The 136,577-nt window shown below is 51.8% G+C and overlaps 2 protein-coding genes and 1 non-coding gene across 3 annotated transcripts; all 3 read right to left on the bottom strand.

Moving 5' to 3' along the window:
• Window positions 1–375: 375 nt before the first annotated feature.
• Window positions 376–31,359, bottom strand: SDHB (succinate dehydrogenase complex iron sulfur subunit B). Its single transcript, XM_025934909.2, has 8 exons — window positions 31,211–31,359; window positions 20,775–20,902; window positions 10,012–10,097; window positions 7,388–7,524; window positions 6,645–6,761; window positions 5,439–5,540; window positions 4,086–4,208; window positions 376–597 (listed from the first exon to the last, which is right to left on the bottom strand). Exons 1-8 carry the CDS (start codon window positions 31,283–31,285, stop codon window positions 520–522), a joined length of 846 nt encoding a protein of 281 aa, XP_025790694.1. The 5' UTR covers window positions 31,286–31,359; the 3' UTR covers window positions 376–519.
• Window positions 31,360–42,133: 10,774 nt separating this feature from the next.
• PADI2 (peptidyl arginine deiminase 2) lies at window positions 42,134–85,998 on the bottom strand. The gene is made up of 16 exons (XM_086715810.1): window positions 85,798–85,998; window positions 72,447–72,630; window positions 71,443–71,515; window positions 65,863–65,924; window positions 63,621–63,738; window positions 63,031–63,156; window positions 57,306–57,484; window positions 55,463–55,566; window positions 54,640–54,751; window positions 54,016–54,123; window positions 51,144–51,295; window positions 49,195–49,339; window positions 48,404–48,497; window positions 46,638–46,723; window positions 45,820–45,948; window positions 42,134–45,175 (listed from the first exon to the last, which is right to left on the bottom strand). Exons 1-16 carry the CDS (start codon window positions 85,887–85,889, stop codon window positions 44,942–44,944), a joined length of 1,998 nt encoding a protein of 665 aa, XP_086571936.1. The 5' UTR covers window positions 85,890–85,998; the 3' UTR covers window positions 42,134–44,941.
• LOC112849131 (small nucleolar RNA SNORA72) lies at window positions 77,835–77,967 on the bottom strand. Its single transcript, XR_003222560.1, has one exon. It is a non-coding gene; the product is annotated as a small nucleolar RNA SNORA72 (small nucleolar RNA).
• Window positions 85,999–136,577: the final 50,579 nt, after the last annotated feature.

Consider the following 136,577-nt stretch of genomic DNA (forward strand, 5'->3'; position numbering starts at 1 on the left):
GCTGGAGGCGTCTAACTGACTTAGCAAGACGCGGCTCGAAGTAATTCTGATACTGAAAGCTGCAGGACCCGGGAGGCTGTAGGACAAGAGCTCCCATCAGTGAACGGGCACATTCCCTCCTGCAGGCAGCAGGGGTGAGGTGGGCAGGGTCACAACCCCCCCCCCCCACATGGGCAGACCAAGAGGCCAGGAGGAGGAGGAGGAGGAAGCTGCCCGAGGGCGTCCCATGGGGGAAGGGCAAAGGGAACAAGTCCCAGGCCCAGCAGGCCTGTCCACCGGGACCCTGCCCTACCCCCAGGGGCTCAGTTCCAGGGTTGGGCCCTTCCTTCTGGCACCCGTGCATCCCTCTTCAGCAAGTAAAAGGAACAGGCGTGCTTTTTTGTTAATAAAGTAGAATAACATTTATTTATTTCTTAGAATCTTTATTATACATGCTGTATTCATGGAAAATCAAGACCTCAAATTGGATATAAAGTATGTCCAGCTGGGCCGGTTAAGTCGCGGTTAGTGCGGGAACAGTTACACTGACGCTTTCTTCCCCTTATAGGTGGCCATCATTTTCTTGATTTCAGCAATAGCTTTGCCTGGATTCAGCCCCTTGAGAGAAGAAAAGAGAATCAGTACCAAAGGGTACGTGAGACTGAATGAAGAACCCAGGGCCTGGGGCGAAACCCCCTCAAGCGGGGCCGGGGTCAAAGCAAGGCGATGCGAATCTCATCCTTTCAAAGCCAGGGGCTGGGGCTCAGGGCTCTCCGGTGTCCACCTGCAGACACCTCACAGCGGCCGGACGGCTCCGGTGACCCCTCCCGCCCCCCTGCGCAGACCCACGGGGGCCGTGTGCTTGAGACGCACGCACGTCCAGGAGAGGGCAGCTCTTCCACGGCCACGGCCGGCGTCCCAACCAGCCGGCAGCGCTCAGTCTCTTACACGTTCCCGTGGACACACAAGAGCCTTCACGGGTGCCGGGAAGGAAGGGCCCTCCCTCGGGACCCTTCCCAAGCTCCCGTGGCAGCCTGACTGGCCAGTAACCCTGATCCCGCAGGAGGCACCATGACGAGCCCAGTGAGCGCCGGCCGCCTCAGCAAGGACACAAGGACGCAGCCGAGGTGAGAAGAGAGCCCCGTCTTTCTAGAAGCACAACTCTACCCTTGAAATGACAGTGTGGGTCGCATGGGCCCTGAGCAGGAAGTGGAAGTTTGCCACCTCTAACACCCATGGACTGGGCGGTGGGGGGGGGGGGGAGTGGCGCTGCCCTCTCAGGGGCCTGAATCTGTACGCACACGCAGCTCCAACAAGCGTGCAGAGGAAACTGAGGGAGTGAAGAAGGAGGTGGCACTTTTTAAAAAGTTTACTTATGTATTTTGAGGGGGGAGAGAAGCAGAGAGAAAGGGAGAGAGGGAGGAAGGGGGAAGGAGAGGGAGGGTGAGGGACAGAGAGAGGGGGAGAGAGGAGTAGAGAGGGAGAGAGAATTCCAAGCAGACTCTGTGACACGGGGCTCGAACTCACGAGCCATGAGATTGTGACCTGAGTCTGGTGGACGCTTAACCCAGGCTCCCAGGAGGTGTCACTTTTTTTTTTTATTTTATTTTTTTAATTTTATTTTTTACTTTTTAAAATTTACATCCAAATTAGTTAGCATATAGTGCAACAATGATTTCAGGAGTAGCTTCCTTAGTGCCCCTTCCCCATTTAGCCCATCCCCCCTCCTACAAGCCCTCCAGTAACCCTGTTTGTTCTCCATATTTAAGTCTCTTATGTTTTGTCCCCCTTCCTGTTTTTATATTATTTTTGTTCCCCTTTCCTTATGTTCATCTGTTTTGTCTCTTAAAGTCCTCATATGAGTGAAGTCATAGGATTTTTGTCTTTCTCTGACTAATTTCACTTAACATAATAGCCTCCAGTTCCATCCACGTAGTTGCAAATGGCAAGATTCCATTCTTTTTGATTGCCGAGTAATACTCCATTGCATATATATACACCACATTTTCTTTATCCATTCATCCATCGATGGACATTTGGGGTCCTTCCATGCTTTGGCTATTGTTGATAGTGCTGCTATAAACATGGGGGTGCACGTGTCCCTTCGAAACAGCACACCTGTATCCTGTGGATCAATGCCTAGCAGTGCCATTGCTGGGTCGTAGGGCAGTTCTGTTTTCAGTTTTTTGAGGAACCTCCATGCTGTTTTCCAGAGTGGCTGCACCAACTTGCATTCCCACCAACAATGCAAAAGAGATCCTCTTTCCAGGAGGTGGCACCTTTTAACAACTTTCTCACTGATGCCAAGCACCCAGCTCTGCCTGAGATCAAGCCTGTCCGGCCAGCTGGCCCTGCCCAGATGCTCCGCCCTGGCCTGACCCCAGCACTCCCCTCTCCATACTGGACTCCGCGGGGCCTCATGCCCCCGATCTTGGGCTATGGAGCCGGTGCTGTCCGCCCTGCAGTCCCCACTCTGGTGGGGCCGAGTAACTATGACGCCTCCCGAGGCCAAGGAGGCTGTCCTGGGAAGCCCTGGAACAGGATGGTCGGAGGAGACCCACGGGCTGCTGTGGAGTGCTGTGATCCGGATGCTCCAGATGATGGGATTTCTTTTAAGCCATCTCCCTCTCCTCACTCATGGTGTCATCTATCCTCGTGACTGCCTGGCCCCATCCGCTGAGAACCTTTTGTATGTTCGACCCTACTGCCAATAAAGCACTTCCATAGTGTGGGGGGTGGCGGTGGGGGAGGGGGGGAAATGTGTGGAAAGAAAGAAAAGAGAAAAAGAGAAAGAAAAAAAGAGATCTTCAGAAGGAAAGAAAAGGAGAGAGAACACTCTTCCAAGGCTGCTATGGAACGATCTCAAAAATAAATTAAGGGGTAAAGGCAGTGACTGGGACTGAACAGGCCCTGTATGCATCTGGTACAGCGTGCAATCTCTGGAAAGGCACACGAGAGGCGGGGAGCATAGGCTGCGTTGGGGAGGTGGAGGGGGTGATGGGATGAGGGATGAGCGTCCACGGTGCCCCTGCCCGCCTCCGCTTACCACAGGACTAGTGGGTCAGCACACACGAGCCCACCTGATCTGGGGCAGCAGGAAGAGACTAGTCTGGGAGGCAGGGGGCCTGCTTTTCTGGCCTGCCCCGACAGTGACGTTGGCAAGTCGCTGCCCTCCCTACTCCTGCCCGGGCTCGGCTTCCCCGTCTGTAAAAGGGTCCCTTCCAGTTCAAACAATCTGGGCCTGTGTGTCCTCCCATGGGTCCCAGACAGCCTCCGTTCTTGTCTGCTCCCAGGTGTCATGCAAAGACGCCCGCCAGGGAATGCACCCAGAAGCCAAGTGCCCCCCGGAGCTGCTGTCTCTGAGTCTGGAACAGGCCGGGCACCCGTCTGCGGGCCCATTTCCTGAGCGCTCACTGTGCCAGGAGCTGTTCTGAGCACGTCAGTGGTCTAACTTGCCCCACAAATTAGAGGTCCCGGGGGCAGAGCCTCACCCCCGCCTGGGGGCCCCTACCAGGCCCCACTGCTGATGGACCACGAGAAGCGCCGTGGCAGAGATGGGCACCTGGAAACACGGGTGTCAGGCAAAAAAAGAAGGAAATTACCCACCTGGATGTCCCGTTTAAGCTTGGCTGCCTCCCCCCACCCTTTCTTTAAAGCTGCTGGCTGGTTATCCCAGTTTCCATCTTGCTGCCTGCTCACCCACTCACCCCACTGTCTACAGTCTCTGCTCGAGGGGCGGCCACGCTCTGAGCCGCGTGGCCCGGGCTGCTCCCTGCCCACCGCCTGGACTGAAGGGCAGCCAGCCCACAGCGGGCCATGCGCCTCGGATGTGGCACGGAAACGCAGAGAAGACAGGCGGATGGCCAAAGCTGAAATCAGGGCGAGTCCAGGAAGCAGGAGGACGAGCAGGAAGGGGAGGGAAAGCTAGGTGAGCTCGAGCTGAGACCGAGAAAAGACCCCGAGAACGAACGGGCTGGCTGCGAGAGCATAGCAGACTGTCTGTGCGACGCTGCGAGACGGAGGCATAGGGACACAGAAGGAACCGCACACGCCGCTTCGGACACGTCGGCCCGGAGGCAAGGCGGAGGGCCGCCGGCGCCTCGTACCTTGGGGCAGGTCCTCGTGCAGTTCATGATGGTGTGGCAGCGATACAGGGAGAACGGGTCCTGCAGCTTGGCCAGGCGCTCCTCCGTGAAGTCGTCTCTGGAGTCGATCATCCAGCGATAGGCCTGGGGAACCGGGGGCCGAGGCGCTGAGCTGGCAGCTAAACCCGTCACAGCTCAAAGCCCCAGGCAGGGGTGCAGAAGGGAGGGAGTCTCCCAGTTTAGGGGCCTCGTCTCTGCTCCTTAAGTCCTGCCATCTTTCAAGGCAAGGCCCCCCCCCCCCACTCCTCGGTAACCCCCTTGATTAACAACCCCCCAACTTCTGAGCCACACTGCACCTGGTACCCTGGTGCTTAATTACATGCGAGCAGGCACGGCCCCCTCATCACTTCAAGGCGCTCATTGGCTTCCCGGATGCCCAGCTTCTGAGTCAGGGAACCGCCTTCACAGCACCTACCCACCGTCTCCCGTAGACTGATGACTTAAGATCTCTGTCCAGAGAGGATATTTAATATTTGTTCCACCGACAGACTCCCGTGATTGGTCAGCCCATCTGGGAGCCTGGCATGGGCCGGCTGAAGGCGGTCAACCGCCCGAGCACGGGCTGCTGGCGCAGGGAGGCGGAGGGGGCTCCGTTCCCCAGCACCTCACAGCGATGGTGCGGGTGCCAACGGTGAACGAACGGGCCTCGTCGTTCGATCTTTTATGTGGATGGGAATCAATGCTGCTAAGTGGTCACACCGCATGGAGCTTCCCTTTTCGTGGGAAGATGAGAAATGAGAACTGGTGTTTTTGAGCTGCTCGAGAATCTGAGAAAAGCACTGGCCAGAAACTTAAAAAGCACAGCTTTATGGGAAGGAACAAAGGCAGTTTCCCTGCAGTGAGTACACATGCAGCGATGTGCCCAGCAAGGCCGTGCTGCCTCCTCTCCAAGCAACCCCTAAACCCAGGACTCCAGGTTCTCATCAGCCTGGAAACAAGTTCCAAACTTACAGCTGGGAGGCTCAGTCAAATTTCTCTCTCCGGCCTGCACGTCCAAACTCCCTGGGGAGGGAGATGGGGGGCTGCCTGACAGATGTGGTCTGGGGAAAGCGGGCACGTGGGGAAGCAAGAGACAGCTGCACAGGGAATGCGTTTTAACACTGCAGGGCGTGCGTTGCCTCGGGGTGACCCTCACCACACAGAAACGAGGTATCTTGCAGAAGATGTACTGAAACCACGCGAAGTGCAGGCACCCCATTGCCCTGCCTGTGACGGACGCCCGTTGGCATCCTGGTTGCCAACAAGCCACCGTCCTCTTGGACTTCTGGATGCCTCAGTTTCAACTTCTCTTAGAGCAACGAAGGAGCACCTTACCTGCATAAGGACTGCAGGTCCCAGGTATTTGTCTCCGTTCCACCAGTAGCTGGGGCAGCTGGTGCTGCAGCAGGCACAGAGAATACACTCATACAGCCCGTCCTGTGCGGAGGGAAAGGGCGGTCAGGGGCCCAAGGCCGAAGAGACTCGGGTTTCTAGCTGACTGAATGTGATGTTGGCGGTCGGCACGTGAACAAAGCGACTATTTGCGTGTGAGTTTTCTTGGCAAAATCCTAGGGGTGGCTTGTACGGATGTATCAGATTTGTAAAAAGAGATCTTGGAACCAAAATGTAAACATTTGCTGGATTAGAACCCAGAGTTCTGAAGGCCAAGTACAATGTACTTATCCTTTAATACACCACCTCTGTTACCTAAAAGCAAACAAACCCCCCAAAAAAGCAGAACAAAGAAAAGCAACCAGGGAAACCTGGGTGGCTCAGTTGGTTAAATGTCCGACTTTGGCTCAGGTCATGATCTCAAGGTTCATGAGTTCGAGCCCTGCGTCGGGCTCTGTGCTGACCAGCTCTGAGCCTGCTTGGGATTCTGTCTCCCTCCCTCTCTCCCTCCATGTCCCTCCCCAGCTCGTGCTTTCTCTCTCAAAAATAAATAAATAAACATTAAAAAAAACAAAACAAAAACACGTCACAGCCTGGATACTGGAACTCAGAGTGACAGGGCTGTCCCCCACCCTGCCCAGCAATCCCTGGACTCTCGGTGTCAGCAAAGCACAGCAAGGTTCTAGTCCCAGTTTTGCCATGAACTCCTTTGCTCCTGTCTGCAAAACAGGTGGTGGAAGCAGGACCACCAACGGCCAGGACGTGTCTGATTTGCCCCCGAGTGTCAAAGAGCCTCTGATGGGGGTGTCAGCTTGGAAAAACCTGGTAATCTGCACACAGGTTTCTTTTGAAAAAGAGAAACATCCTGCAACACGGTAATGACGTGCCCTTCTAGGCAGTGTGGGCCTGCTCCAGACCCCTGGTCCACTGTGGGCCCTTGTGGGTTCACACTGCCCACGTGGTCCCGAGAGGATGGCAGTCCAGCCCTTGGACAGATGCTCTTGCAGTTTCCTTCCAGAACACACTAAATAAACGGTCTGCACGATCCCATGCTGCCACTCCCCACCCCATCCCCCCAAGCCACACTTCCTGGCAAGCATCTTGGCAACAAGATTCCTCAAAGCAAGACAATAAATGGGGACTAATGACCAGTTTCTCACGATCTTCTATGGACTGCAGGTACTGCTGCTTGCCTTCCTGGGATTCATCCTTCTTCTTCAAATAAGGCTCAATGGATTTGTACTGAGCATAGAAGTTGCTCAAGTCCTGAGGTTAAGAGGCAGAAGGAAAAAAGGGTCAGATTTCACCACCACTCCTTAGCTTTCTTATTCACCCCATTTCGTGGACAATCCCTACTTCCCCCCGATCCTACAGAAGTCTGACTCACTTCGGCGTGGATCTGTGCAAAGACTACAGAAGGAGAAATGGTCAGCATTAATCGTGGCTCGGAAATCTCTCCTTCACCCACTCAGGAAGCCTTCCAATCCCATAGCCCCTCCAGTGAAGGTGGTCAAACACGGGGAGGCAGAAATTAAAGTCCAACGCATAACCAGTGTTGCCTTCCCCACTGGGATTTTCCACATGAATTCTTTGTAGTTATGGCCAAATTCTTGATTCTGGGACTGTTCCAACTCTACAGTCTTGTGCCCAGTTATTCCCAAACAATCCTCACCAAATGAGCTGCTGGAGAATCTTCTAGGTGGGTTTATCTTCCACCATTCAAATTCCTTAACTCAGGGAAAAAGCCTGCCCTAAAGAACTGATAACGTATCTTTCTCTCTCTCTCACACACACCTCTTCCCCTCTCCCCTGAAGATAAAAAAGGGGGAGGGATGGGGGGGGATAGGAGACAGAAGGGGGGATGGGAGGGAGGGAGGGAGGCAGAAACTCACGGGAACAAGATCCTTTATCACATACATATGTGGAAGAGGGTAGATTTTGGAGACTTTGCTGAGGTTGGTGTCAATCCTGCGGGTGCAAGCCAGAGTGTTGCCTCCGTTGATGTTCATCGCGCAAGAGCCACAGATGCCTGATAGAGAGAATGCATTTAACACCTCCTCCCCCAGGCTCAGGCAGTCCAGCTTCAAACTCTCTTTTCTGGAATGTTGTTCCTCTACCATCAGAGGCAGCACTGACACAGAATCCACCCGGGGCAGAAGGTGATGCTGTTTTCCCTCTCCTCCATCTTTCTGCCTGGAATGCAGATCTAACGGCCGCAGTTCCAAAAGCCATTTTGGGACCACGAGGCAACCTTGAGGCTGGAATCGACACGCCACAGATGGCGCTGGAAGACAGAAGGGGCCTGGGGCACTGGTGGCATCACAGAGTGCCCACATCAGTCCTAGCTCCATGATTCATGTATTTTTTTGGGGGGGGGGGGGAGTTTTTTTTTTTTTTAAAGTCCCTGTTATTTGAACTCAAACTCCAACAGACAGAAACCAAAAGCAAAATATCATCTTCTGGTTTAGGCCTGGGTGTGGATCACCCACGTAGAACTCTTACTCTGTTTTCACCAAAACTAGCAGCATAGCGGCTCTGGGGATATGAAACCCACGTAAACTGGCTGAGCACTGACCTTCCAAGGAGAAGAATGAACTAACTGAAACCAAAGCACAGCAAAAATAAGGTGCTGACGCAGGACCCTGAAAATGAGACTTCTCTTTGCCTGGACTCACGTCCCGTGTATGGAAATTTCCTAGGTATTTCAGAGTTTAAAGATGACTATGCAATATGAATCCACTTCTCTGAAGCTGTCTTTTGAAGATCAGGCCAGAGAAATGTGATTACTTGTGAGATGTGCCCTGGGTTATCACTTTAGTGAGACCACTCCCTTCTGTGAATCTTAATAAGCGTGTCTTAAGCAAATACTCCTATAGTTCCCCAGGGGACTGAATGTCGTCAATATATTTATGTAAGCCTGGCATCCCAGCAGAGAAATATGCTTTTGTAAGCGATGGCATACAATTTAAAAAATAAATCTGGGGTGCCTGGTTGGCTCAGACGGTGAGGTATCCAACTGTCGGCTCAGGTCATGATCTCACAGCTTGTGAGTTCAAGCCCCGCGTTGGGTTCTGTGCTGACAGCTCAGAGCCTGGAGCCACTTATGCTCTCTCTCAAAAATAAACAAATTTTCTTCTTCTCTGAAAAAGGCTCCCCTAGAAATTCTCTTACCAACAAGGGAAGAGAAAGGAGTGGTAATTAATATCATTCTGCTTCGTAGTTTTTAGTCCAGATGGGCCACAGCTTATATTCTTGGCTCTGAAAAAGTCTTACGGGGAAAGGTTACTGAAAAGCATCTATATTTCCTGTGTTGCCAGGACTTCCATGGGGAAGGTTGGTGTTTAATTACAGCAGAATGTTCCCTGAACAGCAGGACTCAGCCAAACTATGGTAATATCTGTCAGCATTTGGTACACTAAATCCCATCCTGTAAGATTAGATGAAATCAAAGCAGATGTCTTAGAAGCAGGACTGAATGACCTGAAATGTACAGCAGAACGAAGATTAAAAAGTGATGGGCCAACATCTATAGTGACTTTTCCTTTTAGGAAAGGTTATTTTAGGAAGAAGATTCAGTCACTTGTTTTGGCCCATACTACCCTCTGTTTCGTTTTGTCAGGTTTTCCAAGCCTGGCCAGCAGAGTGTACCGCCTGAGTGCAGTTCTGGAATCTGAGAAATCTGGCGGACTCCTGGCTCCCCAACTATCTGTGTGTTTTTCTGGAAGTCCCTTAACCTCCCCGGACCTCAGCGTAAACACTAATAGGGCTGGTCTATTCCGCGTAAAGTGAACAGAACAGAGCCGGGCACACAGACCGTGCTCCACGGCCATCGGGACCAGTCAGCCCTCGTAGCATCCCTCTGTGACTTTTGTGATTGGTACTCAAAATGTACCACTAGAAGATTATTTAGGGGTTTTCTTAAAATCAACTCATGTTTACTTAGATTTATATTAAAAAACTTTACCACTGTTACACTGTTATCAGTAATTATATTTTTCTAACGTATCATATAAACACACGGCTATTAAAGTAAAACACGCGGGTCTGAATACTGCTGGAAATCAGCTCCTGCGACACCGGCTGCACACTGTGGGAAACTCTGTTCCCACCCAGAATGTTCCTATTAAGCAGCTGCTCTGAGCACGCGTAATGCTGGGAGCTGGGGGTGGGGGCACACCCGTACCCCCCTGCCCCCCTGCCCCCCGGCCAAGCAGCTTGGCAGGGGAGCAGAAGTGGCCGGCTAGCAGACCCAAGCTGGTCCCTGAGGGTGTGACAGCTCACGGGGACCGCCGGATGCAGTGACCACGTGACATAAAGCTCCTGACGGGAAGAAAATTCAGAAACCAGAGCTTGTACCACAGTTCGAAATTTTGACACATTTACCCAAGAAAAGGAAGTGCGACGCACAGCAAGGTCACCCGGCAGACGGCCAGCTGTTCGGGTAGCTGTCTCAGTCGTGGCCGGCCCGGGCACCAAGCATAAGGGTCTAAAGCCTAATAAGGAAGGAGATGCTTACCTTCTCTGCATGATCGTCGGAAAGTCAAAGTCGAATCAATTTCATTCTTAATCTTGATTAAAGCATCCAACACCATAGGACCACATCTGACCAAAAACAACAAGACACCCCAGTCGTACTGATGCGAAGTCCAATGTACCTATACTTCGTTATTATCGTATGATCTGACACGTCTGTGTATGTTAGCTGCTCTTACCCTTTTGGCTTTCTGAGGTCACACTCAGGAATTTTTCCATCGTTCTATTTTTGTGTATTCGTACACATTGTAAGTCCTGCAGAGTCACGCTGCGTATACATTTCTAGGGAAAGGAAAGCTGAAGGAGCAGAGAGAGAGCCCCCTTACTCCAAAGCACTGCGAGTGCCCATGCGTGAGGGGGCAGTGGGGTGAGAGGAAGGGCAGTAGCACAGGGCTTGGAACTTGGGGCGCAGGCCTGGTGTCTGAGAACCTGGTCAGAACCCTGGCTTGGCCACTTGCTAGGTTCTTGGCAAACCGCTTCATCAGCTTCCCACCTACGAAGCACAGGCAGCCCCTACATCTCACGGGGCCGCTGCAGGTGAATTAACACACAGGACAGTCAAACAGAGCGCCTGCCACATTCGCTCAGTGTAACTGTGACCATCATCATGCAGAGGCTGCAGTTGTATGAACGGTTCACTCTCCCTGAGCCTGTTTCCCTATTTGTCAAATGGAACCAAAACTTAAAATTGCAGGATTATTACAAAGATGAAATAAAAGCATGTGACTTTCATAGTATCTGGCACAGTCACATGCTCAACAAACCTATTTCCTGGTTGTCACGCCCATGCCTCCCAGTCCTGCTCTATGCATGGGATTTTAAAAAATATGCCCCCGCCCCAATATCCTTTAGCATTATCCAGATTTCTTTTTTTTCTACTTTATTGAGATATAATTGCCATATGACATGCAAATTTAAGGTGCACAGCATGATAGCGTAGCACATAATTTAATATACGTATATACTGGGGCGTGCGGGTGGCTCAGGCAGTTAAGCGTCGGACTCTTGATTTCAGCTCGGGTCATGATCTCATGGTTTGTGAGTTTGAGCCCTGCGTCGGGCTCTGTGCCGACAGCACAGAGCTTGCTCGAGATTCTCTCTCTCTACCTGCCCCCCCTCAAAATAAATAAACTTAAAAAAAAAAAGCGCCCCTATGTACATATGGTGAAATGATCACCACAACAAGATTAGTTAACAGGGCTGCATTATCTGTATTTCTATCAGCAATATGCAAGTACCCTTTCCACCCTATCTTTGCTAACACTGGGAACTACCCTTTAAAAACCTGTGCTATTTTGAGAATGGAGAAGTATTATTGTTTTAATCTGAGATCTTTGAGTATTTCAGTGGTTGAGTATCTGTCATAAAGCCATTGATTTTTCTTCACGCTCCAGCTGCTTATTGGAAGTGTGCTGTGCCAGGTTCCATGCTGGCTGCTGGACATACACCAGGGAACAGATGAAAACTCCTGCCCGCGCGGCACCTTCATTCTAGTCGACTATGCTACAGACTTGGTCCACCCTTGTTCTTTGCCTCTTTGTTTAGGAGATCTTGGGAATTGTTTTTAAAGGAAAAATCTTTTTTAAAGCTCCAAAACTCATCATTCCCAGTACTTCACTTCTGACACTCCTGGTCACCAGGCGTGTGGTTTCCGGAACCGAGCAATCCTGCAACCCCAGCTGGGTGTCCCCACAGTGTAACTCAAGCTGGCCCCACCGCCACTGGCCGGTGACAGCATCAGATCCCACAGTTGAAGGGCTTGGTCCCAGCCCCCACCCCCACCGTCCTCGGACACCCGCTGCCCGCTGCAAGCTCGGGCTGTCCCCTGGAAGACTGGCTGCGGATCAGAGATTCTCATGATCCCCTCCCTTGGGTTTGACAGTTGCTAGAGCAGCTTACAGAACTTAGATAAACAGGTAATTCACTAGGTTCTGATTTAGTAGAATGGCCAAGTGGAAGAGGTGCACAGGGCAAGGTGCCCAGGAAGGGGAGCAGAGCTTCCATGCCCTCTCCCTGCACCTGCACGAGTTCAAGCACCCAGACTCTCTGAACCCCACAATTCGGGTCCTTTCATGGAGGCTTCAGTGCACAGGCATGATTGATTACATGGTGCTGCCGGTCAGTGGTTTGACCTCTAACCTCTCTTCCCTCCCAGGTCAAGGGGTAGGGCAGAGGGTTCCAACAGTCTAAACACAGGGTTGGTTCCCTAGTAATCAGCCCCCACCCCAACCTGTGGTTATCTAGACTTCTAGAAACCACCTCATTAGAGTAAACTCAGGTGGCTGAAAGGGGCTTGTCATGAATAAAAACTACAAGCCCATTTCACCTTCAGTATTTATCCGGAGCTATTTCAGGAACTGGGAACAAAACCAAAACTATTATAACAAAAGATGACCCTATAGCTCTTATCACTTTGGATCACAAGGGTTTTAGGAGCCAGAAACCCTGGAAAAGACCAAATTTATACCACCAATCTATTCTATCAGTGGCGAATCCTGCCCCTCCCTCACCTCCAGCCCATAACCAGCAATTGGCTATTTGACTTCTAATTTTGGTAATGGAACTTTTAAACCACACAGATTTAAATGCTTACATGTTACAGTTGACCACCCTTTCCCCTTATGATACTATCACTATTTTTAATGTATGTATGTATTTATAAAATTTTATTTTTTAATAATCTCTATACCCAATATGGGGCTTGAACTCATAATCCCAAGATCAAGAGTCACACGCTCCTCTGCCTGAGCCAGCCAGCGCCCCAGTACTATCAATTTTAAATCTAAAAAGATTAAACCCCTTCCTGACGTTTCAAGACTAGAATTTTCCTCTAGATTTTACATTAAAAAAAAAAATGTGTATTTATTTTTGAGAGCGAGAGAGAGAGAGAGAGAGCAAGCGCGTGCGCGCGAGCAGGGGAGGGGCTCGAATTTATGAACTGTGAGATCATGACCTGAGCTGAGGTTGGAAGCTTAACCGAGCCACCCAGGCACCCCATGCATTTTAAAATTATTCCCTCCCAAATTACAAAAACTGCTAGTCAATTGCCCCAAATCACTGACTGACTAAACCTTCTTTTGCTTCTGATTTGTGGTACCTCCTTCTGGTATTCTGTAACAGAATTTCACTGAAGTAGAGTTTATTTTGCAACTTAAAAAAATTCAAATGATCTGTCTATTCTTGTCCTGGCATGTTTTAAATGGCAGCAATCCTCTTTATTTTTACAAAAATTTCAAATATCAAGTTAAAAAGCCAAAGCCCTCCCTTCAAGTGATCTCTCCTGCTAAATTTCATAATAGCTAGGGACTGTTAAAGAGTTTGGTATATTTTTCTCACACCTAAAAAAAGCAATATATATAATAACACCTTGCTTTTTTCATTCAACATCTCCAATAAAGGACAGTAATCACCTGTTTTCCTACGGAAGGACCCTTAGCTTGCTTAAATCCTTCTCTATTATATACAATGATGCAAATAACATTTTTACATAGAAATCAAGATTTTTTTGGCTATTCTGTGTCTCTTACATTTCCATATACATTTTAGGATCTGCTTGTCAATTTCTACAAAAATGACTGGTGGGCTTTTGACAGTAATTGTGTTGAATCTGTAAACCAATTTAGGGGCGCAGCGCCACCTTAAAAATATCGTTTTCCAGGGGCGCCTGGTTGGCTCAGTTGGAGGAGTGTGTGACTCAGTCTTGTGAGTTTGAGCCCCACGTTGGGCGTAGACTACTTAAAAAAATTGTTTTCCAGCCCTTAAACATGGGATGTCTTTCCATTTATCTAAGTGTTTAATTTCTTTCCTTGTTTTCTTCCCCCCCATTTGAGAGTGAACAGGGCAAAGAGAGAGAGTGAATTTTTTTTTTTTTTTAATTTTTTTTAACATTTATTTATTTTTGAGACAGAGAGAGAGAGAGCATGAACAGGGGAGGGTCAGAGAAAGAGGGAGACACAGAATCTGAAACAGGCTCCAGGCTCTGAGCTGTCAGCACAGAGCCCGATGCAGGGCTTGAACCCACGGACTGCGAGATCATGACCTGAGCCAAAGTCGGCCGCTTAACCGACTGAGCCACCCAGGCGCCCCAGGGAGAGAGTGAATCTTAAGCAGGCTCCACACTCAGTGTGTTGCCCAATGTGGGGCTTGATCCCTTGACCTGGGGATCATGACTGGAGCCATAATCAAGAACTGGGACACTTGGGGCACCCAGGGTGGCTCAGTCGGTTAAGCATCTGACCCTTGATTTTTAGTTCAGGTCATGATCTCACAGCCTGAGTTGGAGCCCTGCAATGGGCTCTGCACTGACAGTGAGGAGCCTGCTTGGGATTCTTGCTCTTTCTGCCCCTCCCCCACTTGCATTCTCTTTCTCTAATAAGGGTTAAAAAAAAAAAAAAGGGTCGGATGCTCAACAGACTGCACCAGCCAGTTGCCCCTAGGTTTTTAATTTCTTGTCACCGATGTTTTATAGTTCTCAGCGTACAAGTCTTGCATTTCTTTTGCTAAGCTGGATCCTCAGTATCTTATTCTTTTTCATGTTATTGTAAATGGAACCATTTTCTTATTTAAGGACTGTTCACGACTAGTTTATAGAAATACAACTGATTTTTATATACTGATCTTATATCCTTGCTGAACTAGTTTATTAGATCTAATAGTTTCTTGGTGTGGATTTGTTAAGATTTTCTATATACAAGGTCATGTCATCTATGAAGAGTTTCCTTCTTCCTTGTCAATTTGCTCTATTTTCTCTTGCCAAATTTCCCTGGTTAGACCCTCCAATAAAATTCTATAATGGCTGATGCTAGTAAAACAAACAAACAAAAAAACCCTTTTTGCATGACCTTGTACCATGCAACCTTGCTAAATTTACTTATGTCCTTGTAGTTTTGTAGATTCCCTGGAATTTTCTTTTTTTTTTTTTTTTTGGTAGATTCCCTCAAATTTTCTATGTAAGCAATGATGTTATTTGTGACTGGTGACAGTTTTATTTCCTCCCTTCCAAATTTCATGCCCTTTATTTTTAACTTGCCCTTAATGCACTTGTTCAAATGTCATGTAGAACACTCAACAGAAGCGGAGTGGACACTCTTGCTATGTTCCTTATGGGCAGAGCACTAACTATTTCACAGCGAGCTGTCGATTTTCCATAGATGCTCTTTATCTAGTCGAGGAATCTCCCCCTCTTTTTTCAAGTGTGCAGACTTCTGGTTTTTCTTCTTTATCTTGTTACTAGGGTGAATGACACGGACTGATTTTCCAATTTTCTTAAACGTTTACTTATTTTGATGGAGAGGTGGGGGTGGGAGTGGGAACTGTGAGCAGGGAGGGGCAGAGAGGAGAGAATCTCAAACAGGCTCCACACCCAGCTCGGACCCTGAAGGCTGGTGTGGACTCCATTTCACAAACAGTGAGATCATGACCTGAGCTGAAATCAAGAGTTGGATACTTAACCAACTGAGCCACCCAGGCACCCATGATTTTCCAATGTTAAAACTACTCTGCACCCCTGGAACAAGCCCAAACTTGGTTATTAAGGCATTATCCTTTTCTTATAGATGGTTAGATTTGATCTGATGAAATCTTGAGAATTTTTGTGTCTATGTTCATGAAAGATACCAATCTATATCCTTCCTTTTTGTAATGAGACGTCTCCATTAGATTTTGGAATCAGGTTTTGATGGCCTCCTAAAATGAACTGGGAAGTGATTATTCCTTGTTTATTTTCTGAAAGGATGTAACAGGCATTAGGAGTTTTCTTAAATGTTTCATGATTCATCAGTGAAGCCACCTGGGCCTGGAGTTTTCTTCATGAAAAGGTTTTTGACAACGCATCTCATATCTATAGTGAATACAGAACTATTCGTATTTTCTTTTTATTTGAGAGAGAGACAGGGAGAGAGCGTGCACATGAGAAGGGGAGAGGGACAGAAGGAGAGAGAATCTTAAGCACACTCCACACTCAGCACGGAGCCCAACATGGGGCTTGATCCCAGGACACTGGGATCATGACCTGAGTCAAAATCAAGAGTCAGATGCTCAACCGAGCTATCCAGGTGCCCCCTGTTACTGTGTTCTATTTGAATTCCATTGTGGTCACAGAATACACTCTAGAAGATCCTAATTTTTTGGAATTTACTGAGATTTGTTTTATGGCCCAGCATCACAGTGAATGTTCCCTGCACACTTGATAAGAACATGTATTTTACAACTGTTTGGTGTGGTGTCTCAAAAACATTAATTAGATCAAGATGACTGATAATGTTCAGATGATCTGTCTTTAGTTAAAAAAAATTTATTTTTAAATTATGTAAAGATTCTTAAGGTTTATTTATTTTGAGAGAGAGAGAGAGAGAGAGAGCGCGCGCGTGTGCGCTCAAGAGAGAACACGTGTGGGAGCAGGGGAGAGGCAAAGAGACAGGGAGAGAGAATCCCAAGCAGCCTGTGCACCATCAGCACAGAGCCTGATGTGGGCTCGAACTCACAAACTGTGAGATCTTAACCTGAGACGAAACCAAGAAATCAAGAGTTGGGCACTTAATCGACTGAGCCACCCAGACATCCCTTTCCTTTTTTTTTTTTTTTTTTTTAAAGAGACAGCATGAGCGTGTGAGCAGGGGAGGGGCAGACTGAGAGGGAGAATCTTAAGCAGGCTCCATGCTCAGCGTGGAGCCTGACTCAGGGCTCCATCTCAGGACCCTGGGATCATGACCTGAGCCAAAAACCAAGGGTTGGACGCTTAACCGAATGAGCCACCCAGGTGCCCCATGCCAGTAAGATCTTTAAATTTTACTTAGTTTTGTTTTTAACAATATTTAAAGTGTATTTCTTATAAGTAGCATGAAATCGGGTTTTGCTTTTTATCTATTCTGACAGTCTTTGCCTTTTAATTGGAGTGTTTAACGCCTTTAATGATATAATTATTGATGAGGTTGGATTTGGCTCTCTCATTTTACTATTTGTCCCAACATTTTTGCCCCTGTTCTTTCTTTCCTGCTTTAAGTAGTGTTTTTATTTTTAAATTTTTTTTTTCCAACGTTTATTTATTTTTGGGACAGAGAGAGACAGAGCATGAACCAGGGGAGGGGCAGAGAGAGAGGGAGACACAGAATCGGAAACAGGCTCCAGGCTCTGAGCCATCAGCCCAGAGCCCGACGCGGGGCTCGAACTCCCGGACCGCGAGATCGTGACCTGGCTGAAGTCGGACGCTTAACCGACTGTGCCACCCAGGCGCCCCTTTAAGTAGTATTTTTAGATGGAGTAAGCAGTTTTGGAATTCCATTTAATTTATATATTGGCTTTTAGCTATCTCACTCTGCATTTTAATAAATGGTTATTCTAGAATTATAATGTGTCCTTAACTTTTCAACCTATTTCGAGTTAATACTGTACCATTTCATGTACTGTAAGAACCCTCCAACCTTATAGGTCAACCCACTCCCAGCCCTTATGCTGGTCATCACACACATTACATCTGTGTAAGCGGTCTGTTACACAACACAGTATTAGATTTTTAACAGTCATATGTATACTTTAATGGAATTAAGAGGAAAAATGGTTTCCTGTTTACCATAGCTAGTGCTTTTCATTCCTTCTCCTTTCTTCCTTCTCAACAGGCAAGATAACTTCTCACACTGCACTTAGTACAGGTCTCCTGGCTGTGAATTCTTGGATTTTTTATTACCTGAAAATGTCTTCATTCCATCCTCACCATTTTGCGGAGTACAGGATTCTGGCTGACGGTGTTTTTCTTTTAGTAATTAAGCGATGGCATTTCATGGTCCTTTGGCATCTACAATTATTGAGTAAACAATCATTTGTATCGTTTCCCAGGCTGTAATGTGTTTTATCGTTCCTGCTTTCAAGATTCCCTCTTTCATTCTGATCTTCAGCAACTGGAGTATGATGTTCCTGGGTGTAGTTTTCCTTGTATTTACCTTGTCTGAAGTTCATGCTTCCTGAATGTGTCAATTATGTCTTTCACCAGCCTGGGGAATTCTTGGTCATTAGTTCTTCAAGTATTTTTTTTTTGCCCTTTCTCTTTCTCCACTCCTTCTGGGACTCCAATGACAGATGTTAAACCTTCTGATATCATTCCAATCTTTTTAGTCTCAAGAACACGTGATTCTTGTTAATGTATTTTCAGGGTCACTGAATCTTCCTGCTGTCTTCAATCTGCTATCCAGTAAATTTTCTATTTCAGATATTGCTGTTTTCAGTTCCAGATTTTCCGTTTGGTTCTTTTTAAAAGTTTCTATTTCCCTGCTGAGATGTTCTAGCTCGTGAGCATCTTTTCCTTTATCTACGAGCATAGGGATAACTCCTTAAAATGCACATCTAGTTCCAACACCTGGACTGCTTCAGGGCTGGGTGGCCTCCATTGCTGGTCTTTCCATTTGAGTATGGGTCAGGTTTCACTGTTTCTTCATATGATTAGTAATTCTGGACTATGTGCTGGACTTTGTGAATAAATGACGTGGCAACTCTGGATTTTATTGTGTTTCTCTATAGAGTATCGATTTAAAAAAAAATCCTTTTAAAATAGTTTTTTATTTTAAGGACACTCCATGCCCAATGTGGGGCTTTTAAACTCACGACCCTGGGATCAAGAGTTGCATGCTCTACCGACTGAGCCAGCCAAGGGCCCCTGAGTTGTTTTTTTTTTTTTTTTTTTAAAGCAATAATTAATATGGGCTGAACTTCAGACTTGGGCAGTTCACAAACAGACTTTGGGGCTCCCCCTCTATGTTTCTTTCCAGGACTGCCCCCTCGTTTACTGGTTACTGTGGTAGCTATACAACATCAAGCTAGTAAGACTGTGGTTTTATTGTGTTTTTGGCCTTGTACCTCTGCTTCCACTGGGGCTTGCCCTCAGGTCACACAGAGTGTAAAACCCAGTAACATTCTGTTCTTCCAAGTGTCAACTCATTCCCAGTGTCTCTGGTCACTCTGCTGTGCCTGTAGGTCATTACTGCTTGTCATCTGTCCAGAGTTTATAGCTGTTACTTGACGGTTAGTACGATGAAAGCTACTCTGCCGTAACCGGAGAAGAATGCAGTTACTCTTTACGTTTTTTAGCATCAAAAAATAGTTATGGGGGCACCTGGGTGGCTCAGTCGGTTAAGTGTCCGACTCTTGATTTCGGCTCAGGTCACGATCTCAGGGTTGACGGGATTGAGCCCTGCATCAGGCTCTGTGCTGATAACACGGAGCCTGCTTGGGAGTCTCTCTCTCTCTGCCCCTCCCCTGCTTGTGCTCTCTCTCTCTCAAAATAAATAAACATTAAAAAGTTAGTTATGAATTTAACTCTTCTGAAGTTTCAGCCACATTCTGTAGGTTTTGATTTGCATTGTTTTTATTCTCCAAGTATCCAACAATATTTGAAATGATTCCTTAATAAAAGTAGTTGTTTAAAAGAGTGCTTTTTAACTTCCAAGTAGTTAGAGTTTTTTTGTTTTTAACACGTATTTTACTAATCACTTTTGGTTGTTGGGTATTTGGTAAGTGTCTGTCTGACAAGGTTATATATCAACTAACTCTAGTGCTTAATAGAACTTACATGTTGGTAAAGTCAAAGAAAGCATTTAGAATAGTAGTTTTCAAATCTTTTTTTTTTTTGTGCCACGGAAGCTTTTGTTCAAAACACATAAAGTCCTTATTCATTTACAAATAAAACAGATCATGAAATAGGACAGTTCTGATTACACTGGAGAGGGGAGAGGTGGTGCAGTGGGGAGCTGGGGAGCCCAGCTCACCAGATTTTCTTCCGTTTGGCTGCCTGTGGAGGTCCTCCGGGGTGGAAGATGATGAAAGAGTGGTTCAGAAAGAGGTGAGGACTCACCCCGCTGTCGCTGGCTTTGAAGACGGGGAGTATGAGCTGCGGGGTGCATGGCCTCTAAAACCTGGGGGCGGCCCTTAGCTTACAGCCAACAAGAAACCAGGGACCTCAGTGTTGCAACCATAAGGAACTGAATTCTGCCAACAGCCCAAGGGAACAGAAAGCGGATTTCCCCGGTCTCCAGAAAGAAACAGGGCCTGCTGACACGTCGACCCATGGTCTGATGACACCTTCACCAGACTTCTAACCTGCAGAACTGAAAAGTAATAAATCCAGGCGTTTTAAGTCGCTAGGTCTGTGGCACTTAGATATGACAGAAAGACAAATAATACAGAGGTATGGATCTCTGCTACTATTTTAACTGCATCACTATCTTGTCATATTACCATTCCAGAGACATTTACGGTGTCCTTCCAGCTCTACCAGTACTCCTAGAGACTTGTCATCCTCTGGGGAGGCCCGGGTGGCCCAGTCGGTTAAGTGTCCACCTCTCGATTTCAGCTCAGGCCACGATCTCATGGTTCGGGAGTTCGAGCCCCACGTCGGGCTCTGCGATGACTGTGGGGGGCCTGCTTGTGATTCTCTTTCCATCTCTCTCTGCCCCTCCCCCACTCATGTGCACGTGCTCTCTCTCTCTCAGAAAGAAAGAAACTTTATTTAAAAAAAAAAAGAAATTTGTCATCCTCCGATTTGGGGAAAGGAAAGGAATTTTACAAAAGTTATTCTTCCTGGTATTAATTATCTTTTCGAATCAGGTGCCTACCTCATTCATTTGAAAAAGAGACGGTAAATTCCAGGGCCACTGGATGATCTGTTTTTAAACCTTCCGTGGATGTGAAAAGCAGGTCCCTGACTCGGATCAACAGCTCACCTTCACTTAGCAAACATCTAGCTCTCACAGAGATACTCACTTATTCAAATCAATTTCATAAGTTTGCATACGAGGCTTATCTCCCGTCTTGTCTGGGTCCCATCGGTAGATGGCAAACTTCTTGATTCGGGGAGCTGTGGCTGCCGCTGTCTGTGCCCCCCGGCAGGCCTGGAATCGAAAAGGTTCACAAGAAGGGGGGGGAAAAACTATTAAAAATGCAAGACAAATCCTACTGTTTAGCTGGTGCTATAAACTACAGCACTGGCTATAAACCCACACATTACTGTCTTCTTGCAAAAGGCATTCAATATCCATCAAATATTAAGCACCTAGCACGTCACGTACCAGACATGGTGCTGGGGGCTAGTGAAATAGCACTTAACGAAACAGTCTTTGCCCTCACGGAATCTACTTTAAGCAAGAGAGATATTAAATATTTATGATAAAGTATAAAGAGGAAAGAAAACAGCAAAGACTTACACTAGTACAAGAGATCAGGGAAGGCCCCATAAATGATAATGAAGCTGAGACTTGGTGAGTAGGGATTAGAGAGTGTTATAAACTGAGGGAACAACACGTGTAGAGGCCTGGATGGGGGAGAGCACAGCACATCTGGGAGAAAAGTCCAATATGAGTCAGGGGGGCTTGAGTAAGGTCGGAGGAGTGGGAAATGTGAGGAAGTCAAGATTCTGATGTTACCCTAAGAGCAATGAGAAGCCAGAACGAATTATCAGGTGGATGACATAATCATTTTTATTTTTGAGAACGGTATCACTGGCTACAAAGGAAGAATTGTCAGGCAACATGTGGAGAAACCAGTAGAAAGCTACTGCGGTTGTCAAAACGAGATGCCGGTGTTTCTAGATTAGATGTCTCCATCAGTCTGGGCTGTTGTAACAAGACATCAAAGACCGGGTGGCTTAAACACGACAAATTTCTCATGGTTCTGCAGGCTGGGAAGTCCAAGATCAAGGTCTCAGGCAGACTTGGTGTCTGATGAAGACCCTCTTCTTGGTTGACAGATGGCCACCTCCTTGCTGTCTCATGTGGCGGAGAGAGAGATCTCACGTCTTTTCCCCTTTGTGTAAGGGCACTAATCCCGTCGTTAAGAGCTCTACCCTCATGACCTCATCTAAACCTGATTCCCTCTCATACGTTCCATCTTTAAATACCATCATAATGGGGATCAGAGTTTCGACGTTTGAACTTGGGGGAACACGAACGTTCAGCTCACAGCACTGCAGCAGGAAAGACGGTGAAGAATATTGTAAAACAGAACCCATGTAGGGAACTAACCAACACCCAAGTCCTGTTCTCCATGATGATTCTATCCCATCTCCTGGACACTTACATCTCTGCCAGCGGGTCTCACACGGTGAGCTCAGCAACTCCAGAGTGCTACCACCTTAGAGGCTGCTATGAGAGGGTCAGGTTAAGAGGGCTGGTCTCTGGTTAATTCCGTCCTTCACCAGAACAGCTTCCCCATATTTACAAAAAGGGTGCTGTTGCTCAAAAGTTTTATATTTAAATTCACACTCATTTTTAAGGCCACAATTTATTATTGCCAGGAACTGTAGTAAATGCTTTATACTAATTACTCCACTGAGTCTTTGTATGAGAAAAATGAGGCTCAGTGACCGAGCGATGGGCCCATGATAACACAGCTGACAAGAGGAGTTATGACTGGAACCCAAGTCTGTCTGACCCCAGAGCCGATGCTCCTGAACACTGTACTAGTCCATTTATTTGTGAATATTTGGAGGTTTCTTCTTGGCTCTGTCTCCTTTTTATGTCTCAATGCCTTGAGGGCATGTGTATTAGAGTTCTCCAGAGAAACAGAACCAATAGTGTGTCTATCCATATAAATACGTGATACATATGAAAGGTATATATACACACATACATATAAAGAGATTTTTTTTTTTATGAGAAATTGGCTCACATGATTATAGAGGATAGAAAGTCCCAAGAGCTGCAGTTAGCAAGTGGAGAGCGAGGAGAGCCAATGATGTAAATCTAGTCAAAGCCTGAAGGTCCATGAACCAGGAGAGCCGATGATGCGGTTCTAGGCCAAAGGCCAGCAGGCTTAAGACCCAAGAAGAGTCGATGTTTCAGTTCGAAAGCAGTCAGGCAGGAAGAATTCCTTCTTATTTGGAGGAAGGGGAGCCTTTTGGTCTATTCATGCCTTCAACTGATTGGATAAGGCCCACCTACATCAGGAAGGTCAATCTGCATCACTGGGCCTATTGATTTAAATGTTAACCTCCTCTAAAAACACCCTCACAGAAACACCCAAAATGTTTGACCAGCTATCTGGCACCCTGTGGCCCAGCTGACACCTAAAACTAATCATTCACAGCATGGAACAGGTTCTATTTTGCATCTTCTAGCATACCTGGTCCAGGCCTTTGTGTATAGCATTTCAGTTCGTGGTTAGGAAAAACTGAAGACAAACGCAAGAAATTATACTGGAATTTAAAATAAAATTAAATTAAAAAAAAAAGAAAAAAGTACAAAGCAAAAATTGAGCATTAGGCAAATGCAAACATGCTGTCCCCATTCCACAGTCCTTGAAGACCTTTCCCTCGAGGTGAACACACAAGGCGGCCGCCGCTGGCTCTACCCTGGGAGCAGAGCAGGGATCCTGTCAGTCCAACGGCAGTTAGAAGCTGAGCCCCTGGTCTGTATGCAGAAACACACAGACTATATCCCAGGCCAGCTAAGTCTCTTACAAACTGGTAAAAACAGACAAAACTGGGGAGGTTAACGGTGTAATTACAAGAGGTGCGATGGAGTTTCTTACTTGCCGGCAAAAAACGTCCCAAATTAAGTGAGGCTGAAAATATAAACCTCAGCTACCAGGAGGAAAAAAGGAAAGATGGGAAGATGAAAGTGAAGGTGAAGAGAAAAGCAGATTTTTCCTTTATCACCAGGCTGGCTAACGTCAGCAATAAAAGGAAAGTCATTTTTGGGGCGCCTGGGTGGCGCAGTCGGTTGGGCGTCCGACTTCAGCCAGGTCACGATCTCGCGGTCCGGGAGTTCGAGCCCTGCGTCAGGCTCTGGGCTGATGGCTCAGAGCCTGGAGCCTGTTTCCGATTCTGTGTCTCCCTCTCTCTCTGACCCTCCCCCGTTCATGCTCTGTCTCCCTCTGTCCCGAAAATAAATAAACGTTGAAAAAATAAATAAATAAAAATTAAAAAAAAAAAAAGGAAAGTCATTTCTACAAAAGAACATCTTCCATTAGGGACTTCCATTTTTTTTTTTTTTTCCTTTAGCAGATTCTATTCCATGCTATTGTCTTTTACTTATTCTTAAAAAGCTCTCTGCATGGGGCGCCTGGGTGGCGCAGTCGGTTAAGCGTCCGACTTCAGCCAGGTCACGATCTCGCGGTCCGGGAGTTCGAGCCCCGTGTCGGGCTCTGGGCTGATGGCTCAGAGCCTGGAGCCTGTTTCCGATTCTGTGTCTCCCTCTCTCTCTGCCCCTCCCCCGTTCATGCTCTGTCTCTCTCTGTCCCAAAAATAAAATGAATAAACATTGGAAAAAAAAAATTAAAAAAAAAAAAAAAGCTCTCTGCAGGGCCTGAACTCATGACTCCAAGATTAAGAGTCGCTCCCTTCACCAACTGAGCCAGCCAGGTGTCCCTAGGGACTCCATTTTGTAAAACAGGAACATTTGGCTAACGCCACCTTGTGGCATTTAAGACGAAGTGAAAAAAGATCACTGAAGATACTCCAGCAGGCTTCTGCTTGCTTAGTGCTTCACCTTGTTTTGGTTAGATGACAAAGTCTACTTCCTTACGATAAAACTCACCAATTTTAAGTGTACAGTTTGAAGAGTTTTAATAAAGTGGTATAACTGCTACCATAATTATGACGGCACACTTCCACCTAGAAAGTTCTCTAGTGTTCCTTTACAATCAGTGCCCACTCCCTCCCCCTTGCAACTGATCTGCTTTCTATCACTACAGATTTTTTTACAGAATTTCATTTTTTAAAATATTTATTAATTTTTGAGAGAGAAGAACGAGCAGGGGAGGGGCAAAGACAGGGGACAGAAGATCCAAAGTGGGCCCTGCGCTAACAGCAGAGAGTCTGATGTGGGCCTCAAACTCATGATCTGCGAGATCCTGACCTGAGCTGAAGTCATACAATTAACCCACTGAGCCACCCAGGCACCCCTGCCCCCTTTTACTGAATTTCATATAAATGCAATCAGACAGTGCATCCTGGGTCTAGCTTTTACCACCTAATATAATGCTTCTGGATTTCCCTCATGCTTTCGCATATATCCAGTCTGTTGCTTTGTTAAAAAATTAAACTTTCCATTCTGAGATAACTGTAGAATCACATGCATTTTTAAGAATTAATAATGAGACCCCTCATACCCTTTACTCAATTTCCCCCAATGAAAATAGTCCCGATCTATAGCACAGTCTCAAAACATCAGCACTGATAACGGTCAAGACACAGAGCATTCCCACCCCCGAAAAGACCCCCGGGATTGCTTTATCAAAGCCACTCCCCTCATACCTCCCCCCTTAGTCCTTCACTCCTGTAATTTTGTTATTTCAACAATGTTATATAAATGGAATCATCTAGTATGGAATCTTTTGATTGGTTTTTCTCCATTCAGCAGAATTCTCTGGAGATTCATCCAAGTCGTGTGCACCTCAACAGTAGTTTCTTTTTACTACCGAGTAGTGCTGCATGATATGATGGACCCTAGTTTGTTCAGCCATTCTCCCACTAGAGGACCTCGGGGCTGTTTCCAGTTTTTGGCTATTATGAGTGAAATTATAACGAGTATGTGTAAACATATCTTCACTTCTCTGGGATAAATAAATGCCCAGGAAGGTAACTCCTGGATTCTAGGACAGTCGCATATCTCGTTCTTTTTACAAAATAACCAAATTATTTCCCAGAGTGGGTTGGCTGCCTTGCCTGTGGTAGGTGGTAGAGAGAGGGAGAAAAATAAAATGCATTTAAAAAAATATCTAACTCCTTAAAAAAGAAACTTTTTTTTTTTTTTACACTAAAATATTGGTAAAGCTTGGACTTTCAAAAAAACTTGGGACTTTGAGGTTGTCAATTACAGCTTCTTGGCCGTGAAGCCTGATTTAAAAGTACTGTCTGAGGGCAACAGGCATCCAGCCGTATCAAGCTTGGTCTCATTCCCATAAAGCCTGCCAAAGGTGACCGTGGATTCCTGCAACGGGTCCTCACCTTAACAACTCTTTCTAATACTTATGTCTGCTTCATATCCACTCTACAAAACTACAAAGGTCTAGACTTAATCATGCAGATCTTCCCAAAAGTGACTAGGTTTTTTAGACATCATTTACAAAGTCTTATCTTGTGAACGATGTGAGCAAGAAACCACAAGGGTGCTTCACAACAGAGCACCATGAGGAACCCCAAACGTAAGTTTCGGGGTGCCCCAAAACATAACTACTTCTTTAAAAAACACCGAATTTAAGTTTATTTTGAGTTAAAAACATCTTTTACACAACACTTGGAGGGATAATGGGGGGGGGGGGGGCGGCTAACAGGAATGAGGAGAGAAGATGCAAAAAATAAAAATTACCAGAGGTGGTTGTTGTTCTAAACTGAAGGAGTTTGCTTGTCTTGAGCTGCACTAAGAGTTAATCCACAGGATTATGGCAGCTGTGATAAGAACAAATACATTTATGCAATAGAGAAACGTGAAAATTTGTTATGTCAGTGTTCAAGTAAAAAAAAAAAAAAAAAAAAAAGGCTCTCATTGACTGAGCCCCTACCGTGTAAGAAATGTTGTACTAAACTGTCTCTAATCTTTATAACATCTCTACAAAGGGAAGTTTTATTATTCTCATTAAAAGATTAAAATGGGGCGCCTGGGTGGCTCAGTTGGTTAAATGTCCAACTCTTGATTTTGGCTCAGGTCATGATCTCAGGGTTGTGGGGTTGAGCCCCACGTCTGGCTCCGTGCTGAGTGTGGAGCCTGCTTGGGATTCTTTCTCTCTCCCTCTGCCCCTCTCCCTGCTCATTTTCTCTCTAAAATAAAAATAAAAAATAGGGGCTCCTGGGAGGCTCAGTTGGTTAAGTGTCCGACTTCGGCTCAGGTCATGATCTCAAGGTCTTGGAGTTTGAGCCCGGTGTTGGGCTCTGTGCCGACAGCTCAGAGCCTGGAGCCTGTTTCGGATTCTGTGTCTCCCTCTCTCTCTGCTCCCTCCCCGCTCATGCTCTGTCTCTATCTCTCAAAAATAAATAAACGTAAAAAATAAAAATGAAAATAAAAAATAAAATAAAAATCATAGACCAAAAAAGCCAGGATTCAAATACAGGTTTCTTTGTTTTTGTTTTTAATCTCCAAAGCCCGACCTTTTACCCATTATACATGTGGCGAAAATGCAAATCCAATGCTGAAGAGCACAAAGATAATTCCTTTTCTCAAACAAATCCAAGGGACACTGAATTCATACAATTAGTAAGATCTTGCGCAGTAGCTGGCCCAGACACACTCATTTATTTGTTCACTAAATAATTACAGAGTGGCTAATATGTTCCAGGGGCTGTTCTAGGCCCTGGGGATCAGGGCAAAACACACACACACTCTGATCCTTATGGAGCTTATGGTGACCGGAGACACACACAAATAACATCTATGGTAATGTCAGGGGGTGATAAGTACAATGGAGAGGGTGGCCAGGGAACCCTTCACTGAAAAGGTGACAGACAGCTAAGCAAAGGCCTGAAAGAGGTGAGTAAGTAAGCCATACCCAGCTCAGGGGAAGAGCAACTTGGGCAGAGGGGACGCTGAGCCCAAATCTTGAGGTGAAAATGTGTTTGAGGAGCAACAAGGCAGTCAGTGCAGCTGAGAATGGAGTGAGCTGCAGGGGCAGGAATGGGAGAGGAGATCGGGAAGTTAACGGGACAGCCAGATCACATAGGATCCTGTAAGGTTCTTTTTTTTTTTTTTAAACATTTATTTATTTTTGAGAGACAGACAGAGGCAGAGCACGAGCAGGGGAGGGGCAGAGAGAGAAGGAGACACAGAATCTGGAAGCAGGTTCCAGGCTCCGAGCTGTCAGCACCGAGCCCGATGCAGGGCTCGAACCTGTGAATCACGAGATCATAACCTGAGCTGAAGTTGGAAGCTTAACGGGCCAAACCACCCAGGCGCGCCCCCCCCCACCCCTCTTTTTTTTTAAAGTAATCTCCGTGCTGGAACTCATGACCCGGAGATCAACAGTCTCATGCTCTACCGACTGAGCCACCCAGGTACCCCCTAGCAAATTTCTTTAAATGCACTCAATGAGTTGTATATTTGAGATTCCAACTTTGGAGAATATTCTCTCTCTCTCTTTTTAAATTAAGTACACTCTATGCCCAACATGGGCCTTGAACTCATGACCTCAAGATCAAGAGTCGCGTGCAGTACTGAATGAGCCAGCCAGGTGCCCCAACCTTGTAATGGTTTTTGCTTTTACCGTAAGATGAGAAAATACTGGTTTTGGGCAGAGGAGTGACAGAGTCAGATTTAAGCTTTGAAAGGATTATTTTGGTTTGTGTTGAGAATCAAAGATGAAAGTGAGAAAACCACACAAGAATTACAGTATACGGTAATTAGCTAAGGGATGTTGGCAGCTTGAACCAGGCTGGTGGCTGTGGATGGAAAGAAGCGGTAAGTTTTGTTTTGTTTTTGCCTTTTTTTAGAAGTGGTAAGTTTCTGAATACATTTTAAGAAGGAACTGACAGGATTTCCACGCAGACTGGATGTGACAGTGGGGCAAAGAGCAAGGATGACTCCAGTTTTTGGCCCAAGCCCCATGGAAGATGGAGGTGCCATCACCTGAGAAGGAAGGACAAAGCGGGGCTGTGTGTGGTGAGGGGTAGGTACTAGGAGCTGGGTTTTGGGCCAACAAAGTTTGTGATGTATTATCGGATATCCAGGTGGATATTAAAAAAAAAAAGTTTTTTAAATGTTTATTTAATTTGAGACAGAGAGAGAGCAATAGGGGTGGGGCAGAGAGAGAGAACAAGAGAGAGAATCCCAAGCAGGGTCCATGCTGGCAGCACAGAGCTGTCTTTTGTTTTTTTTTAACGTTTATTTATTTTTGAGACAGAGAGAGACACAGCATGAACGGGGGAGGGTCAGAGAGAGAGGGAGACACAGAATCGGAAACAGGCTCCAGGCTCTGAGCTGTCAGCACAGAGCCCGACGCGGGGCTCGAACTCACGGACCGCGAGATCGTGACCTGAGCCGAAGTCGGCCGCTTAACCGACTGAGCCACCCAGGCGCCCCACAGAGCCGTCTTTTGTATAGGGGTAGGGAGTGTTAATATCTACCTTATAAACTGGAGGGTCAACCTTCTAGCATAGCCCAGAAAATAATTTCTGCTTTTCAATGTTGGCAATATCATCAGTTTCTGATTGGCAGATGGGCATCCTAAGACCTGCCAGTGCTAAGAACAATGAGATACACAAATGAAAGCGGGCAGTACTTGCCCTAACGGAATTCACGATCTAGATGAAGAAATAAGGCAATACAATTGCAGGTAATACATTACAGCTAAACACTTCTAGGCAGAACTATGGTTCAGTGCAGACTAATGCATGAAAGGAATTAAGAAGAGCCATTCTACTGCGTCTTAGAGTCCGAGGCACCTGAACATCACTCAGATAATACACCAAGCTCATTTCGGGATTCTTTTGAGGTGACTTTCGTGGGTATGAATGCACATTCCTACGAGGCGGAGTGGACAGGAGGCAGCTCTCTATTTCTCTAGCTTCAGGAGGCCCTGCAACGGCCTCACCTGGAATTATGAAACTGACCTATGAAACCAACCTTCTGCTCAACTCATTCATGGAAGAGGGACCTGAGCTTTGGAACTCGCTCTCACTGGTGGGGCTCTCACAACTTGACTGCTTGCTCAGCAACTATGAAAGGAACTGGTAAACAAGGTCATTACTACTCATTAATGCTCAGCGGATACAAACTTCAAGCTCTGATAGGCATTCCTCCTTCCCTATCTCCCCTTTTTAGAAAGACTATAAAATGACTCATTCAAGTTCATATACAGCACATTGGAAAGAACTAGCATTTGAAGGCAGGCCGTATGCACTGTGTTATGCAGCCAGGGCTGTATTTAAAATGAGAGAGATTCTCGTGTCAGTGCAAGAGTATTTCTGGTTCACCTGTGCCCAGATCTGGGCTAAGAGTTTTTCCCATATTATGTAACAAACAGACAAACAAGCTGGATTTTGGTCTTAGATCACCACTTTTCAGCTGTGATATTTTGAGCAAGTAAAAAATTTTCTCTGGGGCCTCAGTGTTGAAACTTCTAAAAAGGAGGTAAGAACTACTATTCGCCCACGTTGCAGGGGTTGTTGAGGACCTGAGAGGAGGAGACAGACTTCAAAGGGATTTGTAGGGGCACCCGGGGGGGCTTGGTGGGTTAAGTGTTCAACTTCGGCTCAGGTCATGATCTCACGCTCTGTGAGTTCGAGCCCCGCGTCAGGCTCTGTGCTGACAGCTCGGAGCCTGGAGCCTGCTTCAGAATCTGTGGCTCCCTCTCTCTCTGCCCCTGCCCCGCTCATGCTCCATCTTTCTCTGTCTCTCGAAAAATAAATAAACGTGAAAAAAAAGGCGGGGGGGGGGGGATTTGTAAATTCTTAGTTCCTTATGTGTGCAATGCCAATTTCCCTTCCCCTTCCAAATAAATCTTCCATTTGGAATGGAGATAAGTGTGTAGAGTCCTAATACAAGGGGTGTGGGGAAATTTATCACCGCAAACTGAGTAGTAAATAAGGGCAGCACCAGGCTCAGTTCCTATGGGATCCATGCCAAAACTCTGCGCTTGGTACCGTCGTAAGCCCTTTACAGACAGGGACACTGAGTCAGTGTCATCCGACACTGCTTTAAGGCACCTTTCCCGCAGCCCCCCACCCCCACCGGGAAGGGCCCAGATCCTTCAGGGATCTGATTTGCCTCCATTTTCCCTTTCCTCTGCCCTTTATCAATTCCGGTCCAGTCTCTGTTTACTGAGCCCCCAACCGTGCACCCTGGAGGAGAGACCTCGATTCCCAGCTCCCATTCCTCCCACTCCCGCAGGCCTGTGTCTTCCACAGAGGCTAGTTTGAGGACAGAGAACGGGCTTAGAGCCCAAACGTTTGGATTCGAATTCAGCTACAACAGTCACTCGCTTGCCACATGACCTTGGGCACCTCAAGACCCCCCCCCCCCCCGAATACTTTCCCCTTAACTTAAAAAAAAAATCGTCTCCGCCCTGATAAACTCCCAGGCTGCGGCGAGGCGCAGAAGGATAACGGACTGGGATGCTCCAGGACCAAACCCGCGCGCGACACAGCGGGAGCGGGTCCTTCCACTCCCTGTGGCCTTGTCCTGTGCTCCCTCGTCCTCCTCCACGGACCCCTCAGCGCCAGGCTGCCTCCATGACTCTCATGCCTGCCCTCTTCCTCCGGCCCCGCAGCTCACCTGCAGGCAGGCTCCGCCAAGGGCCGTGCCCGGGAGCCGGCGCCTCAAGGAGACTCCGACCGCCGCCGCCGCCATCTTGGCTCCTGACGTCAAGCCCCACCCCTTAACCCTGAGGTCGCTCTCCGCCGTCGTCCCGCCGAGCACCGCGGCGCCCAGCCGGCATCCACCGAGGCCCCGCTAGCCGGGCAGGAGCCGCCGAGTGGGAGGCGGTTCCAGTTTCCCCGGTGGGAGGAGGGAAGGCGGAGAAAGCCAACGCGAGCGTGCGCAGTTGCGGTGTGCGCGGCGCATGCTAATGGGCCTCCCGCCTTCCTAATGTGACCTTCCCAGAAGGGAGCGGAGTCGGAGAGGGGGAGTGTTGGGACGGCTGGGGCTGAGAGGACGGCGGGGAGGAGCCATCCGATCGGGAGTTCAGTCCGTATTTAGCCCCCTTTTCTTCCTGAAAATTTGTCAGTAGTATCACTCATCTCTTAGTGATGAGCTTAGTGGCTTTGGTCAGACATTTGTCAGACACGGTGTTGTTTGCCCGAGACTGTCCTGGTTTCAGCACGGCTTACTTAGCCATTTAGCAGTAGAATCCATTGCTTGAACACCTGCTATACGCCTAGCGTTAGGATCCATCATCTCACTTAAGACCCAAAACAGTCTTACGGGAGAGGTCTGTGCATGAAGTCTCCACTTTGGGCATCTCAGCTGCTTTTCCCAACCTCTCCGTGGCTCATCCCAGGACCAGCGTCCCTCTGGGGGCTTGATGACCTCAGTCTTCCGAGTCACATGGTCTCCTGGGTCACCTGGGGCGTTTATGCAGGTAGTTAGCTTTCCAGGTACTTGTGTTTGTCAGGAATGATGTTTCCCTTCTCTGCCTGCTTGTTTGTGACATACGAAGGGCATCTTTTCATAGGCTTTGGTTTCCTCACAGCTCATGTACATGCGGCTGGGGAAATTAAGATGGCCAGGCAAATTGGTTTGTTGGGGCTAAGTTTCTGGAGCCCTGGGCTGGAACCAGCCAGCCACACTGCTGTCTGATCTCATTAAAGGAGGTGTGTAGTGAGGTCACAAGAAACAGCCTGGACCCCTGGGTCTAACCTTGAATCTTCTCTAGGCTGTGTGACCTTGAACAAGTCCCTCCCCATCTCTGGCCTATAGTTTCCTTGCCTGTAGCATCAGGGTGTTGGGCCAGCTGATTTAGGGTTCTGGGATTCATGTGACTGTCTTGGGGCGCTGTCTTGGCGGTGACTATGGACAAGGCTGAGGTCACCTTGGCTTTCCACTGGGGCTGACCCAGCACTGGAATAGGGCTTCTCCAAGTCTGCCCCAGGGCCTCTTGGGCCACCCAACCTGGATGGAATCATGGGAAGATTATCACCCTCTCTCTAACTCCTCCTGGCTGAATCGTCTTCTGAGATGAAGGGAGAGCATCCTCTCCCTCCAAGGACCGTGTTCCTAAAGAATGGGGCCCGTTGGCATTTTCACGACTCTTTCGTCTCCAAGGCCGATGCTACTCCTAGATAAGTGATAACTCTTTTACTGTACCCAGGTCACCTTGGAAAGAGCCATCTGAGGCCAGCAGAAGTGAGACCTTGATTTATGGAGGGGCTCCTGGTGCCAATGGGCCCACGCGCCCTGCAGTCACATCGTTCCTGGGCTTCATGGGGATTTGGGGAGCTCAGAGTTATGGAGGAACAAATTCCTGGGCGGCTGCACCTCCGCCCTGAACTTTGGGATTCCAGAAAGGCACAGCTGCACGGCTTAGAGGTTTTCATGGCCAGCTCCTGACAGATCTTCCCAAGGTGTCCTCATGGTGAGAACCAAGGTTTTTTTCTTTGTCAGTTTCCATTTGTCTAGCGAGTGAAGTATGGCTTTTCAACAGTTGGCTAGTCACTTTAAGTTTATGCGGAACCTCATCGCTTATTAATGTGTTTACATAAACAGTCTGCTTCGTCCTCATAACAACCCTTCCAGTTGGAATAACTCCTCCCCCTCCCCCCCGCCCCCATTTTACAGACTTTCTTAGTCTTTGGGTAATGAGAAAGGTGAGCAATCTGGGGTGAGACTCTTGCTTCAGGAGTGCTTTCTTTCCCAAGGGCTGGAAATCCACTCGAGAGTTAAAAATTAAACCCCAAGAGCATTGTGTTGTATCCACTGTCATTTGTACGATCAACTCTATTTCTAGCGTCTTGTGATTTAGGGCAACCTGCACTGATTCCCCTCCCCCACCCCCAACCAGAGGGCCAAGGATTTAAGAGAGATTTATATTATTTTATATATATATATATTTATTAAATATGAAATTTATTGTCAAATCGGTTTCATACAACACCCAGTGCTCATCCCAACAGGTGCCCTCCTCAATACCCATCACCCACCCTCCCCGCCCTCCCACCCCCCCAAAAGAGATTTATCAGGTAAGATTTAGGGGAGAAATATCAGATAATTTTATTGCCTGGGAGAGTTATTTTGTCTCCAAGAAAAACCCACCTCACCCCAATTCATCTCTGTGGTGGGACTTAGGATCCGTGCCATCCAAAATTTGGGATTTCGTGCCCTTTCGACCAATGGGCTGTCACTCTCTTCCATCTCTCTGGCTGACCCCCTCCCTCCCTTTGTCCAGCTGTCTCCTGAGCATCTGTCTGGGTGTCCCAATGGCCTCTGAAACTCAACCTGTCCCCAATCATACATACCACCTGAGGCGCTCACATCTCCCTTTTCAGCACCATCTACCCAGTCTCTAAGCCAGAAACCTAGTGTGCACCTGACTCTTCCCCCTGCCACATCCAGTCAACCACCAACCCCCAGCATGGCCTCCAAGGTCTCCAGGTCAGCTGCCACCTCGAGAGGTGCACAGCTGCTCCTGTGTACCAGGCCCTCTGCAGGGCACTCTGGGGACGTTTTCTCTGTCTAATCATTACAGCAACCCCACGAGGTAGGGCTTTGTGTCCTTCATTTCAAGTTGAGGCAGCTGAGCCTCAGAGAGGGTCAACGCCTCACCTAAGTCACACAGCCGGGAGGTCAGGTCAGTATCCTCTGTTAGAGAGACGGCTGGGCTCTGGGCCTGCCACCCAAGGAACACAGTGGTTCGCGGGCTCTTGGGAACCTAGTGGCAGCTACTGTGTCTGGTCCACCTGCAGAGGGGGCCCCTGCCTCACGGAACTGCCCAAGGCTCCCTAATAGCCCTTTTCAACCTGCCCTTAGAAAGGGCTTATCTAGCCCCTCTTCCCTCCAAACCCCACCATATAATTAGACTTCTCAAAATATTCTCTCCGAGTGGGATGGGGACAATCATATGCCACAGACTTCTCCAATTTCATGAGCAGCCTCTGTGGAACTCCCGGAGCAAAAGTCACGAGCCACTCCCAGTCCAGATGGGGCTGCGTTTCGCACAGCTGAAGTCAGCTCAGCTGCTGGGACTTAGCGAGTGGCCCAGGGCCTTCTGGGGACTGTCACGTTGCTGGGCCCTATAGCATCACACCACAGCACACGCCACACATGCACACACACGAAGAGCTCACCCACCCTGCTTAACCTCTGTCCCCCTCCTGTCTGCCTGCCCCATCACCAGCATAGTCTCCAATTAGCAGTTAATTTGGTCCTCGGGGCATGTGTGGGTGTGTGCTTTGTAAACGCAGTACATGATGCAACTCCCTTTCCAGCCGAATCTGAAGTCTGAGCACTTCTTTCTATCAGAGACTGAGCCGTGTAAATGAAATGCAAAAAAAGGAATCAGTGGTAAATATTCATTGGTAGTGACTATTTATTGGCTTACTGCAAACAGCTCAAGTCAGAGGGGTGAAGAAACTTAAAAGCAATTTTGAATTTTTTTTTTCAACGTTTATTTATTTTTGGGACAGAGAGAGACAGAGTATGAACGGGGGAGGGGCAGAGAGAGAGGGAGACACAGAGTCGGAAACAGGCTCCAGGCTCTGAGCCATCAGCCCAGAGCCTGACGCGGGGCTCGAACTCCCGGACCGCGAGATCGTGACCTGGCTGAAGTCGGACGCTTAACCGACTGCGCCACCCAGGCGCCCCAAAAGCAATTTTGACCTTCTAGAGAGCAAGGAGGGGGAGTGTTTAAGTCTGCCGGCCTTTGGGGGTTCAAATCCTGTTTTATCAGTCATTTGCTGTGTGACATCGAGCAAGTTACTTAGTGTCTCGGTGCATTACTTTCCTATGGTGTAAAATGGGGGGAAAGAATCATGGTCGCCTCATGGGCAGGAGTAAATGAATTAGTATCTGGAAGGAAGTGTAAGTCTTAAACTGGCAGTAGGAAGCCCAGCTGGGGGAATGAAAGAGGCCGAAGAGAGCTGTGAATTATTAGAGAGAAGAGATTATGCTAATCAGGATGGGAAGACTGCAGCATAAATAAGATGCCAAGGGTTTCGGGCGGCTTTAAAAAATTATTTAAAAATACATAGGTAATTAAATTCTCACTATGTAAAAATTTCAAGCAACATCGGTAACGTGTAAATCCCCTCGTCACGCTACCTTTCCCAGAGGTGATTAGTATTGTCAATTTCAGGGATTGCTTCCCCATCTTTTTCTTTGCATGTATATACATATGTATGTTTCTATAGAAATCCATGGCTTTGCTTGGCGTTCTTTTTTTTTTTTTTTTCTTTTAAATGCCAACATCACATGCTCTGCCTCGGAGCTCTTCCCGCATCAGTGTCCAAAATCTATTTCATCTCCACGCTGCCAACTGTTTAAATGTAGGGATGTGCCACAGTTTGATCATTCCTCAGGTGGTTTCTTAAAAAGTGATTTTCCTATTAGCTTTTAATTTTTAATTTTTATTTTTTGAGAGAGAGAGAGAGAGCAAGCAAGTGCACGTGTGTGTGGTTGCATGCTTGAGCAGCCAAGGGGCAGAGGGAGAGAATCTTAGGCCCCATACTCAGCAAGGAGCCCATGGTGGGGCTCCGTCTCATGACCATGAGATCATGACCTGAACTGAAATCAAGAGTCAGATGCTTAACCAGCTGAGTCAGCCAGGCGCCCCATCATCGCCATTTCTTAAACGTGTCATACATTTACATCCGGTTGTGTCTCCGCTCAGTTTGCCAGCCCTCCCTTCTCTGACCAGTCTTCCATTCCTACATTCATTGAAGACTCATCTTAGCCTAAATGAACACCAGGGCCACCCTTGGTCTTTCCCCAGCTGGAAATAAGTGTGTGTGTGTGTGTGTGTGTGTGTGTGTGTGTGTGATTCCACAGCTTTTTGTACCTTTAAAAAAATTTTTTTTAACATTTTTTTATTTATTTTTGAGACAGAGAGAGACAGAGCATGAACCAGGGGAGGGGCAGAGAGAGAGGGAGACACAGAATCTGAAACAGGCTCCAGGCTCTGAGCTGTCAGCACAGAGCCCGACGCGGGGCTCGAACTCACGGAGTGTGAGATCATGACCTGAGCCGAAGCCGGACGCTTAACCGACCGAGCCACCCAGGTGCCCCCACAGCTTTTTGTACCTTATTCATTCCTCCATCCAGCAAATATTTGTCAGGTGCCTACTCTATCAATCTGCCTCCTTGCTCTCCTGTCTCCCTGACTTGGCAGTCAGTTCCTGGGGAAGGGGGTGAGCTCATGTCTCACGCATAGGGGTTTCCAGGGAGAACAAGTGTCCTGGTTTACCCAGCATGGCTCCAGTTTTCATCAGTTATCTGGGTGGAATTATTGGTAGTGCCCCCTTTTCACTCTGGCTTAGATGACAAGATCACGCCATCACTTGAGTTTTACGCACACTAGACGTTTACCGTAACTGTTCATTGGAAACAAGAACGGATGGTGGATGAATGAATGTAATTTGCCGCTCGCAATTTGAGATGCCGCCTTACTCTGGGCTGAAGACTGGAGAGAACGCGCTCCATCATGGAGAGGTCATTTCAACCTGGGCTCTGTTGCCTTTGAGGGGTTTGGTTTACGGAATCCTATAATCCCCAGACAGCTTGCTTATAGGTGGTGGGGCATTCTTGTTGTAAGATTCTAACGGGACATGCTAAGAAGTAACTGGCACAAAGGCAGCGTTTATGAATGAAAGACGATGACCCACTGACGTGGGGTTAGGAAGCTGTTTCTAAGACGAGGTAGTGCAGAGCAGAGGTTCAGCAGGTGAGCTCTGAGGTTAGATCACCGGGGTGTGAGTCCCGGTTTTGCTACTTGCAGCTGCGGAAACTCGAGCCAAGTCACTTCCTCTCGGAGCCTCAGTTTCTTCATCTCTAGAGTGGGGATGGTAAAATACCAGGCTGAACTATACGAAATTACCCCTATTTGATCATTTTGGCCTTCAAAACGGCCTGTCATAATAGTACCAGCTGGCAGCTGGCATGTAGTTGCTGCATAAGAAAGGGTAGCTGTTTGCACCTCACGTCTGGTTGGGCTGATCTTTCTGCTTTCATTGCTTAGCTGAACAGTTGCTTCATTGTGTTTCATTCAGAACATATTTGCCGGGGCGCCCGGCTGGCTCAGTCAGTACAGTGGTTGACTGTCAACCTCGGGGTCTTAAGTTCGAGCCTCACGCTGGGCATAGAGATTACTCAAAAAAATAAAAATCTTGGGGCGCCTGGGTGGCGCAGTCGGTTAAGCGGCCGACTTCGGCTCAGGTCACGATCTCGCGGTCCGTGAGTTCGAGCCCCGCGTCGGGCTCTGGGCTGATGGCTCAGAGCCTGGAGCCTGTTTCGGATTCTGTGTCTCCCTCTCTCTCTGCCCCTCCCCCGTTCATGCTCTGTCTCTCTCTGTCCCAAAAATAAATAAACGTTGAAAAAAAAAAATCTTAAAAAAAAAAAAACCCCAAAAAACCGCAAACGTATTTGCTGAGCACTAGGTGCCAGGAACCGCAGGAGGGAAGTAGAACAGTCTTTCAACATTTTCAGCAACGGGGTAGCAGGGCAGGAGGGCTCCAGAATGCAGGTCAGAGACTGCTCTGTAAGACTGCCTGGCCGGGGGCACCTGGATGGCTCAGTCGGTTGAGCGTCCGACCTCGGCTCAGGTCATGATCTCGAGGTTCATGAGTTCAAGTCCCACATCGGGCTCGCTGCTGTCGGCCTGTCAGCGCAGAGCCTGCTTCAGATCCTCTCTCCCCCTCTCTCTGCTCCTACCCCGTCTGCGCTCTCTCAAAAATAAATATTAAAGTCATCTGGCGGTATGCCCCAAGACTGACAAAACGGGCCTTGGCTGACAGAGCATGAAGGGCTGAGGCAGAAACAGGCTTGACCTGAACCTGGCACTTTGCTTCGAGACTGGCAAGAGGGGTCCAGACCTTCGCTTTCTCAAAGATCACGGCTCAAAAGGAGCCTGGGCTGCCCAGAGGTGAAGCACAGGGGAAGAGGCTGATTTCTCACATCAGCCAGGCTCGAGACAAGGCTGTTGAGCTGAGCTTTCTGCCTGGGCATGTCCTTTTTGTGGTTGTCCGGCTGGAGACGAGATTCCACACACTGTCACTTGATGTCATTCGCTATATTTAGTTACCAATAATATCACCGTTAGGCCCCCTGGACCTGATGCCACTTGGGTCACGATCCTGGATAAGTTCCACTTTCAGGCAGAATTCATCCCTGGCTGCTCTTTTTTTGGGGGTGGGGTGGGGTGGAGGAGGGATCCTGCTTCTACACCTTTTGGCCATGCCGAGGTGTGGATTGGATCCCGTCTGGAATGAAGGGTTTGAGCTAATGAGGACCTCAACTCGGCTCACCCGGGACCTGCCGCCCACATCCTAGAGTAACATACAGAAGCAAGTTGTATCCCAGGCAATGGTGAGGGGAAGGAGGCTAGAAGTGAGGGAGTTATATTTTCCCTTTCCACGGGCATGGGGCCAGTGGGGGTTCTCATCTTGACAGGGGGCAGAGGCGACCTGGCCAAAGGCACTCCCCTGGCTGAGAGAGAGGCCAGTTCGGGCAACACAGCAGCAGCCACAGGCAAGAGGACCTTCTGGAGGGACAAGGCCCTGCACACCAGGGCTATGGAGGGCTGACGTCTATTGTATACTTCTCTTTTCGGTGTTATAATAATAAATTTTTGTTAGCCATTGCAGTCAGACTAGCCGGACTCTGGGGATTTAAGGAATGTGCCTACTCTTATAAGTGGGGCTCAGCCTGGCAGAGAAGATTCTAGAACTATGCTTTCAAACCTGGTAGCCACTTGTGGCTATCGAACACCTAAAATACGGCTAGTCTGGGGGCACCTGGGTGGCTCAGTCAGTTGAGCATCTGACTTCAGCTCAGGTTATGATCTTGTGGTTCGTGAGTTTGAGCTCTACACTGGGGTCGCTGCTCTCAGCCTGTCAGCACACAGCCCGCTTTGGATCCTCTGTCACCCTCTTTCTGCCCCTCCCCCGCTTGTGCTGTCCCCAAAATAAATAAATATTTTAAAAGTATGGCTAGCGTGAATGAAGATATAAGTACAAAATATACATCAGTGTTCAAGGACTTACTATAGAAGAATGTGAAATGATGTGGTTTTGGAGGTGGTCTGGAGTTGACAGCCAAGAAAGAATTCTTGAGATGTCTTTGGTGCAAAAAGGTGTTTTTTTTTTAATTAAAAAAAATTTTTTTAATGTTTATTTTTGAGACAGAGAGAGACAGAGCATGAATGGGGGAGGGTCAGAGAGAGAGAGGGAGACACAGAATCCGAAGCAGGCTCCAGGCTCCGAGCTGTCAGCACAGAGCCCGACGCGGGGCTCGAACTCACGGACCACGAGATCATGACCTGAGCCGAAGTCGGCCGCTCAACCGACTGAGCCACCCAGGCGCCCCCAAAAAGGTGGTTTTATTAAAGCACGGGGGGACAGGACCCGTGGGCAGAAAGAGCTGTCCGGGGATTGTGAGGAGTGACGGACTGTATACTCCTTGGGAGTTGGGGGAGGTAAAGGCAAGGGGAGGTCTCCAAAAGGACTTTCATAGGCTACAGAGGACTCACAGGGTCCTGGAGGCCTAGCTGTTGTCAAGCTAAGGTTGTTTTTCCCTGGAGGAATGGCCTACTCTGCCTGCCTCAAATATTTGTCCATGTGCTGCAGACTATAAGGAAATTTAAATTCCTCTACCATTTCCTTCTTGCCTTTGTTCCCCACATCACTATGTAGGGGAGGGTGATGTTGGGGCTCCAAGAAACTGAGTCTACAGGATTCTGGAGATGAGGCTATTGATAAGATTGCCTTTTTCTTGTAATTTACTAAGACATCTGTAAAGTGATGGAGACTCAGGTCCCACATGACTGTGATCTCTATCAATTAACCATTGGTTTTTCCCTTTCCTTTGTTCTTGGGCAGCCAGGAGTGCCTGAGGAATGTCACACAAGTCCCACCTGGGGAGGACAGGGGGTTTGCCGGGGTCAGCTTGCCTTACGCTCCCTCAGCATGAAATATTTCGCTGATACTTAACAATTTTTTTAAATGTTTGTTTATTTTTGAGGGAGAGAGAGAGAGACAGAACGTGAGTGGGGAAGGGGCAGAGAGAGAGGGAGACACAGAATCTGAAGCAGGTTCCAGGCTCTGAGCTGTCAGCACAGAGCCCGACGTGGGGCTTAAACTCACGAGCTGTTAGGGTTAGGGTTAGGAGTCGGACACTTAACCGACTGAGCCACCCAGGCACCCCGATATTTTCAAATATTGATTACACGTTGAAATGGTGATAATTTGGATATATTGGGTTAAAGGGAACATATTAACTTCACCTTTTTTTTTTTTTTTTTTTTACTTTTTAAAACATGGCTACTAGAAACTTTTAAAATTGCATGTGTAGCTTGCATATTTCTATTGGAAAGTGCTGTTCTAGAAGTCTCAGGGTGACTTCCAGCAATCCTGAGGTAGGTGAGTAGCCAAGATATGAAAGTGTCGCTAGACTGGATTTAACTCATCAGCATCCTCTGGGGAGTCTCCGAAATGGGTGGGTCAGGAAACCACAGTGAAGATTGCCTTTGCTATGGCTTGGGCCACATTAGTTGGGTATAAAACGGAGGACTGACCTCAGAGGGCTGGACCCATGGGTTAAGTCTGGGAGTATAACTAGTGACTTTCATTTTGCAGTGGCTCCTTAAAATGGCATCACCAAAATATCAGTCCAGAATTCCAAGGTGGGGCTGAGGGGTCAGACCTCCTGAGGTATACCCCCAAAGAATTGGGAGTGGCTTCTAGGCCCAGCAAGCAACTAGGTGGGTTTATTTTAGGGCTTCAGAGAGTTTCACCAAGTTTCACGAAGACCGTGTTAGACCATGGCTATGTAGTATGGATTTTTCTACCATGGGTCAAATCACAAATATCTACATGTAACAGTTCCATATAAGAATATGATATTATCTACAGCAGTGGATACTGTTGGTGCCCTGCCAGATTGTCTTCTGGTTATGAGCCCATTCCCCAGCTCCTGTGACTTTGCTGCTCACTGCAGCTGTGATCCCCTTTAGATGATTGCTCATGGACTACTGGTGTCCCCTTGCCCATTTGGAGAGCCAAAGTCCCCATCGCCAGTGACTGCCTGGTGCAGGTGTACAAAACTCTGCCCCCCCTTGGGACGACTCTGAGCTGCCACGTATGTTCCAGAGCTCTTCCTTCAGTGAGCAGGCTGAGGCTACACCTCAGGGCACATTCCTGTTTGGCTTCTTCCCTTTCCTCATCCTGTTTCCTCCACCCCCCTTCCTGGTTTCTCTTGGACGGACTTAATAAATAATAAATCCCAAGTGCTCATTTCAGGGTCTGCTTCTGGGGAACACCACCAGAAAAACATAGCCAGACTTTACTATGGGTATTGGTCTTGACCTTGGGTGGTGGCCATGTAATACATATGCATTGAGTGTGTAGGGGGTTCTAAACTCTTGAGATTTCCTTGCTGAACCCTGACCTTGAGCCCAGAAGAGCAGGGGCTGAGCCCATCAGGACAGGGCCCATGTGTGGACTGCTTCACTCCAGGCTGTGTCCGTGAAACAACAATGAACATCACACCAACACGTGACTTCCCCTCTGATGGTTTATTTTATTGCTATTTATTCAGGCTCTTCCCCAAACATCTTTCGATCTCCATCATGGCCTCTTGTCCAGAAAGTTGAAACCGTGCCCTGCTTCTTGCCCTCTTCACAACACCCCCCCTTCCCTCTTACACAGAATATTTCAAAATAAAGATCGAAACAGGAACTTAGCTGAATTTTGCAACACAGAAGTGTATCCTAGGCCTACATTTAGAAAAAGTGGGGGGCGGGGAAGAGCAGTGAGTCCATGGGGTGGGGGAGGCGTGCACGCGGAAGGCAGTCACACGGGGTGGGAGGCAAACAAGATAATAGGTATCTGAGTCCTGGGGGCTCCAGAATCATCAGAAATTACCGACTTCCCGATGGGAAGCTTTAGAAAAATCTATAACACACACTGTCTCCACATGGGAGGCGTTCACTTCCCCTTAAGGTGGACTAGAAAAAAAATGAAAGAAACCCCAAACCCCACAGTAACCGAACACACACACGCAAACACACACACGACAAACTCTAAGTCTCCAGATCAACTCCTTCAAATAGGCACTCTGGGGTTGCAGATATCTGGGGCTTTGGCCCCAAAAGGCAGGGGGGCACGATAGCTTCTGAAAGCTCTGAGGTCTGATCTGTCAGGTGGTACCGGCCCAGCTGGATGGGAAAGGAAGCTGGTTTGAAAAAGAACCTTCTACCTTTATCTAAAATAGTGACTTACAGGAAGTTCTGTGCCCTGTGCATTTCCTGAATGTAGCAGGTTGGCATTGCTAAAGAGCGCAACACTGAGATGGCAAAAGCTGGCCATTTAGATGTGGGCATTGCATCTGGAGACCTGACTGGCTCCACGAAGCAAGGACGAGGTACAACCTGCTGCTAACCACCGTATCCTCAGAGCCCAGCACTGTGCCGGGCACTTAGTAGGCCTGCAACAAATGCCTGCTGATAGAATGAATGACATAAGCCAAGAAGAAAAATCCTGTTCTCTCAAGAAAACGGATGTATAACCTTTTCATTGGTTATAAACTGGCTCTTTTTAAACTCTCCAAGTGGAATTATACTTTACTTATTCTTCTGACATCAGCTGGCCATACACTTTTTTTTTTTTTTTTTTTAGTTGAAACTGAGTCTTTTTGGTTGGAGCCAGGGAATTAATCTAGTTATGTCCAAATTAGTGGTTGCTCAGCAAATGCACTGGTGAACTTCCACGGGACAGACGGTCCGTCTGAGGCCAGCTGCTGGCCCAGAACTGGCTGTTCGGCTGGAGGCCGGGCCAGGTCCTTACCCGTTGAGTCTAAGATCTGGGGAGGACAGGTGGGTCTTTCACTGTACCCTGGGGGGCAGGGCTGAGCTTGGCTGGTGGTGAAAAAGTCCTTGTCTAGCTGCCTGGAGGGATGGCGTCAGGAATAGGAAGTAGAGGCAGGAGAGGAGGGAGGTCAGGGATTGCCCAGAGACTGGAGAACCAGGCAGCAGAAGGCTATGGTGGAGGCCAGGTGTCTTCACGCACTGCACTCTTGGGCACAAGGATGCTGGTGTGGGGGGATCAAGCACTTGGGGGAGCCCGTGTCCATCAGAAAGACGAGGTATGAGGAGCATCTTGAAAATGGAGAAGGCTGTTCTGATAAAATCCGCTTCCAGGGAAGGTTCTAAGGTAAACGATTGGACCCTCAGGGAATAGGGAAGCTAGTCAATGGCGTCTACACTGCAGAGAGAAAGCCAAGGGGATCGGAGCGAGGCAGGGAAGGAATGACTAATTGGAGGCAGCCACCTGGACACCCCAAGAGAGCTGAATTTGAAATGATGTCAGCAGTTCAAGGTATGTCTGGGGGGAGGGGCCCAGGGTCCCTTTCCATGGGATCTAACTTGACCTTCAGGGCATGGCTACCAGAACTGGTGATCCCAGAGCCTCCAGAACCTCCTTCCCTTCTCCCCTCTTTCATTTTGGACAAGAGACTAAGGACTCTTTGGGGGAATGATTTGGGTACAGGGTTTTGGTTTTCTTTTTTGTTTTTCGTATCAGGGTTGTACAGACACTGGCCAAGTGCACGGCTGTTTTCAGGAAGGACAGAGTTGAGGCTCACCAGGGTGGTTTGGGCGGATGCTAGGGCCCTTCTGAGAGATGACAAGGTACAGATATCCCAGATTCCTCACCTCTTGCTGCCAGTGGCACAGAATCCTTGTCAAGTCCCTGCTGGGCAAGGGGAAGCTCTGGGGGGGGGGGGGGTTCAAGAAGTCTGGAGAAGGAAGGGAGGAGGGAATTGTGAAGGCACCTGTAGTGTAAGCCCTGACAGTTGGGTTTTCTCTTCGGTGGCTCAAGTGCCTGACTTAAGCTTTGATTGCTGAGGTAGCCACTTTAGAGAAGGCGATCTCCAATAGGCATATTACCAGCCACAGGACTAGACAAAAAGCCAGGCTTCTTCCTCCCCCCAGGCTCCTTTGTTTTAGATTTGGTTGGTTTCTATAGCTGACCATCTGGGCCCCTGGATTTCCCTCTTCCTGTGCTTTAAATTCCAGCTCTTATGTTTTAAGCTCACCAATAGGAGCGAGCCCGCAAAACCCTAGCCCCCTCCCCACCTCGGCACCCCCCCCCCCAAGAAAAGCAGAACCCCAGGCCTGTGTGGTCTGTCTCTCCCTGTGACCTCGCTGTGTGGCCCCAAGTGTGCCGTCCCGCAGGTAATAATCCTAAAGTTTCCTGACAGTTACTGCCGAAGGGTATCTTGCGATCGTAAAGAACCACGAGGGCGGGCCCAGCCACGATACGGGTTATGGGTGAGCTGAGACCCGCACACGGCAGCCCCCTGAGATCAGGGTACCATGTGCCACCACTTGAAGGCGAAGGGCTTCCTGCGGACGTTGGTGCCGCAGTGGACTTCGCCCAGAAACTTGTGGTAGGCCGAAATGTCATCCACGAAGGTGCAGCAGAGGCCCAGGGGCTCCAGCAGGGAGCGCACGTGTGTCTCCAGGCAGCATACCTCCTCCACCTGGGGCCCGAACGGCTTAGGGATGCCCAGGTCCTTGTCCAGCACAATCATGTTCACCTGCCACGGGGGTGAGGCACCAGCTCTGATTAGTGAGCGCCTACTACTCGCCTGGGCCCCGTGTGAAGCTCACTGAACCTTCCCAGCTACCCTACGATGCGAGTGTGCTGATTATCCCCACTTTATGGATGAGGAAACCGAGGCACCGATGGGGCGAAGCAACCTCCTACGTGGCCGAGCTGAAGTGGAAAAACCAGGCAACCTGCCTCTGCACGCACGCGTGGGAATATGCACACGCATACGCACGTGGTCAAATGTGTACATATGGGCGCGTGAGTATTTGCGTGTGCATCGATAGGTATCTGTGTGTGTGTTCTAACCTCCCTCCTCATAGAAGACTCTCCTGCATGACGACAAGGATCCCTCCTGTCCATAAAGGTCTTTTTAACTCAGAAAGCACTTTCCGATCTGTTGAAGGATTTCCCGGGACCCCCGTGAGGCAGCTATAGGATGGGCATTCTCACCCCTACGAGGGAACGTGGCCCCGAGAGGACAGGTGCCTGGGGTGGATGGGCGAGGCCACGCAGCAGCTCATCCAGGGCGGGGACCTGGACTTCCCGACCCACAGACTTAGCCGAGGGGACCTTCTGGCTTTGGCTGCCCCTGGTTGGCCCCGACAAGGTTTGGGGCCCCGCGTGCCTCACCATATTTGGGAAGTAGGCTCTGGCCTGGCGTTTCTCATCCATCTTGAACAGAGCGGGCAGATCGATGATGTCCTGCTCTGTCAGCCCCAGCTCCTTCTTGAGGATGTCACGGTTCCAGTCCAGGCAGCGCTGGGTGAGGGGGGGGAAAAGGGAGGGTAGGCAAGTCCGGGGACACTCCTGCCATCTGCGTCGACCCTGCTCCTGTCTGCAGCATCACACCTAGGGCCCCAGCACTCCAGGGAGACTTCCAGCACCTACCTAGCACCCCGCCACCTCTCCAGTGCCCCTCCCACCAGGGCTCAGTAACGGTGGGAATAAAGAGAACGAGACAGAAGAAGGTCACAGAATGACGCTTGGTAGAAATGAGACAGGGACTCAGAAGGGGGGATGCATCCATAGCAAACTTCAGGGAGCACTGATCCCCTAAAAAAATTAAAATCCAGGGCATATATTTACACATGCATTTCCTAGAAAGCACGTCTGAGGCTTGCATCATATTTTAAAGGCGTGCGCCTCCCCCAATGTCATGGGCCTTATAGAACCCTTGGCTCTTTAGCACTGCCTGATGCACCTTCCTTCCCAGGTCTCCTGCCTGCTCCTGGCCTCCGCGGGCCGCCACAGCCTGCCTTTGTCCCTCCATTTAGCTCCCAGCTTTAGCACAGCAGCAAAGCAGGGAGGCTGGACTGGAGGCTCATCGAGGCCCTTCCCTCCGTCTTGGACCCTGAACCCTCGGTCGCTCCCTATGGAAGCCCTGAGGACGTGAGAGGCATCATTGGGCACAACCCCATCCCTCCCAGGGCCCCCTGCTCCGGCCTCACCTGGAAGTACTGGTTCTCTTGCACGAGACTCTCGCTGGACAGAATCTTGTTGATGGTGATTCGCTTGCTGCTCATCCCGCCCAAGCCTGTGGAGGTCAGAGGTCCCAGGGGACAGTCGAGCCTCAGGTTCCCAGCCTGGGTGCTCCCCTCTGTCAGCCCCCCGCCCCTGCTCCCAGCTATTGGGCTAACTGCTGGGAGGGAAGAGATGGGGCCAGGGACAGGCAGGGACCCAGGAAGGTAACCCTAGGGCAGGGGAGGGCAGCACACACACTTCCTTCTCCAGGACGGGCCATGTTGCTTGGGCCAAGGAAGGCTTTCTCTCTGGCCAGAGGGTGGAGTGGTACAGGTTGGTACCCGGGTCTCCCCCCGCCGGAGTCTGCTTCTAAGGACCAGCAGCTGCCCAGGGTGAGTGTGGCGAAAGCAGGAGGCCCAGAGGTCGCCCTCGCTGTTTTCTAGAGCTGCCTCATGCTTGGCCCCTGCCCTGATGTGTGCCTGCACCTGCCTCCTATTCCACGCACGGCTTTTGGTCTGATTAGTCCTGCCTAATGCTCGCTGAGCACTCTTCTAGCTGTTTTACATGGATCAACTCAGGAATCTTTCCTATATTCCTAGGAGGTAGCTGTTCGCATGAAAGATGAAGAAACTGAGGCAGAGAGAAGCTAAATGACTTGTCCAAGGTCTTTTAGCTTTGGCAGACCCTGTATGCAGACCAGGCAGTCTGATTCTAGAACCTAAGCTATTAATTCTTCTTTTTTTTTTTTTTTTGTGCCTGATCTGGGAAGAGTTGGCTGGTCCGTCGCACTTCCCAATCTTGAAGCCTGTCAGGGGCAAAGAGATTGGGGCTGTCACACCCTGCACCTGTGCTACCTCCACAGTGCTGCTTGGACCTTGGCTCCTATATCCTATGGGTGGCTTTGGGGGTGTTTTTACTATATAAAGAAGCCTCCAGGAAATCCAGACTCATGCTGGCCAATCCAAGAAAAACAATTCCCCATCGGTTGGGAATAAAAACAGGACAGTGGTCTTAAATTGGCTTTGTCTATTCTGGCCCCTAGTCACTATCAAGAGCACTGCCTTTGGATACGGAGGGCAGTGATGTACGTAAGTATCAATGAGCCTTAGGAACGCAGACTTTTGGGAGTAGGCAGACTGGAGATACCAACCCGAAAAGTGACAAGAAGTAATTTAAGAAAAACGTGTAAGAAATTGTTACGCCCTCTGTAACCTGGCTCGCCGTCTCCCAGCCGATCAGCTTTCCCTCTTTCCATAATTAATTCAAGAGCACACCTAGTCTCCATCTGCGTCTGTCCCAGTTAAGTGCATGCCTAAATTAAGCAGATAATTTCTCACTCTGGGACTGATAGTAACGATGTCTGGCTACAGATCATGTCAGGCTGTTCCCACTTTTCTTCCTGTCCCCCAACTGCATTACGTATATTTTTCTCTATCTCCCTTTCAAGCTCCTCAAATCCAGATCACAGGTCAGTTAGCTCTTTTTGGGGTCTGGTGCCACCCAAAGTGTCCACTTTAAATGTGTATGCTGATGATAGGGAGCAGCGGGCAGCTCGATGGTCCAGCTGACCACGGCGAAGGTCACAAGAGGCCGGGGCTGCTTCCCGCCATGGTGACCTCACAGCCCGGAGCCGTCCGGACCCCCAGCAACTGGAACCGGATGCTCAGGGGCAAAGTGCTCTGCCCCCTCCTCCTGGGCGTCTCTCGGGGGGGCTCAGCTCCCCACTCCCCGCCAAGGGCCCGTGGGCACTCACCTTTGAACATGATGGCCTCCCCGTGGCCCTCCCTCTGCTTCTCTCGGAAGAGCTTGTAGCAGGCCGAGGTACTGGCCATGAGCAGCCGGAATTGCTGTGAGAGAACATCCAGAGGGACAGTGTCCACAGAAGGGAAGTGGCCGAGGAGCACGAGGGAGCCCCCCCCCCCCCAGGGACTCGGAGCCCTGTCTGCCTCTTGTCTCAAGCCTCCCCGTGCCAAGTGGCACAGACGGCCTGGCAGGGTTTTGTCCGCAATGCCATGGAGTCCAAGCTCACAGTCCAAAGTGGCTTCGGGCAGAATGGAAGAGCTTCTCCACGTGGCCAAGAGGCCGGGCCATTTGTATAACATTCCCAGGGTATGACGCTGCAGCCATTCCTTTCCCTTCAGAAAACAAAAGAGCCCCAGGCCTACGCCCCACAGCTCTCCAGAGCATTACAGTAGCCCCTAGCCCTGTGATTATTGGACACTTGAACTGTGTGGCTAGTCTGAATTGAGACGTGCTGTTCCGGGTAAAGTACACACCGGATTCTGAAGACTTGGTATGAATAAAAAAAATGTAAAATCTCTCATTAATAATTTTTAGATTGATGGCACGTTGAAATGCTAATATTTTGGTACATCGGGTTAAAAATTGACCCTGCCACAGCGACAATGTGCAAACCAACTTGAGCCTACTTCCTTCTTCCTCTCTGCGGTCCACTACCTCTAGATCCTGCCCTCTGCTGATGAGAGCTGATAGCACATGAGTTCTCCTCTATCCTAGTCACTCAGGCCTCAGCGGCCAGCTCACCTTTGTGCCTGGGATGGGGACGAAGGTCATGAACTCATCGACGTGGCCCACGGTCAGCCAGTCTGAGTAGAGCTCCACGGGTGCCTGCACCTGTTGGGCTTGTAGGAAGTCCCGCACCACCTTGGTCATCCTCCGACCACCGGACCTGGGGTAGGGGTGGGGACGAGGCAGCTCTTCAGGGGATTTCCCGCTGTGCCTGCCTCACCAGAGGGCCTGCAGGAGTTCAGCCTCTGGGACCTAGCCTGTATCGAGGGCGGCATCAGCCAAAGTCACGGGAAGGAGCCTGAGGCTCAGGGCTGAGAGATCCTGGTGCAGGCACAGGAAGGCGTTTGTGCCCGGAGGCAAAGAAGGAGGCCGTGGCTGCAGCCGTGGCCTGTATGAATGGATGGCACGGAGCCCAGCCTTCAGCCCCTTCAGTTCCTGAGGGTGTCACGGGGTAGAAAGAGGCCAGCTTCTGTGCTCAGGGGTCCTGCCTGGACTGCTGGAGGGGGCTAGGGCACAGGCACAGTTCGAAAACCCGCCCTAGCCCATGTGCCTCTTTGTTACATTAACTTCCACTGATCTTCGATCTTTAATCAGTTTAAGCAACACCTCCTCCAGGAAGCGCTTCCTGTTAGACTCTCTGAGGGCTTCGATGTCCCCAGTACCCTGAGACTATGACTCCAGGCCTTTGCAGTGGCCAAAATTCCTCTCTGATCTGGCCGCTGCCCGGGTCTGCTACCTCCGTTCCCTCCCTTTCTCCTTGCCCTACTCGCTCTGCTCGCTATCCCCCAAGGCTTTGCTTTTGCTGTTCCTTCTATTTGAAATGCTCTTTCTCTCCTGTCTTCCCATGGCTGTTCGCTTCTCCTTCAAGCCTCAACTCCCAAGTCATTTCCTTAAACCCACAGAAGCTATTTATTTTCTGTACTCCTCCTACCCTAGCTGAAAATTTCCCAAGGGCTGGGCTTTGTCTATTTGGCTCACTGTTGTATCCCTACAGCCTAGAACAGTGCCCGGAAGAGGAGGCCCTCAAGAAGTATTTGTCTCTAAGGAGTCCTCCCTGAACTCCCCGAGGGGGACCTATCTTTGGGTTCTCCTGGCTCCCTGTGCTTCTGTCTATCACTGTATGTCCCTCCTCTGCCCCTTGTGTTTCGTGTCTGTGATCTCCACTGTCTCCCTGAAGGCGGGGCTGGGCTTCGTGTTTAGAACGCCATGACTGGCACAGGGCTTGGCACTTGGCTGCTACTTGGAAAATGCCTGCTGAATGGATGAGTGACTATGGAGTGGAGGGTGGCAAGAAGCTAGACCAATGGTCACTTCCTGGCCAGTGGCCTCCTCCCAGAAGGTAGAGCATCCTGTGTGGCTCAGAGGGACTTGGTGGCCAAATCCTGGCTGGTCCCATATAGGCAGGTTCCTGGCAGCCCTTTTGTGAAATGAGGACCAATAGCTCTTCATTGTGAAATGAAGACCAATCGCTCTTCCCACTGACTGTCCTGATCAAGAAAGAATCTGCCTTTTCACTGGGAAGTGGGTCATCCGGGGAGGGAGTGATGGTGTTACGGACAGGCCAGGGAGCCAGGGACTGGTGCTTTGGGGTAGGGCCATGTCTTCGCAGCCCTCTTTTATGCGTGGGCACCCCCAAGGACTTATTGGTACTCTCCTGCTCATTCTCCGTCAATTACCTTTTACGGACTCCTTTGTCCCTTCCGTACCTGGTTTATAGTCTCACTACACACCCTCCCATTTGGGGACGAGCTCTGTATTTAGTTTTATATTAGATCCTAAGTCATGCTAAGATACAAAGGCCAACTTGGTTTCATTTCCAAGCGTGTCTGCATCTTTTCAGAGTTGTGGAAGGGGTTCGTTCTCCCAGCCCATCACTCCACGCGTGAGCAGCCCAGGCCACTCCTAAAGAGAAAGAATAACTCCTCCACCCCTGCTCCCCCCAACCCCGCCCTGGCTTCTCTTACAGAGGAAAGCTGCTTCCGATGAGGATCCGGCCCAGGGGGTATGTCTTGCCGTTGACAGTCACTGGTGGACTGACCTCCAGGTTCCCAAAGGAATCGAGGCTGGTAACAGGCTCATAGAGGGGCTCCCGGGTCACGTAGCCGAAATCTGGGCCCTGGGCACGGGGCACACACCCATCATTAGTCTCCTGGAGCCCGAGGTCCTCAGCCCCCTCTCAGCCACCATCTGATGACTACTCTCTTTCACCACCTTTAATCTGACACTTAGCGTCTGGAGCCTTGCCCACGGTCTTCTTATTCCCGCCAAAGAGCGGGGGCTGGGCACGGGGAGGCTGAGTTCGTGAGCGCGCTGGTGTAAGGGTGGGCATGCCTGACGGTATACAAGTGTGCATTAGTGTGTGTGTGCCCTGGGTCTCTGCATGTGCCTCTTCTTCTCAGACACAGAGACATATCGGTGACTTCGGAGTTAGTTCTCACTTTGTGCTGTTGAAATCCCCACTCATAGCTTCATTTATCTGACCCTCGGTTTCCCAAGCTACAAAAAAGAGGCATCCGATTAGATACCGGAGAGAGAGGGTGGTAGATTGTATCGTCGTTCCCAGCAACTTGCTACCCTTTTCCCAGTGAGAAGACTTTGCATCCTGATATGTGGGTATGTGGGTATCTCCCCGTGGAAGGAATAGAATTCCCCCCCTAGTGTTGGACTTGGTCATGTGACTTGCTTTGGCCACTGGCACGTGAGCAGCAGTATGCGTGCCAGGGCAGAGCAGAAGCCGCGAGATCCACCGCGTGTGCCGGCCAACGCTTTCTCTTCTCCTTGTGCTAGGAGAATGGCATTTCCCAGGCTGGGGGCTGCTCCTGCAGCTGGGGATCTAGAAGGCGGAAGGTGTGAGGAAGCCGGACTGCAGGTGACCAGCCAACAGTCACTGCCGAGTTCAAGCAATACATGGACCGTTAGTCGTTAGCCATTGAGATTTGGGAGTTGTTTGTTACTGCAGCCTTACTGAGAAAAGCTGACCGGTACATGCGGGAAATGACGGACACGCAACATATAGACCATCCCACCCATTCCCAGCCCACCGTATTTGTTCACTGAGCCCAGAGGCAGCCTCTGAATCCTTCTTAGCACAGAGCTCCAACAAACTGGAGTCGACACATAATATAGCCCTCTAGTGACTCTTGAATTTTAAGGTTCCTGCCCTGCCTTTTTGGTGAAGAAGTAGGGGCCTTGCTTGGAGACTTGCCTTGGGGCTGGGACGAAGCTTGCCTGACAAAAATTCTTGTTTGAAAAGAAAACAATACCGTGGGGTGGGAAGATGTGGCTTACCCTGGCCCAGCCGAGGGCTCAAGGGACAGCCGTGCTGCAGCTTAGCGCTTTCTCGCCTGGGAGCCCCAGATGGCAAGGTGTGACTTGCCGGGAGCTGGAGCAGCTGGGTTTGATGGCAGCACAAAGCCGGGCTTGGCCCAGGCCTCCGGGAACAATGCAGCCCGGGGCCTTGGAACCAGGCCAGCCTGGAACAAAGAAGGCAGGTGGTGACCCGGGAAGAGTGTGGGAGCAGGACTGGGAGGCCTCGGCTCTCATGCCTCCGGCCACCGTTGCTGGTGGCCAGTTTGATTCTACCCCTCACAGTGCGGGAAGAAGTGGACAGTCCTCACCGAGGACGATGTCCAGGACTGTGGACTGATAGCCATAACGATGGCTAATAATGACCATCGTATTAGGTGCGGCAGGATGCCCCACATGTGCCTTCAGTCCTCACAACGATACGGTTTCTATCCCCACTTGCAGATGCGCAAACTGAGGCTTGAGGAGGGTGAGACGCGAGGCCAGTCTCTACCAGCTCACCGTGGCGAGGGCCCCAGGTTAGGGAAGGTTCTCAAGAAGTAGGTGTGACCCTGTGGCCCTCTCGGGACTCCCGGAGAGGTTGCCACGCATGTGACCTTGGGAAAGCCCCCTGACCTATCCCCGTCTCTGCCTCTTGCTCCATCCAAGCATCCCCTGCCTGTTCAGGGTGGAAGGTGAGGACAAAGGAGACAGGTTTCGGCTCTGCCCTTATTGTGCCAGTGGGTCAGGGCATAAGTGGGGTGGTAATGGCCTCTAGAATCAGGGGGTCGGATTGCTTTAAAGAAACACATACACTGGGGCACCTGGATGGCTCAGTTGGTTGATTTCAGTTCAGGTCATGATCCCAGGATTGTAGGATTGAGCCCTGTGTTGGGGTCTGCATTGGGTGTGGAGCCTGCTTGAGATTCTCTCTGTCTCTCTCTCCCTCTCCCCCTCTCTCTCTCTCTCTCTCTCTGCCCCTCCCCTGCTCTCTCTCTCTAAACAAAAACAAAACAACAACAACAAAACCACACATCAGCTAAAAAACCACAGCTTCAATGAGCTTTGAAGTTGGAACCACGATTTTCGACAATGGCTTCACTATGAGTTTCCTCTTTGGAACTTATTTTTCTGCAAGTGGGGGGTGGGGCAGGGGCAGGAGTTAGGGTTCTTGCCCTGCCTCTTTCCCATAGCTCCCATTTCCTGTGAGAGAAAACTTTTTAGCCCGGGGATCAAAAAAGTCACATCAGGGTGCTTTTCACTCCTGCCTTCCCAAGTGGGTGCAAGTGATAACAATAGAACATTTATCGAGCACTTGCGGTGTGTCAGGCCCTGGGGTAGTGTCGCACTTTCCTATGAGAAAATTCTCCAAGGAAAGGACCTTGGAGGTCACTATCCCAACTGACCCATTCTGCAGGGGAGAAGATGGAGGTGCTGGGCCACAGTCTAATTTGTCAAGGATGCCCAAGGTCTCCTGACCTTTCTGTGCTGCAAGAGTCCTCAGGATTGTTTCCCCTGCCCCTCACCCCAAGGTGGCCCTCAGCATCTCACCAGAAGCTGCTTCATTGGGAAGTCCTTCAGGTATCCATCTCGGGGGGAGTCCAGTACCACGGGGAAGCCTTTATGGGGGGCCTCTATGTAGCCAAACTCAACTTCATCCTGTGGGGACACCAAGGAGAGCTGTCAGGCAAGCCAGCCTCCCCAGTTCTTTTCACTAGCAAACGACGGCAGTGGTTTCTTACATATCCTTCTTCAAATAGTCTCTGCATGCTCCAAGCACGTTTGTACTCATATCAACCCCACTTCTTAAAACATAATCAATAACATCCTATGTACATTTTCTTGCAAGTAACATCTTTGTTTGAAGTGCATTCTGTATATATAGGTTGGCTTCTTTTTAGCTGCTGTATAGTACTCCACAGTAAGGCTAGCCCATCATGCCATATCCCAGTCGCCTGTGGATAAACATTTAGGTTGTTTTACAGTCTTTTGCTGCTATATGAAGCAATGCTGCAGTGAATTGCCTTATACATTTATATCTCTGTGCACATGTGCACGTATGAGTTGACAGCAGAATTCTCATACATGGAGCTGCTGGGTGCCAGGGCCCTGACATGAAGCCAACTCTCCCTGCGTAGCCATGGCCCACGTCCCTCCCAGCCTGGGGCTCCTCACCTGGATCCAGCGGTCGCCTCGATTCACATACTGAAAGCAGACCTTTAGTTCACAGTTGGTTTTCTCAACCAGGTTCTTCACCTCTTTCAGGAACAAGTAATTGTCCTTCATGCTGAGAAGTTTGGGGAAGAGAGGGAGGCCAGGAGGAAGGGTGAGGAGGGACAAGGGCCAGTCCAACCGAGGTGGCAACAAGCAGCTGGCACCTCCGGGCTGTGCTGGGCAGATGAGGCCACAGATGCGTTCATAGTGACCTTTGCAAAGGTGGAGCCAAGGCCAAGCGAATTGCTCTAGTCGCGGCGTTTGCCAAGGTCACAAACCAAGAAAACGAGAAAGGGGACTCTTGCCCCCCACCTTCCCAGATGTCCAAAGAAAAGCTGTGTCTAGCTTAGAGGCAGGGGATGGGCTCGGGGCCTCAGGGTCCCATTGGGCTTGACCGGCACCCATGCAGGCCCTGCTTTTCTTTGCCTCTCCTTTTGCTGCAGGTGCCTAGCACATAATAGATGCTCAAAAAAAGAAAAATGCTGCCTAAGATGAGCTGAACACCCATGGGAGGTTCCCAACCAGATGACGCGGGCGAGAGTGAGAAAAGAAATGATGGCTATCGTATTTGAAGCACAAACTGTACCAAGACCTTGGATTGATACTTTGCCTGCTTCTTTTAATGCCCACGGTGACTGTGTGATGTCAGCATTTCAGAGAAACGGAGGCACAGAGAGGCCCCGCGGGTCGCCCAAGGTCACACGGGCGGTAAATGACAGAGCCAGGATCTGAACTCAGATCTGTCTGCCCCCAAAGCCCCGGCGTTAGCCGCTTGCTTGCTTACCAGCACACGAACACTGACAAGGGAGGCAGGATGTTGGGGGTCATGATCCACGGAGCAATCCGGAACACCACGGTGTCCGTGAAGATAGGTGTCAGGGGAATCTCCTGGGCACGGGACAAAGGAGGGGATCACAGAGTCTGGTCAGGGTGCGTTTCAGTCCTGCCTCGTAGAGCGGGTGGAATCGACAACCAGCCTACACTTGTTGAACACGCGCCGCGTGCCGGGCCCTGGGGTAGCGTCACACGTGCCATCTCCTTTCTGCCCCACAGCAACCCCAGGGGGGAGATACTATCGTAACCCCTTGCTTTGCAGGTGGGGAAACTGAGTCACAGACCTCTAGTCCCAGGCTTGTTACGCAGCTGCCCACGGGCACGTGATCAGCAAGGGGTAAAGCCTGGATTTGAACCCAGGTGGTCAGGCTGCTGCAGCCATACACAACCACTATCAGATCTTGCCCCATCGAAGTCCACTTCCTGAAATTGGCCCACGGGACGGCCGAGCCAGCCCCCCGCCTTCTGCTTCTGCTCTGGGCACCGTGCCCTTTTCTACAGGTGAACGTTTCAAATGTTTGGGGGGAATTTTGCAATGTCCAGGTTGTTCTTTCAGGAAATGTTCAGAAGGCTTGCCTGGAACCTGAGGGAAAACAAGCGAACTCCAGGGTTCCTTTGTGTACTTGGCTTTGAACACCTACAGGAAACGGCGCCTGCCCTTGGCAGAGAAGGCGGGAGCGGACGGGACTATGGGCCTCCCTGGCCTTTCCTGCCCGGGTCTGCTTTTTCAATCTCTGCTGGTTTCCACTAGGGGGGCCGGTCTGAGACCCCGATGGTCAGGCTACTCCAGGCACAGGTGGGAACAGAAGCCTTCTCCTTACCTCGTCCGGTTAGCATCACCTTTCCTGCCTTTCTTCTTCTGAGGGAACTGAGGGATTCTGAGGAATGAGTTCCTACAAGTTTGGATGCTCGCAACGGCTCCAGAAGGAGAAACTTTTGCCGTTTGTTTTCATAGACGGGGAAACGAAGGCCCGGGGGCAAATTCACCCTCCCCGTGTCTCAAGGGCTCGAAGCCGGGCAGTCTGACTCTGGAGCCTGTTCTCAGAAGTCTGAGCTAGACCCCAGCCTCACCTTCTACAGAGCCCATTGTGTCCTGGCCCGAAGTGGTCTGGACCTGACAGTGGGCGCGAGAGCCAGGTCCCTCCCTGTATGTGAGTAAAGCGGGCTGGGCCCGAGAGGTGGGAGTCTGGGCCTAAGACCCTTGTCAGCAGGATACATCTAAGTGAGGGTCGCTTCTCCTCCAGAGGGGCAGGTGCCCTCCTTCTCGTCCGGTTTCCCAAAACCAAGAACAAAGACGGGTGACATATGTGGCCATAGGGTGGGGGTGTGACCTGGGGCTGGGATTTGGGGTTCAGCCTGTGGGTCAGAGTTGGTGTAACCCACAGTCAGGTGAGGGGAGAGAAAAGCGGGGCATACGAGTAGTCGATAAACCTCACGTGTGTGGCCCGGTTTGCTCCCTGCACTAACCAGGAGGGATCTGTGCCTCGGAACCAGGCCCACGCTACTGCAGGGGGGCGGGCAGACCAGGGGACAGACGTGGGGGATGTCAGAAATGTCACGCACAGGGAATCCTGGGGAGTCGGTGCGGCAAGCCGGAGGGTCCCCAGCGCACGGCTCTGAGGACCCTCGCAGACACGTGTGGCTGGTGGGGGGGGGCATCTAGGTCTCCAAGCTTGGGGTGGTCCAGGCTTGGAGGGCAGTGGAACAAGTGGGGGCCCCGAGACGGACCCTCTGTAAGGACTCCACCTGGTCCCCGGAGGCAGCCCTTCATGCTGGAGGCCTGGAGCCCTCACCTCGGCCATGTACTCCAGCAGGCTGACGTGGATGGACACCAGGCCCGGGAAGCCCTCGTCGGGAAAACGCAGGCCTTCCACAAAGAACAGCAGCTCTGCGGAGCCGCCCGTGTACTTGACCACGTGGTAGAGCTTCCGTCGGCCCAGGATGTGGATGTAACGCTGGCCGAAGAAAGGGTCTGGAGGGAGAAGGGCCGACGTCAGGTCCCCGCCCCCACCAGGGGGCAGTGTCAGTGGGGCAGGGGGTGAGATGGCAGAGTAACTAGTCCTCTAGACTTAGGGAGAAAAGCACAAGCAGAAAACGCTACCACAAGGGCCATGGCCCGCTCGATGTCCCAGCACTGTGGCCCGCTCGCCATGTGGCATGGAACCAGACGACCTCTCTGGCTTCCAGCTTCCTCGCCTATGAAATGAGCTAGCCCTCCCCGCCATGGTATACACAAAATGGCAGCAGATGATGGCTGAGCAGCTAGCGGCGTGGAGGAAGGACATTATGTCCCTGAGTTACAGATAAGGAACCCGAGTCTCAGGATAGGGAAATGGCTTCTCCGAGGCCACACAGCCAGCAAGTGGCCAAGCTGGGACACAAATTCATGTGTAATTCTGAACCCCAATCTCCCTTCCCCCTTAATAAACAAAACGTCGCTGTGCCCATTTGCACCCCAAATTCCTGTCTGCGGGACAGAAGTCACGTTGGCATGAAGAACCACACGTGGTCTCTGGCTGTACCTTCTCGTGGCTCTTCCCTCCGCTGGGAATGGTTGTTCCTTTCCTTCCAGGCCCGGATGTGTGTCCCTTCTGGGAAGTATGCCCAGATCCCCCAGAGACCAAGGCAGGGGCTCTGTGTGGAGCGTCTGCAGCCCCCCCTCCTTGCCCATCACAGACTCTCTGAGGGAGTATGATCTTGGGGGCTAGTTGTCGGCCCTGAGAGACTGCCACCTGGGGGCAGAGACAGGCCTGGCTGGGCGCAAAGCCAACGTGGCACATGTTCATGTTGAATAAATATCTACCGAATGAACCAATGGCTTCCGCGCCATGCCCTATAGATTTTTCAGGCCAGAGCACACGTACTGAATTACAACTGTGTTGCCAGCATGGGCAAGGACCTCTAGGGAAGGATAGAAATGGTCGGGATGTAGCATCTCTCTCGGTCTACGCACGGTGCTCAGCCAACGAGAAGGTAACGCGGGTGTGGGAAGCGTCATAAGTGAGCCACAGGAGAGAGATCCCGGCAGTTACTGGGGTAGGGAGGGTAGGGGAAGGGAGGCAGGGTGGGAAGCATGCGAGCAGAGGAAGGGAGACTTTGAGAGGCCCTTGAGGGTGGCAGAGGTGGGGTGTGGCGAGGAGAGGAGATACTTGCATTGCCAAAGGCATGGAGGTAGGACCCTATGCAGAGCTTCCAGAAGGAGTTTCTTTATGCCCTGCAGAGCTGGAAGGGCAGAATCGGGGCTCAGCTTAATACTCATCGTCAATAACAATGGTCATGATTAATGACCAGTCACCCATGGGTTAGAACATGTCACCGGGACAGTCCTGGTACAAATAGGGTGCTTGATTAAAACGTGTAAATTAAGGGGCACCTGGGTGGCTCAGTTGGTTGAGCATCTGACTTCGGCTCAGGTCATGATCTCAGGGTTCGTGAGTTCGAGCCCCGCGTCGGGCTCTGTGCTGACAGCTCAGAGCCTGGAGCCTGCTTCGGATTCTGTGTCTCCCTCTCTCTCTCTCTCTCTGACCCTCCCCTGCTCACACTCTGTCTCTCTGTCACAAATCAATAAACATTAAAAAAAAAAAAACCCTTGTAAATTAAATGGAGGAATCTCAGAAGCCCGGGTTCAGGACAGTTCCTCACATTAGGACAATATGCTCAACTAGACCCTGGTATAGGTCTGGTTAACCTATTCATCTCGCTGAGGGCAGGTTACCCTAGTGGTTATGACCTCCAGAGTCACAGAGACCTGGGTTCAAATACCGCTCTAACTTCACAAGCAAAACCTTAACCTCCCCGAGCCTCAGTTCACCCATTTGTTAAATGGGGATAATAACACCGACGCCACAAAGTCGTTGCAAGATAACAGAACGCAGCATCAGTAACTTAGGGAAACCCAGTAACCCCAGGTAACCATCAGTAACCCAGCTGGGGCCTGTTGGCATTCGTATTACAAGAGCCCGTCAGCGAGTTGGCACCGACCTTCCTGCGAACCTCAGGGCCTTCTCATTCAACGGCTTATGAACAGAAGGCGAAGAAATAATACCTCACCTCACCTTGCCTTAGGTGGGCCCAAGAAATGAGGCAGATAGACTCAGACACCGGATGTGCCAAGGAGCTCGTCACGGCCTGACCCGGAAATGACGGCGTGCCCCCTGAGTACCTCCCGATCACCAAGTAGATCCAGATGGGTGCGCGCAATTGAGAAAGTTCTCTTCCAGGCACTCAGGCCCACCTGTATGTCCCAGGTTGCACTTGCACTGATGCTCAGGGGAGAGAGCTCAGGCCTAGAAGCGGACCTGTCTTCGCAGGAAGCTCCAAAACTTCCCCAGGACTCTGGGCACTTGGGCATGCGGCCTGGGCCTGGGCCGGGAAGGGGTCTGGTCAGGTAGCTGGGTCAGGTTCCAGGACACCTTCTTGCCCATCTGCAGGTTGTATTCTCCCCCTCGAGGCCTGCAATTTATGTTTCTCTCTTTCTGGTGACTTGGGTCAGCGCCGGGCGGATCGATTCCCTGGTGGGAACAATCCAGCCACTGTCCCAAGGAGCCTCCTTCCCCCCCTGTCCCCAGCTTGGTGCGGGCCGCCTGGGCATGGCTGGCTCTCCCTGCGGGACGCCACAATGCCCTTCTGTTGAGCAGCCCACATGCCTCGGGCTGGGCCTGCCAGCCACCCTGACCTCTCCTTGGCCCCAGGCATTGGCCCTACCGGCCGGCGCGTGGTATGGGTTGGCATAACCCTTCTGGTCACTTTGGAGCCACTCCACCTCCCAAGGAGGCTCCTTGATAGTGCGACCAACTGTCCTGGTTTGCCGGGGACTGAGCGGTTTCCAGGAGGAGGGATTTTCTGTGTTAAAGCCAGGAAAGTCCTGGGCAGACTGGGGCACGCTGGTCACTGTATCCTTAGAGGACGAGGTCAGGCCCCAACGTTGGGGTCCTGGGGCAGAATCTGAGGCTGCAACACAGATACCTGTGTCTGCCTGACAGCACTGGGGACCTCTGTCTATGGCAATGATTGTAATGAATAATCGTCAGAATAATCCCAATAGAAGCAACAAGTGCCACCTTTAGAAGCATTCCACGGGCCGGCTGCTGCGCTGGGCACCTGACACCTGTTACTTGTTTAATCCCCACCGTGAGCAGGGACACGGTCAGGCCTCTCATCATCCCTACGTCCCAGATGAACTCACAAGGCGTGGGCTTGTGAGCAGACTTGCCCAGATGCAGGGTTTGAACCTCCCAGGCTCCGGAGTTCCCTCCTGGGGTCCCTTGGCCTCCAGCCCGGCCCCCAGCCCTTGGGGGACACAGGTGACACACCGCATTCATGTAACACAACACGCTCTCACCCATCGCCGTACTCAGATTTTCACCAAGCCCGAAAACCTTTGCCCAGAAGGAAAGAAAACCATCACAGATGGATTATTTCTTTCCCCCCACCTGTTCTTTCCAAGATTCCACATTTTGTGGGGAACTATTCTGGAATCGTCGCCGTGTCAGGAACGGGCCACCCCTCGCCCCTCGGGACAGCAGCCCAGATAAGACAGACGGGGCGACGGAGCCTCAAGGTGCTTGTCTACTCAGGGCCCATCTCGGATGGCAAGTGAGGGGCCGCGATGTGATCACGGGGCCAGACGGCGACCCCCTCCCACTACCAAACAGGGCCCTCTGGATAACGTGCAGGTGTCACCGCCAGCAAATCATCCCGAGTTACAATTCAACATCACGGTCGAGAGGCACAGGTGGAGGCCCGGTCCCGCCGGCAGCCCCTGTCGCTGTGGCAACCCTGGACTGGACGGGGTAAACATCAACCTCTCCGGCCCCCTGGGGGCAGCAGAGCCGGCCTGTCTCTGGGGACGTTCCAACCTGTGTGAGGTCACTGTCCGGGCCCAGGGTGGATCAGAGGGAGGACTGGCTTTGGGTGGCCGCTGTCCACTGCTGTCCTGGTTAAATCACCCCCCGCGGTGAGGGTCCAGGGCCCCCGTGACCAACTCCTCGTGGTTCTAGCAAGCCTGTCCAGAGGTGGGCCCAGAGGTAGGCCCGAGATCCGGGGCCCCCCAGACAGCTGGGCACACAGGGGAAGCCCCGCCCCACATCATGGCAAATTGCAAAGCAAACTATTTTGCTGAGAGAGGCTTTTAATACATAAATCAGATCTTGACAGCCCCTTGCTTAAAACCCTCTAATGGCTTTCCACTGCACTCAGAATAAAATCCAAGGCCTCTCTCTGCATGCCCTGGCCTCTGCCCAGATCGCTGACCTTGACTCCAACACAGCCACCACTTTTGGTCTCCCTTTTGCTCCTCCAACGCCCCAAGCTGGTCCGCTCCTCTGGGCTTTGTATGTGCTGTTCCCTCTGCTTGGAACACTCTTCCCTCAGCTCATGAATGGCTATTTCCTCCCCATTGTTGATTTGGGTCTCAGCTCAAATGTCACCTGCTCAGAGAAGCCTTCCCAGACCTTCCCAGGCTAGCGAGGCCTCCCCTCTGTCTCTGATGTTCCCTATTACTTGGTGGGTATCATTCCCTCCAGTTGTGCTCCTTATCAGGTCTCCCTCACTAGGCCATCGCCTCCCCCACAGCAGGCCGGGACTGCAGAGTTCACCGCCAGGACCCCGGCACTGAGAATGGCACTTGGCACTGAGGGGGCTCAACGTGTATTTCTAGAAAGAATGAGACAGAGTGGGCAGCTGTGAGGGCTAGTTCTGTGGCGGAAGCAAGCTCCCTGCACAGCGGGGACCCAGGGTGCCCTGTCACCATCAAGAGGAGCAAGGGGTCAGCTCTGCAAAGGTGCCCAGAACCTCATTGGAGACGCTTTAAAAGTTAGAAGGCAGTCGGGGCACCCAGGTGGCTCAGTCGGTTGAGCGTCTCACTTTGGCTCAGGTCGCGACCTCACGGTTTGTGAGTTTGAGCCCCATGGGGGGTTCTGTGCTGTCAGCACAGAGCCCGCTTCGGATCCTCTGTCCCCGCTCTCTCTCTCTGTCTGCCCCTGCCCTGCTTGTGTATGCGCATGCTCTCTCTCTTGAAAATAAATAAACATTAAAAAAAAAAAAGAGAGGTCGTTCTCGGCTCCAGAAAGTCCGAGATGGGCAGAAAACACCCAGGGAAGTGATGGGTGCATATCAGGAAGGTGATGTGGCTCTAGAAAAAATGGACCTCAAAAGCCCTTCCTCCTTTGGTTCATGGGGAAGGGGGGACTCTAGGTTGTACATAAACCTGCATCACTACCAACTCCTTTGAGGCGGGAGAGGCCCATCCCTGGGGCCTCGTGACTTCACAGGACAAGAGTGCTCCCAGTGGCTATTTCTAAGAGGCCAATCCTGGCCCTCTCTAGTCACCTGCACCTGCAGGGGCCATAACTGCTAAGGGGTGGGAGGACAGGAGACTCCACAGAGGCGTCTGGGGAAGGCCTGGGGCAGAGCTGGGGATAACTCTGGGGAAGGTGGAGGGCAGAGCTGGGCCCCGGGGAGGTTAGCTCAGTGAGCACTGAAGGGACGGAAACGTTCAGAAGGGCAGGGGTCACTCACTCTCCACGTAGAACACGCCCACTTTGTCCGAGTCTGTCATGGAAATGTAGAGAACGATCTCATATCCCACGGGGAGGCGGTCTGGGCCTTTGGTCCGCAGGATCATCTGGGACATGTCCTTGAGGTCTGTGGCGAGTGCGGGGGGCGGGGCAGGGGGATGCACGAGGAGGTTAGAATTAAGAGACATGCGGCTGGACTGTTGGCTCGCAAATAACCCTCACTTTTCCCATCAAGACAGAACCCGCACCCCACCCCCCCACATGTATATTGTGGAAACCGCAGAAAAGCATAAAACCCGGTTATCACCTCCAATACCATGATCTCCTGTGACCTCTTGAGAATTTCCTTCCAGTCCATTCCCTAGGTGTATGGGTACGTGTAACTCCTAAAAAATGTGGTTCCAATTGAACCACATTTGTAGATTTGTCTTTTTTTTTTTTTTTTTTTTAGCAAGAGTGGATACGTCAGTCGACCACCCCCTGGAGACTGAAGGTCGCTCCTGCCTCTGCCTTGGCCCGGCCCAGGACTGAGCAGGAGTGTTTCCATTGCTTCTCCCTGCCCCCAACCCCGAGCGTGGGTCCCGCTGGTACCTTCCTTGCTGTAGACCTTCTCATCGTTCAAATCCTCCTTGGGCAACCAGGGTGTGTCTCGATCACAGTTCACCAGCAGGATGGCCCCCTGGCCCTCAGGGCCCCACGTCCAGGATGCCTGCGTCGGCAGGGAGACAGGTCAGTGCCTTCGTGTCTACCTTCTGGCTGATTCCCGGCGCCACTGCAGATCCCACGGGACACCAAAGAGACAGCCCCAGGATGACAGAAAGAGCAGTCACCGCTCATCGGGGGCAGGGGGCACTTGGCAAACATGAATCCCCCATCTGATGCCCGGAGAGGGGCAGTGTAAGCACTGGAGGTAAGCTCAGGAGGGGGACGGTGGCAGAGGGAGACCCAGAGATAGGAAAACTGACCGGGGCTTTTATGAGCCTTGTGTCTGGTGTGCCTGTGCCTGGAGGAGGTGGAGGCAGGGAGACGGAGGGAGGCCAGAGCAATGAGCCCGCCGACATTCTATGACAGGCTCTGAAGTCCACAGGGGATCACGGGGAGATGCCTGGACGGACAGACACCCAGCTGTTTGCAGACATGCTGAGTGGTCCAAATGGGACCTGCAAGGCGATCCATTCTCTACGCTGCAGCCAGGGCCGAACTGGAACGAGGTCCAACCAGATCATGTTGCTTTCCTGCTTTAAGCCCTGCCGGGGGCTCCCTGTTGACTTAGGATAAAGTCCCCATCCCTCACCGCAGGCTGCAAGGCCCGGCGAGACCTGCCGGCTCTCCTTCAGCCCCCCTCCACCTTCCCCCTCGCTCGCTCTGCTCCCCCAGCTCTCAGGCCTGTGCCCTTACACGTCGCTGTGCTCACTGCGTGGTCCCGTGTCCCCCTAACCTGGCCAGCCCCACTCCTCCTTCTGGTTGTGGCACGGCCATCCGTTCTTCCTGGAGGCCCTTCTGACTCTCCAGCCCTGAGCATCCGCCCTGGGTCTACACTGAGGGCATCGTACACGTCCTCTCTGGGGATGAACTGGCATATGAAAGTAACATGTGCCCCTGGCAAAAATATCGGTGACGTAGAAGGCCAGGAAATGGAAAATAGGTAAGAGCAAACCGCCTGGATATACGCAGGGCGAAACCAGTGGAGCTGAACAACTGGCTTGAGGGCAAAGGAGAAAGCAGCATGAAATGGACGGCACAAGGCTCTCGACACGAGTTAAAATACACACGCGCACGAACCACACTGTGCGTTCTACGAGAATCATGAGAACACAGGGGCGCCCGGGTGGCTCCGTCGGTTAAGCGTCTAACTCTTGGTCTCAGCTCGGGTCATGATCTCGTGGTTTGTGGGTTCGAGGCCCCACATCTGGCTCTGCACTGACAGTGTGGAGCCTCTCTCTCCCTCGGTCTGCGCCTCCCCCACTCGTGCTGTCTCTGTCTCTCTCAAAATAAATAAAGACAATTTAAAAAGGAAAAAAAGAATCATGAGAACAGAAAGAAACACCTCGAGCCCATTAAAATGGCTCTTTGCGGGGAAGCAGAATGGGAGTGTGGAATGCAGGATAAAAGAGAATAAATGAATGAATGAATGAATGAATAGAACAAGAGAGGCATTGTGTGTGCACCATGGAAAATAACATGCACGGGCGCCTGGATGGCTCAGTTGGTCGGGCATCCCACTCTTGATTTCAGCTTAGGTCATGATCCCAGGGTCTTGGGATCAAGCCCTTGCGTTGGGCTCTGGGCTAAGAGTGGAGCCTGCTTGGGATTCTCTCTCTCTCTCTCTCTCTCTCTCTCTCTCTCTTTCGCTCTGCCTCCCTCCCCCCACTTGCTCTCTCCTCTAAAGTGAGAAAAAATATATGACTTGAACTGAGAACGATTAATGCAATCTTTCCTCCTGACAGTCCCCCTCGTTCAGTTTTAAAATTAAAAAAAAAAAAAAAAAAGGGAAAATAATGAGAGCAAATGCTTTGGCAGCACTTTCTCTGTGGCAGGACGGTCATTATTTCCACAAACTAGTGTCCCATCCTGTGGGGGGGGGGGGCAGGGCGGGAAACTGAGACTCAGGAAAGGGCCCTGTAGCTATTGCTTTAAGGAGCCCGGCTCCCCCGTGAGCTCTGCCACGGGTGTGCCGTGTGTGGGAGCCTGCGCTGGGCCTCAGTCTCCTCCTCTGTAAAAGGGGAGCTATCTGTGTCTGCTGGGAAAACTACGGGATCCATCCTGGGGCTCTGCCCCCAGGCACTCCCCCCACCCCCCCATGCCAGCCCCGTCTGCCCTGGTAACTAGGTACCTTTCTTGGGTTGTTCTTCTCCACCACGCCGTCCCGGTCTGCGTCCACATCCAGGGAGATCTCTGGGGACAGACACATGGGTGAGTTGTTGAGCCTGCCGGACAGGGTGACGTAGGCCAGGGATCTCCCAATACTTCACTGTTCCGCAGGCAGTTCTGGGGGGTGGGCGGGATGAACCTCGCTCTACAGGTCTAGGAGCCTTGGCTCAGAGGGGCCAAATTGTGTGCCCTGTGTGAACAGGTAGCATTAGCAGAACTGGGACACACACTGTGTTTGGTCAGATCTGGAGCTCACATTTTAAAAACTTTCACAGGCAGGGCGCCTGAGTGGCTCAGTCGGTTGAGCGTCGGACTTCGGCTCAGGTCATGATCTCACGGTCTGTGAGTTCGAGCCCCGCGTCGGGCTCTGTGCTGACAGCTCAGAGCCTGGAGCCTGCTTCGGATTCTGTGTCTCCCTCTCTCTCTCTCTGCCCCTCCCCTGCCCATGCTCTGTCTCTCTCTGTCTCAAAAATAAATAAACATTAAAAAAAAGTTGAAAAACTTTCATAGGGGTTCCTGACTGCCTTTCCCAGTCTTCTGTCCTGATGGTGCACACACAGGTGGTGCATTTGTATGTGATCTCTTCTAGAACGCCCACCTCCCACCAGGGTTTTATTGTGGGTGGGAAACTAGGTCTCCAACCCCTCTGGATCTCAGGGTGCCCGAGAAGCCAGGCTCAGATAGAAGATCCAGGGTGAGGTCCCTGTTTATTCTTTCTTTTGGGGAAGGGGCGTTTGGTGACCTTAGGCCTGTCCCGGGGACAGGTGTCACAGAAACTGTGTGGGGCAGTGAAATGAGCTCAAGATTTAGTGTCAAGAGAGTGCTAGGTTTGAACCCTGCTTTTCTGCTTACAAGCTGTGTGACTTTGGGCAGTTTAGACAGCCTCTCTGAGCCTTAGGTTCTTTACCTGCAAAATGGGGCCCTTCCTAGTCGGAGGAGGTGTACTAATTGGAACAGTAGGCACTGCTGACATTTCGAGCTGGATGCTTTGTTGCGGGGACTGTCCTGTGCACTGGAGGATGTTTAGCAGCATCTCTGGCCTCTACCTGCTGGATGCCAGTAACACCCCCAATTTCAGCAATGAAAGTGTCCCCAGATATTGCCAAATGGCCCCTGAGTCAGAGACTAACAGGGAGGGGGAGGGGAGCTTGTCCCAAGGTGACGGGGATGTCACACAATGGAACAAGCTAGTCCAGGTCCCAGAACTGCCCCGTGGGCTTGGCCTCACGCTGAGCATGACTTGGACAGAGGGCAGGAGTTGGGTGGGAATGAATGCATTCCTGGTCTGTCCCCTTGGCAGGCAGGCTCTCTCCCTGGCTCGGGTGGGAAGGAGGGTCCTGGCACAGGAAGGGCACTGATGTCACCATTCCGGAGATGGCTCACCCTGGGGATTACACTCAAGTCTTCCCTTTGCCCATAGCCCGATTCCCTGAATGTGGCTTTTCTGGGTCTAGGAGGAGGCAGGGCAGGGGAAGCTTTTAGGGTACTCTTTCGTTGGGAGAGGCAGCACCCCAGGGTCCCAACCTCTGCCTCCCTAGGGATGCCAGGTGCCATAGGGCATGATTAGGTAAGCTTCTCCCATCGACCATCTGCTCAGCCAATCACTGTTGGTCATCTACTATTTCCAGGCACTATACCAGGCATGGGGACCCAGCAGTGGGCATTCAGGGCATAGTGCCTGCCCTGGAATCGCCGGTCCTATGGGATAAATATTATTGTTGCCGTTGTACAGGTGAGCAAACCCAACCTCAGAGATGTCACCTGTCAGCAGACGGGGCTGATAACCTGGAGGCTGGTGCAGGGTAAGGATGCTGGGGACAAAGTGGTGAAGGGGGGTGCCCCCAGCTGCTGTTAAGCGACCGAAGTCTCAGATGGAAAAGCAGTATTGATTTTGGCTCCCAGACCTTCATGAACGTTCCAGCTGGACACTCCCCAGACAATGCGGCCTCTCAGCGAGGTTGGCTTCCCGAAGCTCCGCCCCCGAGAACCAGCCACAGACCCGGGCTCCTTAAGGAATCCCTTTCTTTGCTTTTCAAGGTAACAATCTCTCCTCTGCGCGCAGTTCCCCTTGCCAGAGGCAGAGAACTTGCCATGCAGGGAGGAGTTATCACTCGCCCTGCCACCCTCACCACACAGACGAGGAAACCGAGGCACCCAGCAGGGAAGTGACCATGATGTCCCCAGAGAGTGCAGAGCCAGGCATCCCAGGTGGGCCTCTGACTCCAGACCCCTGGCCTTGGCCTGTTTCCTGCACTGTCTCAGGCTGATCTCCACCTTGGGCTGTTTCTGAAACCCAAGTCCGCCTTCAAGGGAAGATTTGCTCCCCTTAAGGTCATTCCCAGAGGGGCTGGCCACATCCCCACCCTGGCGCACCCCTGTGGCTTTTGTCTCTGGGTCAAGGTGGGGCCCCGCCATGGCAGTGGCGGGTCCACGAGAGCAGCGGATCACAGGAGAGAAATTACGAAGCACTTAATTGTGTTCTACCTCATGATGAGTTCCTTAAGTTAAAACATTTTATAGATATAATATTTGCACATAATGCAAAAAAAAAAAAAAAAAAAAAAAAAATCAAATAGCACCAAACGGCTTCTAAAGAAAAATAAGTTTCGTGTCCATCCCATCCCCTCACCTGCCCGAGGCAATCTCTGCTGCTTTTCCTTGATTTGTTAACCTCAGACACGTTTCACTGACTTCCTGTTAAGATATTCAGGCATTACCTAATTGGGCCCTCTTATCACCCGCGGCCCAACCGAGGACTTCTCCCCCGTCAAAGCTTCCTCCAAAGTTCAATTTAACTAGATGCTGACGGGATGATCCTTGTAGGGACAGAGAATAGGGCTCTCATGGCCCTCCCAGAGCTCTGCCCTCTTGGGATAGCTCTGTCTTCCCCGGGGGGGGGGGGGGGGGGGGAGGGAGGAGAGGAGAGGACATCTGTTTCGGGGCATCTAGGCTCCAGACGACATTTCCCAGAGGCTCTGAATCCTACCTCAGCTCCCCAGAATAGCCCTAAGGTGTCAGGTGGCCTCTGGGGTGTGGGGCAGATTTATGGGAAATGTCACTGGGATTGGGTTCAAGGTAGTCTGCCCCGAGAATCAAGACACGGAGGCTTGACACAGAGGCCTGAGCATCTTGGCAGAGGCCGCCGGCCCCCATGGACAGTGGCAGGGTGCCTGGCCTTCTTACGTAACTGGGCAGCTTGGGGTGTGGTGGGGAGGAAGGACTTTCTCCCCCACAGCCAACTAGGGCGATCATCCTAGACTCTGGGGAAGGGGTTCAAGGACTGAGATCCTTAGGTCGATGCTAAAAATTCTCAGGGCCAGTTGCCAGGATAGCAACAAAGAGGAGCCCATCCCCCACCCCGATTCCCCTCAACGGGGTTGGGGGGGTGGGGGGGGGCTTTGCAAATCAGCTGCACCTGGAGTCTCGAAGGCCCCTGGGGACCGCGGGGCCCAAAGGCTTCATTTCACAGCTGGGAAAAAGTGAGGTCTAGAGGGGTGGGCTCCTTGGTAAGGTCACGCGGCAAGTCCTTGGCGGGACGGGGAACCGAGACCCGGTTTGGCCGAGGGCACCATGGGTTTACTTCCAAATCCCAGGAGGAAGACTGACGGGCAATAAGGATCTTCCAACTTTGCTCAGGCAGAGGGGAAATGTGGCTACCCCCAAGCAGAATGGAGAAAAGAAAAAGTCCTGACTGAGCATCTTCTTTGCACACAGCATGCCATCGGGTCCCCATGAGCACAGCGCAAGCATGCGCCGTGAAGAGGAGGGCCCTGAGGCTCAGAGGGGTGACGGGGCAGGGCCAGAACTTAGACTTATCTCTGTCTACTCCGCAGCCAGGGCTCTCTCTGCTCAGCGTGGGCTCAGGACAGAACTAGGGTTCGATGGGGGCGCCCGGGTGGCTCGGTCGGCTAAGCATCTGACTTTGACTCAGGTCATGATCTCATGGTTCATGAGTTCGAGCCCCGCCTCGGGCCCTGTGCTGACAGCTCAGAGCCTGGAGCCCGCTTCGGATTCTGTGTCTCCCTCTGTCTCTGACCCTTCCCTGCTCATGCTCTGTCACTCTCTCTCAAATAAAGAAACATTACACAACAATTTTAATGGTCAGGCTTATTACTGGAGTAAACCACAATTTTACTGGCCCGTGGAATCTAAACTATCTGGAAGCGTAGTTAGTATGTTCTGGGGTCTCGGCCCTGCTGCTCCCTCTGCAAACAAGCTTCAGGGTCTTTTAGTGGAGAGGGGGGTCCAGTCCTGCCTCCTCACGGGGCATTGCCATCTGTTCTGTGTGCCTCGCTTTGGCAGAAGTCTCGCTAATGGCATGGTCAGCCCTCTGGGACCACCCCCGTTGGACAGGCCTCTGGCTGCTGCCCTTCCTGCTTTGTCACCAGTGTCCCTGTCTCTGTGGGATTAGGTTTCCTCAGGGCCGGTCATCTGAGACATCCTCACGTGCATACGCCTGCTGGCTCCCTCCTGCAACGGGGGGAGGCCTTGGTGCCTGTCTCCCAAGGCCCCGCGGAGGGCGTCCTGAGGACCCCACCCCAAGGCTGGGCTCTCCCTCATGAGGTGCAGAAAGAGGGTCAGGGTAACCAGCAAAAGAACCCACTGGGGAAAAGGTGAGAAGCAGGGGAGCGTTGCTGTTGAGCCCATTTTGATGGCTAACGGCACACGGCTGGAGGAGGCGGCCCTGACGTGGGAATGAATTGTTTTCTGGGGGCAGTTCTGAGACCCCCCCCCGTCGATCCTTGGGACAGCTAGGAGAGTAGATGGCAATCGTGACAGTACAACGTCTAGGATTGGAGCCTGGCACACTGTAGGTGCTCAATAAAGCTCAGGAGTTTCTCCTTCTCCTCCTCAAAGCACCCAGCACAGGCCAGGACACAGAGTGGGTGTTGAAGAAATGGAAGACATTATTACTGTTTTTAAAGCGCTCAGCACAGAGTTGACTCTCAGTAACTGGTGGTTCTCTCCCCCTGCCATGTGGCAACTCTATCAATGCTACATTAAGGCTGGACAGACAGAATGACCCCCTGAAATATCCTCCCGGAAAAAGCATTTACACATGTACATGGAACACCTCGACTGCAGAAGAAGCCGACCTGAAGGACTGGAGAAGACCCTACCCCATGTGCCCTGGCACCCGGGCAGGGGAGTGCTGTGCAGATGGGAAGGCCCTGGGAGGGGAATAATCCTGAGCTCCGGACTCAACCTGCTGTGGAGTTGCTGTGTGACTTTGAACAAGTACCCTAACCTCTCTGGGCCTTGCTGTGCCAAATGCCAAATGAAGGGCTTGGACTAGGCGAGTTAAGGGCCCAGGCATCTCTGTTTCCACGGCTGGGTCCAGGGTGAGTTGCTGGCGGGCCAGGGCCTGCCTCCTCCTGCAGGACACCCCCCAACCCAGTACGGAAGGGACTGGGTACCTGTGCATCCCTTCTTGGGCCCGCATTATTCAGAGGAAGCTCCGAGTGCCAGGTCCGCGGCACTGAAAACAGGCCAGGTGCCCCTGGGGAGCAAAGGCACGCGCGCCACAGCCCCACCAACTTACCGATGGCCGTGAGGAAGAGCCCAGCCTGGTCAATGGGCATGCTCCCCTCCTCCTCGTAGTAGTTGACGGTGACCTTGGCAGGGAGGGGCGCACCGGGAGGGAGAGAAGAGCAGAGATCACAGATCACAGAGAGCAAGGTCTGCAGGGACCCCTTCCCTGACTCATACCTCACGGCCTGTCAGGCCAGTTCTCCCCAAACATGCAAACCGTCTCCTCCAGGAAGCATTCCTGGGTGGCGGGGCTGCTTCTGTCCAATTATCCAACCGGACAGGGGCCTCCCCTCCTCTCAGAGGGCATCCGGGGTGCTGACTGCTTACCTGTGTGCCCCGGTGCATTCTGCTGGGTCTACCGTGATGTATGGCTAGCTTCTGCTAAGCAACCAGGGCACGGGACTGAGGTTGTTTGCTTTGAGTAACGCCCAGAGCCATCACTGCCGTGGGGCACATGGCAAAGCTCGTAATCAAAGGACCCAGCGACGAGACATCTGGTCTCAGCTCCGGGCAAATCACCCAGGGGCACTCAGCGCCCCATTTAGACCCCGCTGAGACCGAGGACGTTGCGGGGTGTACCTTCCGGCGATTCTAATAGATCACTCGGCAGCCGACAGCCTTAACCTTCCACGAAATCATCACTCGGCCGTCTGGCACGGAGCTTCCAAAACAGTAGCCACCAGCCACACGTGGGTACCGAGCACATAAACGTGGCAAATCTGATCTGACACGCGCCGTGCGATACGGACTTGGTACGACAAAGAACGTGAGCCAGCTCCTTAGTCTTTCTTTTATGCTGGTATCACGTCAAACTCGTAAGACTGTCCTCTATGGTGTTAAGGGCCACGCACTGTGAAAATTAGGCCCACCTCTTTCTTTTCGCCCTTTCACTGTGGCAACTAGACAACGGGCAAAAGGGGGGGTGTGGTTCCCACTCGCTGTGCGCTGGGACGGCGCGGTCTAGCTGGGCCGCTGGTTCCCACCGCCCTCGGAGCACCTCCCCGGCCGCGGTACCTTGTCGCTGCTGGCCTCGGTGCTGGCCTGGCTCATAGTGACCCGCAGCGTGGTGCTGGGCGACAGAAGCCAGCGCTGTTTGCCGTTGGCGGCCACCTCCTCGGCCTGCCCGTCACGCACCACCTCTACCCGCACGCGCTCTGAGTGCTTCAGGCTGAAGGTCTGGGCCTCGGCGGGGGCCGCACTGGAGGGAGAGAGGAGAGCGGGTCGGAGGAGGCGATCCCCGGACAGGTGGGACAAGGGGCTCCAAGAAAAAACTCCTGGGGGGCCAGGTGGCAAGGGCCCTTCTGGGGGATCGGGTCTGGGGGCCCCCGCAAAGGACCCCGCTGCACTACAATCACCTGGTTGTGAGGAGGGCCCTCGGTTAAAATACAGATTCCTTGGGGGCCGCCTGGGTGGCGCAGTCGGTTAAGCGTCCGACTTCAGCCAGGTCACGATCTCGCGGTCTGTGAGTTCGAGCCCCGCGTCAGGCTCTGGGCTGATGGCTCAGAGCCTGGAGCCTGCTTCCGATTCTGTGTCTCCCTCTCTCTCTGCCCCTCCCCCGTTCATGCTCTGTCTCTCTCTGTCCCAAAAATAAATAAACGTTGAAAAAAAAAATTAAAAAAAAAATACAGATTCCTTGGGCCCGTCTCGTACCCACTGAGTCAGAACGTTCGAGGGTGGGGCCTGCGGCTCTGAATTCTTAATGGCTTCCTCATGGCTTCCGATCGGCAGCCGTGTGGTACCTTACGGGTCCAGGCCCAGAGGCCTGGACCAAGGAATGAACTTGCTCCAAAGGCAGGGCCCGGCCCGCTTCCTGTGTCTGAGCTACAGGCAGAACTTGGTTGAAAGGCCTCAAAGCGGCAGGCGCCCAAGTGCGGGGTCTGCCCAGGGAAGGAGCCTGGAACTTGGGTCCTCAAAGGGCAGGGGTGGGTTGGCTCTGTCACAAAGGCCCCTCCCGCCGTGACTTTCTTTCCCACCTTGGAACTTCCCCTCTCACAGTCATTCCTAGGGGTTCTGGGGCGGCCTTCTATGAAACGGTGGTACATATAGAATTCTTGAAAAGCCATTAAGATTTCAGGGCAGGAAGCGAACTGGTTTGATCTGGTTTGATCTAGGCACATTTGTGTCCCCCCACAGATACACATGTTGGAGCCCTGCTCCCCAACATGACTGCATCTGAAGACAGGGCTTTTAGAAGATAATTAAAGTGACATGAGGTCATGCGCACGAGGTCCCGTCTGATAGGGCTGGCCGCCTTACGAGAAGGGAAAGAGAGATCTTTCTCCCACGCACCGAGGAAGGCCACAGCCAGAGAGCGGCTACCCGCCCGCCAGGAAGCCTTGCCACCCCAACCCGACCACGCTGGCCCCTGATCTCAGACTTCCGGCCTCCAGGGCTGGGAGAGAGAATTGGCTCCTTTCAAGCCCGCCAACCCGCGGTATTTTGTTACTGCCTGAGACACTGGTTTAAGGGGAGGCCACAGGAAGGACAGGGAGACTGGGGGAGGAAGGTGTCCGGGGAGGACAGTTTTGCTAACGCCAGCGCCCAGTCTGAAGAGGGCTCAGAGGGATTTAGGTGGGATTCCCCTGGGCTTTGGGACTAAGACATGGAGGTAAGTGTCAGCTTTGAAGGCACATCTGCCGTCCCGAGGGCCCGGCACTCCCGGTTCCTGAGCTGTTCTCCACTACAGTTGGGCATCAGAATCACCAGAGGGTGCGGTCTAAATCCTCAGGGTTTTTCTTTTTAAGGCTGGAGATTTGCGGATCCTCTCCCCGGAGTGTCTGGCTGGCAGAGCGGAGGTCCGGCCGGGGCAGCTGCAGAGGTGAGCAGCGGCCAGAGGCTGGGTGAGAGGTTTAGGGCAGAGGTTCTCAAAGCTCAGCAGCATCACCCGGAACACTTGTCTAAATGACGATCGCCGGACCCTCCTCAGAGTTTCAGATTCAGACGCTCTGGAGTGGAGCCTGAGACTTTGCATTTCTACCATTTCCTTCCTTTTCTTTTCTTTTCTTTCTTTCTGAGAGAGGGAGGGCACAAGTGAGCAAGGGGCAGAGAGAGAATCCCAGGAGGTGTAGAGAGAGAGGGAGAGAGAGAGAAGCAGGGCTTACCCGAAGCGGGGCTCGAACTCACGAACCGTGAGATCACGACCTGAGCCCAAGTCAGATGCTTCACGACTGAGCCACCTGCGTGTCTACTGTTTCGGGGACCTGTTGGTGATGCTGCTCCAGAGCTACACGGGTCTAGGGAACCACTGGTTTAGACGCCCGGCAGTGCAGTCTGGTGGTTAGAGCCCTGGGGTGACCAAGGTTGTGAGTGAGTCTGTAGAGGCCGCCAGGCAGGGTGTCTCTGAGCCAGGCCACGGACTGCAGGGGCCGCTGGCCAAGACCACCGGTCCGGGGCACTGCAGGAGAGCGCGGTCAGGGTCTGGCCGTCCATGCCCGGGGCTGGGAAAGGAGCCTGAAAAAGCTCCAGGGCCACCCTGTTTATTGTCCAACTGCCCCCCTCTGAACTCCTGAGCCCATCTCGGGGTCACTGAGCTGATCTGAGGCTGGACGCTTGTTGGCGGTGGGCTGCTGTCCTCTGTCCACACTCATGGTTGGGAGAAGCAGAGTCGCAGCAAAAACCCGGATTGGGGGTCCACTTGCTTAACACGTGGGCTTGAGCCCAATTTTGCCACTGAGTTGCCCAGGGAGGCTTGGGCGTGTTCCTTGCAACTTCTGCGTGTCCATCTGCCCACCCAGAAGACACCCAGCCACCCCTCCTGTCCCACGGGCTTTGTCCATCATCCGTCACAGGGCAGGGACTGAGTTTTGTCTCAGGGTGTTGCCACGGGGTACCTGTTCTCTGGATGGCAAGCCCCCGAGGGCTTCAGGGGCTCCCCGCCCCGCCTCCTGCAGAGACCAGCGTGGGGCTGGGCACATCACACACACCCCAGCAAAGAGGGTGGAGCTGAGCAGGACAGAGGTGAGCCTTCTAGAAGTGCCAGGCGGCATCGCCCAAAGGGCACGCGCGTAAGACGCTGTGAGGTGGCACGTGGATGCTCAATTGAAAAGATTTATGTATTTATTAAAAGTGTTATCTTTTCGGGGCGCCCGGGTGGCTCCGTCCGTTGAGCGGCCGACTTCGGCTCAGGGCATGATCTCGCAGTCCGTGAGTTCGAGCCCCGCGTCGGGCTCTGGGCTGACGGCTCGGAGCCTGGAGCCTGCTTCCGATTCCGTGTCTCCTCCCCTCTCTGCCCCTCCCTTGCTCATGCTCTGTCTCTCTCTGTCTCTCAATAATAAATAAATGTTAAGAAAAAAAATTAAAAAAAAGCGTTACGTTTTCATGGCAATTGATAAAGGATTGCCATTTATGGTAATAACAGAAGTTCTCCATTTATTTATTTTTATTAAAATTTTTTAAGTTTATTTATTTTGAGAGAGAGAGAGAGAGAGAGAGAGAGAGAGAGAGACAGCGCAAGTGGGGGAGGGGCAGGGAGAGAGAGAGGGAGAGAGAGAATCTCAAGCAGACCCTGAGCTGTCAGCGCAGAGCTCAACTAGGGGTTCGGACTCCCGTGAGATCATGACCTGAGCCAAAACCAAGAGTCAGACACGTAACTGATTGAGCCACCCAGGAGCCCCTATTTACTTATTTTTTAAAATAGGCTCCAAGACCTTGTGATGGAGAGTCACACGCCCTACCCACTGAGCCAGCCAGATGCCCTGCCAGATCGCCACTTAAAGTTAGGGGCGCCTGGGTGGCTCAGTCAGTTGAACATCCGACTTTTGATCTCAGCTCAGGCCATGATCTCATAATTTGTGAGTTCGAGCCCCGCATCAGGTTCATCGCCTCTCTCTCTCTGCCCCTTCCCTGCTCAAGCTCTCTCTCTCTCTCAAAATAAAGAAATAAACTTAAAAAAAAAATTAAAATAAGATAAAGTTATAAAATGTGAGTTGATGTAAAGAAAAATGCTAACAGTACTACAGGTAGAATACAGTGCGGGGGAAAAAATCACAAGCCTGGGCAATTGTGGTCTCAGGTCAGGAAAATATTCCTCTAGCCCAAGTCCCAGCTTTGACCATCAACTTGCCGGATGGCTTTGGGCGACGCACTTTTCCTCTGTTTCACCAAATGGAAAATGGGAGCATGACACCAGCGGGAGGCGGCTGGCACCGGGGGAGCACAGGCCCTGCACCCAGGGGTGAGGAGGGAGGCGCCGAAAAGCTGGGGATCTCTCGGCTGGGTCCCCACTTCCCTTTACGCACAGCCACTATGATTTCATCTGGTTTTATACGTTGGCTTTCTGCGTACAGTTTAGAAAAAAATGCTTTACAAACTCACAGGGCAGGATGAGTTTTAGGACCCGACTTTGACAGCTGCTGCTCTAAGTGATGCTTCCTGCCACCTTCGTTCCTCGGGGCCAGTGAGAAACTGGGGGAGGCCCCAGAGGCTCAGGGGGTTAACGCCTGGCCCTGGCTGGCATTGGAGCTCCAGGCCCCCATTCCCTCCTACCCCAGCACCAGCCCTGCTCTGAGCTGAGCAAACAGCTATTCTTGGAGCGGCTCTGGCAGAAGCAACAAAGGCATCCATTGTCCCCTGGAGATCCTGTTGGCTGCCTCCCTCCCCAGAAAGAACCAACCTCTCAGAGCTCATCCCCCAGAAACCCGAGAACCAGGGGCTGTGGGCACCTTGATTGTCCCTGGAGAAGGCAGGGAGGGGCCCAGGACAGTATCGAGGGACCGAGTGGGGAAGTTGGTGGCGGCCACGATCAGGTCACGATCTCACGGTTCATGAGCTCGAGCCCCACGTTGGGCTCTGCACTGACAGCATGCAACCTGCTTGGAATCTTCTCTCTCTCTCTGCCCACCCTCCGCCCTGCTTGTGCTCTCTCTCGCGCTCTCAAAATAAATAAATAAAATTTAAAAAACACTGCATTTCTTCCCCCCCCCCCCGCAAATTTATGGAGGAACAACTGACAAATATAATTGTGCATATTTAAAGTGTCCGACATGATGATGTGCTACACATACACGTTGTGGAATGAAACTGCATGTCTTTCTTCTCTTTAAAAAAAAAATTTGTTTAATGTTTATTCATTTTTGAGAGAGAGGGAGAACGTGAGCAGGGGAGGGGCAGAGAGAGAGAGAGACACAGAATCTGAAACAGGCTCCAGGCTCTGAGCTGCCAGCAGAGAGCTGGATGTGGGGCTTGAACTCATAGACTGTGAGACCATGACCTGAGCCGAAGTCCAACGCTCAACCGACTGAGCCGCTCGGGTGCCCCGTGTCTTTTCTTCGTTTCGTTATTCATTTAGTGGCAAACTAACAACGGTTATCTTCAAAAGTTATTACAGCAAAGGTGCTATCATTTCTCGAGGTGAATGGGAGACCGAGGATCACAGACCCTTCCCGCCTAAGAGGCATCCCTGGGGTATGTCACCAGCATTTGCAAAACCAGGACTAGGAAAGGGACAGGGGTCTGGGGACACACGCGTGGTCTTAAAACGGCGAACGTGTAGCCTGGAGACTGCCTTTCTAACAAGCTCCCACAGTTTGAGAAGCAACGAATTGGACACGGAGAGGAGGAAGACGAGCAGAGGATTCCCGGCAGCACGGGCGGCCTGGGTGGCGGTTGAAGCGGACGTTAGCCGAGCGCGTTGGAGAAACCAGGGAGAGCAGCGTGGCCGCGGTTTGTGAGCAAAGGGGAGGGGGTGGCGGGAGGAGAGGACCTAGCTCATGGCGAGGAGCTGGCCTTCCCCCTGCGTCCCCCCCCCGAGGGCACTGATGGCTTCTAGGCTTCGGTGACATGATCGTTTTTGCGCTGTAGACAGATGGCCCAGGGTGCGGGGTGGGGAATGCGTTTCAGGAGAGCAACAGCGCAAGGTGGGGGGGGGGGGGGTTCAGTGAAGTGAGTGCCGCTGTCCGGGTGAGTCAGGATGGCGGTGTGGGACAAGGTGATGGCCGTGGGAATGGAGAGTCATGGCTGGTGTCACACAAAGGAGCTTTGAGCAAGACTGGAATGCGGTGTCAGGTGTGCAAGAGGGAGGTTGGCTGAGCCCGGCCCAAGGGAATGGACTGCGGAGACCTAACGTGCCCGGCCCCGCGAAGGTTTTAGGGCCTCCGAGGAACCAGTCGGTTTCTCCGATCTTCGCTCAGTCAGAGGGAAGGGTCACCAGCTTGGCCTCGTGGGGCTGGGGTGCCCACTCGGCCCCAGGCGTGAGGGCACGGCGTGCCCGCTCCTAGCTGGCATCTGGAACTCTCGGCTTATCCACCTGTCCCGGGCCTCGTTAACACCAGGCGGGGATCACCCCCACAGGGAGCCCAGCTCCTGGCGGTCTGAGTGCAACATCCTGCCCTCGGGTCTCTGCAGGATGTGAGGGGGTTCGTGGGTGCCAGCTTGGCAGGCAACGCCACGGCGAGCACCCTCCAGACGGGAGGAAGGCAAAGCCTCTAGCTGGCGTGATGGGGGCTGGGGACGGGGATGGGTCTCTCTTCAGCCACCCCCTTCTCTGCCTGGTGACCTCAGCAGCCTCTCTCAGTAGGCACTGGTGCTTCCAGCCGCCCCTCTCCTTAGGGCGGAAACAGTCTCCTCTGTGGTCACTCCCTCCCCAGACACCTTCAGTGGCTCCCCACTGCCTACGTCACAAAGTCTAACATCTGAGCCTGGCAGTCAAAGCCCTGGCTTGAGCTCACTGACTCTCTAGCCTTACGCTCTAGGCTACGGAGTCGATGCCCTTTCTGCCCCTGTGGGTCCCTACTGTCTTGCCAGGTACCTTTGCTCCTGCATGGCATGTCCTGGTCACACTGTGCACCCTGTCCATCCTTCAGCTTGGCTGCCTCCTCCTCCAGCAAGTCTTCCCTGATGCCATCCGCCAGGATTCCTCCCTCCCCCCACTTTGTTGGTGCCTCAAACGGCACTTAAAACAAACGCTCAGCATTTCTTTCCCATGAGTCTCATGGATGTTTTGAGGCCATAGCTCGTTATCGTTTTACTAATATTACAATAAGCCCAACGGTGCCTCACGATAATGACTTAGTGAGTATTTACTATGTGCCAGGCACTGTTGGAAGCCCTTGACTCACGGGATCTCGGTCCATCCTTCCGACACCCCATGAGGTCTGTCTCAATATCGTCCCATTTTACAGGGGAGCATGTTGAGACTGGAAGAGGGTGAACACTTGCTCCAAGTCTCAGGGACGGTGTTGGCAGAGCGTGGGGGTAAATTCAAGCTCTCTGAGCTCTGGGTCTGGCGGCTCCCTTCCTGGGGGAGGATCCACAGGTTACAGTCTTCCCTAAAGGTCCTCTGGTGGAAGGCGAGGGGAGAATGTCAGGCCTGGCTCAGGACAAGAGCAAATGAGAGGCCCTTAGGGACCCCTAGAGCTCCCTGCTGATTTTGTAGGTGGGGTCAGAGGCCCAGAGAAGGGACACCGAAGGCTTGGGTGAGTGGCCTAGATAGTCAAAGCCCCTGGCCATGGAGTCTGGCGTGGCTGGACAGGCAGAGCTGCCTCTGAAAACTGCCCTCCCCCCCCCGCCCCATCTAACAGGTGTCTGTCCAGCCGGGGGAGGGGGGAGAGGAGAGGACAATGGTGGTGAGCCCCTGTCACCATGCTCCCAACCTGATGCAGGGCCCTGAGGGCAAGGAGGGAAGGCTCTCGGGGACCCCAGCTATGCAAGCTGGGCCGGACACACAGGGTACAAGGTCCTCCTTAGAACGCGGCCCCCCCTTCCCCCAACCCCTCCCAGGAGCTAGCCTGAAACCAGAGCCCCCGAACCGCTCCTGGCAAGGCCTCCTCTTTAGGGTTGAGAGCGCTGGGTGCTGTTCTAATTTATGAGGCCTCCTGACTTGGCCTGATTCCTCCTACCATCATTCTCTTAGGAGCAAGCGCTGCTCTGGCCAAGCTTGGCTACATGCCCTTGACCTTCCACTGGCCAGTCCAACGGTGCTCATCCCTTGAGGCTGGGGGTGGGGAGCTCAACCCAGTGACAGGCCAGTCTACATGCATCACTGGCCACATCCATCCATTCATTTACTCAATGAAGGAGCCCTTCATTGACTCGAGGGCTGGAGGTGTATGGGAGTGAGGAAGGCAGCCGGTGTGGAGAATGCTGCTCAGAGGAGGTGATATCTGAGCTAAGCCTTGGTGGATGAAATGTCAGGCTTGCAGAGGTCTGGGGGATAGTCCTCCAGGCAGAGGGAACAGCATGTGCAAAGGCCCTGTGGTATGAATGAGCTTGGTGTGGTCGAGAGCTAGTAGGATCCACAAAACCAGTGCGGCCAGAGTGGAGTGTGTGCGGGGTCGTTGGCCGGAGATGGGATCGGTGAGGCGGGGCTTGGCACTCTAAGGGAAGGGGAGATCATGGCACACCAAGTCTCCATTGCTTCTAACTGGATCGCAGACCCTCCCTGGCCTTTGTCCTAAGGATACTTTCTAAAACACTCATACCAACCGAGGAACAGGGAGGGAGGGAGTCTGAGAAGAGTCGAGGGAGTGAGGTGGTGAATTTTGAGGCTCTGGGCTCGTCCCCAAAGTGGGGTACAAATCTGTACCCCTCCGTATTTTCCCAACATTTTACTGTGCCTGCTTCTCCCGCCCTGGTACCCCCCTTCCTAGCTTCTGCCCGAAAGTGATGGTCAAGATCCTGCCAAGAAACATGGCTGGTCAGCCTCTGCCCTGGGGTATGCCAGGGGAGGGTGCGGGGATCATTCCCACCTCCCTTCTCATCCTGAGGTCAAGTGTAATTTAGGAGGCCGCCCTGCAGAGGCAAGAGACAATTGTTCACATCACCTGTGCCCTGAAGTTCCTGTGGACTTCAGGATACGGATCCTGAACTTTCTCCAACAGAGTGAGGGGGCCACCTCTCACCCCCCAGGACTGTGTAAACAAAGGGAGGGGTAGGAGAATCTGCCTTCACAACTTGGTCTGTGGGTCAGCGGGAGAGTCAGGCAGAGTGTGATCACCCCATTACTTGACCCCGCGGCTGCTCTTTCTCCAACACCTCCCAGCTCTGGGGGTGTCCCCGCTGGGAAACCAAAGGTGAGTGGGGAGGAGGGTGAAACCAACATGGGAATGTCACTGCTCTGTGCCCTCACTAGCTTCAAGCCAGGATCAGGCGGGGGCCCCGGCAGCCCCAGTGAGGAAGCAGCTGCCAACTAACGGGAACATGGGGGAGATGGTGCGGGCAAGGCGTACCTGTGCCAGACCTAAGATAAGATGCTTGGGCGTGAGAGAAGGAAACAGAAAGTGCCTTCAATAACTATGGCAAAGCAAATCTCTAGATAAAAATCCCCACTTCCCCTTTTCTGTGTGTTTAGTCACAGCTCGCTAGAACCAGCACCCAGAATGTGCCTGGGTCAGGGCGTCCACCCCCAAAGGGTCAGTGTGGCTGGGGAGGGGGGTGGTCAACCATAGGGTCTGCTGAGTAACGGGGCAGGTAGGCCCCCACCGTGTGTCCGGGAGGGGAGCCGCGTGTGCGTCTTAGGAAAGGGGGTGTGGGTGTGGAGACTTGTTCATTCTCTTTTGTCACTCAGGAGCGAGAAGTCAAAAATACTCCCTTACTAACTGGGCCCAGGGTCCACCAGGCCTTGTCCCTTGATGCCTCCACAGACACCCGGGCGGGGGCGTGGGGGAGGGGGGCTCATGTGGGGTCTGGCGTCAGTACCTGTGTCTGGATCCAGAAGGACTCACTGGGCAGTGCAGGGTTGAAAGAGGGCGAGTGAAGTGTCTGGGGGCAGCGGAGGGTAGAAGGGACACAGGCTGAGAGGGTCGCCCAGTTCAACCTGCTAGTTTGAAGGTCACACAGGAGAGAGTGGAAGTTAAGTCAGACAGATCTGGCCCGGAGTCCTATGTGACACCTCTCTGGGCCTCACTTTCTTCATCTACAAAATGGGATGATCTCAGCATGACCCCCAAGGTCTGCGATGAGGAAGATACAAGATAATGCATTTGGTTTCTCAGTGCTCCCTAAAATCTCTGCCATTATTAATACTGACAGTAGCTCGTAACGCTACCGATATTAGGTGTGACAACGGCAGTAATAGCTCCAGCTCCTTTGTTCTAGAAAGGGCTTCCTTCCACTAGACCGGTGGTTCTCAAACCTGGGGGTGACTCTGTCCTCCCACCAGGGGACTCCTGGCGTCACCTGAAGACATTTTTGCTTGTCACTTTTGCAGGGGCATTGCTACTGGGGTTAGAAGCCAGGGATGCAGCTAAACATTCTACGAGGCACAGAACAGCCCCCTCCCCACCCAGCAAGGAGTTATCTGGCCCCAAGTGCAACGGCGTTGGGGTTCAGGACCTCTGCTCCAGGCTTGTGCTGTTCAGTACAATGACAACCGCCTACCTGGGGCTCTGGGCACCCGATGCTCGGTGAAAACTGAACTGAGATGTGCCGTAAGTATAAAATTTACACACTGGATTTCAAAGACTTAGTATGAGAAAGACAATGTAAACTATCTCACTAACAAGTTTCATGCTGATTACATACCGGAATGCTAGTATTTGGGATATATTGAGTTAAATAAAATATATTATGAAAATTGGGATGCCTGGGTGGCTCAGTTGGTCGAGTGTCCAACTCTTGGTCTCAGCTCAGTTCACGATCTCACAGATTTGTTAAATAGAGCCCCGAGCTGGGCTCTGTAGAGACTCATAGAGCCTGGCTGGCTAAGATTTAAGGAAGAAATGTTTGCAGCCTGGGAAACAGCTGGTTGAAAAGCGGCAAAGCAGACCAGGAAAACCAGGTGTCCTTTGAAATGTCAAGCCTGGAAACAGCCAGACCTTGCCCGTGGATCAACATTCCCACTGTGTAAATGCTTAATCTAAGGTAGAAAAACAACCCCCTTCCTGTGATGTATACACTGCCCCCATCACGTTCCGCTCGCCTGCCTGCACGTCACTACCCTGATTGTACTCATCAGCCAAAAACTTAGGAATAAGCTTTGATCCTGCTTTTGAAACTACATATTTCTTTCCCCTGCAGCCTTTGAGATGCACTGATAAGATTCTCAATAAAAACTAGGCAAGAGCTTTGCTCCGGGCCATCACCACTCGAGTTCTTGGCCCCCTCGCTCTCTCCTTTCTCTGATTCAGGAGCCTGGAGTAATCTGTCATTTGCTGCCCCAGGGTTTGCTGATCAAACCCGGCAGGGCTCTGTGCTGACGGCCCTGCTTGGGATTCTCTCTCTCCCTCTCTCTTTGCCCCTCCCCAACTCGTGCATGCGCACACTCTCTCTCTCTCAAAATAAACATTTAAAAATATATTTTATGAAAATTAGTTTCACTTCTTTATTTAGTGTCTTATTTATTTTTGAGAGAGAGAAAGAGAGAGAGAGGGAATGAGCGGGGGAGGGGCAGAGAGAGAGGGAGACACAGAATCTGAAGCGGGCTCCAGGCTCTGAGCTGTCAGCACAGGGCCCGACGCGGGGCTTGAACTCAGGAACCACAAGATCGTGACCTGAGCTGAAGTCGGATGCTTAACCCACGGAGCCACCCAGGTGCCCCACACCTCTTTCTTTTAATCCTAAAAAATGGGGCCACAAGAAAATTAAAAATTTACACTTGTGGCTCAGTTTGTAGCTGGCATTCTGTCTCTGCTGGACGGTGCTGGTCTAGACTGCACCTCTTCTCTCGGGGGTGGGGGAGTCTTAAGGGAAGTGCAGTTGCGGGGTGTGGGTTGTGGTGGCAGTGGCCGCTTTCTTGAGAAAGGACAAAGCGGATCATCACAGCTCTGCCCCCTGGCAGAGGGAGGGTGAGTCCACACCTCCCCGACTCAATGCCCGCCCCACCCCCACCCCGCCCCGGGGCTGGGCCTCTCTCTGCCAGGACAAGGTAGGGCAGGAGGCCTGAGCATGGCCCCTCTCTTTTCTCCCCATCCCCCCTCCGGAGGCACCATGCCAGTCTTTCAGGCTGCGGCAAAAGGGCCCCAGTGCACAAACAGGCGGGTATGGGGACAGCTGAGGCTTAGAGACCTAAGTGCCCTGGCTACCTGCCCACCCCCTGGCAGTGCTCAGTTTAGGACTGGGGGTGGGGAAGAGAGGGGAGCTCTCCCAAGCACTGAGGCCTGGACCACACTTCACTGCTGCATTATGACCCTCAGAAACCACCCCTGGAGTTTCCATGTGGACAACCGAGGCCAGGGGCAGATGCCTGGGGAGGGTCCCTCATCTGCGTGGTGACCAGGACCTTCGCCTTCATGGAAGGAGGCTGGGGCTTAGCGGTATCAGGGTGGCCAGTGCCTGCCCAAGAGGTGGCAGGCGACTGGGTGGGCAGGGCTGCTGGGGCCACCGGAGACGACAGAGGATGGGCTGGGGAGGGTGTGTGGGAAGACACAGGGATGGGGTTCGTAAGGGTCTGGGGAGGCGGGTGGTCCAGATGACAGGGCAGTTTGGGAGCAACACGTCACACTGGCACCTCCAGCTCAGCTCAAGGCACAGGGAGGTTAGGGGACATGCCTAAGTTTATCAGCATGGGGTCCCGCCTTAGAGTCCGGCATGCTCTCTCCTGTTGGCACTGACCCCTCCAAACTCTAGCAACGAGGAACATTTCACATGCTTGGAATAGAGGGCTGCTATGGCAGAATGGTCATAGAATGATCCTACCTGGACCCCGTCCACCTTTTCACTCACACCAGCCACACCTTCGCAAGGATGCCCCACAGAATTACAGGAGATGGACCACTGGCCTTGCCTGCTTCCTGGGGGCTGGGGGCTTTGGGGGGCATGGCCTCAATCCCCCCACCCGATGTCCTGCTGTCTCAGAAATCCTGCACCCTGCCAACATTTGTGGGCAAGTGAAGACGGGGAGGGGACAGGGTCTAGAATCAGGGACGCTCTTCGGACAAAGACCCCCACCTCTGCACCCTCCAGCCTGGCAGAATAAAGTCCTTCTCAACCCCAGGGTGAAGTCAGGGGAAGGCATTTGGGGACAGGAGCTCACAGCCAGTGCCTGGGGACAGGCAACCACGGGCAGCCCCCACAGGGCGAAATTGGAGCCTGAGCAACCCCCAGGGCCAGATTCCGCCCCAGGGCAGCTCCCCTCTGGCCTGACCCCAGCCCCACCCCCCTTCCCCTCCCCTAGCAAATCCTGGAGAAAGCTCAGCTGATTCGAGGTGAGTGGGGAGTCGAGGTGAGTGGGGAGTCGGGAGGGTCTGAGAGGAAGGGGAGGGCCTGGGGGGAGAAGGGAGGTGCTGAGGGGAGAGGATGGCAGGAGGATTAGGGGTGTCTCTGGGGTTGTCCTGAAAGGGGCTGGAGGGGGTCAGACCGTGGGAAGATTGGAGGACAGGGGAGGGACCCTGGGAAAGGGGTGGTGAGGTTGCTGGGTCTGTGTGAGGGTCTCGGGATTTGGGGGGGGGGCGAGAGGCGGGGGGTCTCGGGCCGTCGCGGTGGCCCTGCTCACCTGTAGACATCGGTCCAGAGGTGCGTACCCAGCACGTACACCGCCTCCACGCGGCTCCCGTACTGCAGCCGCACGGTCCGCTCCTGCTGCATCGTCCCCCAGTGGCCGGCCCTGCGCCCGTCCTCGCTCGTCCAGGTCAGGTCCGCCCCGAGCACCTGCAGCAGGTGAGTCCCCTCGAACCGCCTGAGCCGCTGCGGCCCCGGGCGGCTTTATCTACGGCCGGTGGGCGGGGCGGCCGGCCGGCCTCCTCTCGCAGTGGGCCGCGGGCCCGTCCGTCAAGCGTGGCCACGCCCCCACCCTTCCCGCGCGCGCGGCCCCGCCCCCTCGCCCCCGGAGCCTGTAATCCGGGTGAGGTCAGCGGTTGCCAATTTCCTCCTTTCCACGCTTGCTTTGCTGGCTCGATACACTTGCAGTGGGCTCCCAGCTACCGGCGCCAGGACGCCGGGGCCAGTCTGCCCTCCGGGCGCCCCCAGTTTTTCAGGGCAGATAGTGCAACTGTGCAGCTGTCAGAGGTCAGAGGGGAGAGGACAGGAAGCGGCGGGAGCCCAGAGGGAGTGGGCGCCCAAATCCAGCCTGGGGGCCGGACCCGAGCCTTCTTAAAGGAGGCATTTGCAAACTCGGGGGAAGGGAGGCGGGGGAGTCAACAGGAAGCCAGATACAAGGTGACATCCCTCCGCCCACCGGACAATCAGGGAAAATGGGGAGGGGGTGGCAGGGGAACCCAGCAGCCTACAGGGTCAGGATGCCAAGTCAAGGCATTGGTGAGTGGGTGGGCGGTGGGAGCCTTGGCGTGGCGTCTTCAGCGAGGAGTGGGGGGGTGTGGAAGTGAAAAGGGCCATTCTGGCTGTGGAAGATGGAGGTGCCCTGGGGCAACCAACGGGGGTGGGGGGGTGGTGGTGATGAAGACCCCAGCTGGGGCTGTGTGAGCCGGGCCGGAGAGGAGGGGATTGATGTGAGCAGCGGTTGTGGGGTATTGATGTTCTGGGGGAAGGGCAGTGAGGGGTCCCGTGCTGGTCTGGGCTGCGGGGCCAAGGAGGGTGGCACCGCAGGGGTCAGTTTGTGTCTTGTGGAGGCTGAGGTGTGGGACAACATCCAGTGGGAACCCAAACCGGTCCCCACCCCTGTCTCAGACCCTCCCCGCTCCGAATCTGAGCCAGGGCCTATGCCTATTCAGATAGTTCAGCCAGCTATGAGTAAGTGTTCCTTGGTAGAGTGGACAGGAGCTGGGGGGGGAAGGGGGGCGGGGGGGGAGTGAATAGAGGTTACAAGAAAGAGGGGGCAGGCTGGAGGGGGTGTGTGTTTGAGGAGGGGGCAGGACTGCTGGGGCAGGGGAGCCCTGGGAGGGGGTGCACTTGAGTGAGAGGGTTGAGGCTTAGAAGTGCCCAGAGCTGAGGCACACCCAGCCCCTGACCCCATCAACTTTCTCGAGGTGGCCCAAACTAGGAGATAGTAGAGCCCAGCTGCTCGTGGGTAGAGCAGGATCTGGGAGGAATGTGGGCGGCGAAAGGCGAAGGCCTGAGTTGGGCTAGGGGGGCATGTGCCCCAAAGGGCTCACAGACCCAGGGAGACGCTGGTAACTTTTAATAGGCTCCTGGCAATGCTGAGGGAGTGCACCATCCAAGTCAGGAGACAGCTCCAGGGGAGCTACCTTGTGCACCTTGGCGCTGCCTTTGAGGGTCCCCCCAGGTGGGACCTTGTCTGGGCATCCCTCTACTGGAGTCACTTTTGCAGCCCCTACCCTGTGGCAGATACGGGGCATATGCTGGGGACCCCGCCTTCCTGGGGATCGTAGAGCATGGTGCCCTTACCTCACCCACCAGGGAACTAGGGCCCAGAGTGTGTGTGTGGGGGGGGGGGGTGGAGGGACATTGCACCCCCACCTAGGCCCCGGCAGGTCATGAGAGCAGCCGCGTAGTGATAACGTCAGGCAAGAGGTGGTGATTGCCAGCAGACAGAAAATAACAGCGGGCCCTTAATGCGTTCTTTCTGGAGTGTGCCAGGCTCAGCTCCAGCGGCACTTTTCATGTATTAGAATTAGATCATCGTACCGTCCCAATTAACCCTGCCACTTTACAGATGAAGAAAGCGAGCGGCACAAAGGTTAAAGAATTTGCCCTCAGTCCCCTAGCTCCCGAGAGTGGCGGAGCCAGAGTAGGACTTGTGTGGCCGTGGGGGTGGGGTGGGGTGGGGGACAGGGGAAGAGCAGGCGGGAGCAGAGAAGGAACGTCGGCTCTTAATTGGTAGATGAGGAAACCCAAGTTCTAGTCCCCTTGTGGAGCCTGGGGCAATGCGCCCTGCCATTTGGAGCCCTCGGTTTTGTCATCTGTGAACGGCTGCTCTCTCCGCATCGAGGGGAGGGTGGCATCACATGAGACAACGTATGGAAAACACTAGCACGAGGTCCCTGGCGCGAGGCAAAGCGAGAGATGAGACTCCCTCTCCTTGAAAAATTCCAACCGGGACCCGGTGGACCCACACTCAGGGTTCCTGTCCTTGGCTCAGAGCCTGGTTGGTGTTAAGGTTGGGGGGGGGGGGGGCTCCTGGTGCCCAAGGGTTTAAAATAGCTGAAGTGGTCACAGCTGTTGGTGGATTCAGGGCCGGAGGTCTCACGCATCCCTGCTGGTCCCACCGCTCCCCTGGGGGCCGGAAGAGCCGCAAGGCATCTCATTGTGCCTTTTGGGGAATGCCAACAAAGGACAGGCTTAGCGTGGGCCAGTTCCTGGCACTGACCCGCACCCCACACCCCTGACTCCGGCTCCTGCCAAGCATTTGCCTGGAGAGTCTGGGCTGGAAGGGCTCCTCTGCGCTGCTCTGTGCTACGATCCTTTCCTGGGGGTCTCTGTGCCCCCCTGTGCCAGGCCTTGGGGAGGTGACGCAGACATCTCATGGGCCTGCTTTGAGCTCACGGAGGGCATCATTCACGCTAGAGTTTAAAAAGAAAGAAATATAGGGGCGCCTGGGTGGCGCAGTCGGTTGGGCGTCCGACTTCAGCCAGGTCACGATCTCGCGGTCCGGGAGTTCGAGCCCCGCGTCAGGCTCTGGGCTGATGGCTCAGAGCCTGGAGCCTGTTTCCGACTCTGTGTCTCCCTCTCTCTCTGCCCCTCCCCTGTTCATGCTCTGTCTTTCTCTGTCGCAAAGATAAATAAATGTTGAAAAAAAAAATTAAAAAAAAAAAAAAAAAAAAAAAAGAAAGAAATATATAAGCAATACCTGATGAGCATAGGAAAAGAAAACAAGTATGATCACCCATGACCTCAGGCCCGGAGACATCACCGTGAACTTTTTTTGAGGAAGGTCTGGCAGGGCCCGCCCAGAGGCGGTCCGGTGCTGTTGTGGGTGACCGCACTGGCTGAGCCCTCAGGCTCTGCCAGGAGCCGCTCTGAGGGCTTTGCACCTCTTAGCTCATTTAATCCTCCAACAACCCTGTGAGGCGGGAGCTATTATTATTCCCAATTTGCACAGAGGCACCAACTGGTCTGGCGGTGAAAAGCACGCATGGCCTCTTCGGACTTGGCAAACCTGGGGTCAAGTCCAGTTCTGCCCCTCGCTAGCTAGGAGACCTCTCTGAACCGTAGCTTCTTGTTCCTTATAGGGGAAACTGGGGGTCCCCTGCCCACAAGGTTGTAAGGAATAGTGAGGCGATACACACGGGAAAATGTTTAGCGTATCAGAGCCCAGCTCAGACTAAGTCCGGTAGATGGAGTTATATATTAACTCCAACCTGGATCCAGTGGACCCACACACTCGGGGCTCCTGCTCCTGGCTCAGGGCTCGGCATTTAAAATATATGAATAGATTTTAAGTTTTTGTGAAAACTGGCTTCTGAGTGTACATGCTGTTCTGTAACACACTTGAAAAATCTCTGCGGTTTGTCAAGAGCATGCGTTCCTAGGGTGCGATCATCGCTCCCCCTTCCTATTGTCCAGAACTTCAGAGTTTGCAGATTAAAGCAAGGTTCTGATTCCCCAAGGAGGCTCGGAGAGGGGAAGGGATTGGAGCGAGGTCGCCCAGCCAGCCAGCAAATGGAAGAACGCAGGGTGGGGAGCGGATGATATTTAGCGTCACTGTGTGCCTGGCTGTACCAGGCACCAGGTGGTCGGAGATGTAAAAACAGACAGCTGTGGCCATTCTTAGGAAGGAGACGGCAGGAGCAGGGGAGTGTTCTTGATCACTGCTGGGGTGGAGAGACTTTTCTCTACCTTTCAAGGTTCTTGTAGCTGGTCTACGAATCAAACTGCATGAGACAGATTAACGAGAGAAAATCAAACAAAGTCTAGTAGTACGTATACCTTCTGTTTACATGGGGGAGACTCAGGAAAACAGAGTAACTCCGGAAATGGCTGAAGCTGTCACCTTAAATACCATCTGAGGCTAAAGGCAAAAGAAGAGGGACGCCTGGCTGGCTCAGTCAGCGGGGCATGCAACTAGATCCTGGGATCATGCGTTCAAGCCCAACATTGAGGGTAGAGAAGACTTAAAAAAAATTAAAGAAAGAAAATGAGAGTCAGTTGTGGGAGGTGACCGGGAAAAGCACAGTCAATAAGGGGCAGGTTGTTATGCAGATTTAAGTCGTGCCTTCTGCGTGGATAGAGTGTCTAGAGATTTAGAGTCCTCCTGGCACGGTGAGGGAGACACCCTTACACATAAAGATTTCCCGTATACATATTAAATGTCTCTTATGAAATGGTAACTTCTACTGGTTTTCGGAGCCTCTTTTGTGCCTGTGGTTTCTTAAAAATAACCAGTTTAAGGTAACCAATATGCCAAAGAGGCATATTTTGGGGTGGCCCCCTAAAGCCTCGCAAGCAGATGTCTGAATCTAAAGCTCTTCTACACAGAAGTTCTTTTCTTTAAAATACATCTTCTTCTTCTTTTAAAGTTTATTAATTTTGAGAGAAAGCGAGAGGGAGAGAGAGAGAGAGAATCCCGAGCAGGCTCTGAGCCATCAGCACGGACCCTGATGCAGGGCTCGATCTCATGAACCATGAGATCATGACCTGAGCTGAATCAAGAGTCAGATGCTTGGGGCGCCTGGGTGGCGCAGTCGGTTAAGCGTCCGACTTCAGCCAGGTCACGATCTCGCGGTCCGTGAGTTCGGGCCCCGCGTCAGGCTCTGGGCTGACAGCTCAGAGCCTGGAGCCTGCTTCGGATTCTGTGTCTCCCTCTCTCTGCCCCTCCCCTGTTCATGCTCTGTCTCTCTCTGTCCTAAAAATAAATAAACGTTAAAAAAAAAAAGAGTCAGATGCTTAACCAACTGAGCCACCCAGGCGCCCCTATACAGAAATTCTGGAGAGGCCACTGAGCCAGGGCCTTGGGGACCCAGAGGAGGGGGACAGGACCGCCTTGTAGAATGAGGTGAAAGTTGGAGGATGGTCTGGAGATGAGAAAAGTGTTTCAGACAGAGGCAAGTGCACGTGTGAGGGTCTAGTGAGTTCCATCTGGCCAAGGTTTGGGTAGGGCAGGGGCTGGCCTGGCCAGGACTAGGTCACACAGTGCCTGTAAATCACAGGAAGGACTTTTGGCTTTACCTTAAGGTCACAGGAAAGCCTCACAAGGACTGACAGATGATATGACGGAAGCTTTAGGAAAATCACTGCAGAGCCAAATTTGGCAGGAATTTTGATAGGAGGCCAGAGCGGGGAGGTGATGGGCCGTCCATCCTCAAAGCAGCTCCTTTATGCCCAGGGATTGCCCTCCACCCAACCTCTGCCCCCAAGAGCAGCTCCCCACACTCTGGGTCTTGCCTTGCTTCCTCACATCCCTTTTCCCCCAGCAAAGCCCACCCTGTGATCCCACCTTCTTGGAAGGGGGTCTCTGGCCAGCCAGTGAAGGAGGGGCTCTGGGATGGCCATGAATTCCACTTCTGCCTCAGCCGTGGGTCCTGTAAGCGGTTTCACTCAGAGGAAGGGAAGGGCTGAGATGTTACATTTATACGTTGTTACATTTATACAGTGGCTTGAACAATAAATAACAATGTAGTCATTCTACCTTTAATATCATAGGTATTCAGAGCGAGACTCACACTTGAACGCTTTCCAGGGCTACTGTCACCTATGGAAATGTGTGTGTGTGTGTGTGTGTGTGTGTGTGTATGTACAGAGAGAGGGAGATTTTTTTTAAGGAATGCTTCATGTTATTGTGCTGCTGTTGGGGCTGGCTATTCTGAAGTTTGTGGAGCAGGACCGCAGGCTGGCTGAAAATTCAGGAAGGATTTCTATTGCTGTCTTGAGTGTGAAATCGGCAGGATGGAAACCCAGGCAGAATTTCTATGTTGCAATCTTCAAGCAGATGGAACCTCAGTCTTTGTTCTGAAGGTGTTCAACTGATTGAATGAGGCCCACCCACAGTGTGGAGGTGCTCTGCTTTTCTCAAAGTCTACTGGTTTATTATTATTGTTGTTATTATTATTAAGTTTATTTATTTTGAGAGAGAGAAAGTGCATGTGAGCAGGGGAGAGGCAGAGAGAGAGAGAGAGAGAGAGAGAGAGAGAGAGAGAGAATCCCAAGTAGGCTCTATGCACAGAGCACATGAACTGCAAGATCATGACCTGAGCCAAAATCAAGGGTCGGACGCTCAACCGACTGAGCCCCCCCTCAGTCTACTGATTTAAATGTTAATCACATCTAAAAAAAATATACCTTGACAGCGACATCTATTCTGGTGTTTGCCTAAGCAACTGGGTGCCACAGCCCAGCCACCCTGACCCATAAAATTAACCATCACGGCGCCACAAAGGGGGCCAAGCCCTCGATTCATGAGGTCACCATCTCTGGAGCATCGACTGCCTGCCAGCCATCCCCGCTACAACCTCAGAGGTCAGTTTCTTTATTGCCTTCGTTTTACCTTGCAAAGGGTAAAATGACTTACACAGCATCCTGTCCCTAATCGTTAAGATTCAAGCCCAGCTCAATGGGAGGATGAAACTTGGATAAACCCCTCGACACCCCTAAAACAGAGGTGCGAAGGTAAATCCTCCAGAAGATGTGTGTAACGGGCCAAATCTCTGAAAAGCTGCCAAGGCGCCAGAGTAAGCCGCCCCGGTCTCTTTGCCGAGCTGTTCAACGTGGCAGGCGGCCACTGGCCCACAGAGCTACTGAGTGTTTGAAATGTGGCTCCTCTGAATTGAGATGTGCGGTAAGGGTCAAAGAAAAGACACAGATTTTTGGAGACTTAGTGTGCAGCAAAAGGTAATCTGAAACATCGACTCCACGTGGAATCGATGATATTTTGTACCTATTGGATGAAATAAAACGTATGATTAAAATTATCTTCACCTATTTATTTTGATTTTAGAAACGTAGCGACTGGAAAGTTTTATTTTTTATTTTATTTATTTTTTCAACGTTTATTTATTTTTGGGACAGAGAGAGACAGAGCATGAACGGGGGAGGGGCAGAGAGAGAGGGAGACACAGAATCGGAAGCAGGCTGCAGGCTCCGAGCCATCAGCCCAGAGCCCGACGCGGGGCTCGAACTCACGGACCGCGAGATCGTGACCTGAGCTGAAGCCGGACGCTCAACCGACTGAGCCACCCAGGCGCCCCACGACCGGAAAGTTTTAAATGAACCCAAGGGATGTCCATTTGTGGCTTGGGTGTTTCTCCTGGAGGTGCTGGCCTAGATTCTTCTGTCACGCAGGGGCCGTGGCCCTCTTGCGCATGATTGTCTCTTCTGGGTTGAGCCTTCGTGCCGGCACATACTGAATATTTGGTGAACGGGGTGGGATGTCCCGGGAGTTCCCAGAGGGCGTCGGGGCAAGAAGATACACGGAAAGGAAACCGTTCGGACGACGAAGAAGCGATGACCACGAGGTGGCGCCAAATCCCCATCGTAGAAGCCGGGGGCAGGGAGGTTTTCTCCCCGGAGGGACGGTGGGTACCCGCTGGTGTCACTGCCAGATCCAGGAAGCCGCCTCCCTCTGTCTTAGCGCCTTCCCTTAGCTTTTGGGACCCTCTCCCTATTGGGTGGTTGGAGTCAGTAGGCACTCCATTTGTGCGACGTCAGTGGTGGGTCCTTTGGAGTGGGACCCTCTCCTTGGACAGAGGAGCCCGGAGAAGGAGGAAATGAGGCCCAGAGAGGGACAGAGACCTGCCCAAGGTCACACAGCCTGTTGGTACTGGTAGCAGGGGCCAGGTCCTCTGAGCCTCATCCTTTACGCCTGTCCTGTTGTCTTAATGCCTTGGTCCTGTGAGCCTGGGTGTTGATTCATTCTAATAAGCACTTAATAAGTAATCACCGAGCACGCATCATCACTGGGCTGGGCAGGAGGAGGGGCGTAGGTCTGTAAGACACAGTCCATCTTTAGGAGCAACCTAGCAGGGGTGGCACACGCATGCACACACACACAACCCCTTTTATAAGAACTCACGGGGCACCTGGGTGGTTTGGTCGGTTAAGCGTCCGACTTCGGCTCAGGTCATGATCTTGCGGTCCATGAGTTCAAGCCCCGCGTCGGGCTCCGTGCTGATGACTCAGACCCTGGAACATACTTCAGATTCTGTGTCTCCCTCTCTCTGACCCTCCCCCGTTCATGCTCTGTCTCTCTCTGTCTCAAAAAATAAATAAACATTTAAAAAAAATTAAAAAAAAAAAAGAACTCGCCTCGGGCATTCACAACCACCTGGAGGCAGGCGTTGTCGTGACTCCTGCTATATCCCACACGTGGTTACAGGCACCATCAGTCCACCTGGATTTAAATCCCAGCCCTGCCACCTGCTGGCGTATGAGACCTTGGACAAATCGTTTTACATGAGTCTTGGTTTTCTCATCTGTGAAATGAGGGTAACGATGGCACCTACTTCCCAGGTTTTCATGAGGTTTAAATGAGATAATACACAGCAAGGGCCAGGCGTTTGCTCGAGTCATCTTGCCTGTGTTTTCGCGGTCATCGCTCAAGGCCTCTGCTGACCAGTGCTACAGCAAAGGCATCAGCTAAATCCCATGGGGGGAATGCAGGGGCCTGGGGGCGGGGGGTTCACTCGAAGCAGATCCTGCCACGGAAATTCAGTGCAAGTTGTTTATTTGAGAGGCAGGAGGAGAGGGAGGAATTGAGGCAGTAAAGGTTAGGGAGTCAAGAAAGAGAGTATTGCCGAATTTACCACTGTAGGCAACCGCGGCTTGATTCCACTGGGGTCTCTCGGAGGCGGTGTGGAACATGAACTCAAGAGTTATCCCAGGGGGATCATCTGGGTGGCTCAGTCGGTTAAGTGTCTGACTCTTGATTTCAGCTCAGGTCGTGTCCCCACGGTTTGTGAGTTTGAGCCCCGCATCGGGCTCTGTTCTGACAGTGCAGAGCCTGCTTGGGATTCTCTCTCTCTGCCCCTCCCCTGCTCACTCTCAGTCTCTCTCTCTCTCTCAGAATAAATAAATACACTTAAAAAAAAAAAAAGAGTTATCCTAGAGAGGGGTGAGGGAGCTGGGGTGTTCAGCCTCCAGCTGAATCACGCGTGAAGGGCTGTGCCTAGGTGGTGGTGGTGGTGGGGATAATTCCTCAGTACTCCTGGTCTGGGGCCTGCGGCAGAGAAAGCCTTCCGCCAGGCAAAGAGATACAGGCGCTGTTGGAAGTCTGGCTGGTACGCACAGCCCCTGCTTCACAGAGCAGGGAAAAGTTAATTCTAGCTGAGGAAAGAAGGGAACGCTTTATGGAAGAGGTGGCTTTTGAATTCACCTTTGAAGGACGGGTAAGAGTTTGACGAGCAGGGCTGTGGGAGGGCATTCCTGGCAGGAGGCAGAGCACAGCCAAGAACGGCGAATGTGGGGACGCCTGGCCGGCTCAGTCGGTTAGCCCCCTGACTCTTGGTTTCGGCTCAGGTCATGATCTCACGGTTCGTGGGAGTTTGCCCCAGATCGGGCTCTGCACTGAGCGTGGAGCCTGCTTGGGATTCTCTCTCTCTCCGTCTCTCTCTGCCCTTCCCATGCTGATGCTCTCTCTCTCTCAAATAAAAACTTAAAAAAAAAAAAAAAAAAAAAGCGAATGTGGAAGCTCTGGGAGTGGGGGTAAATGGTGGGGAGATGTTTGAGGGGCAGGGCCAAGAATACAGTCTGGGGCCTTGGAATGCCAAGCCAGAGAACCTTCGGGATGGATTCTTTGGGCAGTGGGGAGCCATGGGAGGTAGGATCTCTCTGGCTGCCCCTGAGGGTGGGCAGGAGGGACTCCTGAGAGCAGGTGGGAGGCCTGCTAGAGGTGGCAGGCGATGAGGTCTCTGATGGGACAGTGGGACTGAACTTAGAGGCAACGTGGAGGTTGAAGAACCTTCTGGGGGCAGGTCCTAGAAATCTTGGAGCCTGGAGTCCTTTCTGTCCCTCTGGGGTGGAGTGGGGGTGGGGCAGGGCAGAAATCTTAGGTGAGCTCCTCTCCGTGTAGCCAAGCTCAGCTCTGCCATATGCCCACCGTCCAGCAGGGGGCGCCACTGGCACAGAAACCCTCGGCTTCTTAGCGCTCCTAGAGGGAAGATAGACGGGCCCCCTCCTCCGGGCTCTGAGTGAGTGAATTAGCTGGATTCCATTCTTAGGGGAGGACTAGCAAGACACAGCCAGCAGCCTGGAGTTGGGCGGGCCTGGATTTAAATCCGAGAGTCACCTTTATCTCTCTGTGTGTCCTTTACGTTTCGATAATGTAGGTGTATCCTCTGCACGTGATTGTTATAAGGATGAAATGAGATAAAGCACATTAAAGCCCCTGGCGCATAGTAGGTGCTCAGAAAATGGTAGCTGCTGTTGTTACTGGTGAGAAAGTTCTGGAAACAGCCACTAGCCGTGAGGGCTGAAGCCAGGTGATAGGAGCAGTCCAGCGACCGGGACCTTGCCCGAGGATGCCAGTCCATCTGGGCGGTGGGGGGACCCTCAGGTCCCTGGGAAAGCGGGAGCGGGTGACCTGATGTTCATTTCCAAAGCTATTGCTACCTGAATGTCAAGACGAGTTTTTGGTGCCCTTCAGTGGCTTTTCCACCTGGAGAAGATTATTCAGCCTCCTTTGGTTTTCCAAAATTAACATGCGATTGATTATAGTTATAAATTCAACAATCCCACCTCAGCGTTTGAGTTCAGAATAAAAATCTTTCATGAGTCGAGCAACTTTTAAAATAATTTTTTGAAATGATCACTTAAAAATGATGAATGTTTGTTTGCAGTCTTGGTTAAATTAAACACGCTTAAACATTTTAAATGGAAGATGTAAATCGAACGTATTCAATTTCTGTTTAAAATACTTCATTCACTTGCCTTAATGACAAACAAAATGTTCGCAGGCACTTACATGGTTCTTAGAAATCTGGTAATTTATGTTAATAAATATGGTGAATTGAGATTCTCAGAACTACTCTAATACTGTTGACAAACTTGATTAGATTTCAATTTAAAAATCCGAAGTCTAAATCAATCAATGATTCATTTGTGCATTTTCAATTAGAAACTTAAGGCTGATCTGTTATACCCATCAAGCATGTTCTCTTAAATATTATAAATACTTAAAATTCTAAACATGCACCCATTCTTTCTTAACACCACTATGTACCTGCTCATATGTTTGGTTCTCTTAAATATTTTTTTCACTCGATTCTTACCAAGCTTAAGAAAAGTGGGCCCATGAAAGCTATGATTTCGCTACTCCAAGCAAATTCTGGGGTTAACTTCCCAAACCGTTTTGGGGTTATCTCGTCTAAGATTTCTTCCTATCCATAGAAACCTCAGGGGTAGATGTAGCTTTTTGCCCATGACCTTGATGGGACAGGAGTCCTATGCATTGTCGCTTAAACAGGATTTCCCATCACCTGAAAAGGGAGTGGCTCCATAGCCTGGTTCCTGTGGGTTCAACCTGTATATTCCCTATTTCTCAAGTCAAATTTGAGGTTAAGTGTTTGGGTTTGGGTTTTGGTTCAACTGGATTAACTGCTTGATTCTATTCTGAATCCTGTTCAAGCACTTCCTGTTGGGGCCACCCTGTTACAGATATTTAAATAACACCCAACTGAATCTTTCAGCTTTTGTCTGGCTCCTGGGGGTAATTCTAAGGTGTTCACGGTGACAGTGAATTGAAGCTTAAAACACCCGGATGCAGGGCGCCTGGGTGGCTCCGTCAGGTTAAGCATCCAACTTCGGCTCCGGGCATGATATCACGGTTAGGTTCGTGAGTTTGAGCCCTGCATCGGGCTCTTAGCTCTTAGCGTGGAGCTCGCTTCGGATCCTCTGACTCCCTCTCTCTCTTCCCCTCCTCCCACTCTGTCTCTCTGTCTCTCTCTTTTAATACACATTAAAAAAGAGAAAGAAAGAAAGAAACCTGAATGCAGTTGGAGAAATGGGCCTGGGGGGTTGTGGGGGGAGGAACCTGTGTGGGGGCGGAGCCTGAGATGGGGCTTTCTCTTCATTCCTGTCTTAGCTTCTCTGAACCTTCTGGCTAAAGAAGGCGCCCCCCGAGGGGCGCCTGGGTGGCGCAGTCGGTTAACCGTCCGACTTCAGCCAGGTCACGATCTCGCGGTCCGTGAGTTCGAGCCCCGCGTCGGGCTCTGGTCTGATGGCTCAGAGCCTGGAGCCTGCTTCCGATTCTGTGTCTCCCTCTCTCTCTGCCCCTCCCCCGTTCATGCTCTGTCTCTCTCTCTGTCTCAGAAATAAATAAATGTTAAAAAAAAAAAATTTAAATAAGGTGCCCCTCACCCCCCCCCCGCTCCCCCCCCACGGTCTATGACACCAATCACTCTCACTTATTTTCCTCAGATTATTTGTCACCAGCTGAAAAATATCTTATGCAAGCAAATAAAAACACAAGACACCCAGTGAAATTTGAATTTCAGATGAACAATGAAAAATGATCCCAGGTTCCAAATATTGCACAGCGCAAAGAAAATTATCCGTTGTTTATCTAAAATTGAAATTTAACTGGGCACCCCGTAGTCATCTGGCAAGCCCACCTCACTGGTTTGCGTTGATAATTGTCTGTTCTACAGCCTCTCCCCACCCACCCTGTACGCCCATGAGGGTCCAGTCTCTCTGTTTCCTTCCTGCTGTATTCCTGGGATCCCTTTTCTGGGAGGTCACCCTTGGTGATCTCTTGAGAAATCACAATGAGCCCCCAGGCTGAGTTCAACACCAGGTTTTCTTCTTGGGGCCACCTGGGCCTGGCTGGGTTCATTCTAGACAAATTTTTTGGGTGTGTTGGTTCTGCGTCTTCTAATGGAATTTGAAGCTCGGTCTGTCAGTGTTTCCTGCTGTTCCTCATGGTTGGGACCAGCGGGGGAGCCTGGGCCATGAGCCTCGGAGGCGCCTCTGAACCCTGGCGTCGCATCTGCTCCATTGACCTGAGGCCAGGAGATGGCCACCCACAGCAAAGCCGAGTGCATCCTGAGCCCCGCGGAGGGGTGAGCCACTCACCAGTCCCACTTGTTACCTTCCCACTGCCCACCACGTGTGCCTGAGAAGGAAACAGGAGTCCCACATGTGTCCTGCAGGAATGTGCCCTCCTGGGCCTGGTGGTGACCTTCCTGCCCTCACGAGTCCTTGAGGGCTCCAAGGAGGGGCCCTGGGGCCCCCACGCGGGGCTGGGCTGCATGGTGCCACCCTCACTCTGGCCAGGGAGGGGTCGAAGCTTCACCTCTGCCCCCATGAGCCAGATTCCGTGTGCACAGATGTGCTGACCTCACATTCCGGCCCAGACCCGCACATAGGCGCTCAAACGCACGCGTAAGCTTATCCTGCTTCAATCCCATGGGCCCTGTAAGTGTCAGCTTCCCAGAAGCCTCCCTGGGCTCCAGCCCCCTGTCGGAGGGCATGGCTGCGAGGGGCTGGGAAGTCTGCCCCCGTCCCTGGCAGTGAGCTCCTGGCCTTCAGGGCCCTCTCCTTCGTCTCTGTGCCCGGCGCCTGGCATGGGGATTAGAAGGCTTAGTAACCATTTCCTGAAAGGGGAGGGCGGAGACCTTGTCCCCACAGACCAACAGAATTAAGCACCGAGCCCCTCTCTAAGCTCTTTATAGGTATGAACCCACTGAGTGCTCTCCACGAGCTTACCGCGTGGGTGCTCCTATCATCTCACTCTACTGAAAAGGCAACTGAGGCACAAGGATTCAGCGATGACACTGGTGAATCCATCTGAGCCCTGTGGGCCTGACAGCAGTGAAACGTTAAGAAACCCGCCGCCCTTGTGCTCCAGAAAATGGCTTACTACAGAGAACTCCCCTTACCCACATGACTCAGCTAAGACTCACGGATGTCCCCTGGCTTCCCTAGGGTAAGGCCAGAACACATCTTCCAAACTCTCATTTTTTTTTTTTTTTAAATTTAGATTTTAGTTAGTTAACATACAGCGCAACATTGGTTCTAGGAGAATTCAGTGCTTCGTCACTTACATACGACACCCAGTGCCCACCACAACAGGTGCCCTCCTCAGTACCCATCGCCCATCTAGCCCCTCCCCCCCAACCTCCCTCCATCAACCCTCTACCCTTTGTTCTCTACCCTTAAGGGTCTCTTGTGGTTTGTTTCCCTCTCTCCTCTTCCCCCCTCCATATGTTCATCTGTTTTGTTTCCTCGATTCCACACACGAGTGAAATCATATGGCTATTTGTCTTTCTCTGACTTACTTCGCTTAGCAGAATACACTCTGGCTCCATCCACGTCGTGGCACATGGCAAGATTTCGTTCTTTTTGATCGCCAGGTAGTTTTCCGTGGTGTATACGCCACATCTTCTTTATCCACGTGTCAGTTGATGGACATTTGGGCTCTTCCCGTAATTTGGCTATTGTTGAAAGCACCCCTATTAAACATTGGGGTGCATGTGCTGCTTCACATCTGTGTTTTTGTATCCTCTGGGTAACTGCCTAATAGTGCACTTTCTGGGCCATAGGGCAGTTCTGTTTTTAGTTTTTTGATGAACTTCCATACCGTTCTCCAAAGCGGCTGCACCAGTTCGCGTTCCCACCAACAGGGAAAAAGCGTTCTCCTTTCTCCGCAGCCTCACCAACACCTGTTGTTTCCTGGGTTGTTAATTTTAGCCATTCTGGCAGGTGGGAGGTGGTATCTCATCGTGGTTTTGATTTGTATTTCCCTGATGGTGAGCGATGTGGAGCATCTTTTCATGTGCTGGTTGGCCCTCTGGATGTGTTCTTCGGAAAAGTGTCTGTTCATGTTTTCTGCCCATTTCTTAACTGGGTTATTTGGTTTTTGGGTGTTGAGCCAAACTCCCATTCTTTTTTTTTTAATTTTTTTTTTTTTCAACGTTTATTTATTTTTGGGACAGACAGAGACAGAGCATGAACGGGGGAGGGGCAGAGAGAGAGGGAGACACAGAATCAGAAACAGGCTCCAGGCTCTGAGCCATCAGCCCAGAGCCTGATGTGGGGCTCGAACTCACGGACCGCGAGATCGTGACCTGGCTGAAGTCGGACGCCTAACCGACTGCGCCACCCAGGCGCCCCAAACTCCCATTCTTTACGGGACAAATGATGAGCGGGACTGCTTGTCTGCGCTGATCGATCAGAACAAGGTGCTTATTAACCAATCTACTTTCCTTCTCCCTACACTCCGGCCCACGGTCAGCACGGGCGAGCTACAGCCCCTGCCCCTGGAAACAGTCTAGCCTTGGGGCGCAACTGGTCTACCTTCCCATCACCCACCTTTCCTCCCACTTCCCCATACCTGGTTCATCTCGCCTCTGTTACTTCTTTTTTTTTTTTTTTTTTTTTAATTTTTTTTTTCAACGTTTATTTATTTTTGGGACAGACAGAGACAGAGCATGAACGGGGGAGGGGCAGAGAGAGAGGGAGACACAGAATCGGAAACAGGCTCCAGGCTCTGAGCCATCAGCCCAGAGCCTGATGTGGGGCTCGAACTCACGGACCGCGAGATCGTGACCTGGCTGAAGTCGGACGCCTAACCGACTGCGCCACCCAGGCGCCCCTCGCCTCTGTTACTTCTATGAAAGAAACGCCTCCTTTGCCTGCCTCTTACAGGGTCAGAGCCTCCCCACCCCCACTGAAATCGTCCCTTCCTCCCCAGAAATGATCTGTATGAACAGAGCCGCTTCCCGCTAAGTCTGCGTTTGTTGGTTTTATTGGCAGTAACTTGCCCAAGGTCATATGGCTAGCAAGGGGCAGGGGCAGGGTTCAGTCTCGAGCTTTCTTCTGCGGAAGCCGGGCTCCAGACGCTCTACTAATAGGCCTGTTGTGGCCTCTGCGCCCTCCACACCTCTGCGACTACCCGTAGATCCACACGTGAAACACGCCCCTCCACCACCCTTCCCAGGCACAGAGGCTCGCGCATGCGCTGGTCCGCACACAGGTGTAACCCCGCCTCGCCACCTGCACACGCCCGCCCTCCCTCTCCGCGTCTCCCCTCGGCCCAGCAGTCACGTTCTTTGTGCGAGGAAAGGAAGGTGAGTCTGTGTAAATGCTTGTAACAGGCTTTGGCTGTGACCCTAACTCACCCTACATCCCTGCGCTGCCTGCTGGGATCTCTTGATCCCAGCCCCTACTCCCCTGCTGTCCCAGGGCACCCGCCAAGCTGATGGCACATTATTCTCCACCCCCCACCCCCCACCCTCCCGCAGGGAGGGAGAGGGCAGGGGGTGGAGGATCCAGTAGACGGTTAAGGGAACTGGGGTAACTCGGGCCCCAGCACTCGGGATCTGGCCTGCAGCTGTGGAAAGAAGGCCTGACCTGCACACATTCAGGCCTTGCTCCCTGTCTCACCTGCCACAGAGGGCCCTGTGCTCCAGAGGGGGAAGAGCCCAGGGCGCTGTGTTTGCCTCTGGGTGTGAATCTTCCGTCTGCTGCCTGCCAGCTGGATGACCTTGGACAAGTTACTTAACCTCTCTGAGCGTCAATATTTTCATCTGTTACACAAGCAAGGACAAGGAGGACAGTTAATGGGCTAGCGTTTACTGTGTGCCAGTCACCGGGCCGAGGAAAATTAGACGGGTTAATTTATTTGATCCTCTCGGTAACCTTCCAGATTAGATGTTAGGTCAAACCATCTGAAATTGGCAATTTTACAGATCAGAAAGAGTCAAATGTTGACAAAGTTACTTAGGATAGTCTAATATTATCATCCCTGTGTTGCAGATGAGGAAACTGAGGCTCAGAGAGAGGACAGGACCCGCCCAAGATCACATCACCGCGGAGTAGCTGGGATTTAAATGCAGGTCCGTCTGGTTCTTCTATTAAATGTCAATGCTGGGCGCCTTGGTGAGGACCAAACCAGCCCAGGTCAAGTACTTAGCATGACACCGGGCACACAGTAAGTGCTCAATAAATGCACTCTTTCTTTCCTTGTTCCTGGGGTGACTTCTCAGCTAAAATCTTCACCCCTCATCAGGCTAGGCGATTGGCCCCCCCCATGCCTACTCCAGCCCCTCCCTCTGACCTGTCATTCACTCCAGTGCTGGGTGAAATCATGTGCTGGCCTCACCCATGCTTGACCCTCATCAATCATCCCCTAAATGCTTTCTGGCAAGGGCAATCCATCTCCTTTCAGGGAGTCTTCCTGGATGGGCACCTCCCTGCCAGGTGCACACTCCCCTTCTTCCTGGGCTCAGGTTCAACACCGCGTTCAACTGGTTCTGCATTTGCCTCGGGAGGCTGTGGGCTGCGAGGCTGCAGGGCTCAGGGGGGGCTCTGGAGCCAGAGTGTCCCAGCTAATGTTATGCTAACGTTTCTGCTTTCTCCAATTTTGTTCCCACTGCAACCCTGCCGGGAGCGGGTACTTTTATTCTTTCCATTTTGCAGTTGTTGAGACTGAGGCTCTCAGAATGACAGTGACCTTCAGGCTTGAGGTAAACTTGAGGTTGGAGAGGCTGTGACCTGTGCGCAGGGGAACGAAGGGGCGTATCCTGGTGGAGGGGACATTTGGGGGGGCCCTTGACAAGTGGCTGGCCTGTCAACAGGTAGGGATAGGGAGGTGAGGAGAGGGGGGAGGATGAGCCGGGCAGAGGACACCGTGCGAGCCAGGCTTGAAGACACGGACCTCTGTGGGTGTCTTTGGAGAGGGCGTGGAGGGGTGGGTGGTAAGCAGGGTGGGTTGCGGGGGCTCACAGCATGACCAGTGAGACCCTGGGACTGAGATCAGGCAGAGGGAGGAAGGCTGCTGGGGTCAGGAAGGGAGTCATGTCCCAGGGAAGAAGTGGGTCCTGACCATCTAGAACCATCTAGGACCATCTGGAAGGTCCCTTCCACCTAGAACACTGTGCTATTCTTCCACTGTCCCAAAACTCTGTGGCTCTCATGCACCTAGGTTAAATGAGTCCACCATTTTAACATTTTCGTGTTTGTTATTTTGAACAAGTCGTGTCCTACGAGTCCCTGATCCTGACGTTTTAATGGTCTAAGGTCACGCGTTTCTTCCATCCAAGCTTCTACTAAAGCAAGAGCTTAGTAACTCAGAGATTCTATAATTCGCACCTGCTGGGGATCCCTTTGCATCTTAGATCCCGTGATTTGCAGATTCTATGATTAACCCCAGGAAGACGCTGAGCATGTGGGCGGGGGAGGCAGGCACAAGTCTGTTATATACGCACCGACCCCCTAAGGGCTGGGTACAGAAGCGGAATCAGGAAATGTTTACAGAATGACTGAATGTTTGGGCGAGAAAGGACAAGAGCTGGGGTGGTTCTGGGCCAGGTGCAGGGGTTAGGGATGGTGTGCGTTGGCACAATTAGGGGGAAAGGGCGGGGGAAGTCCACACAAAGTTACAGAGGAAGGTTGAGCATTTGAGCTTGTATTTGAGATGGGAACCATACCGACATTGGCGTGCAGTGAAGTCAGATTTGCAGTCCAGCCCCATGGCTGCTGTGAAACCAGGATAAGCCCAAAATGGGGGTGGGCCAACCTTTTCCATAGACCGCCAGCTAGTAAATATTTTAGGCTTTTCAGACCAAGATATGTATTGTTTTCTTTTAGCACGGGTATAGTGTCGTCGTGTACTAAGTATAACGCTTTGCCATCGAATTCGATAACAAAATGATACACACTCCCCTGTGCCTTAAAAGTGTGATATTTGACCATCAGAACATACTGTAGTAAATGCATATGACGGAACATTATTCAGCCTTTTAAAAAGGAAGGAAATTCCGACATCTGCTACAGCATGGATGGACCTGGAGGACATTAGTCTAGGTGACATAAGCCAGTCACAGAAGGACAAATACTGTATGATTCCAGTTGTACAAGGTCCCTCGAGTAGTCCGATCCATAGAGTCAGAAGTAGAGTGGTGACGGCCGGGGGCTGGGGGAGGGGAGGAGGCAACGGGGTGCGAGGGTTAGCGTTTAATGGGTGCAGAGTTTCAGTTTTGCAGGATGGAAAGTTCTGGAGATGGGTGGAGGTGCTGGTTGCACAACAGTGTGAATAGTGCCACTGAACCCTACACTTTGAAAATGGTTAATACCCTACGACCCAGCAGATCGCACTCTTGGGCATTTGTCCAAGGGATGCAGGTGGGCTGTTTCGAAGGGACACATGCACCCCCATGTTTCTAGAAGTGCTATCGATAATAGCCAAAGTGTGGAAGGAGCCCAAATGTCCATCGATGGATGAATGGATAAAGAAGATGTGGTATAGATACACAATGGAGTATTACTCGGCCATCAAAAAGAATGAAATCTTGCCATTTGCAATTACGTGGATGGAACTGGAGGCTATGATGCTAAGTGAAATTAGTCAGAGAAAGCCAAATATCATATGATTCACTCATATGAGGACTTTACGACACAGAACAGATGAACATAATGGAAGGGAAGCAAAAATAATATAAAAACAGGGAGGGGGACAAAACAGAAGAGACTCATCAATATGGAGAACAAACAGGGTTACTGGAGGGCTTGTAGGAGGGGGGATGGGCTAAATGGGGAAGGGGCACTAAGGAAGCTACTCCTGAAATCATTGTTGCACCGTGGGCTAACTAACTTGGATGTAAATGATAAAAAATAAATAAATTATAGAAAGGAAAAAAAAAAGAAAAAAATGGTTAAGATGGTAAATTTCACATTGGGTGGATTCTACCACAATTAAAAAAAAAAAAATTGCGACATTTGAAGTCTCCGTGCCTCCCTGTTTTGACACAAGTATCGAGGATCGGTTAAAAAAACAGGATGCACCGTGGCGATACGCACGCTTCACGTTAACAGCTGTGTGGCTGTGATTTGTTGTGCCCTGAGTGGCCCCGCGCGGTGAAGAGAGTGGTGGGTCTGTAACAACTCAGGTCTGCTGTCTTTGGGGGGAAAGCATCCTGGACAGCGTGTAGCGAATAGGCGCGGTTTTGTCCCGTTGAAACTTTCCTTACAGACATGGCAATAGAATTTCATTTAATTTGTGTGTGTTGTCATGAAACATTCTCCTTTTGATTCCCACCCCCCTCCCCAGTCAATATGAAAAAATGTTAAAACGGGGGCGCCTGGGTGGCTCAGTCGGTTAAGCATCTGACTCTTGATTTCTGCTCAGGTCATTATCTCGTGGTTCGCGGGATCGAGCCCCACGGGGGGCTCTGCCACTGATGGCCTGCTTGGGATTCTCTCTCTCCTTCTCTCTCTGCCCCTGCCCCACCCCCACCCCCACCCCAAGTAAATAAACAAACATTAAAAAAATGTTAAAACCATTCTTAGCTCGTGGGCTGTAGGAAAATCAGCCATGGGTCGGATTTGATTTGTGAGTTGTCGTTGGTCAGCCTCTGCTCTAAGACATCAGATTTCTTGATAATTTGGTCAATGGGTTCCTTGGAGAATTGATCATATGGTGGATTGACTTTTGGCCTGTTTGCTCTGAGGGAGTTCTGTTCTGCCTCCATGGGGAGGGAGGAATTCAGGCTGCTTGGGTGCCGCTTTGCCTGATAGCTCTCTCTCGGGGAAGAGAGACTCCTGGTGCTCTAAACACCAGGCTGGGACACTGTGGTCTAGGTCAGTTCCCTGGGGGAGAAACTCAGGGGATCAGGGGCAGGATAGGATTTCAAGACCGTGTCCCAGGGGCGCCCGGGTGGCTCAATCAGTTAAGCGTCTGACTTCAGGTCATGATCTCAGTTTGTGGGTTTGAACCCCATTTCGGGCTCTGTGCTGACAGCTCAGAGCCTGGAGCCTGCTTGGGATTCTGTGTCTCCCTCTCTCTCTATGCCTCCCCCACTTGTGCTCTGTTTCTCTCTCTCAAAAGTAAGTAAACATTAAAAAAAAAAAGACTATGTCCCAAAGAGGAGCCATTACACTCTTGGATGTTGGGGGCAGAGGCTCATCGGTGCCCTCCACGAGTGAGGTAGCTTTGGGTCTCTTGGTTCCAATCCCAGTTACCTCCTCTGTGAAATGGGTTAAGAGGGAATATCCACTGTGGGTGGTTCTATCTTCATTGTTCAAGCACAGAGCCTCTTCTGTGCAGGCCAAGATGTGCGCTCGGCGACCAGGAGGTACCAGGTGGGTCTGAATGTGGCTGAGGGCTAGGGTGGGACAGAGCGGGGAGGCCCGGAGCGTGCCCTCCAATCCCAGGGTCAGGGACACCATCCCCCAAATTGTGGCATGTTTCCTAACCTGGCAGTTTCTGCCACGTCCGTGACTTATGACACGGTTACTACTTGAATTATTGTTTACTTGAATTGTTACTTGCTTACCTTTTGGTCTTTCACTCACTTTTTCAACATAAAGTTATTTAAGAAGGGCGATTGTGTCACTGCCGTTAGTGGAAAACCAGTAGGACCTGCCCTCAGCAGATTCCTATAAAATACGTATAAGGAAAGTGAAATCATTTTTATTAAGGTCAGGCCGGAGACATGAGCTTGGCATGGGTTCAGAGAGCCTGAGACCTGATCTCTTCTTGCCTGAGAGGGAGATTGGCCAGTGTTAAAGAGAAGACTAGCACCGACTTTGATACTCTGTCCTTGAGCTGACCAGAAGACACGAAGAGAATTCTGGAAGCAGTAACTTCGGTGCTACTTGATGCTGTGTTCATTTCCCTGCGCCCCCCCGGAAAAGCACCTGGGGGACCACTTGTGGCACTTTTGACACATTGGGAGACAGTGGCGTGACCCCCTGGCCTGCCTTTAATGTGTTAATTACTCCAGGACGAGGTTACTCTGAGAACGTTATCGGAACTGGATACCTAAGGGTGAATGATTTTGTTGGTTCCTTTCCCGTTAGTTGCTGGTTGGACGAAGGGAGGAGGAGACGGGTGGTAGAAAGAGCAGGTTGGGGTGTGGGGGGGAGTCACCGGGGAGAAGGGCTGGAGAAAGAGCCCAAAGGAAGCGGGGAGGGGGGTGGCACAGGCACCAGTAGAGGCACACTGAGTTTGAAGAATCTGCGGAAGCCTGCTTCGTCCCAGGGGCTGGTAGCCCCTCATCCTCAGCTGCTTGCTGCAGACACGAGCCTGAGACTTGGCCTTGAGAAGGAGCAGTCAGAACGTTGCCTTACTGGCAGAACCAGGAGGAAGGCGCAGAGGCGCTTAGGACCCCTGGGAACCTGTCTCCCAAGAGGGACAAGGGTGGATACAGATCTCCCTGGGAATGAGAGGGGGGAGAAGCTTCTTCCACAAGGGGACTTCACCTTGCTCTGGAAATAGGAGAATTTCAAGCCTGCTTTCCAGGGTGACTTTCACTCCCCATCCCTTTCAGGATGTGCTAATCATCCTTAACCAAAACACACTTGCTCCTTCCATGGATGATACTTACGGAGTACCTGCTATCTGTTGGCCACTGTCCTGACCCTGGAGGTGCACCTACTATGTGCTGGGGACTGTGCTGGCCATAGCGTGGACCCTGTGAAGGGTCTGAGGTCTTACCCTCCCTTTAAGCTGATATGCCACCTGTGACGGTTTCATGGACGCTGGCTGAAGACCTGAGACCCCCTACGTTGTGCTGGACCCTTGGGATTCAGGGATGCACAGGGGTGGGTTCTGGCCTCAAGGAACTCCAAACGGGAACACTGATACAAGGTTTCAACCCAGTACCTGCTCTAGCAGGAAGAGCCAAGGAAGCAGCAACAGGTGGGAGTTTGGGAGGACTTCCCAGAGGAGGTGGTGTTTGAACTGGGTCCTGAAGGGCAAGGAGGAGTTTGCCAGGCAGAAGAAAGAGGAGGGGGCGGGGGTGTGTGTGTGCACTCTGGAGATGTGAGCGGTCCAGAACGTTCCAAGGAATGGGTCTGGTGCACTGGCCCTGGGTCCAGAATCCTGCTCATGTAGCCATTTGCTTATTCAGCTACAGCACCTGTGGAGAGTGGGGCAGGAGAGCGCTTAGGAGAGAAGGTTGGAAGCCCCTGACCTTGAGGATGCCTGGGTTCTGCCGGTTCTGCCTGGCATATCATGAACTGTTCCCAGGGAGGGGCCGGAGGAGGGAGACCTGGCTAGGGAATGCTTCCCAGAGGGGTGAGTCATTTTATTTTAAGAAACGTCAAAAAAAAATTATTGCAAAGATAATGCATGTCTGTTGTAAAAAAAAAATCCAACAATACTGAACTATATAAAGTAAAAAAGTAAAAGTCCCCCCTCCCCCATAATCCGTCTCCCCAGAGGTGACCACTTTTAGCCATTCGCTGTGAATCTTTCTAGAGCATCCCTGATATCTGTAGCCATATTGTATGATTTTTTTTTTCCCCAACACAAATGGGATCAAATTAACATCATATATCTTATTCTGCAACTTGCTTTTTGTACATGACCATTATGCATTTGTTCATCAAGTATTTGTTGGGGACCCTACTGGATTCCCAGCTGTGTTAGGCTCTGGGATGAAAGCAAAAAACAGGTCAGGCAAGGTCATTGCTCAGACAGAGCTTACTTTATACAAAGAGACAAATGATAAACAAGCAAACAAATGTATACATAGTTACAGGGTACTAGAAGTACTGTAAAGGAAATAAGCAATGATGCTGTCATAGAGAAAACAGAAGAGACCTATTTACCTAGGGTGGTCAGGGCAGGCTCCTTGGAGGAGGTGATGTTTGAAGTGAGACTCAAAGGAGGAGAAGAAACCAGCTGCAGAGCCAGGAAACCAGCTTCAGGCAGAGGGAAGAGAAACACAAAAGTTTACGCCAAAGTGCATCACCTCAGTCTAATCACGAGGAAGTGTCAGATAAAACTAAGGGGCATTCTATGAAAAAAACGTCAAGAAGGTCAATGTTATGAAACACAAAGCAAGTCTGAGGAGCTGTTTCTGACGAAAGGAAACTAAAGAGACCTGGTGATTGGATGAAACACCTGATCTTGGATTTTCTTTTGCTGAAACGGACATTATCCTGACGGTTGGTGAAAGTCCAGTAAGATCCGTGGATTAGAGAATAGCATTGCATCGATGTTAATTTCCTGATTTTGATAATTGTACTATGGTTATGTAAGGGAATTGCTTACTTTAGGAAACACTTAAACAAATACGTGGTTATGGTAAAAGGACGTCATAAAAAAAAAATATATATAAAACACATGGGGCGCCTGGGTGGCGCAGTCGGTTAAGCGTCCGGCTTCAGCCAGGTCACCATCTCGCGGTCCGCGAGTTCGAGCCCCGCGTCGGGCTCTGGGCTGACGGCTCGGAGCCTGGAGCCTGTTTCCGATTCTGTGTCTCCCTCTCTCTCTGCCCCTCCCCCGTTCATGCTCTGTCTCTCTCTGTCCCAAAAATAAAAATAAACGTTGAAAAAAAAAATTAAAACACAAATAAATATATAGAGAGAGGAGAGCACTGATGTAGTAAGATGTTAATATTTGGAGAATCCAGTTGATCTAGATGGGAATCTAGATTGGGAATTCTTTGTATTATTTCTATAATTTTTCTGTAAGTCAGAAATTATGTCAGTAATAAAAGTTTACAACATAGTGTTAATCATTCCATTCCATTTTATCTGTATGTTGGTAGATACTGAGAAGTTCCTTTCCAACACGAGACCACACCCTTATCCTTCTCACCAATGGTGAATGAAAGGGCTTACCACCACCACCCCCCCCTGCCATATATCCACTAACACTGAGAATTAATAATCTTTTGAACCTCTGACCTTGTGATAGATTAAAAATATACCTTGAGGCGCCTGGATGACTAAGTCGGTTAAGCGTCTGACTCTTGGTTTTGGCTCAGGTCATGATCTCACAGTTCGTGAGTTTGAGCCCTGCATCGGGCTCTCTGCACTGGCAGGGTGGAGCCTGCTTGGGATTCTCTCTCTCTCTCCTCTCTCTCTGCCCCTCCAACTCTCTCTCTCTCTCTCTCTCTCAAATAAATAAATACCCTATTAAACAATTAAGACAGTATCTATCTTACTTGTTTTATGGGGCACCTCTTACAGTTGGGGCTGGGAACCTTTGTGTTCACATGTTGGCCATCTGTATTCTTCTTCTGTGTGAGTAGGGAAGTGAAAGGTGGCCGGGACCAGACCCCGGGCCCCTTTGGAGGAGGAACAGAGAGCTCGAAGGAAGGCCAGAGAGCATGGCGTGGAGGAAGCCAGGGGAAGAAAGTGCTTCAGGAAGGAGGGAGGCCAGCTGAGAGGGTCGGTGATATGAGGACAGAGGAGCAACCCCTGGAGTTGGTGGCACGGAGGCCACGGTGGCAGTGGCGTATTCAGATGGGAGCCTAACCACAGTGGGTGAGGGGGAGCAGGGGAGGTGATGCTTTGGAGAGACAGGCCATCCCCACTCTTTCAGGAGTATTGCTAGGAAGGGCAGCGGAGAAATGGGGCAGGACCTGGAGGGCAGCTTATTAGGAGGGTGACACTCCTTGTGTTTGTTTATGGGGACACTCGGAAAAGGGGAAGAAACTGGTGGCCCAGGAGAGGGCAGAGAAAGCAGGAGTAACACCCATCATGAGAAGAGAGGGGACGTTACAGTCTCCTTCGGTGACCTCCTCCAGTCCCCTGGTGTAAATCCTAGCCAGACACCAGTGACTCCCAATGGCAGCTCCTCTCCAGCCTATCTGCCTCCCTGGACCCCAGTCATGGCCATACACCTGCCTGCTTATCTGTTCATGGATGGCCAGTAGACCCTCAAGCCCAACTTGGCCAAAAAAAGATCTCATGACTTCGAATTGGTTTCTTTAACCAACCTGGGCCATAGTTTCCTCATCTGCGAAATGGAGATGATAACAGAGCCAACCTCATGGGGGTGCCTGTGGGGATTATTGTGGGACAGTCCCTGTGTAGCAGTGTTAACGAGGAGTGATTTCCCGGCACCCCCCCCCCCCCCCCCCGCCCCACCCCAGGGGCCATTTGGCAGTGTTTGGAGACAGTTTGGGTTGTCCTTCTGTGTGTGTGTGTGTGTGTGTGTGTGTGTGTGTGTGTGTGTGTGTGTGTCTGTCGAGGCCAGGGATGTTGCTAAACATTCTGTAGTATACAAGATGACCCCAGGACCAAGAATGATCAATCGTGCCAAAGTTGGGAATCCCTGACGTGAAGCACGCCAGGCACAGAGGCAAAGCTCAGAAAGTGTGAGCTATTGCCATTATTTAAAGCTTCTAAAGCATCTGGCTGGCTCAGTCGGTGGGGCGTGCAACTCTTGATCTTGGGGTTGTGCGTTCGAGCCCCACGTTGGTTGTAGAGATTACTGAAATAACATCTTAAATTTTTTTTTTTTTCAACGTTTATTTATTTTTGGGACAGAGAGAGACAGAGCATGAACGGGGGAGGGGCAGAGAGAGAGGGAGACACAGAATCGGAAACAGGCTCCAGGCTCCGAGCCATCAGCCCAGAGCCTGACGCGGGGCTCGAACTCACGGACCGCGAGATGGTGACCTGGCTGAAGTCGGACGCTTAACCGACTGCGCCACCCAGGCGCCCCTGAAATAACATCTTAAAACAAAACAAACAAACCCAAAACTTCTGTCTCCCCCTTTCTGCCATTTCTTCCTTCGAAGAAAAAGTAGCACCATCTACCCAGTATTTAAGGCGAAATATACGCAGTATCCTTCCCTCCTCTTTCTCACATCCCCGGGTCCTGTTAGCAAATCCTGTCAGTTACTCCCCAAACATCCTGAGTCCTTGCACCTTCCCTGCCCCCCATGCCTCCACGGCGTCATCGGTCCTCCTGTGCAGTGTGAGTGCCTCCTAACTGGACCCCCTGCTCCCGCCCTGGCCCCACTTTTGCCAACTCTCCACACAGCACCCAAAGTGATCTTTTATTTATTTTTTTAAGTGTATTTATTTATTTTTGAGAGAGAAAGAGAGAGAGAAACTGAGAGTCGGGGAGGGGCAGGGAGAGAGAGGATCCCAAGCAGGCTCCGTGCTGTCAGCACAGAGCCCGACTCGCGGCTCGAACTCACAAACCGCGAGGTCGTGACCTGAGCCGAAGTCGGACGCTCAACCGACGGAGCCACCCAGGCGCCCCCCCCCCCACACTAGCATCCTTTTGGCTTCTTGAACACTCGAGCTCATTCCCACTTGGAGACCTTGCCCTACCTCATCAGCCCCTCCCCTGGAGGGCTTCTCCCCCTGACCCTTCCGTGCTGTCAATACTGACTTCACCTTTGGTCCTCCATCTTGTTCACGATCACTCGACAACCTCTCTTGGGGCTGTGTGTTCTGGGGCCCTTGGAGATTAATGTACATACCCTAGGAATGCCTGCCGAGGCTGGGATGGGGGAGGCTTGCTTTGGCCTCCCACGCGTCTGTTAGAGATAACCTAGTCTTTCCCCTTCCTGGCACAGAGATGGGGCCACAGGATCTAATGAAGGGCTGTCAGGTGCATGGGAACCCTCTGCTCTCACCGCCTGCCCTTCTGTGTGTCCCCTCGCTCTACAAAATCTGTGGACCAAGGTCTGGACTTTGTGGAGAAGGCTGTGCGGCTGCCACGGATCGTCCTCTGCCCGATGCCCGCCCCCCGTCCGTCAGTTCCGCTGAATAAAACTCTGTGCAAACTGTATGGAGTCGCCTGCTTTGCTTTCTGGCCTCAAAGTGCCTTCTCAGCTTGGGGGACACTCTATTGTTCCTCCCACCTTCTAGGAGCGGCATTCTTGTTATTCAGACACCAGCACCTTCCTGAGAGATCTTTCCCACCTATAGCAGCCCTGTCACCTCCCTCATATCATCGTGTTTTGCTTGGCTGTGTAGTATTTCTCGCTGCCTGCTGTACGAGGTCTACGTGTTTGTTCGTTATTGCTTGTTGCCCCCCCCACCAGATCGTTCCAAGAGTGTGGGGGGGGGGCTTGTTCACCCTGTACCCCCAGTGTCTACAACAGTGCCTGACCTACAGTGCTTTGCTCAATCATTGTTGAGTTGATTTTAAATCATGTGGCTTGCCTCTTCCTGATTTTTACTATTTTTCTCCTGCGTTATTATCTTATTTATTCGTAAGAGCTCTTGGCTTGTTAAGGATGTTATCACTCCGTCTTTCGCGATCTTAAAACAGAGAGGGAGGCAGACCCTCAGAGACTCTTAGATACAGAGAACAAACTGAGGGTTGATGGGGGAGGCGGGGGAGAGGGGACCATGGGTGAGGGGCATTGAGGGGGGCACTTGTTGGGATGCGCCCGGGGTGTTGTGGGTAAACGGTAAATCACGGGAATCTACCCCCAATACCGAGAGCACACTCTATACGCTGTATGTTAGCCAACTTGACGATAAATTATATTAAAAAAAAAAAAGAAAGAAAGTGCTCGTTCAACGTGAAAAAGAAAGAAAAAAAAGTTTTTGCTGAACGTGCTGTAAACTTTTGACTATGGTAGCGTGAGCTCTAACCACTTGGATTCACTGCTCCAGCCTCAGAATAAGAATATACAGAGTGAAACAACCCCCACAAACCCCACTAATGGACACTTAGGGTTTGCCAACTCATGTGCAGAATCAGAGGGAGGGACCGTGTCCCCTCCTTGGAATGCTGAAGAGCTTGGGCTCCCAGATCCTTGCCCTGACTTAGCGAATGGCACGAGCAGGTGACTTTTTGGCATGTCTCTTTGCCTGAGCTGACTCACTCGCAAATTGGGGATAATGATGTTTGTCCCTGGCTCGTCAGCTTGGGGTGTTTTAAACTTTTTGGGTAGTAGGCTTTGGTGGGACCGACAGGTCCACAAATGTTCACTGAGTTCCCTCTCTGCACCTTGGCCCTGACAAAATAGTTCTGCCTTCGAGGGGCTCACAGTCCGGAAAGGGAGAGAGACGAATACAGAAATCACGACAGTGGCTAGGGGAAATGTGTGTGTGTGTGTGTGCACGCGTGTGTGCAAGGAGCCACACACATCATACCCACGAAGCGGGTGGCTGCCTAGAGGGGGGGCAAGAAAGGCTTCCCAAAGGAGAGGACATCGGAAAGGGTTGGAGGGAATAAAGAGAATAGGCGTTTATTGGACAGACAAGGGGCAGGGCAGTCAGAGAGAGGGAGGTGCAGGCGCAGAGGCTTGGAGATTCGTGCACCGAGAGCCCTGACACCGAGGCTTTTCCTTCCAGGAAGCAACTTTATTCGTGCCGGCACCGCTCAGTTGGGTTCGTACCCAAGAACTGAGCCCCGAACGCCACGTGGCATAGTTTCTTGAAATACATTTTCTATTTCTTTGTCTCCCATCTCACAAACATGCAGCCTGATTAAGTGGTCTCATGTTACAAGGTCATGAGGGATGTTGTCTCCTACACGTACAGCCAGGTTGCCTCGAGGTGTTTTGGGTTTTTTTTTCCCCCTCCAACCGCAGCAACACAACGGAGATGGGGGGGGGTCACTGAAACCTCTTTCCCTTCCCGACTTTGGCCTGAGCCGAGGTGGTCTTGGTGGGGAGGTGGCTGGCGTGTGACTGAGTGCCCAGAGCCTCCTCCTTGCAGAGGGCTGGGAAGCAGCCCTGCTGGGAGGTGCTGCTTGAGGCAGCAGGTCTTTGGGGGGCTGGCCAAGTCTCGTTTCTCTGCATGACAAGGAAAGAGGCAGAGGGAGGCTCGGCCCTGTGGCTCTCTGGCCTGGCCTGGTCGTCTCACCTCTCGTAGGGAAGTACTCTTTCCAGGAGCAGAGAAACCGCAGGGATGGGGACTCCGGGGGAATTGGAAGGCCTTGAGCTGAATGGCAGAGCTGGGGAGAGTCCGAGCTACCTTAGTCCGGGGAGGGCAAAGGGTTTCATCTTCCCCGGGACCGCTATCCTTGGTGCTTGGTGGCTGCTGGGAGTTGTGCATTTGAGGCTGAGATGTATTTCAGCCGGAAAGTGTGCTGCGATCAGTTAGCAGGGTCTGTTCCAGGTGCTAGAAGGCTGGGAAGGGGCCTGTACACCATAGTTCTTGCCATCTCTGACCTAGTCACGTGCTACTGGTTTACAGATGGGAAGCCTGCAGAACAGAGAGTGGAAGAATCTTATCTGTTGTTCCGTTGTCCCAGGACAGTATTTGTCACACAGTGTTGGGGACAGTCTGTGGAGCTGGCTTGTGTGAGATCAGTCACCCAGTGCTTGAGCCTCAAGTTTGTGTTCTGTTAAAACTGGACAAGTGGCCGCTTGGTGCACAGAAGGTTGCATGTTTCCAGGGAGTTTTTCTATCAAAGAACAGCCCGCAGAGGGGGAACTGGATTAATGCCTTTTCCTGCCAGCTGTGGGCTGACCTGGGCAGAAAAGCTAGAACAGACTCAGGCGTCAGGCTGCAGGAGACCTGACTCTGGACTTTTCAAAAAGATCAATGGGAAAACTTAAATATTAACAGTAGAGCCACAGAACGTCAGGTCTGAAAGCCCTCAACAGACTTTTCATTTCATTTCAGTTGGAAAAAGAGCACAGACCTGGTTTCAAACATCAGCTCTATCTCTTTCCAGCTGTGTGGCCTTGGGAAAGTGACCTAACTTCTCTGATTCCATGCAGTTTCCTCATCTTAAAAGAAGAAGAACATAATCTCCAGCTCAAAGGTTTAAATGAGATATGCAAATAGGGGCTTCCATTTTACAAAGTGGAAGGGAAAAAGCAAGCAAGCAAGCCCAGCAAATTCAGGTTCCAAGGACACTAGTGTCCAAATTCCTAGCAAATACTCGTATAAAATGGGCACATTTCACTGGTCTATTCCACTCCTTCCAGAATATGCCATCCTTCCACCTCTCCCACTAAGTCTTCAGGCCACGGCCTTGTCTTTTTCTCCATCCAGTTCAATGTGGAGTTCTGGAATGACCCCGAAGGCCCCAGGTTCACGCAGCACCTATTGTGTACAACGGCCTGGCCTAAGCGTAAGGGCCGGAGTTCAGTGTAGACAGCAACAGGCAATGACAGTCGGTGACCAGGGTTTCCACGAGGAAGTCCAGTTCTGCTGGCCTTGGCCAAGTTCCTTCTTGCTGGGCCTCAGTTTCCCCATCTGTGACTCGGGGATGTCGGCCTGGACCAGAACTGCAGGGGCGGGGGCTGTTCTGGCCTGAGGTGTAATGCACTGGGGGGGGGGGGGGGGGGTAGTTGTTGCTGATGGGGGCCTAGGGGCGGGAAGGGGCGAACCGTGTGGCGTGTGCGGGGCGGGAGAGGCGCGCCCGGCCGGGCCCTGACCCGTGACCGCCTAGCCCAGCCCGGAGCGAGCCGGCAGCGAGGGTTTAGCGAGGCATTAGCCCGGGATTAGGGCGGACGGCCAGCACTTTAGTGACTAAGCGGCACCTTCTCGGCCCGAGCCCCCGCCCCCGGGGCGCACCCAGGGAAGGGCCACGCCCTCCTCCAATCACAGGCTTGGTCTCACTCTGTCGAGGGGCCGCTGAAGAAACGCCAGAGCCCATTGGCTGGCGGGGGGGGGGGGGTTGGCCAAGTCTGTGAGCGAGCCCCACCCACCCCACCCCCCAGCCCTCCCGGGATCTGCAGGCGTCTCTGCCTTGGGGTCCCGCCGCACAGAACACCGCCCCCCCCCGCCCCAGTCCCGCCCAGCCTGGCTCCTCGCGGAAATCTGCGAGCCACTTTTCGGTGGTCCCGGGCTTCCTTCCGTTTCGTGGCAGCCCGGTGTGCTGGCGCGATCGTGAGCCCTGGGTTCAAATCCCGCCTTTGCGGTTGGCGGGCTCCGTGACTTGACCAGTTACACCCCCCCAAGGTCCAGTTTCCTTACGGGACCGTGGTTACACTCGTCAGCGAGCACTTATTAAGAGCCCGTGTAGAGCGTGGAAGCTGTGTGTGGTCCGTGGACCAGCAAGCCCCTCGTCTCCGGCGCGCCTGATGGAAATGCAGAGGCTGGACCCCCAGTCGGACGTGCTGGGCCAGCCGCCTGCTTTGTACCAGGATCCGCAGGAGATTCCAGCGCGCTCTGAAGTCTGCGGGGCCGAGCGAGCGCGGAGAGCAGACCCTGTCTGCCTCCTACCACCTGCTAAGTTTGGGCAGGACACTCAGGGGGGCAGTTTCCTCCTCTGTGAATGTGGAGAATAACTGTGCTTTTAGAGAGCTGTTGTGAGGGTCAAGCAACTGAAAAATGAAAAAGACGAACAGCCCTCCCCCCCCTCCCCCCGCCCCCCAAACAAAACAGAACAACGGAGCAGAGGAAGGACTCCCTCCAGTCCGTTAAGGCCAGTGGAACCTAAGAGGCTCCCACATCTGGCCTTTGCTGCCTGCTCCCCTTCCCCAGAAAGCAGCTCCCGGCCCTAGTGCCTGCCCCTCTGGGTTGTGACTCCCCTCCCTCCTTCCAGAGACCCCTGTCTCCTCTCCCTGTCCCCCAGCAGGGAAAGGGCCCGTGTCTTCCGAGTTGCACCGCCCTTAGGGCCTCACACACAGGACTTCATTCAGCAGCCCTCCTCCAGGGACTCCTGGATGGCTCAGTCGGTTAAGCACACGACTTCCGTTCAGATCATGATCTCGTGGTCCGTGAGTTCGAGCCCCGCTTGGGGCTCTGTGCTGACAGCTTAGAGCTTGGAGCCTGCTTTGGGTGCTGTGTCTCCCTCTCTCTCTCTGCCCCTCTCCCACTCGTGCTCTGTCTCTGTCTCTGTCAAACATAAATAAACATTAAAAAAAAAAAAAAAAAAAGAAGCGTTCCTCTAGTCCAGGCGGACCCCACCCTTGTTGCTGGGGGGGGTGGGGAGGAGGAAGGGGAGCTTAAAGAGAATTTATTTTTTTATATGTACATATAAAATCTTTAATTTCTTTATTTACATCTATAAAGGGAATTTAATGACAGCCTTTATTAAGTACTTACTATGTTTCTAATCCTTGCTGCATACTTCACATGGTTATTCATTTAGTGCTCAATAAACAGCTCTGAGTGAGATAGGCACTCTTATTATGCCCATTTTTCTGGTGAGGAAATGAAGGCTCAGAGAGATGAAGTCATTGGTTCAAGTTCACCCAGCTGGCAGGCGGCTGACCTGGGATTTGGCTTTACCTTTCTGCCCTGCTGTGTGATACTGTCTCCTCTTATTAAGTCTCTGGGGACAAAGAGCAGTGAATGCCTCGTGGGGAGAAGGGAGGCTAACCTGGGTCTGGACTCAAGTGGGGTCAGAGGTTCTCCTCTGCTTGCTTCTGGGAGAGAGTATTAATCAGAGCACAGGGTGGAAGGAGGGAGGGAAGGAAGGAGAGGGAGGGGAGGTGGGGTAGGGGAAAAAAAAAGCATGCATATGAACGGGAGCCGGCTATTTCTAGAACTCTTCTTCCCCATTTCCCAGATGGGGTGAGTGAGGTTTAGGCTAACTGCCTTTCTGGGGGTCCCACAGTCAGAAGCTGAGCCTCTTCCCTCCCCCAACACCCTGGCTGCATCCGGCATCTGGGCCAGGACCTGCCCCTGTTTCTTCCGGCCCCTCCCAAGACTCTCCCTTAATCCTTTCTGCTTTGGCCTGACCAGGTGAGCTGGCTCACGATCAAAGGCCCAAAAGAGAGCTTGGGGAGGTGTTCGGGCAACGTGCCTCAGTCAGGTGCGGGGTGAGCCCTTGCCCTGCCCGCTCGGGAGGAGTGAGACCCCATGTAAGTCTGGATTCGAACCCTGGACTTTGTGACTTTAGGGCTGGGCTCTCAACTTGTAGTTCTCCCAGGAGTCCAGGGAGGGTGGTGCCGTCACCTATTTCCCAAATGGGGAAACTGAGGCCCAGTATCCGTATTGGTTTCCTACGGCTGCTGTAACAAATTGCCACAATGATGGTGGCCGAGCCATACACATTTATTACTTTATAGTTCTGGAGGTCAGAATTCCGATGTGAGCCTCACTGGGCTGAAATCAAAGCATCAACAGGGCTGCATTCCCTTCAGGAAGCTCTGGGGGAGAATCATTTCCTTGCTTTTTCCAGTTTCTAGAGGCTGCTCACGTTCATTGGCTCACAGCCCCCTTCCTCCGGCTCCAGAGTCAGAGCTCCAGCTCCATGACCCTTCTTCTGCAGTCATGCCTCCTTCTGATCCCAGCGAGGAAAGGTCCTCCTCTAAAGATTCCTGTCCTTAGATTAGCCCATGCAGATAATCCAGGATTAACCCTTTAAAAAAAAATTTTTTTTTTCAACGTTTATTTATTTTTGGGACAGAGAGAGACAGAGCATGAACGGGGGAGGGGCAGAGAGAGAGGGAGACACAGAATCGGAAACAGGCTCCAGGCTCTGAGCCATCAGCCCAGAGCCTGACGCGGGGCTCGAACCCACGGATCGCGAGATCGTGACCTGGCTGAAGTCGGACGCTTAACCGACTGCGCCACCCAAGCGCCCCCAGGATTAACCCTTTATCTCAAAATCCTTAACTTTGATCACATCTGTACAGCCCCTTCTGCCACTGTTTGTGGGTTCCAGGGTTAGGATGTGGACCTGTTCGGGAGGGACATTATTTTGCCTAGAACAGAGAGGCTAAGTGATCTGTCCAAAGCCACACAGCCTAGGAGGGGCAGAGCTAGGCCTTGAACCCAACCCCCCAGGCGCCAAATCCCAGCCACCTCTCCTACCGTGGTCCTCTGCCCTCTGGTTCTAACTTCTGTTGACTGGGTGAAGGTTTACTCAAAGCTTTCAGGAGCCTTCTAAGTGCATAAATCACTTTAGAAACAAAGAAGTCTCAACAGACAGGTGCTCAGTAGATACCCTTAGTAGGAGGACAGAAATGCCAAAAGTAGGATGGAGGCATTGGAACCCCCAGTGTCACTGCTGCCCATGAAGAGTCAGTCTTTCTACCAAGGCTGGTGAGAGACGGGACCTTGTTGGTGAGAGATGTGGTGGGAGGACTGGCCTGGCCCCGACCAATGTCCTCCACGGCAGGTGCTTCAGCTCCGCCTCCGTGCCAACCAAGCTGCCTCTGGGACTTCGCCCTAGATTTGCCTCGTGGAGTATAACCATAGGTTTTATTTAGCAAAAACTGTGGCAGTGTGGATGGAGCTGAAAACAGTGTATTTCTTGTGGAGATATTATGGAAGCTATTTAGATTTGTTAGGATACTTTTCAGCAGCTACAGTGGGTTTGTAGAAAACCCAACCCAATCAATAAAGGGAATTTATTGGCTCATGACACTAAAAAAGCCAGAAGTAGTCTAACCTTCAGGTACAGCTTGATCCAGCAGCTCATATCTGCTCCGTTCTGTAGCTCTGTTCTCAGTCACATTCTCCCTGTGTGTTCCTAAGAGGGCTGAAGAAATTTCTGGGACTCTATATTTCTAGATTCAAATTCAGTAGTGAAGAGAAAGTTCTGTGGTACTTCAAAAAGGTTCTGGAATGGGTGTGTTGGCTCTAGTCGGCCTGCCTTGGGTCATCTGACCATCACCCAGTCAATAGCTACGGTTCCAAGGATGAGACATTGACTTAAGCCAATTGGTGCCTGCCTCTGGCGCTGGAGGTGAGGTCAGTTTCTCTTAGAGTACGAGGTTAGCAAACTTGGGGTTCCGTTAGGTAGGGAGAATGGATGCTGGGGAGTCCATGGTGTGGCCCTTCCAGTCATCATCGTGTCCTCCTTGTGAGGACACACACCTCTGCTCTTTCGGAGTAATGGGCACATTTATAACTATGGATACCATGGCTCTTATGTTTGTGTGTATATGTGTGGGGGTTGGGAGGGTGGCGTTCAAATGAAAAAGAAATGGGGGAGAAGAGAAAATGAAGGTCACAGAGGATAGAGCCAGGGAGAACTGGCACTTACTTTGTCCCTGCCTCTGTAAGCCTTAGTTTCCTTATCTATAAAATAGGGAAATGAATCCCAGCATCATGAAATTAAGGGAGAGGCGGTTTGTAAAAGTGTGTAAGTAGAGAGGGGTGGCCATCCAAGCATTCAACAATCCTTTATTAAGCACCTCTGTGTGCCAAGTGCCTTGCTGGGGATCTACTGATGGGCAAGCTAGATGGGGTCCCTAACCCAAAGGGCCCAGAGTTTTCGAGGTGTAAGAAGCTGTTGTTAGCATTTTTTAGGGGTGCCCATGTCAGGTGGGTAGGGACTTTCCCAAGGCCGCACGGTGGGGGAGCTGGGACCTGGAGCCTCCGGCACTCTCCGGTGTGACCCTGGGCCTCTCCCGCCCCACAGTAGCTACTTCTGGTTAATGAGCCAGACTTCCTTCTGGTGAATTTAGGAGCCACATTTGATGTTGTCCTTCCTGGCTCCGGGAGCCGATAGGCCCTCCTCAAATTGCCATCGGTAATTGGGGCGGAGAATTAATCACCGCTTTGAAGGTCCACTTTCCCCTCGGGCAAAGCTGCCTAGAGAGGAAGGCAGGGCACCAGCGCAGGGTAATGATTTTTGTGTTCTGGGACGAAGCCACTGGGAGGAGGTCAGACCAGCTCTGCTCTGAGTATAGGTGTGTGGAGGCACATTTGTGTGTGTGTTGTGTGTGTGTGTGTGTGTGTGTGTGTGTGTGTGTGTGTGTGTGTCTCGGGGGAGGGGAGGGGTCTGTGAGTGTCGGAAGTATCACTGGACAGGGTTGGGGCCTCCCCAGAGGACACCTAGCTCCACTTGTCCCTAGATGGGTCCCCAGGGCCAAGTCACTTTCCCCCAGGTGGCCTCAGTTTCCTTAACTGTAAAACAGGAGCAATCCTCGCCTTGGTCCTTGTCTTTTTTAGGAGATGTTTGTGAACGACAGGACCATGAGGATAGGGGCGGCTGGGTGGCTCGGTCGGTTGAGCCTCCGATTTCAGCCCAGGTCATGATCTCACGGTCCATGGGTTCGAGCCCAGTGTCGGGCTCCGTGCTGACAGCTCAGAGCCTGGAGCCTGCTTCTGATCCTGTGTCTCCTTCTCTCTGCCCCTCTCCCATTTGCATTCTCTCTCTCTCTGTCTCTCTCTCTGTCTCTGTCTCTCTCTCTCTCAAAAATAAACATTAAAACATTTTTTTTCAAGAAAAACCATGAGGATCAAATTCGACAGGGGAAAGGGAAGGACGGCCCACAGAGACAGGACGGCCTCATGGTTAGGATGCAGACTGCTTCTGTTCAAGTCCCATCGCCCCCGTTTCCTAGCTGCATGGCCTTGACTTCACCTCTCTTGGCCTGTTTCCTCATCTGCAGAATGGGGATATTATTAGAAACCACCAAAGTTCATCAAATCTAAGACCATCAATTGCCCAACACCAATATTTTATGTCCCGTAAAGAAAGAAAGAAGGCGGCCGGCCAGGACACGGTGCTTCCTTACTCTGAGGTTATATCTTATTTTTACCGAAAGAGCTCTTTTTAGACAACATTCTTCACTATAAATCAGTCCTGTGGATGCTTTCCAAGGAAAATATTAATGAAACATGAGTGAATTGGTTAGGATATTCCTCAAACATCTTCACATTCAGAGTCCAACTTTTCTGAATCACTTTTCAACTCAGACTTGCCAGGGAGCGTGTTTTCTCACGATTTTGTCCTCTGTGCCAGCAAGAGTGTGTGGGGGAGGGGGTGGCAGCACGTGTGTGTGTGTGTGTGTGTGTGTGTGTGTGTGTGTGTTAATGTTTGTTTATTTTGGAGAGAGCGCAGGGGAGGGAGGGGTGGAGAGAGGGGGACAGAGGATCTGAAGCGGGCTCTGCTGTCACAGAGCCTGATGTGGGGCTTGAACCCACGAACCGTGAGATCATGACTGGAGCTGATGTGGGACATTCAACGGACTGAGCCACCAGGTGCCCCGGTTGGCAGCATCTTTTAGAAGAGAGCCTGTCCTTCAGTGTACTTCCTTTCAACCCCTTGACCCTCCTGCATTCCCGGAGGCCACTTGCCCCCAAGCCGTACAAGAGGCAGAGAGATTCAGAAGACAGGTGACAGACTGGAGTCCCCCTGACGCCGTGAGAGGGGCTCAGAGGGCACGGCGACTACAGAAGTTAGGGGATCAAGAACAGACAGGGCATGAATTGGGAAGCAGTGATGAAGGGAGGGTTTCCAGGCAGCGCCCCGAGGTCTCTGACCTCAGATGAGGTGCAGGGCAGCGGAAACTTCTAAGGACGGTGTGCAGCGGCACTGTGGGGTCGTGGCAAGGTGGCCCTGGGTCAGGGCAGCTGAGACCCCCCACAGCTGAAAACCAGACAGAGATGCAGATCCCTCAGGATGGCCGTGAGCCCCGTGGCACGATGCCCACTTCGGAGTCTACCCAAATGCCAGATGACCCCGGCCCTGGTCGCAGTATTACAACGCTACAGTTAAGTTATGAACTGGAACTTAAATGCTACTGAGGAAGGAGGAAGGAATGAGGAATGGGGAGGAAGAACCCTAAATTGACGGAATGCACTCTAATTTGCTCAAAGCCGGCTCTAATTGGCTGAAATTAATCTGAAATGACTCAAGTTACCCACTGGCTGGGTGAGGTTCCCACCGGCAGGGAACAAGGAGCTTGAGACATAAACTACCTTCAGTTGCAGAAAAACAAAATGTTGCTTGCGTATGTGAGTTTGTGTCCTGGGAAGGCCCTCGCTCTGCTCCGTGCGTATTTCAACGCGCATGCCCATGCGAACAGGTGAGTGTTCATGACTATATCGATATATGCAGGAAAAAGAATCGAAGGAGAGACATCCAAGGTTAATAGAGGTTTCCTCTTGATGGGGCCACCTGGGCACACAGGTTTCGTCGCTGTAACCGCGGCCAGAAAAGCAGTGGCTTCCAGGAACGGGCAGGACATACGCAGTCTGGGACCGATGGCGGAGCTGACGGACATTTTGGAGCCCAGGCTCCTTCTGAGTTGTCGCTCCACCCTCCCCAATCCTTGGCTTCCCCCTTATCGTCTCATCTGGCTGCCCTGGTCCTTCCCTCACATCTGCCTTCTCTCCGGTGGGAAGGGAGAACGGGAAAGGGAGGGCAGATTTCTTTCTTTCTTCTCATTTTAAGGGCACGATCCAAAAGTTGGCACGCCTCACTTCCCGTCACATGACTGGGGCATCCCCTGGGACATCACATGGTCACGGCGGCTGCAGGGGATGCTGGGAAATGGAGTCTTTCCTCGGCAGCCATGTGTCTACTCTTAAAAGGAGCGAGTGGATCTGGGGGAGGGGCGTCTAGCCGTCGGCCACCTGGATGGTTTCCAGTATTTCTCTGTTTCTTCCGTCGTTGGTGAAATCATTCTGCCCTGTACTGCTGATTCCATTTTTACGTGTTTTTTTTCCTTCCTTGTCTGACGGGAGGCAGTGTGATGTAGAAGGAAGAATGAGGGTCTGATCTGGGTTTAACGTTTATTTATTTTTGGGACAGAGAGAGACAGAGCATGAACGGGGGAGGGGCAGAGAGAGAGGAAGACACAGAATCAGAAACAGGCTCCAGGCTGTGAGCCATCAGCCCAGAGCCTGACGCGGGGCTCGAACTCACGGACCGCGAGATTGTGACCTGGCTGAAGTCGGACGCTTAACCGACTGCGCCACCCAGGCGCCCCCTGATCTGGGTTTAAATACTGCGTTTAAGTTTGCTACTTTCTGGCTGGGAAACTTAGGGCAAGTCATTGAAACTCTCTGTGGGGGATGCTGTTGTGTGCTGGCCAGATGCTCCCCCTCCCCGCGAGACAAGACACATGTACCCCAGCTTCCAGGACTCTTGGTGGCTGAGAGTCCTCAGGCATGTCCCTCTCCTGGAATTGGCCTTAGCGGGAAGGAGCTACTTTGCCCAAGGCCGTGCCCCTTTCCTGGGGCAGCCCATATGCAGCAAATCACCAGGGTGGGGGTACAGAGCCCCCCCCCCCCCCCCGCTGCCTCAGTGGAGGACATCGCTGAACATTCCAGCTGCAGAGCCTCCTGTGGGGTTGGCGGAGGTCTCTGTTGTGAATACACCGCAGCCCAACTTCTCCCTCCGCCCAGCCTGGCTCCCTTTCCCCCACCACCCTGCAGGGATCGATCCTGAGAGCAGCCCTCAGCTAACTCCTGCGTCCAAATCTCCTTCTCAGAGTCCTTCCCCGGGAGTGACTCTAAGCCTGTTCCCTGGATTTGTAAACTTGAAATAATATTGTTCTGAGGATTGAATGGAATTTTTTAAAAGTTTATTTAGTTTTGAGAGAGAGAGAACCAGCGGTGGGGGGGGGGGGGCAGAGAGAGAGAGAGAGAGAGAGAGAGAGAGAAAGAGGATCCAAAGCAGGCTCTGCACTGATAGCAGAGAGCCCAGCGTGGGGCTCAAACCCACGAACCGTGAGATCATGGCCTGAGCCGAAGTCAGATGCTTAACCGACCGAGCCACCCAGGCGCCCCCTGAACCTGATGTTTTAAGTGAAACACCCGGCACGTAGTAGTTGCTCAGTAAGTTATATTAGCGAACGCTTAAATGGGTAGCACTGACTTTGCCGGGACTTCAAGGCCAGAGCCTGGAGGATGGGCTCAGTGACTCCAGGCAGGGCGCCTCTGCCCGTCAGCGCAGGGGCTCCTTCAAGGCTTCCTCCCGGGCTGCCAAGGATGAAAGTGCTTTGTAAACGGTTTTGCGCTGGGCACCGTGAGGGTGTGCTCATCTCGTGATTCTTATTACAATGATGACAGGGTCCGTTTGCACCCCGCTTGCCGTGTGCCGGGCCCACATTAAGCACTTGACCGACATTATGCCATTGACTTGGTACCCACCCCACAAGGCAGGCGGCTGTCACTGTCTATTTTGTAAATGAGGCAAGAGAGGTTCGGGGAGGTTAAGTAAATTGCCTCGGTCCCAGGGCTGGGAGGTGGCAACGTGGGTCGCAAACCCGGGTCAGTGTGAGTCTGGACGTTGTCCCTCACCACGAGACCTTCGTCAGGATGAGGCCCTGAAGCGACTGAACAGACCCCAAGAGAGAGGATAGGTTTGCCAGGGCCAGGCTGGCCAGTGTCCCGGAGCAGGGGTCCAGGGGGTCCCCAGGGCATGGGGGAGACACAGGGCCGCCTTGGAGAGGCCCCTACTTTGACGGGCAGGCCCAGCTTCCCTCCGGGCAGAACTGCTAGTCTGAGAGGGGGATCCTGGGGAAGCTCCTGGTGTGGAGACGGGAGACACAGCCCCTGCCTGAGAGGAGATGCCAGCATAACGTGGGGGGCTCAGGCCCAGCCCTTGCTGTCCGCAGTGGGGAACCCGGATGCCAGGGCCCCAGGAAAGAAGAAACGCGGTGGGAGGGGAGCCAAGGGAGGGGAAAAGCTGAGCGGGGAGCTGGCTGGAGGCCCAGGCCCAGGCCAGTTTCTCCTGCCCTCCCCCTCCCCCGTCTGTTCGAGCCTCTGTAACAAGCCCGTGAGTAACTGCCCAGCAGCCCGGGTGCCAGTCACGAGGGCATGATGGGGCCTCATGAAGAAGCCAGACGACCCACTGAGGAATCTGCTGACTTGGGAGCTGCCCCTGTCGGGGCGTGGGCCGGCTGGCTCTGCCATCTCCTCGACGTGCTGTGTGGCCCTGGGCTGCTTCTTTCCTTTCCGGACCTCAGTTTCCCTCTCTGCCAGTGGGTTCGATATATATACACATACGTTTTTCAAATAAATACAGTGACTGGCTAGTGGAATAAATGCGTGAAAGCATCCTCATCTGTACGGTGGGGATGGTCACGGGACTGACTTTCTTTAGGTATTTGGGAGGAGAGATCAGAAATGTCTGTGAGGGGCTCAGCCCACGCTTGGCACAGGGGGAGTGCCCAGTGCGTGTTGACGCTGACTGTTATCATCTGGCTGCAATTTGGCAGGACTGAGTGATAGGAACTTGCGTTTGCCACCCTGCCGGTTTGTTTTAAGCGTTGATTCAGATTCCTGCCCTTGGCTTTTTAGGGTGAGTCTGAGCCGGTATCTGATGGAAGAGTCTCAGGCTCCGCCTCCCGCGACTTGTGGGCCACCCAGACCTCAGTGTTCTTGTTGGCCAGTGCCCCCAGCAGTGACTGCGAGGGCAGCCAGCGACCCTTCGGGAACGCCCCATCTGAAAGAACAGAGGCGAGGCAGGACCTCGCGTAGGGGGTGCCTCCTGGGGTTAGATCAGCCTTTGGATCAGTCTCTGACTCTCTACCGTGGGGAGGGGGTGATCTTGGTGAGACGCAGGAGGCAGCTGCTTATCGGGAACTTGGAGTCAGGCACGCTTAGGGTCAGATCCTGATGCTGTGGCCGTGGAGCAATCCCCTCACCTCTCTGAGCCTCGGTTTCCTCAGGCTGCAAGCTGGCCCTGAGGACTAAGTGAGCTCAGAACACAGCCTCCTATGGTCATGCCGCTGGGCACAGGACACAGCATTCAGAAAACGGCATCTACCTTGTACGCTTAATTATAGCATGTGGTCTTGGCTCTTAAGGATCTTATATTCCAGCTGAGAAGACAGGACTGGTAAGAAGCAAGCTGGGAGTCCATAATTTCGGCCATGATAAGCATCTTGGCATTTAGGATGAAGACTCGCCCTGGGTTAGAGTGATCCAGGAGGGCTTTCTGGAGGAGGGGGTCCCCGAGCAAAGCCCTAGGGAGAAACGGGCCGCGGACAGGCGGTTGGGAGAGTGGAGGGCATTCGGGCAGGGGGACAGGTGCAGAGGTCATGGTGCTGGAGAGGAACAGCGTTGGGGTGGCAGGGCCCACAGTCCTCTGAGGGCAGGAGGAGGCTGCTGATTGGGCCTGTTTAAGGAAGGTCTGACGCTTCCACACCTCGAAGGGTTAAAGGTTAGTTTTAGCAGTTCAGGGAAGCGACCAGGGGCCCCCGCAGCCTCCCCAGTCTTTGCAATCAGTCCAAGCCCCCCCAGCCTGCGCACTCCCCTCCCCTCAGCCCCGGGGCCCTTTGTGACCTGGTCTCTTCCCATCTCTCCATCCCCAGCAGCCCTACCCAACCCCCTAGCTCTTCTGAACCCCACCCTGTCCCCAAACCACACCCTGCTTCTGAGGCCTTTGCTCCACTGTCCTTGGCCTAGAATGCCCTTTCCCCCACGTCCCCCTGGTGAAGCCCTGCTAATCCCTTAAGACTTGGCTTCAAAGTCGCCTCCTCTGTGAAGCCTTCCTTGATCTGCCCAGGAGGAACCGACTCCTTTCTCTCTACACCCCACAGGCACCCCCCCCCCCGCCTTCCTTCATCAAAGCAAATGCATTTTGCTCTGCCAGTTACTGGCTGCGTGACCCCGAGCAAGTTATTAAACATCTCAGTGCCTCAGTTTCCTCCCCAGTAAAACAGGGGCGATAATAGTACCAGCCTCAGATGGGTTAACACTTGTAAAGCATGCAGAACAGTGCCTGGCATTTAGTAAGTAGTAAATGTTACCCATTATTAAAATAATTACTGTTACCTCATAGGGCTGTAACGAGGATTAGTGAGTTAATGCATGTCAAGTGTCCAGCATGGTGTTGGGCACCCGGTGAGCCCTTGACAAACTGGACCCATCATCCCCACCGTCACCGTCATCAGTTGGCTCAGCTGCCTCCCCCACACAGAACCCCCAAGGTACTGCTGTGACCTGGCCATCTTTGTTCCCAGTGACCAGCTCAGGACCAGTCACACAGTAGGTGCTCAGTAAACGTTTCAAGTGGTGATGAGGACAGGGCAGAGAGACTTAGAGCTGGGTGGAAAGGGCTCAGGGGCGTCATTTTGCCCTCCTCCGGATATTTTAAAAAAATTCTTCTTAATGTTTATTTATTTTTGAGAGAGAGAGAGCTGGGGAGAGGCAGAGAGAGAGGCAGACACAGAATCCGAAGCAGGCTCCAGGCTCCGAGCTGGCAGCGCAGAGCCTGACGCGGAGCTCGAACCCATGATCCGTGAGATCATGACCTGAGCCAAAGTCGGACGCTTAACCGACTGAGCTATCCAGGTGCCTCTATCCTTGGAATATTTTAAAGGCAGTGCCACTGGAGGGTTAGAAATTTCTGTCTAGTCGTGACCTTGCTCCGGGAGTGTTGTCCCATGAAGTTTTAGATCCAGGGGTACCCAATTCTGCAGCCTGGTAGCTGTGTGGCCTTGGGCAAGTCCCTCAACAGCACGAGGCCTCAGTTTCCTCCTCTGTTTAAGGGGGGAGGTGATAACCACGGCCCGCATTCATTGAGTGACAGTCCCCTGCCAAGTGCTTTGCACTTGGTGGCCAACTGAATCCTCAGTCACTCCGCGACACAGGTACTATTGCCACAGAGGCACAGGAGCGCCTGGGTGGCTGTCAGCTAAGCGTCTGCCTTTGGCTCAGGTCGTGATCTCAGGGTTCACGGGTTCGAGCCCCGAATCTCACTCACTGCTGTCAGTGCAGAGCCCGCTTCGGATCCTATGTCTCCCTCTCTCTGCCCCTCCCCCGCTCACACTCTCTCTGTCCCTCTCTCAAAAAATAAATAAATAAACATTACAAAGAATTATTAAAAAAAAAGAAACAGGCACAGAAGGGTTCCGCGCGGTAATGCTGGTAAAGGGTTTGACCCTGGGGAGCACTCAGCACTTAGAGTTGCCAGGGAGGAGCACCTGGCGGGCTCAGTCAGTGGAACATGCGACTCTTGATCTCAGGGTTTTGAGTTCAAACCCCACGCTGGTCTTAGAGCTTACTTAAAAAAAAAAAAATTAAAAAGTTAAGTCTGCATTAGCAACAAAAACAGCCAGTGAAATCAAAGAGGGGGCATTTATTTCCTTTGCAGAGGGAAGCAACACAGGCCCTAGAACCCTCTGGATGCTGAGTAGGACTGAGTCAGACCCATCCTCAGAGTTCTGTACCTTGATGATGCCCTTCTGTGTGAGGCAATGTCTGTGCATTTGCAGGTCCTTCTCTGGAGCCTGGTCAGGCCACCTGCCTCTCCGGTCTGCCTCGCTGTCCCCCCGCCGCCCCGGGCAGCGGCGTGAGTCACACAGTGCCCCCTCCCTGGCTGTGAGCCCGGCCGGCTGCCTACGGAGCCTCACATTTTGATGTCAGTTAATTACAGCCATTACTGTCATGATGAAAAAGGTTCGTGATCGTGCAGGCCCAGGAAGCCCCGAAACGCCCCGAGGGGAACGCCTCTCTGTGGATGCTTGGGACGGGGGGGTTCTTCCTTGCCGGCCAGTTCTGTCTTTCTCCGTTGGACTAGGAACCCTTTGAGGACAAAGACGGTGTCTCCCTCCTCAGGCTGCAACTCTGGACAAAAACTCCAAAAGAATGTTTTAAAATGCATAGCCGAGCTGGCAAGAAAGGAACAGAAGCACTCAAAAGCAAAAAATTAGCAAAAAAAGATGAAAACTAAAGAATGTATATGCCCGTCAAGAGGTTTGTGCACTATAGAACCCGGCGATCTCACTCCCAGCTCTTTACCCCAGTGAAATGGAAAACCTGCATTCACACCATAACCTGCACGCGAATGTATATAACAGCTTTGTTCGTATCACTAAACACTGCAAACAACCCACATGTCCTTCAACAAGCGAACGGATCGACAAAATGTGGTACGTCCATACAATGACATGAACTACCCTGCACGGGCAGCTCCCCGAAAAGATGCCTGTAAACTAGCGTTTGCGGGTTTTTCAATTGAAACCAAATTTACAGAGAGTAAAATTTGCCCCTTTTAGTGTAAAGTTCCTTGAATTTTGACAAATGCTTGTACGGCCGACCCTTGAACGACCTGGGGGTTAGGGATGCTGACAATCCCTCCTTCGCCATGCCGTCGAAAATCCCCACATAACTTCTGACTCCCCAAACTCAATAGCCCGCTGTTGACCGAAAGCTTTACTGATAACGGAACAGTCAATTAATGCACGTTTTGTATGTTATGTGTATTGTATACCGCGTCCTTACGGTAAAGTAAGCTAGAGGAAAGAAAATGTTGTTAAGAAAATCGTAGGGAAAAGAAAATACGTCTGCAGTACTGTCCTGTATTTATCGAAAAGAAATCCAGGTATAAGCGGCGGGGCGCCTGGGTGGCTCAGTCCGTTGAGCATCCGGCTTTGGCTCAGGTCATGAGCTCGTGGTCCGTGGGTTCACGCCCCTCACTGGGCTCTGTGCTGACAGCTCAGAACCTGCAGCCTGGTTTGGATTCTGTGTGTTTCCCTCTCTCTCTGTCCCTCCCCATCTCGTGCTCTGTCTCTCTCTTTCAAAAATAAACATTAGAAACATTTTTTAAAAAGAAATCTAAGTACAAGTGGACCCGTGCAGTTCAAACTGTGTCATTCAAAGTCAACCGTAGTAAAAAAAAAAAAACAAAACAAAAACAAAAACAAAAAAAAACAAAGTCAACCGTAGTTCTATACCCAGCACTACGGTCAAGATCCAGAAGTTTTCTCTCTTCTCAAATCTCCCTGTGTCCCTCTCTAGTCAACCTATTTTCTCATCTCCAGCCCTTGCCAAACACTGATCTGTATTCTGCCCGTACAGTTTTGCCTTTTGCAGGATGTCATATAAATGGAATCATATAGTAGGTCACCTTTTGTGGCTGGCTCCTTTTTAGCATAAAGCGTTCAAGGTTGACCATGTTGCTGTGTGGGGCGCTAGTTTATGTCATGGTGTGGATGCACCACATTTTGTCGATCCATTCGCTTGTTGAAGGACATCTGGGTTGTTTGCTGTTTTTAGTGCTTACGGATAAAGCTGTTACATCCACTCACGTACAGGTTATGGTGGGAATGTAGGTTTTCCACTTCACTGGGGTAAAGAACCGAGAGCGAGATCGCCGGGTTGTATGATCCACACGTACTAGACTTTATAAGTAACTGCAAACTGTTTTCCAAATTGGCTGTGCCAACAACGGGGACCTTTGCTTTTAACACATACGCGTGAGGGGCGCCTGGGTGGCTCAGTCGGTTGAGCGTCCGACTTCAGCCCAGGTCATGATCTCACGGTCCATGAGTTCGAGCCCCGCGTCGGGCTCTGTGCTGACAGCTCAGAGCCTGGAGCCCGTTTCAGATTCTGTGTCTCCTTCTCTTCTGCACCTCCCCTGCTCACACTCTGTCTCTCTCTCTCTCTCAAAAATAAATAAACATTAAAAAAAAATTAACACATACACATGAGACAGGAGACATAGCCCTAGACCTGACCATGTAGAAAGGGGGATCTGAGGTCCCCCGTAAAGTCAGAACTTCTGCAGGCAATATCTTCAGTGAAGGGGTAAACTTGAAAAGTATCTGTCTTCCAAAGATGGCAGGAAAAGTGTTGGCCTTGGCTTTGACTCAGGACGGAGTGGGGGAGAAACCCTTCCCAGAGCCAGCCTTCAGGGGAGACCAGAGCCCAAATTCCTACTCGCTTGGTCCAGAAACCTCAAGCTGAGAATTAAAATAGTTCCTGGTGAATTATACTCCGGGTATCCAGCAAAAGCAAACTAACATCCTTTCTGGAGGAAAACCTATCAATCAAAACCACATAAAAGTCCCACAGATAGAGTCCTAATGATCAAGAGCTCACAATGACATATTTTTAAAAACGCACAAACCCCCAAGATTCCATGAGCAAGTTTCTCATAGACACGAAAAGCGGCAGAATCAGATCTGTAAATACGTCAGGCATGGGAATGAGAGCATTCCTGTGAGGAAATAAAGGCGCCGAATAATTTAAACAAATAGAAGAAAGTACAGACAGTATGAACACAGAACAAGAGACTATTAAGAGTGACCAGGCATGGTTTCTTATAATATTGTAGGTATTTGCCAAAGAGAGATGAAAACATACGTCCTGGAAAAAGATTTGTGTGTGAATGCTCATGACAGCTTCTAATAGCCCCAAACTGGAAACAGCACAAACGTCCATCCAGAGGCAGGTGGTTGAATCAGAATGCTACCTGGAAATAAAAAGGAATGAGCGACAGACACCTTCAACTACCTGAGTTCATCCCCAAAACACTACGTGGGAAGGGAGAAGCTAGATGCAGTGACAAACTGTACGATTTCATTTTAGGAGCTTTTATTTATTTTTATTTTAAAGAGAGGGAGAGAGCATGAGTGGGGGGTGGGGGAGAGAATGGGAGAGAGAGAGAGAGAGAGAGAGAGAGAGAGGATCTTAAGCAGGTTCCAAACCCAGCACGAAGCCCGACTCGGGGCTTGATCTCACCACCCTGGGATCATGACCTGAGCCAAAATCAAGAGTTGGACGCTCAACCAACTGAGCCACCCACGGGCCCATTATGAACTTGGCGAAGAGGCGAAAGCTAATCTATGGTGGCAGAATGCATATTGGCGGCCGCTTTTTTTTTTTTTTTTTGGATCATGGAAATGTTCTACACCCTGATTGATTGTTGTCAAAACTCATCAGACCGTGCACTCCAGATTGACGCTTTTACTGTATGCAAATTATACAGCATAACTACACTTTGGTAAATTATACTTCAGTAAAGTTAATTTAATAAAAGCAATAAACAGGCAGTTTGAAAAAGACTTAAGCTGAGCTTCTGGAGATGAGATATATAAAATCAAAATAGAAAATACAACAGAGAGGTTGCGTAGTAGATTCAACACTGAAAAGAGACTCGATCAACCAAGTGATTGCTACGCAAACACCCAGATCACAGCACAGAAGGGCAACGAGATGGCGGTTATAAAGAGGAGGTGAGGAGACGTGAAGGAAGACGTGAAAACATCTAAAACAAACGGACGCGGCATTCTAGAAAGGGAGGAACGTTTTTCAAAGGGATAAAGGCTGAGAATTTTCCAGAACTAAGGAGAGACGAATCCTCAAACTCAGAAACCCAAGCAGGAAAAAGAAAAAGAAAGGCACATCTTGGGGCACCTGGGTGGCTCAGTCAGTTAAGGGTATGACTCTTGATTGTGGCTCAGGTCACGATCTCTGTTGATGGGATTGAGCCCCGCGTCAGGCTCGGTGCTCTGCAGGCTTGGGATTCTCTCTCTCTCTCTCTCTCTCTCTCTCTCTCTCTCTCTCTCTCTGACCCTCCCCTGCTTGTGTTCTCTCTCTCTCAAAATAAATAAACATAAAAAAGAAAAAAGAAATACCCATCTCGACGATTACATTGAAATTTTGGAATAGGAAGGGTAAAGAGTAGACCCGAAGGTAGGCTGATAGCTAAGAGCTGACCTTTGATCGGAGACCTCGGAAGCCAGAGGCCGCGGGAGCCAGAAAGCGCATGGGAAAAACAGCTCTCTCCACCAGACCCGGATGCTTCACAAAGCTATTTCTGTGGCGTGAGAGGGAGTTTAAGGCTGTTTCGGATCAAGAAAAGCTGCGAGTGTAGTTCCCAACGAGACACGTTTAGAGGCGATGGTAAAGGATGTGCTTCAGGAAGCCAGAGCACGATCTGAGAAGGGAAGTCTGAGCCGCAGATGGAACTGTGAGTAATAAACACTGCAGACATGTGGCTAAATCTAATTAAACACCGAATCTATAATTAGTGGTAGTAATGTCTTCTTTTTCTGAGGGCTGGAAAAAATACGGTGAAAACACCAGACAACGGTAGCATGTTAAGTCCGGCAGGGGGTGGTGACGGGGTTTAACGTTGTCTAAGGTGGCTTTGCTGTTTTGCAGGAATGTGACTTACGCACACGCGTTTAGGACAGAGGTCTGCAAACTGGGGCCCTTGGGCCAAATTAGGCTCCGTGCCTGTTTTTATACATAAAGTTTTATTGGAACACAGCCACGCCCCTTCCTTGAGGTCTCGTTTATGGTCGTTTTCACGCTACCTACCGAAGCAGAGTCGAGCGATTGCTTCACAGACAGTATGGCCCGTGAAGCCTGAAATTTTTACTACTGGGCACTTCGTAGGACACGTTTGCCGACCTCTGCTTCCGGACAACTACTGAAAGGAGACAGACAGAGGATATAACGTCTAAATGGAGGGGGAAAACGGAATGAGGAGCAAACTCAGTTTAAAGGGAAAAAAGGTGGGGTGCCTGGGTGACTCAGTGGGTCAAGCATCTGACTCTTGATTTTGGCTCAGGTCATGATCTCATGGTTCGTGAGTTCGAGCCCCATGGTAGGCTCTGCGCCCACAGTGCAGAGCCTGCTTGGAATCCTCTGTCTCCCTCTCTCTCTGCCCCTCCTGCACTCTCTCTGTCTCTTGCTCTCTCTCAAAATAAATAAATAAACGTTAAAAAATGGCCCACTGTCCCAGCTCCGGTCAGGGTGACCAACATCGTCCCTGTGGCTGAGCCCGGTCATCCAGAGCTTCTCGACCGGGGTGCCATGCAGGGAAGGGTCCTGGATGCCCAGATGTGGGTTCATTCAGCTTGTGGGGCATCGGGCAGGGCCCAGGGTGGCCGGAGATGCTGAGTCTGTCACATTCTGTCTGTCCCTGAGCAGCCTTGTCTGTTCCGGGTGGCCAGACCCACATTGGTGTTTTCTCTGTGCGCCATGATATGGAAAAAGTTGGGAGGTCTGGCTGGGGTCAATCTTTAGTCCCTTTCTTTCTTTCTTTCTTTCTTTCTTTCTTTCTTTCTTTCTTTCTCTCTCTTTCTCTCTCTTTCTTTCATTCTCTTTCTTTCTCTTTCTCTCTTTCTCTCTTTTTCTTTCATTCTCTTTCTTTCTTTCTTTCTTTCTCTTTCTTTCTTTCTTTCATTCTCTCTTTCTCTTTCTTTTTTCTTTCATTCTCTTTCTTTCTTTCTCTTTCTTTCTTTCTTTCTTTCATTCTCTTTCTTTTTCTTTCTCTCTCTCTTTCTCTCTTTTTCTTTCATTTTCTTTCTTTCTTTCTTTCTTTCTTTCTAAATATTTATTTTTGAGATAAAGAGCATGACGGGGGAAGGGGCAGAGAGTGGCGGGGACAGAGGATCTGAGGATCCAAAGCAGGCTCCGTGCTGACGGCTGCAAGCCCGATGCGGGCTCGAACTCAGGAGCCGTGACATCATGACTTGAGCCAAAGTTGGACGCTCAACCGAC

The sequence above is a fragment of the Puma concolor genome, chromosome C1 (genome assembly GCF_028749965.1).
Source record: "Puma concolor isolate L17-30 chromosome C1, mPumCon1.1.hap2, whole genome shotgun sequence".
NCBI lineage: Eukaryota > Metazoa > Chordata > Mammalia > Carnivora > Felidae > Puma > Puma concolor.

Excerpts from the sequence above, each read along its gene's own strand:
- SDHB (XM_025934909.2), bottom strand. The coding sequence starts at position 31,285 with ATGGCGGCGGCGGCGGTCGGAGTCTCCTTGAGGCGCCGGCTCCCGGGC. Across the intron at positions 7,525-10,011 it reads CCGACGATCATGCAGAGAAG|GCATCTGTGGCTCTTGCGCG; the intron begins GTAAGCATCTCC and ends TCTCTCTATCAG. Across the intron at positions 598-4,085 it reads GCACGAGGACCTGCCCCAAG|GGGCTGAATCCAGGCAAAGC; the intron begins GTACGAGGCGCC and ends TCTTCTCTCAAG.
- PADI2 (XM_086715810.1), bottom strand. The coding sequence starts at position 85,889 with ATGCAGCAGGAGCGGACCGTGCGGCTGCAGTACGGGAGCCGCGTGGAG. Across the intron at positions 55,567-57,305 it reads TGCTGGAGTACATGGCCGAG|GAGATTCCCCTGACACCTAT; the intron begins GTGAGGGCTCCA and ends TCCCGTGCCCAG. Across the intron at positions 48,498-49,194 it reads TCCCCATCCCAGGCACAAAG|CAATTCCGGCTGCTCATGGC; the intron begins GTGAGCTGGCCG and ends GTTCTCTCACAG.